Below are 144,179 nucleotides of genomic sequence, written 5' to 3'. Positions count from 1 at the left end.
AATACCTTGGCAAAGTAGCTAAAGTCAGCCCTGAAGCTGAAATCAGCTGAGGCTGGATAGTTTAAATCATGCTTTTCCTCTTCTCAAAAGATGATAGGGACCAAATCAAAATCTCAACAGTAATTTAAATTGAACTTTCCAAGTAGATTTCTAGAATTCATATGAAAAAGTATAATAATTTGGAGGATAAAAAAGGAAAAAGAGGAGGGGCCTGCCCAAATAGATGTCAAAATACAGACAGTCCCTGACTTATGAATTTTCAACTTTAGGTTGGGTTTATTGGGATATAAGACCATCGAGGAGGTCCTTATGATTTCTACTGAATGTGCCTCATTTTCGGACCATCATAAAGTGGAAAATTTGTAAGTTGGGGAATGTCTGCTCTGCTGCCACTATTAAATGCACTTTCGACTTAGTGATGTTTTCAAATTAGGATTGGTTTATTGGGATGTAGCCCCATTGAAAGTCAAGGAGCATCTTTTTATTATAGAGCTGTGAAAATAAAATAGTTGGTTTAGCTGTGATAATAAATGTTTAAATAGATTAAAGGAACAGAGTCTCAAAATGGACTGTTTCTGGTGCAAAAGCTCTGTGCTTATATTCATGCTTCTAAGTCTTAGTACACATTTTTTCCCTTAGTTTTAAAAAAATGTTTGCAGGCTGGGCTTGGTGGCTCATGCCTGTAATCCCACCACTTTGGGAGGCCGAGGCGGGTGGATCACCTGAGGTCAGGCATTCAAGACCACCCTGGCCAACATGGTGAAACCCTGTCTGTACGAAAAAATACAAAAATTAGCCGGGCGTGGTGGTGGGCACCTGTAATCCCAACTACTCGGGAGGCTGAGGCAGGGAGAATTACTTGAACCCGGGAGGCAGAAGTTTCAGCGAGCTAAAAAAAAAAAAAAATTTTTTTTTTTTTTTGCTGCATTCTTAAGTGTGACTCTCTTTAGCTTTGTGAAACCTTGAGGTGGTTGTTTTTCCACACGGTTTATAATGAAAGAGATGAGAAAAATACAATTTTTTATAAAGAGCTTGATGCTTTCTAGAACAACATACTCTAAAAAGGGAAGCTTACACATTTAAAAAATAAAAGTCTGTTGAAAGACCATATAGCTGAGGGTTCTGAGCTTAGGGAGACAGGTTCCAATTACTGGCTGTAGGTCTTTGGGATGATGACTTAACTAAGCCTACTTCCTTATTTGTAAATGTGGGAAGCACCTACTTTATAGAACTGTAAAGATCAAAGAACAGCATGCGTGCCAAACCTTTAGTACTGTAGCTAACACAGAAGTGTTTGATAAAAGTTACCCATGGTTATTATTTTTACTAAAAAGACCTTTAAAAGTACTATGAAGGGTTTCTGTTTCTAAATTCTAAGATACATAGTAGTCATGAACATTTCAGAAAGGCAATGTTATTTTCAAATCAGTTTCACAGTTTTCTTGAGGCGGATAAGCAGTTCTTCCCTTAGCAAAATAAGAACTTTTGATTATGCAATGAAAGAGAATCAAAGTCAGTACTGATTCCAGCTACCTTTTCTTTATTTTCTGTGAGAAATTGAGCAAGTTACTTGCTACAGTGATGTTTTTCATTTTTATAGAGAATAAAAAATAAATGAATTAGGTTTGAATTTCAGTGGGAAATAATTAGGTTAGATGTAAGAACGCTCTGATTGTAAGGCTGCCAAGCAGATGAGAGGGACTCCTTTGTCACCATTAGGAGACTGTGCTGAGGAGCTTTTTCTTTTGGGCCTCTTGAGGCTACTTCAGGCGTCCTGGGAACCCATCTAGATGCACCTTAAACCTGGACTTCAACCCTGACTCCTGTGATGGCATCTTCGCCAGGATGACATGGTAAGGTGGTGATAAGGACGGAGATAAGACTGGCTGCCATTCAACGTTGGTTAGTCTTCCTGTTCATGTAGAAAGCATTCTGATACTTTTTTCCTATTTAGATAAGTAAATGAAGACAGCATAAGACAGACAACACATATTTTAAATAGTCTGAAGTAATTGCATAGATTTCCAACAGCTTATAAAACTCTTTAAAAAGCGTACAGAGCTGTTTGGGCAAGAAGGGCAGTTTGAATCAGGCACAGCAACACAGCCTTGTCTTTGTTAGAAGGTTAGACGAGTTGATCCTTTTAAGTTTCTTTAAAACAAGGAATTATAAAACCATTTAAGATTTACTAAGAATAAATAAGGTGATCATGTAAGAGAAGACCAGTAATTATCTTGAGTTGCCTTTAGGAAGCTACAGATTTATTTTTGGCTTTAGCTTTGTTTAACTGACTCTGGTTGTAAAAAGTAGGCATGGTCATTAGAACAACAGCTCTAGAGTGAACAGGATTCACATCCCTGCTCTGACATTTTCCAGTTGAGAGGCCTCTGGTAAATAACCTCTCTGTGCCCTGGTTTCCAGTTTCTAAAATGGAGAAATAGTACCTACCTCATAGAGTTGTTGTGAAGATTACATAAGATAATGCACACAGTACTGCCTGGCACAGAGAAGGTGTTTTATAAATGGTATCCATGACAACAACAGTGGTGATAAGGATGGAGATAAGGATAATGCTTAGTTGATGTCCAGATAATCATGATCTAAGCTGGGAAGTTTTCTGTCAAAGAGTAAATTGAGGCGAGGCACGGTGCCTCAGGCCTGTAATCCCAGCACTTTGGGAGGCTGAGACGGGTGGATCACCTGAGGTCAGGAGTTCGAGACCACCCTGGCCAACATGGTGGAACCCCCTGTCTACTAAAAATACAAAAAATCAGCCGGGCATGGTGGCAGGCACCTGTAATCCCAGCTACTTGGGAGGCTGATACCGGAGAATTGCTTTAACCCGGGAGGCTGAGGCTGCAGTGAGCCAAGATCATGCCATTGCACTCCAGCCTGGGTGACAGAGGGAGATTGTCTCAAAAACAAAACACCAGAGTAAACTGACATTAATTTTTAAAAAGAAATGATATATGGTGGTCCAAATAAATAAACAATGAAGTCTTAATGTCACATCTGAATAACAGAAAATCTTAGTTTGGAAAACTGTTTCTACTTACATTCTCAACTTTCGAGTCAGGTGACAGTAGTTTTGATTTGATCCTATTGATTTATAGGAAAGTGTCTACTTCTCATGTAATAAATATAGTTCCTGCATGAGCTAAAGCACACTCTTTTTCTTCTGTTGTATAAGTAGAAATTATGTAAATATTGGCATTATGGTATGATATCAGCTATTTAAAATGGCCTGTGATAGTTACATTGTTCAATTATAGTTGGAATCAAAGAATGAATTTTTCAGTAGAAAAGTGGGCAACAGTCTTAAATCATGCAGCTTACAAAAGAAATAGTTACATAAAATATATAAAAATATGCTTAAGTAATTGCAATCAAAGGAATGTATAAGCAAAACTAAAGTTTTTTTTTAACCTATCAAACTGACAAAAAATTAAAAAGATGGACATTGCCTAGTGTTGGTGCTGTCATATAACTATTGATGGTCAATTGGTACTGTCTCTCTGGAAAGCAGTCTGGCCGTGTATATCAGAATTTTATATGCAAATGTTCTTTGACTCAACAACTGCACATCTGGAAGTATATAATAAGGAAATAAGAGAAAGAGTGCATAGTCTGAGATCCTTGATGTTTATTACAGCATAGCTAAAAATACCCCCTAAAAATGGAAGCCATTTAAACATCTGTTAGTGGGCATTAGTTTAAAACTATGGCGCTTAACAGAAGGTACAGTATGCTGATCGCTTAGTTTAAGAGAAACCAGGGTTCAAAAGCTGGCTTCACCATGTCTAGCTGTACGATCTTGGGTAAATAACTTAATCCAGCTAAGTCTCACTTTTCTCTTCTATAAATCAGAAGAGTGACACATGGTTTCTAAGGATGTCATGAGGATTAAGTGAAATGATACACATAAAGCACAGTGTCTAGCACAAAATAACTCATTATATGTTAGCAACTATTATTACCATGTGCTTCTTAAAAAGGATGAAGTAGGTCCATTTGTATTAATATTGAAAGGTGTCTACAAGATCGTAGACACCTTTCAAAAAAGCAGTTTACACAATAGCTTATTTGTATTAAAACTGTATTAAAACTTATTTGTATTAATAGCCCATTTGTATTGAGACTATGTGTGTGTGTTTATGCATTAAAGTTTTGGAAGGACATAGCAACAGTTAACATTTAATGAGTACTTGACTGAGTCTTAGGCACTATTCTAAGGACTTTAACACATATCAATCAGTCACTTGATTAAAATTAGTTAATATGTTTTAAGTGCTTGGAACAATGCCTATGTTTTATAAAACACTCAATAAACATTAGTTATTAATTTTCATATGCTGTCATTATCTCTGTTTTATAGATAAGAACAGTGACACCCTGAGAGTTCTCACAGTTCGTAAGTGGCAGAGCCAGAATTTAAATCCAGGGAGTGTAACTCCAGTCTCTCACTCAACAGTTAAAACTGGATATTATGGGAGGTAGGATTGTGAGGTCACTTTCACTTTGCAATTTGTATACTTATGGATATTTTCACATTTTTACATGAAACATTTTATTTTTATATATGGGGCAGAAGATATCCAGTTTGGAAAGAAAATAGTGCATTTTTATATTTTAGAAATCTTTTTTCCCCTCTGTTATTCACTACCTATGGCATATTCCAGAGATCTGAATATATGTACACTTAGGTTGCCCTCATATTAAGGGTCCTGAACAAGGAGTTCCCATGACCTCATACACTGTATAAGATTTTGAGACCCTAACTTTGGGGCGCACAGCTAAATATACATTTAGAAGTAGAGTCCCAGACTAAATCCACATTACTGAATGGTAATCAACTTCTGTAATTGAAATCTTAATAGCTTTCAAGAAACCTTTAGTCATAATATTTTAGTTTCCAGCAAGTTTGGGATAAAATTGTCATTCTTTGGTCATCCAAAGAAAGCAGGCAGAAGCCAGTTGTTTGATCCACAGATTGGTAATTGTGAGATAGGAAGCAGTGACTTAGTGTTAGATATGGACATGAGTGCTTGGGCTATTAGATGCTACATAATCCAGGACTCAGCGCTGGCTATCAATGTTCTGATATCCAACTTTGCTGCAGGGGTAGTACAGTGTCCTGGAGTGGTCACTGCACTGTGGACTCTCAGCTAGAATGGGAGCTTCACCTGAAGGTTAGGTGACATGGACTAATCCAAGGTTTTCCACCAAATAGCTAAATGTCTTTGGGCCTCACTTCCATAAAATGAGGGAGATGGACTAGATAATATAGTCTCTCTCACTTAATGACAGATAAGATGGTCTGTATATCACTTAATGGTGACCACCTTCTGTAATTGAAATTGAATTCAAGTTTTGTGATTTTATCAGCCTTGCCTCTTGATGAACTAAATTTGCAATCTTAGACCTGTAGTAGAATCTAGAAAATTGCTAAATAGAATTGAACTTATAAACTGATTTATGGGAGTGTTTGCCAGTGTGCTTACTTGAATTACAGGATATCCTTGATGACAACCAACTATACAATTTACTTTTTATTCCATTTTAGGTATTTTTTCCCTCTCCTAGATTTGTTTTCCTAATAATCCGGAATCGTGTTCTAAAGATCACAAGTCAATAAAATAGTGTGGTCCTGTTCATTGCTTAGGTAGTAAGCTGTTCAGGTATTAATGATAAAGGTCATTACCACATAAAAATTTCCTTCCTGCCTCAAAGTTTTTTGTATTCTGGTATCTTAATGGGATGGATGCCTTCTCTGTTTTCTCATGGTTGCGGAAGTCAAGTGGTCTGTGTGTTTAACACAATATCTGAGTCTGATGAGTCACATGGTATGTCTGCTTTTAGTTGGGAACAGTTTTTTTTGGTCAGTTGTGATGGTCAAAAAAGTCTCTTGGGAGAGTTTAAATGACTCAAAATAACCTAACATAGCTCATAGCTACTTAGGTCTTAAAATTGTAAGCTTCGTGATACCATATTTTAATTTTAGTCTTGTCTAATTTTTGTACCCCCAAAGGACTGCTGCTTCTGGCCCTTAAGTTGTTAAAACATTAATCTGATTTCTTTCAGGGGGTGGTTTTCATTTGAAAAGGAACAGCAAACAAAATAACACAGCAATTTAAAAATTAAAATTAAGAAATAAAAAAGGAATTGGTACAACTGAGAAATGCTTACAGCTGTCTCCTGAAGCTGTTCAGTGATGCAGAAGCTTTGAATGCTTTGAATGAATGGGAAAATTAAAATTTGAGTTTATACTTGAAATTTTTATTTTATATACTCACTTAAACTCAGTCTACTTTTCAAGTTTTGTTGTGTGTGCAAGTGTCTGCTTGGTCTGTCTGCCTCACTGTCTATCTCTCATTCCTATTCAAAGTTTACTTTTAAGAAAATGAAAAGCAAGTGTTCAAAGCTGCCCAAGCTTTGTATAGGTTTATGTGTTCAGGCTGCTTCCCAAGCTTGCTCCTCCCCTTCCCTTTGCCAGGGCGTCCCCGCCTCTCACCACTCATCCTTTTCCTGCCTTGTCCATTCATCAGTTGTTCTCTGGTCACACCAAACCTTCATTTTTTAGCTCCAAATATGTATTTTGGACATACCGATGTTTTGAATCAGGCATTATCTCCCTTAAAACAGGCAAGGAAAGAGTAAAGGGGAGTGGGCATCTTCCTTAAAGCTAGAACATTCATTTTGTCTCTCTCTTCTTTGTATGATTTTGAAGGAGTATTTCCTTTATCTTAAATAAGACTTGAAGATAATTTAGCTAAGATTATTGTGCTGTCCTGCTTTTTGGTTTTGATATGGGCCTTTCTAGTCACCAGTGGAAAAGCTGTTTGAGAAGAGAGTGATAGTTTGAGCCCTCGTAAATATGCCCAGGTAGGTATAAGCCACCAAAAAACTGTTGCCCTAAAAGCTCAAGATATGACTGGAAAACTTCTTCAAAATTTCCTTTATTATTCTCTGATTTGTCTTTAGTTTTGTTCCATGACATCCAGCTTTTTTTTGCTGTTCTTTTCTGTTCTCCACTAAACCAGAGCTAAGAATTTGGTTTATAGGAAAAAAAATTCGAGTACTGTGGTACCTGAAAAACCACCTCTAAGTGCTGAAAAGTGCAACTTGATTCCCCTTTACCCCCGCCCCCAAACATCCAGCACTCTCCCAGGATCACTCTTAAATGTTTTCTTTCTGATTATAAAATGGTTGTTTTCCTATTATTGAAAATTTGGAAAATTCAAAAAGTGATAAAAGACAAAATTTAAATCATCTGTGATTTCACACTGTCTGTTCATCACAATTTAACTTCCTCTCCCGTTTTTGTATAGTTGAGTTCATATTGTACTTGAAAATAGAACTTTGTATCCTGCTTATTAACTTAACATTATTTTTCATGTTAAAATTTGCAGGGAAAATTTTCTTCAGTGCTGTGGTATTTTATACTATCATCATTCCATCAATCATTTCATTTAATTTTAAACATTTGGTTTAAGTTGTTTGCTATTTTAAATAATGCTTTGATTGAAAAAAAATCTTTGTGGCAATTTTGGTTATTTGCATAGGATAGACTCCTAAAGTTGGAATTATGTCAAAAAATAAAAAATATCTCTATGGTTCTTGGTATAAATTACCGTATTCCCTGTTAGAAAGGGTCACATCTGTGCCAGCTAACACAAATGCATAGGGTGGACAGAAAGGCACCTCATAACAGACTGGACCTCACTAAGGGGGTGTTTTCCCCTTATATTGTGACTACTTTCATATAGGGAACATACTGCATAATCTTAAAGTTTCTGTGTCTTTGATTCACTAGTAAAATTGAACATTTTTCATGTGTTTTAAATTATTCCTATTTATTATCAAACTGTTATGTATCCATTTATTAGGGTCTTTATTGTCTCCTTACGACTTTAACATTAAAAAAGCTATGTATGAGCTTACTTGATAAATAGACATGTATTTTAAATATATGCTTTTAGATACACTTTTTTTTTTTTTTGAGATGGAGTTTCACTCTGTCGCCCAGGCTGGAGTGCAATGGTGCGTGTAACATCTTGGCTCACTGCAACCTCCGCCTCCCAGGCTCAAGTGATTCTCCTGCCTCAGCCTCCTGAGTAGCTAGGACTACAGGCGCATGCCATCATGCCTGGCTAATTTTTTTTGTATTTTTAGTAGAGACAGGGTTTCACCATGTTGCCCAGGCTGGTCTCAAACTCCTGACCTCAAGAGACCCACCCGTCTCAGCCTCTCAAAGTGCTGGGATTACAGGCATGAGCCACCACATCCGGGCGCTTTTAGATATAATGGACATTGTTATTTTACAGTGTTTTTCTCCAAATTATTCTTTTAATCTTGTTTGATATACAGTATATACATATGTATATTCCATATTTTTGTAGAATGAAATGTAGCACAAGTTTTCATTGTATTGATTTCCTTTTAAGAAAGCTCATTCCTTCCAAAGATCCAGTAGTTATTCATCTATATTTTCCTCTAATTTTTTTGAAGTTTAATTTTTTTTAACTTTTATTTCTTCCTCTCCTTCCTTCATTCTTTCCTTCCTTTAGTTTTCATGTTTGTCCTTTTGAACCATTTGCAATTTATTTTGCATTTTGGAGTGAAATGAATACGTGACTTGATTTTTTCCCCTAAATGGATACCCATTTGTTCCAATACTATTAATTGAATGTCTTCTCTTCTCCTCTTCCCATAATCTATGATTATGTTGCCTCATTCTAAGTGAAGACTTTAAAATCAAGGTTTGGTTTGGTTTTGTTTGAGACAGAGTCTCGCTCTGTCATCCAGGCAGGAGCGCAGTGGTGCGATCTTGGCTCACTGCAACCTCTGCCTCCCGGGTTCAAGTGATTCTTGTGCCTCAGTCTCCCGAGTAGCTGGGACTACAGGTGTGCACCACCATACCCAGCTAATTCTGTATTTTTAGTAGAGATGAGGTTTCGTCATGTTGGCCAGGCTGGTATCGAACTCCCGACCTCAAGTCATCCACCTGCCTTAGCCTTCCAAAGTGGTTACAGAGACATGAGCCACTGCGCCCAGCCAAGTTTATTCTTACATATTTTATGAATGTTGTACTCCATCTCCTCCTCCTTGCTACTTTTGTGAACAGGATTATTTTTCCATTTCTAAATTTATGTCTTTAAAATTAATATTTTAAAGCATACATTTATTTTAAACTTTAAATTTCCCTATTTAAAAAATCTTTCGTCTTACTTTTGACGGACCCATATTCTTTATAACAAAAGTGAAAAATATAGAAGAAAACTCATGATATTGGGTTACTGGATGTATTAATAGATGGAAGCATGGCTCAGCTGACAAGGCAAAGGGAAGGATAGATCCTTCTGGGTGCACTAGCTATCATCTCACTCATCCAAACCCACAATTCAGAGCCATAGTTTAAACCTGTTGGCCCCAAATTCTCTAGATCACTGTAATATCTGTCTTTCCCCCAACCATGCTCTCATGCTCTCCAAAAGTTTCCCTAGGCCACTTAATTCATCTTTATAAATTCTATAAATTTCTGTATATATTTTATAATTAAATATGAATAACATAAAGATATATCATTTTATATATATATATATTTATAAATTTGTTTTTTCCCAGTTGTTTTCATTTTGTTTTACCTCTGAATATTTCCTCCTTTACAAATAATGTTGACATACTCACTCTGGTCTCCCCTCACCTTCATTACCCATCATCTCCCTCCCCCCTGCCATTTACTCCCCCTTCTTGCAAATTGTGACTTTTTTTCTCTTTTATGTCAATCAAGACAAATATTTTTCTGTATGTGCTCGTGTGTGTGCCAGTAATAGAAACTGATTTAAAATTCTTTTAGGGATGCCCATACTATCTAAAAGTTGGCATTGATTTTTTTTTCCCATCGAGGTGCTAGATTATAAATATTTGAAGTTATGTGGCATTTCTGCTGAGGTAATTTTTTAAAGTTAACTATGACTTGATTCAGCTGAACATTTTTTTGCAGACAAAATCTAGTGCACTACCAGATAGGCATATAGCAATAGAACAATTAAATTTTATAAATATTATAAGAATAGACTGCTTCTTTCTGAATGTTTTTGAGAAAGACAGGGTGATAGTTTATCTAAACATTAAGATCGGTAAATAGAATTTTAAATAAAATTGCTGCTTTGGTAAATTTACCTCTTAGTTTAATTGTTTGCATTTGGTTTATAAACACTTTCCCCTTCTCATTGCAAGTTTAAAAAGAAATGAAGTTCAGAGGGATTTTTAGTAATTATTTGGACCAATAAACTCAGGTATTCTGCCATGAACATCATTACTACAGCCAAATAAGCTTTCAGGTACTCAACCATTGAACTATATTTTTGTGCATAGGAAAACTATTTCGAAAACAGTTTTGAAAATGAAAATGCTAATTTGAGTTCAGCACCACTGTGCCATCATCACCAACCTTATGATTCACAGAAGGAGCAAAGACAAGGGTGTCTGTTTATGAAATGCATTCCTCTGGTCTAGTGATCAGGGCATATGCCACATGGAGAGGGCCACGCTAAATAAAAACAAAAGCTATTAACAGCAGACACAGTAAAGAGATTATAAATAAATTGATGTGTGTTGCCTCATGAGAATCACTCTTTTGTGAGAGAAAGGGTTAGCTCTTCCCTGGAACACTTCTACCTCTAGTTCTACCCCAAATCACTACTAACTTCTAGTAAGGCTTCTACCAAGAGTTCTTTTTTTACTTTAAATATTTCTTTTTGCTACATTTCTCTCCCCTCTCCATTAGAAGTAATCTAATTTGTCAAAGAAGTAGGCTAAGATCAGAAGAGAGACGGAATGTCTATTAGAGATTAAATTTACAAACTAACTGACAATGGCAGCAGCCCAAGGCAGGAGGGATGAGCAGGAAGATTGAGCAGGAAAGGGAAGAAAATTAATAATTTTTGAGCATTAATATGTGCTAGGAGATACTTTAAAAATATTTTTTACTGATTTATTGATTTATCAAACACATGACGTATCTCAGTCCTTTTACAAGTACTAACTTTTAGAATTATCTGAAGTCTTATATTATCATAATAAGCATGCACACAAGGTGGCTATTATTATATTTATTTAACAGGAAACTGACACACAGAAAGTTTAAAGTTTAATTTGCCTAAAGTGACACAGCTAGTGAATGGCTGCACCAAAATTCAGACCCAGGCAATCTGGCCTTTCATGCTGTGCTCTGCCACCATCAAAGCGTCATATCAACCCTATAAGGTTGGCATTTGTGATCTCCATTTTAGAAATGTGGATCCTGACTCAGGTTAAATAACTCAGACAGGATCAGCCTTAAACTAACTTTCTTAAACTAGCCTTAAATTAGCTTTTCTTATACTTTCTGTCCTTACTGATCATTTACCCAGTCATCCACATCTGAAACTTAGAGATAATTAGAGATTTTAGTCTTTCCAGCTGACTAACTGAGGCTTCTTTTCATCACTTCTGCTACTATCTTAATTAGTCCCTCACTATTCTGTAATCTCAAATGTGCTGTAAAGGAAGCAGGTGGGTAATAAAATGTGGGTAATAAAAAGTGAATGAGTCTGGGCACGTGGGAATGGAGAGTTGGTGGACGGGTGGGATGTTGTATTGTAAGGGGCGGGCTGCAGCTCTGCTCCAGCTGTCATTGTGGAGCTGACAGAGCTCATTGTGGACAGATCAGACTTTTCAGGAGAAACCAGAAACCTGGATTTTCATGTGAAACCTTCTACTTTCTAAATTGTAGCACAAGCCTAACAAAATGATTCTGCAGGCTACCAGGTTGTAATCTCTGACTATTCATTATTAAGCCTCCTGAGCAGATTTACTTCCTCTAGTCTGATCTGTACTTCCAGCCTTTTGGCCATCCTCCCTGTACCAGCATAATCTATCCGAAGTGCAAATCAGATAGGATTTGAGGGCTGGTTAGGAGAATTAAATGCTTCTAAGAATGTAATATTCTTAGAAGAATTCTGGGTACTTGGGTAAAAACTCAATAAATATTCTTTAATGGCTGTTAGGTTTTCACTAAATTAAAAGCCTTGAGTGATTCCCATTTATGTTCAGGATAATTTTTAACATGACAAAAAAGTTCTTTATTTTTACCTTCATCTTCTGCCGTTTAATCAAATATACTCAGTCTATCTGTATGCTTAAGTGTGTCAGTGTATTTCATGCCGTACAGCTCTTCCTCCTCTGAGTCCATCTGACTGGTGAACTCTTACTATAGCCCCATCCCCTCCAAGATTCAGTTCAGGCATCACCTTCTCTATTAAACCTTTGATTATCCTTCCTCTTGAAGCACTGATTTCTCCCTACTTTTTGTCTCCATAAGATCATGAACTCCCTAAGGGCCGGAACTGTGTTTTATCAGTCTTATTCTCAGCACTTCATACAGTCAACATGGTATATATCTGCAATAAATATTGGTTGAAAATAAAACAATTAGTGAAAGTTAATGCTGGGATTTGAAACTTCACCTATGAATTTCTTGCTTTTTAGACTGTGCCTCAGAGAGGAAAGAAGCTGTAGCTGCCCTTTCATTAGGGACCCAGTTTATACAGTGTACAATCTGAGGACTTATTTTAGCCTAGGGCATTATGATTGCAACTAGTGAATTGAATTTAGGCGAATTTTTATACTACAAGGCAATATAGTAGCATTAAGGACACTCCTTCCTCTGAAATGCAGTATGTGAAAACTAAGGTGAAATCACCAGTTAAATAATTTGTTTTACAGCCAGGTAAAGCAGTTCTATTTTCTTCCTTTAGAAATTTGATGGTAAATGGTTGGAGATACCACATCTATTTATAAATGGCCTGAGTGCCAGATTTGTTATCTCCTTTCCCCAGGCTTGATAAAAAAGAATGTTGGACTTAACTATTGGTAGTGTCTCCATTAATGAATAGAGCAGTCTGGAGAAAACACACGTGAACAGGAAATTCAAGGGCACCTTGTGTTGTTTTTATCAGTCCAGGAATTCTAGACTTGCAAATTGTATCCTGTTCTTTTTCTGGCCAAAGAAAGGGCTTTAATAAAACAAAAAGAACAGTGTTAAATCCATTAAAGGAATACATTTGCAATACAATAAGTGCCAGTCATCTAGACCATTCTTTGTAATAATGTGATCACTTCTTAGTTTTGTATAATTTAAATTTTTAAAAGTCTGTCTGTGTCTGGTAAGAAGGAAACAAATTTTTCTTGTTTTTAAAGCTAATCTTGTTTTTAAAGCTAATCTTTAAAGCTAAACTATACAAGATATTGTATAATCATGAGTAAGGGTGGGATTTTTGTTTTTTCTGCAAATGTGTTTCTTAAGTAAGATTTATTTCTGAAGGCTAATAGAATACCAAATGATTCTGTATTTCTTAACCCAAATGAAATTATTATATATGAAACACACATATAATTTAAAATCTATTACATTAGAGTTGAGTTACCATCACTTACAGACTGCCTACTGTGTGCTCATCACTTTGCCAGGTACTGCGATGCTTTCATTTCAAAGATAAATAGATGGAGATTTTGCCCTTATTTGGTTTTTAAACAAGACATACATGTATGTGTAACTACAATGGAAAGAACATCATAATCATTACTAAATTATATAGTGTCTAAAAGTAATATTTCATTACTTGACATCCACTTCCGATTTTGGAGTAAAACTCATTACAACTTCCTATGATGGAAGAAACCTCATCTTCTGTTTACCTTCTTTTTTGAAGACCTCAGGTCCATAAATATTTATCTAAAATGACCTCATATGTATTTCTATACTGTTGGGTTTTTGTTTGTTTTTTTAGCCTAGATCTCGCTCTGTTACCCAGGCTGGAGTCCAGTGGCCATGCATAGGCGCCACCATAGTGCACCACAGCCTTGAACTCCCGGGCTCAGATGACTCTCCTGTCTCAGCCTCCCAAGTAGCTGGGGCTACACACATGTGCCACCATGCCTGGCTCTATTTTTATACGGTTAATGCAGACAATTTCTGTTGTTTGGAATTGTTTTGAATTCCCTAACACTTCTTTATGTTTCACAAAAATTTCCTCAAAAGTTTTGTTCATTAATGTTCCTCAAAAGTTTTGTCCACCTCTAGCCCCCCAATTTGGCTTCATTCTGGGAAGGCCTAGTCTGTAGCAGACCATCTCCTACAGCCACTTTCCAGTGGACATAGGTGCTCTAGGCAAGATAGCCATCAGCCTTGTGTGTTTTAGATTCCACCTTATCCCAATCCCATTCAACATTTAAATTGAATAACAGTTCTCTTTGTTTTGATGCCATGCTCGCCAAGCAATCTTCTGAACCTAATTTCTTGTTACTCAGTGTCTTACTGTGTAAATCAATAAACTGCATTCTGTCTTGTATATTTGTCTTTTGTGAACTTTGTTAGGATAAAGTGGCTTCCAGAATTTGATTGCCCTGAGACACTGGCAGCTGAGGGCCAGACCTTGCCGCTTGGCAGACCGAGCAGGGCAGCCTGTTCGACAAGGCCCCTTGGCAGACAGTCAGCTCCCTCCAAGGCCAAACCCCAAGTTCAAGATACGTCTTTCTCTCCCATTTCTGCAAGCATAACTGTGAACAGCATAATTCTGTGAGTCATGTGTTATTTCTTTGTGCTTTTTTCAAGAGGCATTATAAAAGGTTTTTTATGTTTTTCACCATTCACTTTTTGAAAGGAATATATAAGGCCTTGGACAACTAGAGTTGGGTCTTGACCTTTTGTAAAGGCAAACTTGTAAAGTGGCAAACCACTTTATAAATTTTTATTGGCTACAGATCTTCTGGACATTTTCTCTGTTCATTAATATCTGCTTGCTAGAACAAATACAAGGCAAGTCAGAAATCATTCTACAATCGTAGGGTGTTGCTCTTTAATGGTACTTTTAAGGTTTTCCCACCCCAAATATTTGTTGAAAAAGTAACAGGCAGTTGTTTACCAAAAAGCATTTGAAGAGAACTATCTATGAACTGCAATTTTATATGCCTAGGGAAGGTTCACTGGAATACTACTGCAAATTGTACACCTGTCCTCCTTTTGAGGATTCAGGATGCATGTTAGCATATTAAAGATGCTGGGAAGGCCGGGCAAGGTGGCTTGTACCTGTAATCCCAGCACTTTGGGAGGCCAAGGCAGGCAGATCACTTGAGGTCAGGAGTTCGAGACCAGCCTGGCCAACTTGGTGAAACCCCATCTCTACTAAATATACAAACATTAGCGTGCACCTGTAATCTCAGCTACTCGGGAGGCTGAGGTGGGAGAATTGCTTGAACCCAGGAGGTGGAGGTTGCAGTGAGCCGAGATCACACCACTGCATTCCAGCCTGGGCAACAGAGTGAAATTCTGTCAAAAAAAAAAAAAAAAAAAAAAAGATGCTGGGAAGTCTTATAGTAAGAAACTTATTTAACTTTGTGTAGTCTGGGTTTCTTAAATTTACTTAAATTCCTCAATTTCCAGCCCATCCTTCCTCTCCCATCCCAAGCCCCAGTTAACAAATGTGATTTGATTTCAGAGATGTTTTCTATGCACGATCCCTGTTTCACTTTTCCTTCTTTGACCTTTTTTTTTTTTTTTTTCCAGTTAGAGACAGGGTCTTGCTCCATCACCCAGGCTGCAGTGCAGTGGTGCAATCGCAGCGTATTGTAACCTTGAACAAGGGTTCAAGCAGTCTTCCTGCCTCATCCTCCAGAGTAGCTGTGACTACAGGTGTGCACTACCACACCTAGCTAAGTAAAAAAAAAAAAAAAAAAAAAATTGTAGAGATGAGGAGATCCCAGGCTGATCTCAAACTCTTGGCCTCAAGTGATCTTGGCCTCACAAAGTGCCAGGATTAGAGTCATGAGCCACTGTGCCTGGCATTCTTTGACCTTTCTGCATCTGATCCTGAAACATAGAACATGAGCCCAATGATTCTGAAATTTCCAAAAATGATTTGGCAGCATTGTTTTAGCAATCCAGTAAGAGCAGCTTAATCCATAAAAATCACTTGGCCATGATAATTCTTGAGTTTATTTTTCATTATTTATTGTTTTAAAAAATAATGCTTATTATTATTAAAGCATTTAGCACAATACAAAGATTAAACTAGGTGCCTAGAATGTATCTTACATTTGTATAAGCCATTGTGGCTTTCCTGTATATTATCTCAGATGGCCTTAGAACTAGGCCTGTGAACCAGGCAGAGCAAATATTTTAAGCCCTGTTTTGGGAAAAGTGACTTGAGTTAAGGGTGTTCTGGTGATTTGAATAAGACCATATGATCAGTTCGCAACAAGGCTGGGATTCGATCTTTTAATTTCTGACTTCTACCTTCTGTAATTTCTTTTTCCACAGTTGCTTATTAGCCAGTCTTTACAGAGTACTTTACTATTGGCTAATTCTTTCAACTACTCTTACTGCGCCCCCTCCCTCCCCCCAATCAATAGGTTGTCTCATTCATTCATTCATGACTACTCTGAGTCAGATGCAGTGCTGTTGTGAGTTTTGAAAAATGAATCAGAAAGAGTTCTTACATGGAGGTGTTCCTGGTTTGGTGGAATAACTGTTAGGGCCGAATTTTTCTTAGGAGTGATAAGCCACCAGTACCTGACTACAAATGTTAGAGAACATGCACCAAAAAAATGAGAAATGCTTTGCCTCTTCTGGTAGAGCATGTTAGAGAAGTCACCACAGCAGTAAGACTTCAGCTAAACTGGGCCATAAAGGTTCAGCAGATTCCTGCAGAGACATATCCTGCAGTGGATATAACTGCTTCAGGTATAGGTCATGGAAGAGCTTGGAGGCATGAAAGAGCTAGGTATGTTGGGAAAAGAATGAGTGGTGAGGAAGAGCATCAGATAAGGATAGAAAATATAAAAAGCAACAGATAAGGATAGCAAGTTGGAATCCTGACTCCACATCACACTAGCTATGTGACTTGCCCCAAACTTCAGTTCCCTACTTTGCAGGGCTGTCGTGAGGATGAAATGCAATCATGCATGGCAAGTGCCTCTATCTTAAATCCTCAGGAGAAAAAAAGAGGGAAATCAGTGAATAAAATATCATAAAGTTCCTGATATATAACCATACTCAGTGTATGTGAGTTGTTCTTATTGATCATATGTAGCTAATTTGACTTGCAGTAGGCAATGAGGAACCATGACTGATTCTAAACAAGTGACACGATCAGCTTCTCGTTTAAAGTAGTCAGCAGAGGAACAGATTTATGCCAAAATAATAGATGCAGTTTTAGACATAATGATTCTGAGGCTCAAGCAGTACATTGAGGTATAAACCCCTAATAGGACAACAGTAGAACTGGGAGTTTGCCATAGATAATTGTTTGCTTTCAACCTACACTTGACTTGCTTGACATCTTTTGGTTCATTCCATCAACCCTGGAATCTAGTCCACTTCAGGTCCACATCCAGGGCTCCGTATCTTCTGTAGTTAAAGCAAGATGGATGTTGGGGCATAGGTGGCAGGTTTGGGGAACACTTTTCAACTAAGAATGCTTTAGATGGTCACTCTTGGCAAGCTGGATCTTCTTTGGACTGGGCTGTTACGATCTTCATCTAGATAAGCAAAGCCTCTTTAATGTATGAACTCTTCTAGTCTTTTTATCCAGATGTGGCTGTAGTAGGCAAGTCTCTTAGGGTCAGTGGCCACCTGCCGCAGCCATCGGAGTTCAGTCTTCCCCCCGTCAAGTGGCCATTTTGCCACACTCCTTATCTAATAGTCCAGATTATTTTCTTTGAAACAGTACTTTGTTTGCGTGGCCCAGTGATCTCTAAAAGTTGGCACTGGAATGCCTTTAAGCAGACATACATTGTCCACTTAAGGCCACAAAGCTTCCCTGTTGTTACCTGGCTTCATTCATACATTTCTGTTTCCTTCTTGGTTCCTATAGGCATTTGAATTTCATTTGAAAATGAAATGGGCTGCACAGTCTGGAGAAGTGTACTATACCTTGTTATAGCACTTTTTGGAATGACCCAGAATTCAGAATGAAATGGAGCAGCTATGAGCCCCATCCAAAGGGGCCTGTTTCTAAAAGTAGTTTCCCCCTACAATATACGTGAACATTGCTTTAGGCTGGTGTTTATATGCATATTTGATACAACACTTCATGTTTCATAGAATTCATAAGGCAGAAGCTACTTCTTACTATTAAACTAAACTGCATTAACTCTTAGGAGACTGACATTTATCAGGGACATAGCTATTAGCACTATCTTATAGATTTTATTTAGTAATGAAACAACAAAATAGCTGGAACTTTTCTTGTTTTGAATGCTTGTTGAATGTGACCTTTGTATATAAATGTGTCTATATTATATATGGATGCCACTGGTTCTTCTTTGCTGTCATTAACTCCTGGTTTTGCCACCACAATATGAATTTCTCTTGCTTTGGAAATAGTGCTTTTCTTTCTTCCCTAGCTTTGTATTATTTATAATGTGAAATACTTGGATGTGTTAACTGTTAGGGTAGAATTTTTCTTAGTTGAAATTGAACATTTTCAGAGTTTATTATGAAAGATAGGTTTTTTTTTCCCCACTGAATAATTTGTTTTTCTATGTTGTTTCAGTTTCCGTTACTATGGCAATGACGGCAGGGACTACAACAACCTTTCCTATGAGCAACCATACCCGGGAAAGAGTGACTGTAGCCAAGCTCACATTGGAGAATTTTTATAGCAACCTAATTTTACAGCATGAAGAGAGAGAAACCAGGTATAGTAAGGGCTAATCAAAACTTTTTTTAGTTAAATAAGCTTTTTGCTGTGAGTGGAATAGAAATTCGTTTACCATGAATAATATGAATATTATGGATCCCTGCATGCTGTTTTTAAGTTTCCTGTACTGACAGTGCACATAGACATGTGTTTTATTTTCACAGAGTAGTTTCCTGAGGTGCCCCAAGTCTTGTGCATCTATATACCCGTATGACATGCCAATTAACGTTTTAAACAAACCTTTTCCAAACATGAAATTATGATATGTCTTTACATTTTCTTTTAAAGGGATGCCTGGCTTGGTGTGGTGTGGCTCATGCCTATAATCCCAGCACTTTGGGAAGCCGAGGTGGGCAGATCACCTGAGGTCAGGAGTTCAAGACCAGCCTGGCCAACATGGTGAAACCCCATCTCTACTGAAAATACAAAAAATTAGCCGGGTGTGGTGGCGGGTGCCTGTAATCCCAGCTACTCAGGAGGCTGAGGCAGGAGAATTGCTTGAAGGCAGCAGTGAGCCAAGGCTGCAGTGAGCCAAGATCGCACCACGGCACTCCAGCCTGGGCAACAGAGTGAGACTTTGTCTCAAAAAAAAAAAAAAAAGATGCTTTATGAATGACTGACTTTAATCCAAAAGCATTTACAGTGCATATCAGGGGGAATAGAAGAATAAAAAAAAGAATGACATGTTATTTTGACTTTAGAAAACTTATACTAAAGGAGATAACACACATAAATATATAAATGAAAGAGTGAAGAATATTAAGTACAAGGAAGGGAGAATGTGCTTTTGTCTAGGCAACTGGGAAAGCTTTGTAAATAGTGGTGGCATTTAAACAGGGCTCTAAAGGAAAAGAACTATTTATACATGCATAAAAGGAAGGAGACAGAGGCAAAAGAGCAGGAGGGAAGGATATTAGAGACAGAAGAAATCACCAGGTCAGGCAGTGTCCAATTTGGCTCAAGCACAGGATGTGCTAGATTTCAACATCCTGGGAGCCTTGGATTCTTTGTTAATGTAGCTCTTTTCATGGTAGTGGAGAGCCTTGGATGTTTTTGAGCAGAAGAATCAAATGAAAACAAGTGTTTCTCTGGAAAGGAACTTTAGTTGTGATACAGAAAATGGTTTGGGGTCAGGGTGGGGAATTAGAAACAGGAAAGGCTAGTGATGTAGTCCAGGTAGATGGAAAGGAGGCTTGAATTAGAATTGTGACAACAACAACAGAGAACTGACAAGAAAGATTGACAAAATGTGGCTACTAGCAAAATATGAAATGTGAAGGAAATAAGTCAATGTTGCCTCTGAAATTTCATGGCTGGGCAAACTGAGAGTGCTACAGTTTAAATGAAATAGAGAGGAAAAGTCTAATTTAATTTTGGACGGATTTAACTGCAGATTAGATACAGGTATGGTGAGAATTAGTGAACTGGAAAATAATTATTCAGAAATCAACTTTAAAATAGGAATATGTGAAAGAGAGTTGAGAAACATGGAGAATCATGAGAAGACTTGACATATCTCTAAAAGTTCTGAAAGGGAGGAGAGGAATGAAAATAGAGCAGAGGCAAACAAACAAAAAAAGAGTTAGCATCAGCAGAAATTCCAGAAGGTTCCATTTAGGCAGAAGGAAAGTGACCACAAATAGAAGATTTAAATGGTAAGTAGGTGGATAAATCTCAACAAAAATTATATAAAGCAACAGAAATAATAGCGATAATATCTTACACATTAAAAAATAGAATTATAATATTTTCCAACAGCAGAATATAATTCAGGAAAGAAGTAATTAGAATTAAGGTGTTCTTAATGATTTTAGTAGAAAGGGCATAGAGATTAGCTTCAGAGTTTGACAAATTATGTTGTAAGTTCTAGAGTAACCATAAAATGATAAAAATAGAGTTTGTAATTTCCAGACTAGTAGAAGGAAAAAATTGGAATGAGAAAAAAAAAGTCAGTTCAAAAAGAATGCAAGAGAGAAAGAAAAACTGAAATACCAAAAATGGAAAAAAATGAAATACCAAAATAGCACAAAATAAGTTAGAAATAAAAATCTAAATATATCAATAATTAAATGAATTATAAGGGTAATTAAAGTCTCTGGAAGTGATCAGACCATCCTGGGAGAGTGAATAAAGTAGAAGAGAACCAAGGAAGAAAAAGCAGGCACTTAAAAAAATTCATCAGAATTTCGAAGGTTCATTGTCTTTACTTGCTGCAGTGTTAAAGTAATTCAGTTTGCTTTCTTTTTCCAAATAAAGGAAAGTAACAATAAAATTATTTGTGTTCTTGAAAAAAAAAAGTAGTCTCAGCTTGGTGCCACTGGAAGTCAAGTCGAACAATCTGCTCATATTTTCTAAAAGCTTATACTTTTAAGAAAATGTGATGTATTTTTAAGGCTTAACTAATTGGATAAATGCATAAGCCCAACAAATTTCTAATCAGAGCAAAGCGTAAGAGCATTTTAGGTGGAAAACTATTTTTAAAAAAGGTACAACAGAAATCATGGATCTTCTTGTTTAGATATGGTAGAAATGGATAAAAGTTACTGTATCTCTTCCAGAATGAGGAGTGATTTCATGAAGTGTTAGTCTTGGCAATAACTGAGGAAAGGGACAGTGGAAATTTGACAGAAGAATAAAGCTGTTTATATGTTATAGCTCCTCCCAGAATAATGGTCCTCTTACTCTCTGGATTCTTTCTGCAGAGGAGAAAACTGGAAATCATTCAACAAGCAGCACTGAAGTGCCTAGGGGTAGGTGATGGCAGCACAGAATCTGATGTTAGGAGATTATTCTCGTCTAAGGGTTGGGGCCTAGGGGAAATAATGCATAAACAAAAGACAAAAATCAGTGTAATAAGCACCAAGGTAGGTGCCTATGACAAGCACTGAGGAAACATGTGGTGGAGAATATGCTCTTAGGCCTCATCCTCTCCAGTGGGGTGCTGATGTATCAACAGGCTTTAAATGTTACAAATCTTCTATAAGAAGGAAAACTAAGTGATCTTAATGATGGTTTAGTAAAAAAGCTTACCTTTGGACATGTAGCCATGAATAAGAAATATCAAAAAGTTGTGGGAGGGTTTCAATCCTTAACCCTTATACCCATTCAGTTAAATCCTGAAAAGTTACTGTTATTCTGACACACTCCAGAACTAATTAGGAGGAGTTCTGCTAGGTTTATATTTAGGGAAAACCAATACAATAGAAATAAAATACTAATACTCACTTGGAAATGAGTTGCAAAATGTGTTCCACAACCATCTGTCTAGTTTTAGTTACTTCATCCACACTGCCCTTACCCCAGATGCTCAGCTTAACTAACTTCAAGGGTGCTGTTTAAAAAAAATGAATAACTGAACCTGGCTGTACCTAGAAAAGCAAATGTTCTGGTAGCTAGTGGGTTTTTAAAAAATATTTATTTATTTAGAGACAGAGTCTCACTCTGTCGCCCAGGCTGGAGTGCAGTGGCACGATCTTGGCTCACTGCAACCTCCGCCTCCCAGGTTCAAGCAATTCTCCTGCCTCAGCCTCCCAAGTAGCTGGGACTACAGGCGCCAGCCACCATGCTCGGCTAATTTTTTTTGTATTTTTAGTAGACACGGGGTTTCACAGTGTTAGCCAAGATGGTCTCGATCTCCTGACCTCGTGATCCGCCCACCTCGGCCTCCCAAAGTGCTAGGATTACAGGCGTGAGCCACCACACCCGGCCGCTGGTGGGTTTTTAAAAACACACATATATGACTTTCCAATTTTCAAATAATTTTAATACAATAAAATAAATGCAATTGCATTGAACATTTTTCCTTCATAAGTTAAGGAAAACTGAGCTTAGAGTTTCAGTGAGGGACTTAGCCAAGTTCATTTAGCTAATAAGTGTTAGAACCAGGGATATTTACCTTAAAATTTTATACTTTTAGTCAGTATAGTTATCTTTTTATATTTCTAAAATAAGCATTGGGAAATATTAATGATATTGGTAGATTGAACATTAAATAGCAGAGTTTTCCATATTAGAACATCAGTCATTGCCAACATTTCATTTAGGCAGGAGAGTGAAGTAAGCCTTAGAAGTATATTATTCATTATGGCCAGTATGAGAAAGCAAAATCTGGGTTTGTTTTTTGAGAAAGAAAACTATTCTTAGTGATTATGTTGATCCAACTTGAAAGATTTTTTTTTTTTAGCCTAGCAAGCTGAAGTGGTTAACCTGAATAAATAAATGTATATTTCTTAAGTGGAAATAGTTAGGAATGTATTTAAAATTTAATTTTTTTTTCCTTTGAAAAGGCAGAAGAAATTAGAAGTGGCCATGGAAGAAGAAGGATTAGCAGATGAAGAGGTAATGTAATTACCTATAATTACTGTACAAAAGCACCCCCCAGTGACTTTTCATTCATTTGACATCAGGTATTTTATAACTTAAATAATGTGGATTTTATCATTTGAATATGGGCTTCTTTGTTGCTGTCATGGATATCTTTTATTGATATCTTTAGAAGGAGGCAGTTTTGTTTTTTTCTTAAATTCCAAGAACACGTATTTAAGAGAACATTGCCAAGTGTATTTTAGGTGTGTGGAATGAGAAAGGCAAGCTCCGGGAGGAATTAATCAATCGTTAGCTTTTCTAAAATTTTTTCTAAATATTCTTTTAAAGCTATCTATTTCTCTAGTTCAGTGCTATTACCCTGGTTTAAACTACCATATATTTTAACCTGAAAAATAACTGTCCCCAACTGGTCTCCCCATTTCCCACCCCCAGTTTTTCTGCATACTGCAGCTAGAGTAATTGGTCTAAAAATAGATTTGATCATGTTACTGTTTTGCTTAATAACCCTTCACTGGCTCCCTTATCTCGGGATATGGGCAAGCTCTTTAACATTGGTATACCTGGGCCGGGCGCGGTAGCTCACGCCTGTAATCCCAGCACTTTGGGAGGCTGAGGCGGGTGGATCACGAGGTCAGGAGATCGAGACCACGGTGAAACCCCGTCACTGCTAAAAATACAAAAAAAAATTAGCCGGGAGCGGTGGCGGGCGCCTGTAGTCCCAGCTACTCAGGAGGCTGAGGCAGGAGAATGGCGTGAACCCGGGAGGTAGAGCTTGCAGTGAGCCGAGATCGCGCCACTGCACTCCAGCCTGGGCGACAGAGCAAGACTCCGTCTTAAAAAAAAAAAAAAAAAAAAAATTGGTATACCTTCACTACTTGGCCTCTGCTTATCTCTCTCTAGCCTCATCTCTTGTCACCCGCCCCCGACGCTGACAAGTATGAATTTCTTTGATGTCCCCTGTCTTGCCTGTGGACCTTTTCACATGCTCTTTCTGCTGCTTGGAACTCTTCCTTACTCCTACCCAACTCCCATTATTCTTCAAGAATCTTTAGTAGCTGGGCATGGTGGTATGTGCCTGTAGTCCTAGCTACTTGGTAGGATTGAAGTGGGAGGATCACCTGAGCCTGAGAGTTTGAGGTTGCCATGAGCTATGATCATGTCACTTCACTCCAGCCTGGGCAAAGCAGCAGCTTTAGGCCTCACTTCAGGCATCACTTCCACTGGGAAATCTTCCTTAACCTCTCAAGGTACCTTCTGTATTCTACTGTTCCTGTCCCCATGGGAGCCTTAAAATACAGTCTTCCCAAAGACTAGACACTGTAACATCTTGTTGAGCATTACATCTCCACAGCTATCTGGCAGAGAGCTAGAATAAATATTTGGTGAATAAGCGAATAATGGCTTTTGCCCTCAAGGAGTTTTAGATTAGGAGAGGGAGAGTGAGTGTGTGTGTGTAAAAATATGTACGCATGATAGAATGTGGTGAATGTTGAAAATATAGAGAAGATTTTTCCTCTAATTCAGAGGATCAGAAAACGTTTCATAGAAGAAGTAATAATTGATTTGAATTGTAAAGAATGGGTAGAATTTACATTAGAGGTAAGAGATGTATACAAAATAATGAATACATGTACAAAATAATGAGTTTACATTTGAGCTATAAAGCGTGCAATAAAAGGAAATAGTGAGGTAAGTTGATAGCACACCATGGAAAGCTAGGTTTAGAATAGTTTACTAAAAAAGGTATACTTTAGTACTAGGCAATAGGGAGTCACAACCCAGATTAATTAGTTTAACATGCTGAGTGCAGTGGCACACACCTGTAATCCCAGCACTTTGGGAGGTCAAGATGGGAGGATCACTTGAGCCCAGGAGTTCAAGATCAGCCTGGGAAATATAGTAAGACCTGGTCTCTACAAAAAATTTTAAAAATTAAGCATGGTGTCCTGTGTGTGTAGTCCCAGCTACTCAGGAGGCTCAGGTGGGAGGATCACTTGAGCTCAGAAGGCGGAGGCTGCAGTGAGCTGAGATCATGCCATTGCACTCCAGCCTGGGTGACAGGGTGAGAGCCTGTCTCAAAAAAAAAAAAAAAAAAAAAGTTTCTATATTTAAAGAGTAGACCATCATCAAATGATTAATTGAAATCAAATCAGTATCTAATCTTCCCTGTACCTTTCCTAGGACTGTAGCTCTTCCTTATAGTTGCAATGTTTAAATCAAATACAGTATTTTATGACTTATACTAAAGGTGGTAACTTTGTTAATCAGTTGACTCAATCTAGAAAACTCAGATGTTTTTACATTTAAAATTATCTATCATTATTTACATGTCATTAATATTTTAAAAGCTCATTTATGTCCTTTAAATTTTAGTGAGAAAGGTAGTGATTTAAATCTGTATTCCAATCTATAGAGAAAAAATAAGACTGAGCATCTTTCCTCATTTTAAAGTTAGAATTATAAATTTCTTATAATTAATAACCATATAATTGCATTTATATATTATACATCATTATATTGATATAGAAATCTTAAACATAAGATCTTAATTTGAAGTGTAGGGAAGAGACTGCAAAAACAGATGCCCAAACACTAAGCAGGCAACGGAAGTGAGACAAGCTGTCCAGGTTGGTTTCATAGTGGCATCTAGGGTTATATTCTTTTGATCCAGATATACTTTGTTTACATATTCAACTTATATGATTTTTTTTGCTTCCACAAAGAAATAGATTAATATTTTTCCTTTTTAAAAAATATTATTTTCTTAAATATTGATCCTTACAGTTTATCTGTTGGCAAAGACATGCCACTTTTCACATTGCTGTAATAAGAGTCCCAGCCCACTTGGACATGCCTCCTAGGGACTCGCATCAGTTGTGGGGACTGACAAATTAGGGAACCAAGGCTCATCTAAAGAGGATTGCTACCATTGGCCCCTGTGGCCAAGGCCCTGTCTTTCCAGAGAAGCTAGTAATCTGGACTTTTTTTGCAGAATAACCAATCACCTGCTTTTGAAAAACAACTTGCAGTCCAAATCAAATATATCTGTAGGTTGAATATAGTTTGTAGCTTCCTGTTTGCAACTTCTGGTCTGCATCAGCAAGTACTGACTACATTTACAACTATTTTCTCTAATTTTTCTGAATAACTTGTAGAAAATAGGAGATGATTTTTCCATAAAAAATAGTCAGTGGCCCATAATACCAGTTTATAAAACTTCTAATGTTTTTCTGTAAAAATGTTTTTAATTCCACAGGTGCTTATTATTAGGCTCCATGCTAGAGCCTGGATTATATCAAATTCTGTAAAATAGACAAGCTCTCTCAACCTTAATATAAAGTATGTTACAGCATCTTTATATGGGGTGGGTTTGATAAAAAATAAAATTGTCTCATAAAAATAAAATAGATAAAGTTGCTAGCTGAACCCTTTTCATCTGAAAACTTTTGTATGCACTGTCTGTCTTATACAAATACTGGCCACCCTACAGATGGAGAGTTTGAGGAACACCTATATAAAAAGGAATGGAGAAAGGAAGAAAATCACTTTCTAGTTTCATATCACTTAAGAAACTCCCATCCAACATGGAATGTTATTTACTCTAATGAAAAACTAAATAGGCAAGTTCAAGCTATAAAAGAGAGTCGTGAAATGTTAAGCTGTCCACAGATTTTTATTGTCTTCTTTGAAGAGGAAAGGATGCGATTACCACAAGGATACTGTTTGTCTTTCAAGGCTACTTAATCTATACAGGTTGTGAGTAGATATATCAACAGGCTTTTTCACCAATTTTTTTTTTTTAACATGAATTTGATTCAGCTACCTCTGGACTGCAACACTGATTCTAAGACTAAAATCATGGAATCAATTTTTTTTAAGTAATGTAACAATGTTATAGGTGATGCTCATTTTTATAGAATTATGTGTTCCATACACTTGTGACTCTCTCTTTTTGCTATTAAATGGCTGTGCCCAAAACCACATAAATTGTGTGAGTGCTGCATTATACAAACTACTAGACAATTTATGAAACTGTGTATAGTGAGGTCATCTTTTCCATTCAGATTAAGCAGGATTTCTGCAACTATATCCAATTGTACTGTTTTATAATCTATAAAGGGAGAGATTCAAAATACTTTCAAAATTCTTATTCTTTTATGTAATTAAAAAAAAACCCTCCTCACTACTTCCTTAAAGGACATGATACTATAGTGCCACCAAGTGGCCTTTTAAAAATTAGTCTTAAAATTTAAAATCAGATACTTTTTAGAGCTATCTTTTGTTTTACTAGTAATTTATTTTTTTATTATTCAAAAGGTATTTTTGAACACCTATGTGCAAAAAAGGGTATTTGTCATTGCATTTAGGTAAAAAGCAGCAAAAAATAGTCTTCACTATTGTTTCAGGCCACATTTGTTTTCTTAATTATATCAATGTAATTTTAGCTCCGTTAAACTGATATTTAAGTAGCTTCCCTTAAAGAAAGCAGGAATTTGCCAGTGTTGGTATTTCAGGAATTTTATACACACACACACACACACACACACACACACACATATTTGAGATGGAGTTTCGGTCTTGTCACCCAGGCTGGAGTGCAATGGCGGGATCTCAGCTCACTGCAACCTCTGCCTCCCAGGTTCAAGTGATTCTCCTGCCTCAGCCTCCTGAGTACAGGTGCATGCCACCACGCCCGGCTAATTTTTGTATTTTTAGTAGAGACGGGGTTTTACCATGTTGGCCAGGATGGTCTCGATCTCCTGACTTCATGATCCATCCGCCTCGGCCTCCCAAAGTGCTGGGATTATAGGCGTGAGCCACCACACCCGGCTTATCGCCTCACTTCTAACTGAAAAAAATAATCTTTCATTGTTGTTTGCTTACTTTTTCCATAGTACCATTGTATTTTATAATCAATATCAGGTGTGGAAAAAGACATTTAAAAAAAGACATTAAAGACATTAAAAAAAGACATTAGGCAAAGCCTGTTAATTTGTGTACTTGATTTTTATCTTCATTACTGTCATAATTTACACCATTGGTGTGCCTTAGTGTATAACTTCATTTAGCTGTTTGAAGACATTTCTTGATTTCATCTTCTTAGATTAACTTTGTTAGAAGTATCAGAATTCCATTGCATTGATAATACATGTTTACATACATATTTCTAATTAATAGTTCACCTAACCTTTTTAAAAACAGATATATACAGGAGTAGGGAGAGGCTATACCATGAGCTGCATTTAGAAGCAATGTTTCTAAGCTGTTACTGTCATTTTGATTTGTCTGTCCCTCCAAACTGAACCACTAAAAGCTTGGCAGGATTCAGTTGAAGATGAACAGGAGTTAAATTTTTTCACTGATATTGTTTCTTTTCCACTTAGTGTTTCCTCTACTAGGAGCTAACTATGTCCAAAAACAGAATTTTGATTGGTGAGGGTGAAAAATGAAGTTTAGAACAATAAAATAAATGCCTGTTCCAAATGTAACCTGCAGGTATTTCACAGTATTGCTTATTAATGGAAGTTATTTTTTGTGGTCTTTGTAGAATCAGTTATGAAATTACCAACTTGGATATTTTAATGGCTTCTTCTTGTAATTGTTTTTGCAATTTTATATTTTCAGGAAGTTCTATGCCAAGTCTCAAGCAGTTTATTAAAATTTGCCCAAGAGTAAATTCTACCACAAGTAAATCTCTTTGGAAACACTACCATTATGTTGTTATTTTATTGTCACAAGTCTCAGTAGTTGTGAAAGAGCAACCTTGGAAATTAAGGAATTGAAGCAAAGCAGATTTCCTGACAGAATAAAAATCAGTATCAGAATACCATTAACATTTACTGACATTTAATTTTTATTTATGGAATTGTTACCATATAGATGAAAGAATAAGTTATACATATATATATATAGACAAATATGATGGACTAAATTACATATTTAATGGAGTCCACCTCAAAAGTAAAGATTTATCGGTTGTTAAAAATTTTTAAAAGTTTTCTTTAAATTGTTTTAGCCTAATAGTATATTACATATTAGTGCTATCGTTTATTTTTACGTGTATCATCTTTTAATACTAGAAGCTCCATCAAAACAACCTAATTATAAAATCATCCGTTTAAATTGTCTTTTTTTAATAGAAAAAGTTACGTCGATCACAACACGCTCGCAAAGAAACAGAGTTCTTACGGCTCAAAAGGACCAGACTTGGCTTGGATGACTTTGAGTCTCTGAAAGTTATAGGAAGAGGAGCTTTTGGAGAGGTGTGCTTCTTTTTAAAAGTCACTACTGTTGCAAATATATATCTTAAGATAATTTAAAATATGTGTTAAAATATAATTCCTGGCTGGGTGCGGTGGCTCACGCCTGTAATCCCAATACTTTGGGAGGCCGAGGCGGGTGGATCGCCTGAGGTCAGGAGTTCGAGACCAGCCTGGCCAGTGAAACCCCGTCTCTACTAAAAATACAAAAATTAGCTGGGCATGGTGGTGGGCACCTGTAATCCCAGCTACTTGGGAGGCTGAGGCAGGAGAATCGCTTGAACCCAGGAGGCAGAAGTTGCAGTGAGCTGAGATCCCACCATTGCACTCCAGCCTGGGCAACATGAGTGAAATGCTCTCTCAAAAAAAATATATATGTGTTTGTATGTATATATATAAATATATATAAATATATATAAATATATAAAATATATATAAATATATATAATATATAAATATTTATATATATAATATATATAATATATAAATATTTATATATATAATATATATAATATATAAATATTTATATATATAATATATATGTTTATATATTATATATATAATTATATATAAATTATATATATATAATTAATATATATAATATATAAATATTTATAATATTTATATATATAAAATTCCTGAAATACCAACACTGGCAAATTCCTGCTTTCTTTAAGGGAAGCTACTTTTCTTTCCTGAACAAATAGTAGTGACTGTTTTATAATATATGTTTTTTATCTTTTAGGTGCGGTTGGTCCAGAAGAAAGATACAGGCCATATCTATGCAATGAAGATATTGAGAAAGTCTGATATGCTTGAAAAAGAGCAGGTATGAGTTCTTTAACACATGTAATATAAAGGAGCATCCACTGACGCGGTGTTAAGAGTGTTTATATTAGAATTTTTAAGAAGCAGTTTACACATCTTACTACATAAGCTATTAATTTTTTGGTAGCCTGTTTTAGTGTTTCTCAGTTCTTTTAAGGTTTCTTCTAAATTTATAATCTATGTATTAGTCTGCTTAGACTTCCATAACAGAACACAACAGGCTGGTTAGCTTAAACAACAGAAACTTATTTTCTCATAGTTCTGGAGGCTACAAGTCAAAAATGAAAGTTTGGGCAGGTTTTGGTTTCTGGTGAGGCCTCTCTTCCTGGCTTGCAGATGGCCACCTTCTCACTAAGTTTTCACATGGCCTTTCCTTGGTGTGTGCGGGGACACACACTCCTGTGAGAACTCTCTGGTGTCTCTTCTTATAAGGACATTAATTCCACCCTTATGACCTCATTAATTAACCTTAATTAATTCCCTAAGGGTCCATCTCCAAATACAGCCTCACTGGAGATTAAAGCTTTACTCTATGAATTTTGTAGATGCATGAACATTCAGTACATACCTTCTGAAATACCTCCTTTTCTGACTACAATGAAAATAAAGGACAGTTCTCGGCTCCCAGAATCCCTGTCACATATCAGATAATCAAAACTAGTCTCCTGGAAATTTGCTGATTTTACATATTTCTAAAATCTGTAACCTTGTAAATATTCTGGGCTCTCTGCATGTTTCCTGTGCCTTAATGCAGTTACAAGGGGTGGCTTCGAGTAAAGGAGGGATGGCTTTTTGAATATTTAAGGAGAGAAATTGTGAAATGGTCATTTTCAGGTGCGGGAAAGCAGACCTGCTAAGGAAATGCAGTTGAAGGCTCATTGAGATTTGCAGTCATGAATTTAAAGTGAAACCCACTGGCATAGCTGGGTGATTTTTCACCCTAGTTTCAGTTAGGTTAAGAAGGTAATAGGAACCATCAGGAGACAGGGTTATAGGGGATTTTGTTGATGACAGGCTATGATTCCCCAGAGGGAAGAGGTTTGGAAGGCAAGGAAGGTTGAGATACTGAGTTGGATTAGAGAACTATAGATAATGATGGGAATATAGCAAGACCCCATTCTCCACAAAAAGGAAGAAAAAAGAAAGATAATGATGGCAATAAGGACATGGGTAAAGATGCATAGCCTCAGAGACAGGGAGGGCAACAGGAATCTAACTTAGCCATAATGGGATTAGTCCTACTAGGGTATAATAGGAAGGACAGAAGGAAGCAGTTAGTTCCAGCTGTAGTGTAGATACCAGCCAGCCACATGTGGCTACTGGGCACAAATTGGGATATCCAGCAAATAAGACTTGGTGCAAAAAAAAATAAAATAAAATAAAATATTTCAATGATTTTTATATTGATTACATACTAAGGTGATAATATTCAGATATATTAGGTTACATAAACTGTATTATTAAAAATAATTTCACTCTGTATGTGGCTTCTAGAAAATTTAAAAATTACATACATGACTTGTGTTACATCTGTACTGGACAGCCCTTGGTCTACAATATTTTGTGGGAAGTTAAGGAGCCTCTGGACCACTGCTCTTTCCTGTGGGGAGGTGGGGGGTGGAAATCTCTCCGTAGCCTAACGTCTAGTTGCCTTTGCATTTTGGGGTTGTTTTTTACCCCTGTATAAATTAATTTGCATTTGTTACCACTGGATTTTGTTTTAGAAAGCTTTTTTCTACTCAATTCTAATACATCAATATTTTAACTTTTATCACATTTATTTTAATGCAAACCACCCCCACAAAATTAAACACCAACTGATCTCCTCACTGTTGTTCTACCAGATTACCATAGGTCATACTTTCCAACCTTTGGATCCTGTTTTGGAAAGGGATCCTGTAATTTGGCTTTAAACCATTTAAAAATAATCAAGCCATGTTTATGTTGTAGTTGTTTTCCTTACACACCAGATGCAACACCAAAGTTTAGGGCTTTTCCTTACCACCTTAAATTGCTTCATGAAAGGTAATAGGTAGGCACTCTTGCTACCACTTTTCACTTAATGAAACAGATCCATAGAAATTATAAGGTATTTTCATGCCAGAAAACAAGTTCTTACTCCTCAACTCTTACGCTTTGATCTCAGAATATTTACTGCACTAGGAGTAATTCCAAATATGACACTTTAAGCAGATCATATTTTATTATCATAGAAAGGTTTACAAATGTATGTTCTCACGTGCTTTGGACCAGAGTTTTTAACGTTGCACAATGAAAATAGCAAAAGCATAAATCAAATCTTATTAATCTTTGGAAAAAAGTGTATAAATATATTAATGCAAAAGCATCTGCAAACTGACCAGTTATACCAACCCCATAAATTATCCAGTTTATAAAATTTTCCAGTCTATAACATTTTCACATGATAGTATCTCTAGTAATTATGTGTCCGAGAAATCAGTGGCAAAATCCCCAAAAGTTACACAAATTTGCTTTAGCTAACATTTATAGATATGATAGAGGTTTTATATTATAACAATAATATAACATAAAGTTACTATAATTGTTACTATTTCTTTAAAAAACACCAAATAATGATCAAGCTGGGACCTTTGTTTAACAATTAAAAACAGTTTGCTATTTTTAGCCAAGCTTAGGTTTGCTGTACCAATTTACAGGGCATTGCTCTTTTTTTTTTTTGAGATGGAGTCTCGTTCTGTCACCAAGCTGGAGTGCAGTGACGCAATCTCGGCTCACTGCAAGCTCTGCCTCCCGGGTTCAAGCGATTCTCCTGCCTCAGCCTCCTGAGTAGCCGGGACTACTGGTGTGTGCCACCATGCCTGGCTAATTTTTTGTATTTTTAGCAGAGACGGGGTTTCACCGTTTTAGCCAGGATGGTCTCAATCTCCTGACCTCGTGATCCACCTGCCCTGGCCTCCCAAAGTGCTGGGATTACAGGCGTGAGCCACTGTGCCCGGCCCTGCTTACTACTTTTAACTTTAAAAATCACACTAGTGCCCTAAATTTATATGACAAAGCCAGGATCCTAGGCTGGGTAGAGATTCTGGTTAAAAAGTTGTTAGACTGATTCTTGCTCTACCTCAGAGGCCTTAGCTTCACGTAATATACCTGTTGACCTCACCTTTTCAGACCTAAAGATATAAGCTAAAATAAACTATTTCTTGAGGTTCTCCATATTTGATGAGAATACGAACATTCATATATGTATCAAATCTTCTGAAACTCCATCTTTCCTTCATTAACTGTTATGGATGGATAAGTGTAAGAGATGAGTTTAACAAATGTGTGATGTATTTACAATTATTTTTTTCAAAAATATATTCATCTAGGTGGCCCATATCCGAGCAGAAAGAGATATTTTGGTAGAAGCAGATGGTGCCTGGGTGGTGAAGATGTTTTACAGTTTTCAGGATAAGAGGAATCTTTATCTAATCATGGAATTTCTCCCTGGAGGTAAAAGCAAACATTGTATCAATGACAGACTGATACAAGCACATCTTTATATGCAATAATAATTTTATTGGTGAGGTTTACTTTTATATTCTTTGCTCTGAGGCTTTACATAGTCACAGTTTAAAAATATTTACTACCATATTGATGCTCATTTTTACCACAAAACAGATTGTTTTGAAGGAATGATAAAGTTAGCACATTTTAAATATTACCGTTCTGGGTTCACTGTATATAATTAGATTGTTATAAGTTGTGTTAGTTTATTTTGTGTTGTTACAAAAAATACCTGAGACTGGATGGGCACGGTGGCTCACGCCTGTAATCCCAGCACTTTGGGAGGCCGAGGCGGATGGATCACGAGGTCAGGAGATCAAGACCATCCTGGCTAACACGGTGAAACCCCGTCTCTACTAAAAATACAAAAAATTAGCTGGGCGCAGTGGCGGGCGCCTGTAGTCCCAGCTACTCGGGAGGCTGAGGCAGGAGAATGGCGTGAACCCGGGAGGCGGAGCTTGCAGTGAGCCGAGATAGCGCCACTGCAGTCTGGCCTGGGCGAAAACAGCGAGACTACGTCTCAAAAAAAAAAAAAAAAAAATACCTGAGACTGTGTAATTTATAAAGGAAAGAGGTTTAATCATTGCTCAGCAAAGAGGGCAAGGGGAAAAGAATGGCAATGGAGGGCAAAGAATTCTGGGTTTCGTTTTGTTTTGTTTTAATTTTTATTTTTTGAGATGAAGTCTCACTCTGTTGCCTAGGCTGGAGTGCAGTGGTGTGATCTTGGCTCACTACAACCTCTGCCTCCCGGGTTCAAGCGATTCTGCTGTCTCAGCCTCCTGAGTAGCTGGGATTACAGGTGCCCACCACCATGCCCAGCTAATTTTTTTTGTATTTAGTAGAGACGGGGTTTCACCATGTTCGTCAGGCTGGTCTCAAACTCCTGACCTCAAGTGATCCACCCACCTCAGCCTCCCAGAGTGTTGGGAATACAGGCGTGAACCACTGCCCCTGGCCCCCTATTTTTTTTAAAGCCTCAAAAAAATATGAAAAAAATGTAATCAGTTGTCAGTTCTGTGTTGTAAGTGCACCAGTGTTTACAACAGTTAAAACTGTTAAAACTTTTAAAATTCCTTGAAAATAAAAGAATGTCTGCAGGTGCCTTTTTTAGTGGGATAATGTCCCACTAAACTCTAAAAGAATATATTTGGTTTCCAGGTGCACTTATTCTGATTTTTTTGCAGTTTGACATTTTCCTCAGCAGTTAATTCTAGAAGTTGAGTGGTAGATATTACTTCATTATCAGCTCTTTTGTGATTTGATTTCACATGGTCTCTGCCTTAAAACCATTAAAAGTCATGAAACTTCTGCTATGCAATAGCACTTTTATTTGGCCCAAGATGTGGTTAGAAATATACTGGGTAGATCATAAAATGCAAACTCAGGAAAGCTAGCTGGGCATGGTGGCTCATGCCTGTAATCCCAGTACTTTGGGAGGCCAAGGCAGGCAGATAGCTTGAAACCAGGAGTTTGAGACCAGCCTGGCCAACATGGCAAAACCCCATCTCTACTAAAAATACAAAAATTAGCTGGGTGTGGTGGTGCACACCTGTAGTCTCAGCTACTTGGGTGGCTGAGGTATGAAAACTGTTTGAACCCAGGAGGCGGAGTTTGCAGTGAGCCATGATCACGCCACTGCACTCCAACCCGGGCAACAGAATGAGACTCTGTCTCCAAAAAAAAAAAAAAAAAAAAAAAGCAGGAAAGCTTTTACAAGGTATTCCACCTTTGAGGCATTTTCAATAATAATATATTTGACTTTCCTTTATTTAGGTGACATGATGACATTGCTAATGAAGAAAGACACCTTGACAGAAGAGGAAACACAGTTCTACATTTCAGAGACTGTTCTGGCAATAGATGCGATCCACCAGTTGGGTTTCATCCATCGGGATATTAAGCCAGACAACCTTTTATTGGATGCCAAGGCATGTGAATAAACTGGTGAATTACTAGGCTGTTGATTATTTTTTAGAGCAGTAGAGCTGATTTTGTGAATGGAAATCAGCAACTGCAATTTAGAATATTGCTAAACAACATTATATGATAAGGTACTAGGAGAGGACTTGGGAATGAAATGACAACAGGGAATATGGCTCTCTTTTTATCTCCCTCCATTTTCTACTTTTAAAAATCATCATCAGATACTTAAAATTTTACATTTTACGTGTATAAATCCCAAGCTAAGAATTTTTGTTATAATTGCTATTTAATAGAGGAGTTTATAACAAGGCTTTTTGTTTTCAAAGTTAATATGATCTAATTTTACTGGATTTTTTTTAGGGTCATGTAAAATTATCTGATTTTGGTTTATGTACGGGATTAAAGAAAGCTCACAGGACTGAATTTTATAGAAATCTCACACACAACCCACCAAGTGACTTCTGTAAGTTTGGTTGTTGTTTTTCTTCTTTCCCCTGGTTAAGATACTGTAGAGAACGGAAGGTTCTTTCCCTTTCCCCACTCCTTAATCCACTGTGTTTTAGATGTATATGTATTTTCTTTTTGTGGAGAGCATTTTTCCCTCGTGATTACAATTCCATATTGTTGAAATTAGCATTTCAGAACATGAACTCAAAGAGGAAAGCAGAAACTTGGAAGAAGAACAGGAGACAACTGGTGAGTCAACCAGTTTTTAAGAGAATTTTGTGCCTTGGTTCTAAAATCTTACCTGGTTTTAACTTGATTATTTTTATCTTTATAATAATTAGTATTTACTTCATAACAATGATAGCGCTTGCTCTGGGATCACACAGTTTTCTTAGTTTCTCTGTTAAGTTTCCTTGCCTGTAAAGCAAAGTGTTGGTTTTTACTTTATAACTTTAGAGTAGTTTACTGAGCATACCTACAAGTAAGCTGTTTACTAGTAATTAGCACTTTAAATAAAACTCACTGAGGTGAATGCAATTGTAATGAATGCCTTGTGATTTCCATTTTTCCATTTTTCATAACTGTGTTACAAATCCTGATACAACAAATATCAATCAGCAAGTAAGGTGGTTGTGAGTTTCTAAAAACTTCTTTATAGACAAAGTAAACAGGAAGTTTGGGATGTAAACAGTGTTACAATAAAACAGACAAAATTTGAAAAAGCTGGCTTTGCCACAGATAAATTTAATTACTCCTTTAATATAGAATTACATTATTTTTAACCCCATACTATTTCCTTTCTATAACTGAGCAAATAGAAGAATTGCTTCCCCTTTCTCCTCTTTCCCTTTGTCCTGTTAACATGGTCCATCAACAGTCTACAGGTTAAGAATGTGCCTTAGGATTTTCTTTTTCTCATTTCTTATAAAATGCCTGGCACATACGGACACTCTATAAATACTTGTTCAACCAAATGATGAAAGGAAAACTAATTCAGCATTCCCTCAGGAAAGTAAATAGACTGAAAAATAATAGGCTAATACCGTGTAAAACCAAATAAAATGACCTTTGTATTATTGAGCTTATTATCTCATTAACCTAAGTAACTGCAAAAACTTGTAAAACATTTCAGTATTTTTAAATGTATTGAGTTACACATTAAGGAGAAAAACTTTGTTCTACTTTTAAAATGTGTCCATTTTAGATCAGGTTTTGCAATTGAGAATAATTGCAATATTCCCTATTTTTAAAGGGGAAAAACTGAATACTGCTTAAAATTATGGTGGGGGAATTCTGTACCCCCCCTATTTACAAAATATTCATAGGTGATTACTCAGGTGTGTGTTTTATTATTCTCATGGCCAGTAGTTGCCAAGCCTTAGATCGAGTGTTTCCCAAGGGAGAAGTAGAGAGGACTCAGTGTTTGGGGCAGGAAATTTCTTTAGCATCTGGATCCCCTGCCCTGTAAATGCCAGTTATGTCACTGAGATGACAAAATCTGTGGTCCTACATTTTGCCATGGCCCCAAGAGTACTACCCCTAGTTGAGAATTACTGCCTTGTAGAAATCATTTTTGTAAGATTTTATATGAATTAAGAATTAAAAACTGCATAGCTTCCTAATGGATAAGCAGTACCCTGGAATTACATTTATAATGAAAATACCTCATGCTTATTTTTGTAGTTTGTAGTTTACAAAACACATGCTGTTTATTGTTTCATCTTCATATCAACTCTATTAGGGCAGGTATTATTATTCTAGTTTTATGTAAGCAGAAGCTGAGCCTCAGAGAAATTGAATAATTTGCCCAAGAACACATTAGTAGTGAGTGGGGAAGCCAGGTCTTCTAGATTCAACTTTTTCATTCTTTTTGAAATAGACTGAAGGCTATATATATAACTAACTTAACTGAGCTTCTTGTGGGGGCAGAAATTATATATTCTTATAAAATGCCTGGCACATATGGACACTCTATAAATATTTGTTCAACTAAGTGATGAAAGGAAAACTAATTCAGCATTCCCTCAGGAAAGTAAATAGACTGAAAAATAGTAGTCTATAACATATTATCTGACTCACTACCTACCACTAAGCCTTGCACATGATAAACATGCAAAATAAATACAAGTGAAAATTTAACTCCTCTATATATTGCTTTTTCCAGTAGTAAGCCGTCCTCAGATAGATATTTTTTAAATGTTAAGAATGCTGGTTTGACGAGTTGCTCCTTTGTAGGCATATTCCACAGTTGGGACACCAGATTACATTGCTCCAGAAGTATTCATGCAGACTGGTTACAACAAATTGTGTGACTGGTGGTCTTTGGGAGTGATTATGTATGAAATGCTAATAGGTATGTTTTATCATTCATTTATGTACAAAATATATACATTTCCTTGAGTGCCATTGTTTGAACATATTACAGATATCATTGACTAAAATATTTGAAGTCTTTTAAACTTAATTCTGATGTTCCCCCAATGTTAAATACATACTGATCAATACCAGTGAGCTCCCCACGGATCCCGTTTCAGGAAGGTGGGTATTTAACCCAAACTCCCACGTATAAAAGTGGTTATCTACATAGCTTTTCAGGTAAAAGGGGAGGCAGTGCTTTCAATCCTTTATTTTATTGACTTTATTAGCAATGTGATTGTAAATTGATGAATGGTGGCATTTTTGACTGTTAAATAGAGCACTCAGGGTTGTTTGGTTTCTTGTCGCATATGTTTGGTGGGTATAAACTTCACTGCTCACAAAGCTGATGAAACATTTTTGATTTATTTGTTACATAGGATATCCACCTTTCTGCTCTGAAACACCTCAAGAAACATACAGAAAAGTGATGAACTGGAAAGAAACTCTGGTATTTCCTCCAGAGGTACCTATATCTGAGAAAGCCAAGGACTTAATTCTCAGGTTAGTGGTTAAATTCCTAGAGGAGTTCATAGTGTCTTAAAACTTCCTAAGAACCTAAAAGACTCATTTCACTTTTGTGGGGGAAGAGGGGATACCACTGATGTATACAGTCAAAGAGATCAATAAAGGTGTTTTTAAAAATGTAAACTCTTAAAAGGAAGTACGCAGAAAAAATGTAGGAATTAAAAAGAGGGAGGAGGTCTTGTATTGCTTCTGTTACTGATATATATAAAAGCAAAAGGTCACTTCTGTTAGAATGCAATGACCTGATTCCATTAAAGAGAAAAAGGAAAATGTTAATAGCAGATTCCTGTCATGAAAAGTATATATGTAAAATCTTCTAAGCAAAAAATTCCATGTGTTCCTTAACTAATATGAAGTGTTTTGGTACTGCTGTGAATGGCTGGAAGGAATATAAATTGGGACAACTTGTGGGAATAGCCAGTTGGCAGCATATTATTTTTTTAAAATCCCTAAACTATATATGACCTTTGACCCAGAAGTTCTACTTCTAGGGATTTCGCTCATGCAGATAATCAGATACGTATAAAGATTTAGGTACAATATGTTTTTCATGGTATTTAATAGTGAAAATTGAAAACTATTTAAATGTTCAACAGTAGTGGACTGGCTCAATAGTAGACTGTCTATAATACCTCTATATGTAAATTTTAGAAAACAAATTAATTGGCCGGGCACAGCAGCTCACGCCTGGAATCCCAACACTCTGGGAGGCCGAGTTGGGCAGATCACAAGGTCAGGAAATCGAGACCATCCTGGCTAACATGGTGAAACCCCGTCTCTACTAAAAATACAAAAAATTAGCCGGGCGAGGTGGCGGGCGCCTGTAGTCCCAGCTACTCGGGAGGCTGAGGCAGGAGAATGACATGAACCCGGGAGGTGGAGCTTGCAGTGAGCTGAGATCACGCCACTGCACTCCAGCCTGGGTGACAGAGCGAGACTCCGTCTCACAAACAAACGAAAAAAAAATTTATTGAAAAATATTTAATGACTTTGGCAAATTTTCTCAGTATATCAAGTGAAAAAAAGCAGACCTAACATAGTAACTATGGTAGCAACACAGTATTTTTAATATTGTAAAAGATTAGCATATTTACAGTAGTTATCTCTAAACAGTGCGCTTACAGATGATTTTTATTTTCTTCCACATTTCCTACAATAAACATAGTTAACATCAATAAAAGGAAAACATTATATTTCTTTAAAAAAGAAATATTTGAAGTAATGCAGCTAGAATACTTTAGATGTATCTTGTGTATGATAATTTCTCTGTTTCCATGTTGTAGATTTTGTATTGATTCTGAAAACAGAATTGGAAATAGTGGAGTAGAAGAAATAAAAGGTCATCCCTTTTTTGAAGGTGTCGACTGGGAGCACATAAGGTATGTTCCTAGGCTTTGAATGGGAAAGGTCTGAGTAAAAACAAATTTCTAGAGTTGGCAATTAATTTACCTCTGATTCTGCTAGATTAAATACAAAAGTAACATATAATGTCATTAAGTGCAGTGTTTTCTGGATTATGTAAGTGAGTGGGACTATTGTGGCTACAGCTAGATGACTCATTTTAGGCTAACATCCACTTTCAGGGAAGAACATTGGGAAGCTGTTTAAATTCTTATATTCATATTCACAGTGAAGGCTGTTAGCACATGAAACATGTATTTACATTTCACACAGTGACCCCTCATTTTTGTCCTTGCTGTAATATACCACATACTGTCTCCTTAATTAATTTATAATAAGGTACAGTCCCTCTTTAAACAGTGGTTGGGCATTAAATAATACAAGTAACTTTTAAGAATTTGCTTACAGTTGTTAATTGTGAGCATTGGCTTTTTTCAGTTTATGGCCAAACTACCATTGGTAGTTCTGATCTGTTCTCTACACAGCAACAGTTTAGAAGCATAAATCTGGCCATGCCACTTTCCTGCGGCCTTTTGCACTTGGAATACAGTTAAGAAGCCTTCACTGCTTTCTTAGGACTGCAGGATACGGCGATTGCCTCATCTGCAGGAGTTGCATCTTGGATGGCCTCTCCTACTCCTCTTCCCACCTCTAAGTTTTGCTATTTGCTATCCATCCTGACTGAAATGCCCTCTCCCTGCTGCCTCTACCCCTACCCTGCCTAGCTAGCTCCTTTGCATCTTCCAAGATAGCTTGTGTGTCATTTCCTTGGTACAGCTCTTCACTGGAGAACCTGCTGTGTGCTAGGCACTCTGCCTATTATTATTACTTATTTTTTTGAGACAGGGTCTCACTCTGTCGCCCAGGCTGGAGTGCTGTGGCATGATCATGGCTCACCGCAGCCTCTACCTCCCGGCCTCAAATGATCCCCCCACCTCATCTCCCCAGGTAGCCGGAACTATAGGCGTGTGCCACCACGCCCAGCTAATTTTGTTGATTTTTTTTTTTTTTTTTTGTAGAGATGGGGTTTCACCATGTTGCCCAGTTGCCCAGGCTGGTCTTGAACTCCTGAGCTCAAGCAATCCACCTGCCTCGGCCTCCCAAAGTGCTGGGATTACAGGCGCCTAGCCCACTCTGCCTGTTGTAATAATAGCTAATTTTTAAAAATCATTTATTGTGTCCAGCACTGTTTTAAGTACTTTACTTGCATTTCTCATCTTATCCTCATATAAGCTCTATAAAATAGGAACTGTTATTATCCCTGTCTTACAAGTGAGGAAACTAAGGCACAGAGAAGTTAAGTAATGTGACTACAGTGCTGCAGCTAGTAAATTTTTTTTTTTTTTTTTTGAGACGGAGTCTCACTCTGTCGCCCAGGCTGGAGTGCAGTGGCGTGATCTCGGCTCACTGCAAGCTCCACCTCCCGGGTTCACGCCATTCTCCTGGTGGAGGCCTAACTCTTAACCACTATGCTGTATAATACTATACACACATAACTTAATTGAATAGAACTAGAATACCCTCCCTTTTACAGTGGGAAGGATGCTTAGAGACTGCCAGTTCTCTTGGTTTTATAATGAGGGAACAGTCATGGAGCAGGGACTTGGCTGCCTAAGGTCATACTGCTAGTTAATAACAAGGAAGGTTAGCTCTCAGGCCTCCAGGGTTCTTTCCTCTAAACTAGGTTTATTAAAGTAGTATACTAAGTATAAATGAGTTGGAATAATTCTGGTAAAAAATATATATGGTTTTAAATAATTTGGTAAACTTAGCACCTAATAAATCCAATAAATATTTGTTGAAAAAACAGAAGCAATAAAAACTGATAGCTTCTTTTAACCATTTGTATAGCTAAACTTTTTAGCATGATAAGAAGGCATTTTCATGACTGGTTTCTTTTTAACTGAGTATCTTTGATTCTCTTAAAATTTGTATGACAGAAGTTTTTGCATGCAGATTTCATCACAAATATATAGTCCCTTCACCTATGTGCCCCTTATTTTCCCAAATGACTTTTAATTTATGGATTGTCTACTAGTAGAATTCTATTCCTAAATCAATTAAGAAGGATCCTGTCCTCATAATATCTCAAATACTTTATACAATTATACAATCTTTTAAATAAAACCTCTTCTTTTACTTTTCATTAGCTCATTTTTCCACTTAAAAAAATAGGATGAGAAAGCCTTGGGTACAGAGATATAAAAATGGCAAGTAGGTGGAGATGCTTAATGGATACAAAAAAAATAGAATGAATAAGACCTATTACTTGATAGCACAAGAGGGTGACTATAGTCAATAATAATTGTACATTTTAAAATAACTTAGAATGTAATTGGATTGTTTGTAACTCAAAGGATAAATGCTGGAGGGAATGGACACCCCATTCTGCACGATGTGCTTATTACCCATTTCATGCCAGTATTAAAACCTCTCATGGACCCTATAAATATATATACCTACCACATAACCCCCAAAATTAAAAAAAAATTTAAAATTCTAAGTAAATGAAAACATTTTAATAAAAAATTATACTCAACTATTTTGAACTCCCTTTAACTATTCTCAAATCCACAATAAAGTTCCTTGGATTTTCTAGTATCTGTAGAATAGTATGCAGAATTTACAAGTAGAATTATTTGTTGGAAATTGAGAGTTCAAGAAAAGTTACCATGCCTACTTAATACCTTTTTATAGGGAAAGGCCAGCAGCAATCCCTATAGAAATCAAAAGCATTGATGATACTTCAAATTTTGATGACTTCCCTGAATCTGATATTTTACAACCAGGTAAGACAATCTGTAATGTAACTAACCCTATTAAAAGTCTTTGAAGATGATGGCATTTCACTAATGAAATTCCTTTAATTTTTCTCTTTCTAGTGCCAAATACCACAGAACCGGACTACAAATCCAAAGACTGGGTTTTTCTCAATTATACCTATAAAAGGTTTGAAGGGTTGACTCAACGTGGCTCTATCCCCACCTACATGAAAGCTGGGAAATTATGAATGAAGATAACATTCACCCATAACCAAGAGAACTCAGGTAGCTGCATCACCAGGCTTGCTTGGCGTAGATAACAGTACACTGAAATACTCCTGAAGATGGTGGTGCTTATTGACTACAAGAGGAAATTCTACAGGATTAGGATTTCTAAGACTACTATAGGAATTGGTTGGCAGTGCCAGCTGGCTCTTTTTTTTAATATTTTATTATTTTTGTTAACTTTATTATATGAAGGTACTGGAATAAAAGGAACAGACATCCCTTTCTAACTGCACTGCCTACATGCGTATTAAGGTCCATTCTGCCTGTGTGTGCTGTGGCTTTGAACTGTAACACCTCTAATCAATTCAGGAGAAACACATATCATTTAAAGCAACATAGGCTAACCTGTAGGTAACACTGCAGTATTGATGTTTTACTGCAAATCTTATGGGTCTAGATAATCAGTAAAAGCCATCTTCCATAGTTGGTGTTAGAACATTGCCCTATTGGTTTGGACATCTGTAGAATATATATGAAGACAATTTCTGTAATGGTTTTAAGAGATTTAAAAAGAAATTCACTGGTTCTTTACAAAATAGAATTTATCATCAAGTTATTACACAAACTTCACAGTAAGGAGTGACAAGTTTATAATAAGGAAGAGAAAGTTTAACACCTTCACTCAAGCACTCCACTAATATATTTATGTTGCATTCAGAAATACTGATGACCTTCATATACGTAGTCTGTATACTCATAGGGAGATGTACTGTATTATATAACATGTAAAGTTGATTTTCTTGTGACAAGAGAACTTCTTTTTTTAACAAGAGGACATGGCATTATTTTAATTTGATTATGGTGAGTTGAATTTAAGACATGACCATGAAGGCTGCTTGTAGAATTAGTGTATTTTTATTAAACTATTTTTTTAAATGTCAAACTTCTATCATGTAAATGGACTTATAGAGAACAAAAAGCTATTTACTTTGGTTTTCTAGAAAGTTGTTACATATCATGGCTGGTTAACTTTTATTTCTTTTGATGAAAATTTTTCCTTTGATAGTACTTGTATTATTGTGCCATTATTTTCTTATGCTCCAAATGTACCAAAGATCTTGAACAGAGTGGATGTTCACAACTGAGTAGAATTTTCCTTTCCTGTGGGCATGCTGTATTCAGACCTGACAGATCTTTGATAGAGGTCAGCTTATTAAAGGGCAATATTGTTCGTGTTTAGCTACATCACTGTGGTGAATATAGATGGAATTAAGGAAGTAAATGCAGGCCAGGGGGTTGTGATGAGAGGATAGGGGAGATAATATCAGCATCAAATTCTTTGGGTATCTCCCTAAGAATTAAATAATCTTTTCTAGCTTAATATTTTAATTCTAATTCAAACAACTCTCTGAGGTTTTGGTTTCATTAGTAATAGTTGAGGAATAATATACTAGCAAAGAATGGCCTAATGTTTGTTCTTAACTGTTAATGGATGAAATTTTTTAAAGATACAACCATGATAACCATTATAAATGATCTATGATCAAAATCTAAAGTGATGAATTATTTGTAGGAATGTCTTCCTAATGGGGAAGAATTGCATAGGAGCATTATGCAAATCTACACAAGCTTTTATAAATGTTGCTGCTAGGTAGCTCCACAGTGTTTCATAAGGCCATCCTGTTTCCCCCAACTCCCCCATTTTTGGTTTGTTTCTTTTTAAATATTTGTTGAGTACTTATGTGTTTATCTAACAGTTCACTTCCATTTTTCTAGTCTGGATTTTTTGAGTATTTAGGAAAGAGAGCTATTAAAAACTCTGGGGATTTCTCAATGTGACTAACTCTAATTTTTCTAATTATAACTGCCTTTAATTAACATAATATTAACTTTTGCTGAGGTTTATGAGATTTTCTCACCCCACATCGCTCCCCTTTTTTTAAAAAGGACTGTTTTGCTAGTGTGATAATGAATACGTAAGATATGAAATAATTGCAACATTGTCTAGTTCTAGTATGGTTAACTATTCTTGAAATGGTATTGAAAAATACCGTTAATTCAAATTGACAGAGATTGATAAAAAGAAGCTGATTTACCTAAGTTTACTTTTTAATTGCATAATAGAGCATTTTTTGTTTTGAGTTCCCTCATTCTTATTACCAGAAAGAGCTTGCAAATAGTTTTACTTTCTTGGCACTGGAAGGGTAGTTCTGGAAAGCTACTTTGTTGAGAGTCTCATTCTTCCCTGGAGTTAATAGAGTGATTCACAATCTTTGGGGTTTTCTCCTCATCAAAAGCATTTCTTAAGTGCCTATCTAAAAGCAATTAAAGACTGTGTATGCCCTTTAGAAGCTAAGAATTTGATTCATGATGCAAATTAACTAGATAATTTGCAAAGTACCCTTGAGATTGAATTTTCTCTATTATACATTTCCCATATTTCAGGTGAATGATTTAATTTAAATGACAAAACCCTATCTAGTCAACTGGGCATAATGACATTTTCTTTAAATTAGACTCTATTTTGAATTAAAAGAGTTTTATTATAAACTGTGTGTTTTTGGTTTTTCTAAGTATATAGAAAGCTTGTATAATTCAGATTTATCAATTTCCTGATTTAATGTAGACTTTGACTTTTTTATTAAAAACCTTTGTATTAAAGCAAGTTATGTTATTTTTCTTTTATGCATTTATTACTAACATAGCTTTAAATCTTTAAATGTATTGAAGCATTGTGCTGTCTGAAAATAAGGAATTGCTTATAAACCAGCCACTTCTGAATACAATATATAGCTGATTTAATAAGCTAGTTAGTGAATGGAAAATAAGTGTGGAGTATTAAAAATGTTCTTTGGTTGGTAAGGCCTAAGATAGGGTTTCATTTATTTCTATACTTTTTCTGTTTTTTAAACACCTGCATATTTTTATGTAAATCTCTAAATTTAAAATATTTTAAGTACATTTATTTTTGGTGTTTTATTGTATAAAACCTTAGACAATCAATCAGTCAGTCTTTACTGACAGGAGCAGCAGCTATCTGTCTTTTGCTGATCTACAAATAAATGAATTGAGAATTTAGTCCATAGAGGTCCCTGGCTACCAAACACATTCTCCTTTGAATTGTTAAAATTCAGAACATTCAAAATAACTGTTTTGCTACAACCCATGATTATTTTCCTGTTGTGTTTATTTAAATTTACTTTCTCTTTAGAAGTGCACTTATTTCTGAAAAATCTTAATGAAACAAACGCTTAGAACAAATATAAATATGAGACACTTGGGACTACTAGAGATATTTTAGATTTTTATGAAAAAAATGTGAGGGGATATTGCTGCTTTAAAAAGGAATAAAGTAATAAAAATATATCTCAGCTATTTTTTTAAAGCAATATAATTCAGCAATTGTCTAGAAAAGTAATCATGAGGCTACTGAGTTTGGTGTTCAGTTACTGAGTTTCAAAAATGTTTTGGTGGCACGAGGACAAAATTTCATTGAAGGTAAGATAAGAATAAAAACTATGTTTACAAAATTTCTGTTGATGAGGTTTTTTGGTTTTATTTTTGAGTTTTGAGATAGGTGTTACCCAAAACTCAAGAAAGACTATTTAGTTAATGTAAATTACTGTCTAACTTTTACACTTGAAAATCACATCAAGAACAAAATATTTGAAGTTTGTATTTAAAATCTCCATTCAAATCTGTAGCTAAAAACATATAGGCTACACGAACTGTGCTGTACTTTTAGGTGCTTATTGGATGCATAGCTTACATACAACTACCCAACTTGTTCAAAACCAATTAGCAAGCACTAAATTGAAAATGCCTCCAAATAGCATAGGAATATGTGGCCCAGGTACCACTACCTCCCGTTCTGTGGAAGATACTGACAATCATCATGACTTTTTCCACTGAGCCTTGAGGAAGCCCGTGGGAATCCCATTCAGCCTCATTGTTCTCCAGCTGTTCCCTGACATACATCATTTCAATAATGCCACTGTCAGACACAACATTGAAAACACTGAATGTTAAAATTTGGGCATTACAGCAAACTCGGAGACTCTAAATTCATCTTTCAAAAACATCTAGTGATACAAAGAACTTATATTTGTACACAAAATGCCTTCACTTGTTTTTTACAACTACTCTGTAATTACATAATTACCATCATTTTATAGATGAACATGAGGCTGAGTGATTGTGACTTGCCTAAAACACAAGTAATAAGTTGCCCTTGAACCCAAGTCCAGTGTTCCCTACTCCTCCAAATCATAGAGTGAACTCCATTGACAAATTAACTTCATCGACAACTCATATGCTTCTAGGATCTCAGGAGTATACATGGAGTGATAGGGCCAGAGTTATTACTTTGCATGCTTTTGACCACAAGTGACAGAAAACACAAGTAAAAATGGCTTCAATGATAAGGAAAGTGAGTATCTTATGTAACAATAAGACACAAGATAGCTTCCAGAGTAGTCATTTTAGCATCTCACAAACATCAAGGAATCCAAGAGCAGTGGCATGCACCTGTAGTCCCAGCTACTCAGGAGGCTGAGGCAGGAGGATCCCTTGAGGCCAGCCTGGGCAACCATAGCAAGACCCTGTTTTCCATTTCTCTACTTTGTCATGACAAGGGTGTTGGCTTTGTCCTTGGTCTTGTTTCCTCAGAGAAGCTAGATGACTACAGAGACTCTAAGCATCAAATCCTCACACAACATGTAAGGCCTTAAAAAGAGAAATACTTCTGCATTTCCACTTTTTTTTTTTTTTTTTGAAGAAAAAAACAACAGAGTCTCACTCTGCTGCCCAGGCCGGAGTGCAATGGCGCGATCTCAGCTCACTGCAACCTTCGCCTCCTGGGTTCAAGTGATTCTCCTGCCTCAGCCTCCCAAGTAGCTGGGACTACAGGTGTGCGCCATCACGCCCAGCTAATTTTAGTGGTTTTTTTTTTTTTAATTTATTTTTTTTTTAGTAGAGACAGGGTTTCACCATGTTGGCCAGGCTGGTCTCAAACTCCTGACTCCAGGTGATCTGCCCACCTCGGCCTCCCAAAATGCTGGGATTATAGGCATGAGCCACCGTGCCCGGCCTTGCATCTCCACTTTTTAAGAGCAAGGAAAATCTTTTCCAGAAGCATTCTAAGCAAAGTAACCCTCACATCTTATTGTCCATGACTGTGCCATCCATGTAGTCCTAAACCAGTACCTGATGGGCAATTGATTTAAAACTAATCAAGCATCACGTCCCTTCTGCTGGGATGAGACTAACCTAAAGAACATGGCCACATGATACCATAACCAAATTAGGGTGCTTTCGACAAACTACAAGGTAATCAAGATGATGCCACACAGGTTTATTGCAATGATTCTTACCTGAAGCCACTGCACCTAGATTGTGGTGTTGGATCTGCTGCCTACATCGGAACTGAAGGTTGGTCCATTAACAGTTTTCACAGAACAGGATTGGGTCTCTGTACATCATACAGGAAGATGGACATCATACAAACAGGCCTTGGTCTTTTTAGTGCTTTTTCCATTCCTCCCAGATCCTATTCATCAGAGTAGATAATCTATTGGTCCATCTCCTCTAGAGCTCATATCAGAAATAGGGACCCTGATCAACTTATTTCCTCCCAAGATCCAGCCAAGGGTGGGGTGGTCTAATTACTATTAGCTCAATTGCTTTGTCAAAATTGGGAAGATGATCTCTGACTAATGAAAATTAAACATTTCTCAGGTGAGATTGCTAACTACCATCAAGTTATCTGAATTACTTTACCTCAACATTCATGATCAAACTCCTAAACACAGGAAGACTTGTAAGTCTCTTCCAAAGGGAGAAACTCATGGTAGGAAAAGTAAACTGTCAATACTCAGCCTAATACCTTTTTTTTTTTTTTTTTTTGAGACGGAGTCTCACTCTGTCGCCCAGGCTAGAGTGCAATGGCATGGTCTTGGCTCACTGCTACCTCCACCTCCCAGGTTTAAGCAATTCTGCCTTGGCCTCCCGACTAGCTGTGATTAGGTTCCTGCCACCGTGCCTGGCTAATTTTTCTATCTTTAGTAGAGACGGGGTTTCACCATGTTGGCCAGGCTGGTCTCAAACTCCTGACCTCAGTGATGTGCTCGCTCGGCCTCCCAAAGTGCTGGGATTGCAGGCATGAGCCACCGCATCCAGCCTTTTTGTCTTCTTGGGTAAAAAAATCAGGAACAGAACTTGGAGAACCCTCTTGTACGATTCTATATAATACCGAGAGGACTAAGGAAGACTTGGGATACCATAACTGCTTTAAGAGTATTAAAAAACTGTAAAAGTAAACATCAGTTGAGTTATTGATGCTTATACACACATACAAACACATAATCCCTAAGGGAAAAAGTGTAAGCAACTCCACATAAAAGTAGATGTGTGCACAACTATTCCCTCATTCTTGTCCTAAGTTTTGTCCTTCCTTGCAGTTTGCTCAGAATTTTAGTATATTGCTATTCCTGTCCCTAAGAAATACTGCTTCTCTCCCCGCTGCTTCCCCGGTGTACATACCATACTGCAACAACCCAGGCTTAAGAAAATTGATTTTTGATAAGTTAAAGCAGTATTTCCTAGATTAGAGTACTCAGAGCAACTTTCAAAATCAGCTAGGAAGCACATTTGAAATAAGGACTTAGTGTGATTCACCCCAAACCTACTAAATCAGTCTCTGGGGGTGGGTCTGAAATTGTGCACATTCTCATGTACATTGAATTTTGGGAACCACTGAGCTAACAGAAAAAGAAACTAATACCTGCTCATTGGTTTTTGTGAGAATATATATATATAAAGTAACTGATGCACAGTAGGTAAAATACAGAAGTCAGTGCTTACAACAGTGCCTGGCACACAGCAGGTGCTCAATAAATGCGAACAAGTTAATTAAATGACTATTTTTGTGGGTGGCCCTGCTTTCCACCTAAGGCCAATCTCAAAATGTTTTCACTTTTAATAAAAACATAAATACGACTCCAAAAGCATTGAGACAATGTATGCAGCTTTTGCTGAAGTTGTTATTTTCCAGGGAAATAATGTAAGAGGGTTTGCATTACACAATGAAGTTCCCTAAACACCGCTTTAAGATATCTCAAATTTCCTGGCTAGGTGCAGTGGCTCACGCCTGTAATCCCAGCACTTTGGGAGGCTAAGGCAGGCAGATCACATGGGGTCATGAGTTCGAGACCAGCCTGACCAACATGGTGAAACCCCGTCTCTACCAAAAATACAAAAAATTTAGCTGTGTGTGGTGGCACATGCCAGTAATCATAGCTACTCAGGAGGCTGAGGCATGAGAATCGCTTGAACCCAGGGAGGCAGAGGTTGCAGTAAGCCGAAATCACACTACACTCCAGCCTGGGCGATAGAGCGAGACTCTATGTAAAAAAAAATAAAAATAAAAATAAAAAAAAGATAGCAAATTTCCTCTCCTTATGGCAGCCGCACCACCTCCTTTACCACCCTCTCTGTCTCAGGAATGCTCTTTCCTCCAATTACCTCTCTGCTTTTCCTTCCCTTAGGCCACGCTCAAGCTCATCTTTCCTATACCAGAAGCCCACCATAGATCCCCTTCTCTCTCTAAACATATGGGAGAGTGTTGGCCTACTTGTTTCTCCAAACTGCACTCATCAATCTGCCCAGCAAATCCAAGCATCTTCCCCAGGATTCACCCTCCACAGGATGCTGGGGGCAGGGTAGGAAGAAAAGGTAGTTTTAAACATTAATAATTTATTTTCCCCAGTCACTTAGGAAATCAATAATGGGTAGTTGCTATTTATTTATTTATTTATTTGAGATGGAGTCTTGCTCTGTCACCCAGGCTGGAGTGCAGTGGCGTGATCTCAGCTCACTGCAACCTCCCCCTCCTGGGTTCAAGCAATTCTCCTGCCTCAGCCTCCCGAGTAGCTGGGATTACAGGTGCCCGCCACCACACCTGGCTAATTTTTTGTATATTTAGTAGAGACAGGGTTTCACCGTGTGAGCTAGGATGGTCTGCACATCCTGACCTCGTGATCCGCCTGCCGTGGCCTCCCAAAGTGCTGAGATTACAGGCGTGAGCCACCATGCCCGGCCTATGTAATTTTTTTTTTTTGATTTACCATCTTTACCATTTTAAGTGTACAGTTCCCAATGATAATAAATATATGTTTAGCCTTCTTTTCCCCCTTGTTGTTTTCCACCCCCTCTTCTCTCCCCTTCCTGGCTTCTGTGTTATTTATTGTTATGCATCATTGGAAATAGTATCTTCAATTTAATTACACTCTGAAGCAGGTGTGGTTTTTTGTTGTTTTGGGTTTGGGTTCTATCTTGTTGTTTTTTTTTTTTTTGTTGTTGTTGTTGTTGTTGTTCTTGGACCAAATACAATATCTAAGTGGCTTTAGGGACTCCTCTCTAATCTAAGTTATATTGTTACAATCCCAGCAGAATGCTAAAAGGACAGGAATTTACAGCTTGTGAGGCCGTGGTTCCTAATTCCAGATGGACAAAGGAGTATTTGTTCCACCTTTAAAATATTTGTTCTTGCCTGAGTACTTAGCAATGAAAGAAAATTAATGAACAAATTAAGTGAAAGGCAAGCAATGATTCCTGGAGAGCAAGGCAGCTCCAGGGCTTTTGGCAGGGGAACCATGCTGACCAGAAGGAACTGTGTGCATTCTATTACACAAATTCTCTTGCATTCTATTATACAAATCATCCAATCACCTTTCTCACATTTTTTTTTCCAAGTTGAAAATATGAGAAAACCACTCACTGGAAATGAGAGATTACCTTCCTATCCATCTGGCAAGACATTATATGTCTCTCTGCCTTATCCTATGGGTTATATAGCTACTCTTTAAAAAACAAAAAAATCATGTCTTAGAAAGTAAAGCTCCAGAGCATAAAGAAAAAAAGAGAGCAAGCAGGCTTTAAACCTGAGCAGTAAGGGGAATACCTATTAAGCAATGAAAGGGTTGTGCCCCATGGAATGCTGTAGGTCGGCTTTGTTTGTGCATTATTACCCTTCCTGCTTTCGTATTTTAGATTCTGGATTCCCCTTCTCTTGCTTTCAGGCTTTGGTGGAAGTGAATCATCGTTTCTAAGAAACGGGGACTGCAATGATTCACAGGCAAGCTTACTGGACACCACAATAGGAACTCCTAAGAAGGAGACCTAACTTTTATGGTCTTGCTTCTACTATCTACTAGCTGAGTGATCCTGGCCAAAATACTCAACATCTCTGAACTTCTGTTTCTCTACTAAAACAGGAATTAAGAAAGAGGTTGTGAGGCTCACTGAGCCGATAAGGGGGAAAATGCATTGTAAGCAAGGCCATGTATAGAATAGTATTTACATTTTAACCCAGATCTTAAAGCCCAGGTCTAATTAATTCTACCTGTTACCCCTTGGTAAACCACCTCAAAATAGCGTACACTTGTCTGGAAAGCCAAGGTTTGATCACATTCGGGAAACCCTGTATGGAATTACTGTTTCTAGCTGCCAGGAGAAGTTGGTGTTGGTAGAATTTGGGGTGGAGTTCCAAGTCAAAGCTAGGAATGAGACGTTTCAAGACTGGTTTTGATTAGGGATGTGTCTTGGTGTGTGTTGAGGACAGCACAGTTTTCAGCACGTCTCCCTTACCTCTAAAGTCCTAGCCCCTGCTTAAGCCTGCAACAGTTTTCTCCTGTCATGCCCACTTCTGCTTGGGAACACACTTCCAAACCCTCTGCCCAGACTCTCACAATGGCCCTAAGTACTGCCCTGAGGACACATAAGGTGCTCGTTAAGACGTTGGAATTGAGTCCTTGTAGGAAAGTTATTACCTTTAGGCTGGTTGCAAAGTTTGATTTGGTGTCTTCTCTACTGTGCCTTTCCTTTACTTACTTCTACTAGATTACCAAGGAATGGGTCTAGGGACCAGTGGGAGGGCAGCAAACCAGTGTATTCTAGACACGTGGCCATAGGATGCAGGGCTGTCAAGTGATGCCCAAAAGATCTTGTTTCTGGATTTACCCAACCGTTCCAGGAGGCAAAACGGCTTCCTCGGGACCCTCTCTCTGCCATCTACACTCTCGTCTCTGCAGCTAAGCCCTTCCTTAAGCAGAAAAGAGCAGGGTCTCTCGTCCAGCACCCTCCTCCCCAACCCAAGCCGCGTGCCTTCCGCTAACCCACCGTGCAATTATCTTCATTCATCCTTTACCTTTGCCCCGAGGGTCTAACAACTGCAATCTTCGGAATGCTGGGACAAAGCTTACTATGAGCATGGAAGCCTCTTTTCAATAGGGTGGTTGCTAGAAGGACTCAAGTAGCCTTTTAGTGCTTTGCTGCTCGCGGGAGGGCTCGGCGGGGCGGTGTCCGCAGCGACTCCGCCCTTGGCCCGGGTCTCTTTCCCGCCGGGGAGCCCCGCGGCGCCCAGAGCGGCGGGCTGCTGGCTCCAGTCCGCATGCTCAGTAGCTGCGGCCGGCCGGGCTGCGGGGCGGCGTCCGCTGCGCGCCTACGGGCTGCGGTGGCGGCCGCCGCGGCACCCGGCAGGGCCCGCCAGTCCCTGCTTCCCCGCTCCAGAGCCGCCGCCTGGGCCGGGGCAGGGCGGGCCCGGGGCTCCTCCATGCTGCCAGCCGCGGGGCTGCGGAGCCGACCAAGTGGCTCCTGCGATGGCGGCGGAAGAGGAGGCTGCGGCGGGAGGTGAGGTTGCCGGTGGCGAGGCGACGGCCCCAGGTGGGCGCGCGGCGTCTGACGCGCTGGGGGCGTCCCCGCGACGCCAGGTCTGCCCCCGCTGCCCCGAGGGAAGCGCCCGCGCCTGTCCTCTGGGGCCGGGCATCGCCTCCGAGGGACGGTGGGACAAGGCCGCCCCGTGGGGCACAGGTGCGGCGCGGCGCCCGGCGCGTCCTCCCGGGGAGCGGGACGTGGGGAGGGGAGCTGGGGTCGCCGCCGGCGCTCAGGACGCGGTGTCTTGGTCTCGGGCCGGGCGCATTGGCGAAAGGGAGCCAGCGGGGGACCTTGCACCCGGCGCTGGGAGCATCCGCCTCCACCCACTGCTGGGCGCCCGCCTTGGCGTCGGCATGGCATGCACTGCTGCGGGGACTCCTATATTTCTTCTTTCTTTTGTGTAAACCAGTTGTCAGCAGCCTTGGACGGAGCCCGGGTCCTGTGAACCCCTCCCCTCTGAGCTGATAATACTCGCGGCTTCCCGGCTTGAACCGCTGCCCCGCAGTGGAGCGCGCAGGTGGGCAGGTGCGCGTGGACGCGGGGCCACACTCCGGGATCGCAGCCCGCTCCGCGACAGCCCTCCGTAAGCGACAGGCGGCTCGTGTCTTTCACCGCTGCAGCTTCAGGAAAGCCGTCAGTGGAGTTAGCTTGTTCGATTATGTATTTCTGAGGTATTTTTGTGAATGGAGTTGGAAGTTTGCGGTGCTTTTTCCTTCTCGCTAGTATTCACTGGCAGTATTCTGCAGTTCCTTACAACGGGGCCTTTGGGACCACTGCTCACGATTACGGAATGAATACAAAATAGCTGTTGTTTAAGACAAATGAGAGGCAGGAAAACAAATAACTAAAGGAAGACTGGCAGAGAAGTTCAGGGAAGCAGTTAATTCTCCCCTTTCCTTTCCTTTTCCTATCACCTTTTCTATAAGGTGATAGAGTTTTAGATTCTTCTCTGAAATAAGGCAATGAGAGGAGGTGGCTTTCGAAATTCTAATATAATTGTGGGAATTTACATCATGGGGCGATTTCAGAAATTCGATCGTTTGAATATTCGTAGTCTTAGGTAAACCCTTTGTTGAAAATAGAAGATGGCACGTGTGGTGTTTATAAGCTCTGACACCCTTTCTGCTCCGTCTTGTGACTGAGCTCTGCCCTTTACTGTCTGTGTCACCCAGGTTATTTGAAATCTCTTAGTCTAGGTTCCCCCATCTGTAAAATGGAGATAACTATGCAGTCTGCCTTATAGGATTGTTAGGAGTAAACGAGATATGAGATATGAATGCAAATAAAATGCTTAGCCCAATACTTAGGAAATAGTAAGTGCTTCATAAAACATTAACTTAATGTAGTTATTAATTTACAACTTCAATTTGCTTTGTGAAATTGGTGAGTGCTGTCTGGTCCATTAAGAAAGGGTTGTCCCTTGTGAGTTAAAATTGGCCAAACTGAAAGAAAGAAAGTGAAAATGCACCTACTAATTCAAAGAAAATGCACCTACTAATTCCCCAGATAAGTCTTACAAACTTACAACAAGCTTTTAGATAAAGTTTAATGCTATTTATCTAACTATTTTAGATTAATAGTTTATTGCTCTTTGCATACCAAATGTAAAGCTGGGAATAATAAAAATTAAATTTTCTTAATTAAGGGTAGCAATGTTTCTGTGCGGGCTGGGAGAGCCCGCAGGTATGAGTACCTAAGATGTCACAGACATTTCACAGGGGTGCTTCTGTTAGTCTTACAACAGCCTTGTGAGGTAGGTAGTATCTCCATTTCACAGATGAGAAAACTGAGGCTGGCTCACAGTTATACAGCCAGGACATGACAGAACTAGAGTTAAAATCCATGGCTGTCGCCCACACTCCTTTCTTTTCTTTCCCATCTGACTTGGTGGTGCTAATGAGCAAGTGTGCTCACTTCCAGACACCTGCTTATCTAAAGAGTGGTAAAAAATAGAACGCTCAACGAAAGCTCTAGGAGGAAAAAATGTATATATATTTTTACTATTTCTCCCTATTCCCAGAGGGAAAACAAAAACAGGCCTCTGGGCCAGTTGGTGGCCATCTACAAAACTAGCCCTAAGGTTTTTTTTGTTTTTTTTTTTTAACAGTGTAAGCCAAACTATGGGTTTCCCCACCCCATCAGTTTTAGGTGGTAAACACCGAAATTGAGCATGCTGCCAAGTGACTGGGTGTCCTCCTAATAAATGATTCCAGAATCCTTGGGGTAGGAAGAGGGCAGTCTTGGGGAGCAGCACATTTCCAAGACTGACTGCCAGAGATGGTCTGGGGTTGAGGCCTCTGTGGGGCAGCTTTCTCACCTTCCGTTTTCTTACCAGCTCATGTTTTCACTTGTGATAGTGTAAGATCCAATTATTTTACGTGTAGTTCTGCAATTACAGTGGTTTAAATTCACTTTGTGAGTCAGAAATCAAACGTCATGTCCCAATCAATTTTGCCTAAGCTCCTGTTACTGGCATGAATCCTTGGGCAAAATTTCAGCCAGAAATGCATTATTCAAGATAAACCAGGATGGGCTAATTACTTTTCACATATTTAAGGGGGAGGAAAATAGAGAAGAAAAGAGAGAAAGAGTGAGAAGAGGGAGAAGGAAAGAGGGGAGGTGTGAAGTAAAGAGAGGAGGAGAGGGGAAAGGAGGAGGAAGGAGAGAGTGAAGGAATGAGAAGGGGTGGAGGGAAGGGACTGCCACTCCATCAAAGTTTGACTCCAGGAAAAACAAAAACTAATGTTTAAAATATATAGGGAAAGCCAAAATATCAGTAGGATAATACAGTGATTTCAGTTTACTTTGTCCTTGTGAAATGACTCCCTAGTTCTAAAAAGCATGATGTTCTGTGCTGTGAACATTGAGGTAGCATCCTTTTGAAATCTCCCTTTGTGTCATGTTCAGGAAATCATAAATGAGCAAATAACAATTCATTCTGGTAGCCCTAGTTTCAGTTTTCTCATTTAATTGAAGACCTCCACTTCTCTGCATTGACAACTGAGTTACTCAGGTGCTTGGGGTCTGGGTCATTAGTCAGCATCATCATGGTCATAAGCATTATCAGGGACCTCAGAGTGTGCCGTGTGCCCTACAGGAGGCAAGGGCACCTGAGACCTCCGCCTGTTCTGTGAGACAGTGATTTCCTGCCCTGGTTTTTGCAAGGTTACTACCTGTAGTGGCTCCCCTGGTTCTCAGCATCCCAGCCCTCTGTAGCCCCTGCCTTGCCCAGTGCCTCACCCCTTCCCAGTGGCAGGAGCCAGTGGGAACTAAGAGCCTTCAGTGTAAGCCCTTATTGGAGCTAGGACTGCAGGTGAGATATGTTCTCTGTAGTAGCGTGTAGTATTTCTAGATATTTACTGATAATTTATGCAATACTTAGCTATGTATGCCCTGCCGCACCCTGTTTCCTTCTCTTACTCAGATGCTGTCACACTTACTGGTCCCTGACACATACTATTTACATTGTATCACACTAGGCTATAATATCCCATTTACCCACCCAATTTTTTAACTTAAAATATTTTTAAACCTGGCTGGGCGCGGTGGCTCACTCCTGTATTCCCAGCACTTTGGGAGGCTATGGCAGGTGGATCACCTGAGGTCAGGAATTTGAGACCAGCGTGGCCAACATGGTGAAACCCTGTCTCTACTAAAAAATACAAAAATTAGTCCGGCGTTGGTGGTGCGTGCCTGTAATCCCAGCTCAGGAGGCTGAGGTGGGAGAATCACTTGAACCTGGGAGGCAGAGGTTGTAGTGAGTCGAGATCATTCCACTGCACTCCAGCCTGGGTGACAGAGTGAGACTGTCTCAAAAAAAAAAAAAAAAAAAAAAGTATTTTAAACTTCTTTTAAACTTCTTAAAATCAGTTCAGTTATACAGTGTTAACATTCTCACCTGAAAATACTTAAATGGTTGGCATGATAGGAAATTTGACATTTATGTAGCTAAATTATTTGTATTTCATTTCTCTAGTCTTTAATCTTATGGTTTAAATCTCTAGATGGTACCATTACAGCGAGATTAAAAACAAAGAAGTCTAAAGGAAAAGGAAGTGTAAAGAGAATAATTCTTCCACTCTATGCTTTGCATTAAAGGATATTTAGAATTGAAGGTTAAGACTATTGTGATAAAACAATAACTTCCAAGACATTCAAAATGTTTTACTTACAACATTTCATACATTTTTAAGTAGATTAGAAATATATTTATCATATTTTCCAAGCATATCACAGGGAAAGTAGAGAATCATCTACCCTTCTTGACCAAAGTGCCTCCACCTTTGCCCCTCTGATATGTCCTATACTCAATTATGTGAAGGAACCTGCCTTTCCCCAACATAATGTACACTTTCCCACCTCCAGGCCTTTCCTCAGGCTGTTGGCTGTTCCTGGAATACCCCTGCCCTCCCTCTAGATGGGCCTGGAGAATGTTAACCAATCAAGCTTGAAGGCTGAGCGCAGATGTCACTTTTTTTGTATGTGTGGAGGAGGAGAACTGGTGTGGGAAAATCAGTATAAGCTTTGGAACTAGGCCACTGGGCTTGTGATTTCTGGTTTCATTACTTGTCAGCTTTGTAAACTTGGTCAAATTTTAAAACTTCTCTGAGCCCCAATTTCCTTATCTGTAGAATAGGGGTAAAAATACCTAACTTGGAAGGTTGTTTTGGGAATTAAATGAGATAATGATTACAAACGGTTTAATGAACTCTGACCTTCAACAAATGATTTTCCCCTTTTCCTCATGCAGCCTTCCCAGAATCTCCTTGTCACCCAAATTGAAATTATTCTCCTCTCCTATTTTCACACTGTAGGTTTTTTATGTGCCTATGATAACACTTGTGCCTGTCTGCCACAAGTTATTTGGTTTCTTAGCTCCACCCTTAAGTTGCACATTGCCAGGAGGCCAGAATTGGTTCTTACTCAGCTTTATAATCTCCAATTTCTTGCACCTATTAAGTGCTTAATAAAGGCTTGCAGATTTTGAATGAAGAATAGTTTGCTTAAGGTGTGGAAAGGGTTAGTTCATTCTTAAAGGACCCATTAAATACGCACTATTTACTAGGCAAACAGAGAAGTAGAAGTGGATAAAGCAGGAGAAGGGGTTAAAGAGCTTACAAAATCTATTAGGCTGGGTGAGAAATGCAGCCAAAATATTTGTAATATAAGGTAGGAACATGGTACAATATATGGGCTAACTGTTAGGAGTTAGCCTCCTCCCCCACAGTTGGGAGAAATTATATCTAGTTCATGAAAGAGGGACCACAGAAGGCTTTCAGAGAAGGGGTTAATTTTAGTATCGATGGAAAGACAACTCTTGGAGAGGCAGCCAAAAAAAAAAAAAAGGTTTGGGAGGGGGTCTTCCAGGGAACAGAGTAGGCATGGAAATGGAAAGTCACCAGTGACATGCACAGAAGAACTGATGTTAGTATCCTTTGGCTTTGGATAGGAAAACTGAAAAGGAAAGAACTGGCCTACTGAAAAGTTTCATCATTTTCTATTGGGCTTCCCCTCCAAGGTCTGTGATGAGGCATGGACAGTGAACACAGGCAGCCTGTCTTACACATAGGTGATTTTCCTGCTCTACAAAAGGAAAGATACATGCATCTTCTTTTTGGTTCCTGGCAGGCAACAGAACTTTTAAGTCACCTTGAAAGGCAAATTATGGCATATTTCTGATCAGTAAGAAAGCCGGAAAGCTCACTGATTCCTGGTTCCTGCCAGATGGTTGTCTCTTAGGTCTTAGTCTTCACTCCAAGTTATCTGGGCCCCTTCTGTCTTTCATCCTCTTTTCTTTCCTGAAAAGGGAACTACTACTATCTTTTTTTTAACTTTTATTTTAAGTTCAAGGCTACATGTGCAGGTTTGTTATATGGGTAAACTCGTGTCACAGGGGTTTGTTGTACAGGTTATTTCATCATCCAAGTATTAAGCCTACTATCCATTAGTTATTTTTTCTGATCCTCTCCCTCCTCCAACCTTCCACCTTCCAATAGGCCTCAGTGTGTGTTGGTTCCCTCTGTATGTCCATGTGTTCTCAGCATTTAGCTCCCACTTATAAGTGAGAACATGTGGTATTTGGTTTTCTGGTCCTGTGTTAGTTTGCTAAGGATAATGGCCTCCAGTTCCATTGATGTTCCTGTAGAGGACATGATCTCATTCTTTTTTATGGCTACATAATATTCCATGGTGTATATTTACCACATCTTCTTTTTCTAGTCTACCATTTATGGGAACCTAGGTTGATTCCATGTCTTTGCTGTTGTGAATAGTGCTGCAATGAAATACGCATGCATCTTTATAATAGAACAATTTATATTCCTTTGGATATATACACAGTAATCGGATTGCTGAATTGAATAGTAGTTCTGTTTTTGGCTCTTTGAGGAATTGCCACAGTGCTTTCCACAATGGTTGAACTAATTTACACTCCCACCAACAGTGTATTAGCATTCCCTTTTCTTTGCAGTCTCACCAGTATCTGTTACTTTTTGACCTTTTTTTTTTTTTTTTTGAGAAGGAGTCTCGCTCTGTCACCCAGGCTGGAGTGCAGTGGTGCGATGTTGGCTCACTGCAAGCTCCGCCTCCCGGGTTCACGCCATTCTCCTGCCTCAGCCTCCCCAGCAGCTGGAACTACAGGTGCACGCCACCATAATAGCCATTCTGACTGGTATGAGGTGGTAATCTGGTTGTGGTTTTGATTTGCACTTCTCTAATAATCAGTGATGTTGAGCTTTTTTTTTTAATATGCTTGTTGGCCACATGTATGTCTTTTGAAAAGTGTCTCTTCATGTCCTTTGCCCACGTTTTAATGGAGTTGTTTGTTTTTTCCTTGTAAATTTAAGTTTCTGATAGATGCTGGATATTAGATCTTTGTCAGATGCATAATTTGCAAAAAGTTTTCTCTCATTCTGTAGGTTGTCTGTTCACTCTGTTGATAGTTTCCTTTGCTGTGTAGAAGCTCTTTGGTTTAATTAGATCCCATTTGTCAACTTTTCCTTTTGGCACAATTGCTTTTGGTGTCTTGCATAATGAAATCTTTGCCTGTTCCTATGTCCAGAATGGTATTTCCTAGGCTGTCTTTTGAGTTTTTATGGTTTTGGATTTTACATTTAAGTCTTTAATCCATCTTGAGTTGGCTTTTGTATATGGCATAAGGAAGGGGTTCAGTTTCAGTCTTTTGCATATTGCTAGCTAGTTATCCCAGCACCATTTATTGAATAGGGAGGGAGTCCTTTCCTGGTTGCTTGTTTTTGTCAGCTTTGTCGAAGATCACATGGTTGTAGGTGTGTGGCCTTGTTTCTGAGCTCTCTATTCTGTTCCAATAGTCTATATGTCTGTTTTTGTACCCCTCCCGTGCTTTTTGGTTACTGTTGCTTTGTAGTATAGTTTGAAGTTAGGCAATGGTGATACTTCCAGCTTTGTTCTTTTTGCTTAGGATTGCCTTGGCTATTCGGGCTTTTTTTTTTGGTTCCATATGCATTTTAAAGTAGTTTCTTCTGGTTCCGTGAAGAATGTCATTGGTAGTTTGATAGGAATAGTATTGAAACTATAAACTGCTTTGGGTAGTAGATAGTCCATTTTAACAATATTGATTCTTCCTATCCATGAGCATGGAATGTTTTTCCATTTTCTGTGTCATCTCTGATTTCTTTGAGCAGTGTTTTGTCATTCTCATTGTAGAGATTTTTCCCCTCACTGTTAACTGTATTCCTATGTATTTTATTCTTTTTGTGGTGGTTAAGAATGGGACTGCATGCCTGATTTGGCTCTCAGCTTGACTGTTGTTTATGTATCGGAATGCTATTGTGATTTTTGCACATTGATTTTGTATCCTGAGACTTTGCTGAAATTATGTATTGGCTTAAGGTGCTTTTGGCCCGAGACTATAGGGTTTTCTAGATACAGAATCATGTCATCTGCAAAAAGGGATAGGTTGACTTCCTTTCTTCTTACTTGGATGCCCTTATTTCTTCCTCTTGACTGATTGCTCTGGCGAGGACTTCTAATACTATGTTGAATAAGAGTGGTAAGAGAGGACATCCTTGTCTTGTGCCAGTTTTCAAGGGGAATGCTGCCAGCTTTTGCTCATTCAGTATGATGGTATTATGTTGGCTGTGGGATTGTTGTAGATGGCTCTTATTATTTTGAGGTATGTTCCTTTAATACCTATTTTGTTGAGGGTTTTTAACATCAAAAGGTGTTGAATTTTATCAAAAACCTTTTCTGCATCTGTTGAGATAATCACGTGGTTTTTGTCTCTAGTTCTATTTATACAATGAATCATATTTATTGATTTGCATATGTTGAACCAAACTTGCTCCCCACGGATAAAGCCTATTTGATCATGGTGGATAAGCTTTTTGACGTGCTGCCGGATTTGGTTAGGGCAGCTACTTATCTCTTTAAATATACTTCACATTCTTCTGAAAAGCATAAGTACTATTTCATTTATTTCCGTGACAGCCTGTTGGGAAGCAGGTATCTGTACTTTCCACATTTATTCAGCATAATGACCTATGTTGTTCTACCATCCCCATCACCCTGTGCCCTTGATGTGCGTATGTGCTCCAGATATGCTCGCAGAAAAGAACCTGGAGCACTTACAGACTTTTCCTGTGCAGTTCCATGGGACAAAGCTGAAGACCCTCAGCCTTGACTTCCAATACAAACACTTAATGAAGGTTTTTAAACAATAAGAAATCCAGTGCCCTGTGTCTGAACATACTCCTAATATGAAAAGAGCACTCATGGAAACAGCTAAGTGTGGTGACGTCAGGAGATGTCTTGTTTGTTTGTTTTGTTTTTATTTTTTTTTTATTTTTGAGACAGAATCTCACTCTGTCGCCCAGGCCAAAGTGCAGTGGTGTGATCTCGGCTCACTGCAACCTCCACCTCCTGGGTTCAAGCAATTCTCATGCCTCAGCCTCCCGAATATCTGGGACCACAGGTGTGCACCACCACAGCCAGCTAATTTTGTATTTTTTTAGTAGAGACGTGGTTTCATCATGATGGTCAGGCTGGTCTCGAACTCCAAGCCTCAAGTGATCTCCCCACCTTGGCCTCCCAAAGTACTGGGATTACAGGCATGAGCCACTGCACCCAGCCAATTGTTCTTATTTTAATTCAGTTACAATGCAGAGGAACTCTGGCTTAGTAGTTACTTGTAAACAGAAACTCTATATATCAAAATACATTGTCTCTTTTATTTAGAAGCAGAGGATATAGGGAGAATATGTTATTGTGCCAATAGAGTACTTAAGCTATAAGTGTATTTTATAGACATGCAGATTTTAAGAGATAGATCAGTATACATCTGATCTGTAGATTGAATCTATACCATCCATACAGTAGATGGGATTGAAATTGACTGAATACTTGACAGAGGGCATTATCAATAGATGTTAAAAGGAATAGAAGATTATCCAGACTAATAATTGTTTTGTTAAAGATCTAGAGAAAAGTTTTGATGAAACAATGAACACAGTTTCCAGCTCTATCTTCTTTCCTTGAACACGTACCAGCTCCCTGGTTGGAGAATTAAATTTTCTCTTTGAGTTTACATGGCACCCAAAGATAGGCTGTGCTTACACTACCATGGAAACAAACAATATTGCATTGTAGGTAGGCCATCTCTTCTATAACAAGTCACCGAGGCAACCACTCTGACCTAGAAAAGAGAGACTAAATCCAATTCTCCATGCATCATGGTGCTAGTGGCTTCTTTAGGACAATTCTCCTTTTCTTTAGTTTTCAACTTGAAATGCTAGCACTTTTGGCTTATCACTTCCTTTCAGCAATAATCATAGCTACCTCTGGGGTATGTGGTCATAAGCAAAACAGCGTGATCTTAGAGGGATGCTCAATTCACACCTCAAAGTTTAGAAGGCATCCAGAGCAAATTATTTAGCAAAAGGTTTAGAAATAATTTTCTTTAGCTGTTTCTCTAGGAAGCACATGGAAGCAGCTTTAGATTATGATCATCATTGTTTGTAGGGCATGTTATGCCGAAATCGTATTAAAGCCATAAATATCACCTTGGGTTTTATTGCTTTTAAAGTCTATATTGTGTTTAAACACTGTATTTAACATCTGTACTGTATTTGTAAAACTTTAACATTTGCTTGTTGCAGTGTCCTGCTTCTTTTTTTAAAAAAAGGCTCTTTCCTTTTTTCTAGATAATCGCCATTCAGTGAAAAGATATACCGATATATTTATGAACACTGATGCATTTTTTCCCCAAAGTTAAATGGAAGGTGTCTCATCTTGTTGCTACTTGAGTTGTTGGGAATCATGTATCTTTTATAGGCTTTGTGTAGAATTTGGCATATCCAACATGCCTGACTAATGTGAATCATGATAATGGCCTACATTGTGTATACTATTTGCTCATAACCTGCAGGAATTATATTTTGTTGAGCTGTACTTTCCAGTATATAACAATGATCTCGGTGTAGACCATCCAAATCTAAATACGTTTTTGTGCCTTTGGAAAAACCTGCTGATGTTGAAAATGTTAAACCCTGCATTCTTCTTTTGTATCAGTCAGGCCTAGAACAAGTTAGGGGACTTTTCTGTGTTGATATAGAACGGAAATTCTGATGAACTGTGGTTTCTTGCTTTTGCCCATCCCTGGATTAGGTATAATGCCTATGAAATGCTGGCCTTTTCTGGAATGGTCATAGTCAGGGAAGCATTCTTCAGTGCTTATATCACTCTGATTACATTCTGCATCACAAATGAGTGGTTTCCCTTGACTCCAGTTTCCTTATAGTCATCATGAGTGTTTCTCCTCCCTCTTTGCCCTGTTTCAAAAGCTCAGCTTCTGTAATTCTCTTTTTGGTTCTGTTAAATAGTTAAAATTCTTAATCTTTATTGAGTATTTACTGTGTGCTAGGTGTTCTAAATGCTTTGCATGGTGTAATTCATTAGATCCCCAGCAACTTATGAGGTAGGTACTATTGTTAATCCATGTTTCAGATGAGGAAACTGAGGCATAGAGAATTTAAGTACATTGCCTAAGATTAAGGCGGCAGAACTAGGGCTTGAACCCAGGCAGAGTGGCCTTCAGAGCTTTTAACCTTGCCCTAGATTGCATTCCTTTAGTGTCTGCAAGGCGTTTGGATGTGGTTCCATTTCTATGGAGTGCTGATGTCTAAAACTGATCTTCTGGGAGGGAGTGTGGAATACTGGCCTACTTTTTGAGAGCATCTGAGTTCTTTCACCTAATGATTGTGTGATGTTTGGCATGTGTATTAGTCAAGGTTCAACCAGAAGAGCAGAACCAATAGGAGATATATATTAAGAGATTAATTGCAAGGGATTGGTTTATGCAACTGTGGGGCTGGTTAGGCAAGACTGAAACCCACAGAGCAGGTTGTCAGTAAAGGCAGGCTGAACTCCAGCACAGACGGACCCTGCTGTTCACAGGTGGAGTTTCTTTTTCCTCAAGGAAGACTCCGCTCTGCTTTTAAGACTGTTCAACTGATTAAATCAGGCCTACCCAGATTATCTAGGATAATCTCTCTCACTTGAGGTCAACTGATCATGGGCTTTAATCACATCTACAAAATACGTTCACAACAACACCTAGACAACTGTTTGACACAATAACTGAGGATTGTAGTGTAGCCAAGATGACGTAGCAAAGTTGCTTTATTTCTCTGAGCCTTGGTTTTCTCACATGCTAAATGGGGATAGTAAACACCATAGACCTGTGAGGATTGTATAAAATATGTAAAGCATATGGTGCCTGGCGTGTCAGGAATCAGTAAAAGATGATCTTATTTGCAGCAGTGGTGGGGATGTCAGCAGCTGCAGCTGTGGTCCCACCTACAGTAGTGATGTCGTCCTCATTTTCATCACTCTCTTGGTCATTCCTGTTCATGGCAGTGGATGGCTTCCTAACTAGTATTTCTGCCTCAAACTCTTTTAATTCATCCCCATTTTTTTCTCAAGGCTATCATGAAAGGCTTAAAGTGTAGCCCACTACTCTCCAGCTTTGAAAAATGTCTTTTTGAAATCCAGGTACAATATGTTTATAGATTTCCTCAATTGGTGCAAACTGCAACTGCTTCCCCCCAAAAATGCCCCCTGCTCACTTGCTGAAAGGTAGTGCTGGGGAGGGCTGCATTCTGCAGTGGCATTGAAATTCATTCTAGGTGTCTTTCGTTCCTTTTCAGTTTCTGCGGTAATTGAGGATGGGACATGCATGAGAACTGTTTTAAGTTCTGTTTTTTTTCTTTTCTTTTATTTAAATTGAGATGTAAAACACAGCTGGGCATATTATTTCACCACTCTGAGCCTAAGTTTTCTCAGCTTTAAGATGAGTAAATTGGACAGGATAATTTCTTTTTTTTTATTGTTTATTTTATTGAGACAGGGTTCACTCTGTTGCCCAGGCTGGAGTGCAATAGTATGATCACGGTTCACTGCAGCCTCCACGCCTTGGGCTCAAGTGATTCTTCTGCATCATCCTCTGCCTCTGGAGTGGCTGGTGTCACAGACGCATGCCACCATGCCCAGCTAATTTTTGTACTTTTTTTTTTTTTTTTTGTAGAAATGGGATTTTGTCATGTTGCCCAGGCGGGTCTCCAACTCCTGGGTTCAAGCTATCTGCCCATCTGGGCTTTCCAAAAGTGCTGGGATTATAGGCATGACCCACCACACCTGGCTGATAATTTGTTTTGTTCTTTTTCCCCTCTATTAATCTTTTATTGCAAAGTAAGAAAACCAGGTGTGTTTTTAGGATTTTCTCCAAATGCTTTTTAGTAATTTTTATCTTTAAGAGCAAGACTAGTTTATTTTTCCATATTGAAGCAAATATTTAAAAGGGAATAATTATAGTTGAATCAAATAATAGATTAAAAAATTAGCCAAAAAACCTTTCACTTTTCTGTTCCATCAGACGAGAGACAATGTGTGAACAAATGAATGAACTTGGGAACCATTTTAGTCTACTGGACTTGATAACTGTTTTTGTCCTTATTCTTAACTGCTTGTCCGAATCCAACTCATACTAATTTCCCTCCCATGTTTCTGATCTTTCTGTCTTATAAACTTTGATTTACCTTCCTACTTATTCCCACTGTATCTTATCTCCTGAATGTGATGATTAAACCTTTGTTTTGTTTGTTTGTTTTGAGGCGGAGTCTCACTCTGTCGCCCAGGCTGGAGTGCAATGGCACGATCTCAGCTCACTGCAACCTCTGCCTCCCAGGTTCAAGCGATTCTCCTGTGTCAGCCTCCTGAGTAGCTGGGATTACAGGTGCGCATGCCACCGTGCCCGGCTAATTTTTGTATTTTTAGTAGAGATGGGGTTTCACCATGTTGGCCAGGCTGGTCTCGAACTCCTGACCTCAGGTGATCCACCCACCTTGGCCTCCCAAAGTGCTAGGATTACAGGCGTGAGCCACCATGCCCGGCCTAAACCTTTGTTTTTAAAGTGTTACTCCCACCCTTTGCTATGATTCTCACTTTTCCTATGTGGCTGTTGTCCACCAATGCTGGAGAAGGCATTCTTTTCCCATAGTCTGCTGTCAGACCGTGGCTCCCAGTTGATGTCACGGTTTTTGAAGATACACTTTAAGACTCTTAAAATTCAAAACCATAGGTGTGTAGTTGAGATGGTTCGGATGTTTGCCCCCTCCAAACCTCATGTTGAAGTTTGATCTCTAGTGTTGAAGGTGGGGCCTAATGGGAGGTATTTGGGTCATGGGGTGGATCCTTCATGAATAGGTTAACGTCCTTCCTTGAGGGTAAATGAGTTCTCACTCTGTTTAATTGTTTGTTAAAGCTGGTTGCTAAAAAGAGCCTGGTGCACCCTGCCCTCTTGCTTTCACTCTCCCCATGTGATCTCTGCACACTCTGGCTCCCCTTTACCTTCCACCTTGAGTGATGCAGCCTGAGGCCCTCACCAGAAGCAGATGTCCCATCTTGAACTTTCCCGCTATTAGAATCATGAGCCAAATAAACCCTTTTTATTGATAAATTACCTAGTCTCAGATATTCTGTTATAGCAACACTAGGTGGACTAAGTGTAGCTTAGTGCAGTAGTCAAGTACGAGATAAACCCAACATCTTTGGCATTGAATGTCACACAGGGAAGTGATATGGCTGTTTTATGTACATCAAAACTTCAAGATTACACGCTGCATTTTCTTCACTAATATGCATAAATGATCTTATTTCTCAATAATTTTGGCCTTCTCCTTCATTTGCCCATACCACCAGAGGCATTCAAAGCCTTTGATTAATACTGGGTAGAACTCCAGGATACACAGGAGGATCTGTTAGATTTCTGAGTTCCATGAAGGATTAGTCTCTTTTGCCACCATCATATCTCCAGCCCTCAGCTCAGCATCTTGTTCACAGTAGGTGCTTGAGGAATATTTACTAATTGATCTGCAGGACATTGTAGGACCACAGCTGACAAGTACCACTCACCAGGTGGCCATCCATATAGGGGAATAGGCTAGCATTTTTTAAAAAAATATATCCTTTCAACGAGGTTGTACTGCAAACTGGAAAACTGGTTTGAATATATTCTAAGGTTAAAACTTAAACATTATTCTTCCGATGTTCACACCTATGCAGTTGGTTTGTGTTTTATCCTGAGTGCCATGCCCTTAGGATCAAGCTAGGAAGAACCAACCTTAGTATGTACTGTGCAAGAGATCTAGGACACCTGCCGATTTTAAGGCAACCTTTAGTACACAGTCCAGTATGAGCAATGCAAGCAAATCCACATCTTACCTTAAACATGCTCTAAAATATATGTACTGTTGCATTGAGCAATCCTGGGAGATTCCCTGGCCCATCCTTACTGGTCTGACAGACATGTCATAATCAGGTAACCAGATCCCCTGTGGCTCATTTTAAATGGTGAGGCTAGCACAGCATAATCCCTGGGGCTCTCTGACACCTTGGCATTGTTTACAGTTTTACTCCCAGACTATTTACCCCAATCCAGATTAGTTCAGTTTTCCCATCTGCTAAGTGATTGCCTGAGTCCATTCTAACCATTCATATCTCTTCCCTTGTGTCAACCTTTTACTTTCCCCTATAACTCTGCCTTGGGCTCTCACTTTGCCTATGTTGAATATGGCTATAGTGAATAAATTACCTGCTGTTCTCTCTTTGGCTTTTTTGTTCAACATGATAGCTTGGTTTGAAGATAGTGATGTTCTTGTGGTCACTTTTGCACATGGCATGCTTTGGGGAGGCTTAGGGAGGAGATAGATATAATCTGAATCCAGAAATATATTGATAGGGTAGTAGCAAAATTGATAGGGTGATACCAAAGAAGATTAAACTTAACAGAAAAAAAGGTAACATTTATTTTTTTAAATCTTAATTGACAACATAACAAAGCAGTGCAGATGTGGCTTAACTTACCTAAAGCCACCTTTTAGACTTCAAAAACCACTCCTCACTTTAAGATTATATGACTTTTCACCTATATACATATTTTTCTTATACTTTTATGGTTTTATTTCTTTACATTTAGCTCATTCATCCATCACAAATTCATGACGGTAAATAGGAAGAAATAGAGATTTAACTTTTTCTGAATAGTTGTAGAATTGACTTAATACAAATTATTGCATAATCCATCATTTCCTCAATTATTGAGTGTGGTCAGTGTGTCTGGGATTGTGTTAAGCTAGGAATAAAAACACATGGTTCCTGCCCTCAAGGAGCTGTGCCTGGTGAGGGAAACCAATTAGTAAAAAGAGAATTAAGTGAAGCGGGATGAGCTCAATGATGGCATCCATTACAAAGTGCTGCTATATAATGTCTGAGGGGCCCCAGTAGGGTGGGAGATTTTGACGTTGGGGAACAGTGGGTAGAGAGGGCTTCTTGTAGGACATAACATCTGACTTTGTTTTGACAGATGAGTATAAACTGAGTAAACCTGCTTTGAGAACAGGGAATTCCAGGCGAGGAGAAGCAGAGTCATGGGGGAACCTGAGATGATTGGGCAGCATCATGCAGTGCACTGAGGCCATTGCCTGGGTTACGAGTGAGAGTAGCATGGGATGAGGCTGATGGGGATGCCTCGTATTTCATATTTCATGTCGTCTTAAACTCAGTGGGGCCCACAGTTGGGTTTAAAGCAATAGAACAAAATAACCAAACCTGTTGTACAATAATTAAATCGTTGATAGTTTGTATATTGAATATTCTCAAGCATACTACTTTTAATTCACAGCAGTGATTACAATTTTGAATCATGTGCTTGTCTCATTATTGATGGTTTCATATTGGCTTCAGAAGAGGAAGGAAAAATTTATATTTCACTAATTATATGAGGAGTTCTGTGTGGAAATCTGAATTACCTGGCATTATAGTTCTGATTTAATCTTGCTCCACAGCAGTTCTGCCCCTTAATTTGTCTCAGACCTCAGTCAGCTTTAATATTTACACCCTTCAGTGTGACCATTTATATGAGGATGGAAATGCACACTAGTGTCTGTTTGGATCCTATACCTGGCCATAAGCTCACTATACTCAACTCAGGCAAGTAATTAATGTACTACTGAATATCTGCCCAACATAAGTTCAGAGATTCCAAAATCCTTCAACATTTATCTCAGTGTTTTCTTATAAACACTCTATGAGGTAACTCTGGTCTTTATTCTAACTTCTATATTACAGATGAGGAAATGACCACAGAGAGGGTAAATGTTGCCTAAAGTCACACACAGTAAGTTAGGGGAACAGCTGGACAAAAATGCTCTTGCTGTGCCTGCTGCTGCCTTCTTGCCATTCAGTCCATTGTCAGCAGAGGTGGCGAGCTCCTCATGTTGGGTGTGGGACAGTGTTTTCGTTGTGGCAGGGGCTTGCACCTGAGCTTGAGCTAGGCCTCCTGACCAGTGGATATTTTATGAAGTTCACGCAGTTAGGAAGTTCTTCCTTTAGAAAAGTCCTCAGAAATTGGTATAGGTTGTCAAAGTCTATTTAGTCACCCCTGTGAAAAAGCAGGTGACTTTAGCAGACTATGAGGCTGCTCCTTGCCTCCAACAACAACCTTTATAGACTCTTTGATGCCACAGTTATTTCTAAAGCATTAAACACAGCACTAACTAATGCTTTCAATCAGTTATCAGGTATGGAATGTAGGTGATCAAAGCCATGTGGCTGCCACTTTCAAAAATCAGTATAGTTATCCCTCGCCCACAAAGGGAATCGTCTGTAGGCAGGTGATGCTTGTGGAAGGCTTTTTCTTAAGTCCCCTAAATACTTTTGCCAGGAGATCTCTCTTCCACAGTACAGGACAAGGGTCAGCCTGGGATCTTGCATTTGATTAGAAACTCCCTGTCCCGACTGTTTGGGAAAACATGAAGATGTTCCACAGAAGTGGCTCAACATGGTCTTGTATCTTTAGCAACACAAAGTTCATAGCATCAGCTGTCCATAGTTGTTCTTTGGCTTAGAAAACAAGAAGGGCTGTGTACATGGCTCTTGGAATAGTGATATAAATTTATCCTTTCAAAGAAATGCCCAAGGTTGTGAATAACACAAGAAAACTTTTTAGTGTATTTCTTTTTTCTTTTTTTTTTTTTTTTCTGGAGACAGGGTCTTACTCTTTTGCCCAGGCTGAAGTGCAGTGGCTCAGTCTCAGCTCACTGCAACCTCCTCCTCCCAGGTTCAAGCGATTCTCTTGCCTCAGCCTCCTGTGTCGCTGGGATTACAGGCGCCCACCACCACGCCTGGCTAATTTTTGTATTTTTGGTAGAGACAGGATTTCACTGTGTTGGCCAGGCTGGTCTCGAACTCCTGACCTAAGGTGATCCGCCTGCCTCAGCCTCCCAAAGTGCTAGGATTACAGGCATGAGCCACCATGCCCAGACCCCACCCCCCCTTTTTTTTTTTGAGACAGGGTCTTGCTCTGTCATCCAGGCTGGAGTGCAGTGGCATGCACATGGTTCACTTCAGCCTCGTCCTCCTATGCTCAAGGGATCCTCCTGCCTCAGCCTCCCGAGTAGCTGGGACTACAGGTGTGTGCCACCACACCCTGCTAACTTTTTGTATTTTGTAGAGATGGAGTCTCAGTGTGTTGCCCAGAATGGTCTCAAACTCAAGCAATCCTCCTGCCCTGGCCTCCCAAAGTGCTCAGATTTCAGGCTTGAGCCCCTGGCACCTGGCCTTATTTTTCTGAATTAAAAAAGTAATATGTGTTAGTTGTAGAAAAAGAAAAGGTAAATTAAGAAAAATATAAATGGCTTAATCATGTCTTTTATTTTCTGTATTCTGATGCTTTGATATCTGGGGCTTGCTGACTTTGCATGGACTGTCCCTCCCAGGATTAGCCAATACCTAGAGATAGTACGCAATTTGCCCTTGAATGCGCTTTTCAAATATAAACCAGTCTAGAGCCCACTACCCAACCATCTCTTTTATTGAGCTCATACAGTCTCAGCTACTATCCACCTAACCTAATCACCCCAGGGCCAGATAACAGATCCCTACGTAGGGACAGCCCCTGTTCCCCAGAGTCTGCTGAAATTATTCAAAGTAGCCAATTCCAAGCTTGTTTAGCCTGCCTCACCTGTTCCTTCAGAAACCAGAATCAAGATGCTTGCCCTCAGTTCTCTCTCTTCCTCTGACTGACCCAGCGCTTCCCCTGTGGCGCCTTCAGTGGTATGGCATGCCCACTCCGCTTGGGAATGGCGAGTAACAATCTGTCTTTTCAATGGCAATAAATGTCTCCTGATTGGTTGGCCCTACTTTATCTCAAATTTCTATTAATACATTATATTGTAAAACTAAAGCAAACAATATACCATACAAAATTTAATATTTTTAGACCATTTACTATTTCATAAGTAATTTGAAAACATTGTATTTAAAGACGGCAGAGGACTCCATCATATCATTGCACCCTAATTTTTTAGCTGTTCCTTTGTTTGTCAAAGCTTTTAGGTTGTTTTCAGGTTTACACTGCTGAAGCATTTTTATTAAATTCTTTGTACAAAAGTCTTTGTGTATATCTTTAATAATTTTAGGATAAGTTCAAAGAAATCAAATTGCTAAATCAAAGAACAGCATGTGTTTGTGCCCCTTGACATAATTTTTCAGATTGCCTTCTGGGAACATTATATACAATGAGCATCCCTAATCTGAAAATCCAAAATCTGAAGTGCCAAAAAATCCTAAACTTTTTGAGTACTGGCATGACACCACAAGTGGAAAATTCCACACCTGTCCTCATGTGACGGGTCACAGTTAGAATGCAGTCAACCTCAACAAACTAGGCGTCGAAGGAACATACCTCAAAATAGTAAGAGCCATCTATGGCAGACCCGCAGCCAACATCATACTGAACAGGCAAATGCTGGAAGCTTTCACCCTGAGAACTGGAACAAGGCGAGGATGCCCACTCTCACCACTCCTATTCAACATAAACCACTCCTACTCAACATAGTCCTGGGAGTTCTAGCCAGAGCAGTCAGGCAAGAGAAAGAAAGAAAAGGCATCCCAACAGGAAAATAAGTCAAATTATCTCTCTTCACTGACAGTGTGAATTCTCTATCTAGAAAACCCTGAAGACTCTGCTAAAAGGCTCCTAAGCTGATAAATAACTTCAGTAAAGTTTCAGGATACAAAATAAATGTACAGAAGTCAGTAGCATTTTCATACTGCTAAGCTGAGCACCAAATCAAGAGTGCAGTCTCATTCACAATAGCCGTTAAAATAATACCTAGGAATACAGCTAACCAGGGAGGTGAAACATCTGTACAAAGAGAATGACAAAACACTGCTCAAAGAAATCAGAGATGGCACAAACAAATGGAAAAACATTCCATGCTCATGGATAGGAAGAATCAATATTGTTAAAATGGCTATACTGCCCAAAGTGGTTTACAGATTCAGTGCTATTTCTATCAAGCTACCAATGTTATTTTTCACAGAATTAGAAAAAAACGATTCCAAAATTCATATGGAACCAAAAAAAGAACCCGAATAGCCAGAGCAGTCCTAAGCAAAAAGAACAAAGCCGGAAAATCACACTACCCGACTTCAAACTATACAAGGCAGCAGTAACCAAAACAGCATGAGACTGGTACAAAAACAGACATGTAGACCAATGGAACAGGTTAGAGAACCCAGAAGTAAAGCTGTACACCTGCAACCATCTGATCTTCGACAAAGCTGACAGTTACAAACAATGGGGAAAGGAGTCCATATTCAGTAAACTGTGCTAGGATAACTGGCTAGCCATAAGCAGAAGATTGAAAGTGGACCACTTCCTTTCGCCATATACAAAAATCAACTCAAGGTGGATTAAAGACTTAAATGTAAGACCTAAAACTATAAAAACCCTAGAAGAAAACCTAGAAAATACCATTCTTGATATAGGCCTTGGCAGAGATTTCATAATGTAGTCTCCAAAAGCAATTGCAACAAAAACAAAAATAGATAAGTGGGACCTAATTAAACTAAAGAGTTTCTACACAGCAAAAGGAAGTATCAAAAGAATAAACAGCCTACAGAATGGGAGAAAATATTTGAAAATTATGCATCTAAAAAAGGTCAAATATCCAGAATCTATAAAGAACTTAAACAAATCAACCAGCAACAAACAACCATATTTAAAAAATGGGCAAAGGGCATAAACAGACACTTCTCAAAAGAAGACATACATGCAGCCAACAGACACGAAAAAATGCTCAAAGCATTAATCATTAGAGAAATGCAAATCAAAACCACAATGAAATCCCATCTCAAGAAAGACAGAATGGCTATTATTAAAAAGTCAGAAAATAACAGATGTTGGCAAGGTTGTGGAGAAAAGGGAACACTGACACACTACTGATGGGAAAGTAAATTAGTTCAGCCACTGTGGAAAGCAGTTTGGAGGTTTCTCAAAGAACTTAAAACAGAACTACCATCTGACCTAGCAATCCCATTACTAGGTGTATACCCAAAGGAATATAAATTGTTCTACCAAAAAGACATATGCATTCATATGTTCATTGCAACACTATTCAAAATAGCAAATACGGGGAATCAACCTAGATGCTCATCAGTGGCGGACTGGACAAAGAAAATGTGGTACATACACACCAGGGAGTGCTACACAGCCATAAAAAAGAATGCAGTCATGTCCTTTGCAGCAACACGGATGGAGCTGGAGGTTATTATCCTAGGCAAATTAACACAGGAACAGAAAACCAAATACTGTATGTTCTCACTTATTAGTGGGAGCTAAACACTGAGTACACATGGACACAAAAAGAGGAGCAATAGACATCGGGGCCTACTTGAAGGCAGAGGGTGGGAAGAAGGGCGAGGGTTAAAAAATTACCTATTGGGCACTGTGCTCCCTACCTGGGTAATGAAATCATTTGTCTGCCAAACCCCAGCAACATGCAGTTTACACATATAACAAACCTGCACATATATCCCTTAAACCTAAAATGAGATTTAAAAAAACCCAAAACACAGTCAACACATTGTTTTGTACAAAAATTACTTAAAATATTGTATAAAATTACCTTCATGTTTTGTGTATAAAGTGTATATGAAACATAAGTGACTTCCATATTTACACTTGGTATCTTACTAGGTATCTGTGGATATTCCAAAATCCAAAACAATCCAAATTCTGACACACTTCTAAACATTTCAGTTAAGGGATATTCAACCTGTACCAGTTTTCCTTCCTACTAGAAATATATGAAATTATGAGGATGTCTTCTCACCCCTTCCCCTTCTGTAAGGCACCTTTGCCAGCTCAATAAATGATCGGTCTTAATTCATTAAATAGGCCAAAAATAAGATGTTTTTATAATTCAGTGATTACTAGATTAGTAGTAATATGGTCAGCCCAAATTTTAAGGAATTAACTAAAGAGACATTATGGAAGCCAATCACTGTCTTGTGTATTTCAGCACTAGGAAGTGAGGTTGACCTCACTTTTTATTTGAGCCTCATTGCCATTTCCAGACGTTATTCCTCACTGTCATTTATTGCCTTGATTTTGGTTTTCTGTTTATTGCACTCTCTTCTCATACCTGTTTTAATCTTCTGCTGACCTTCAGGGTGCTGCTGCATCATATTCTTAGAGACATTTCCTCTCCTCCCCATCCCCTGATGTTACACTAGGCAACATGGGTCTTCTCTTTTTTAACACACTCTGTCCTCAATTCACTGCAAACAGTGCTCCATAGACCCTTTAATCAGCTGGAAATTCTTCACCTCTGAATCCCCAAGTCTGAACTTCTCTCTGCAAATCATGGTTTCATATTTTTATGGCTCTCCCACTGACACCAAATTTCTTTGTCATCCTAATGTTATTTCCAGGTATTCCATCCACTTCCCAGAGTTCCTTTTTCAGCTCCTTCTGTGTGTCTCTTGCTTTCCTGCCCAGCCTGTGCTCTGTGATGTACCATTTAACTATGATGTGATAGACACCACTTACCTGTTTATCCTTTTGAACTTCTACATACTTCCCTGGGAAGTTGCTGGCCTTGGGCAACCAAAAACATCTATTTTCTCTGCTTCAGTTCTCCAGCTGTTATGTGATCATGGACAAAATCACATGCCAGCCAAGCTCTGTGTCCTTGGAATCTAGCAGTGTGTGGTTTCTCCTTTATTATTTGGAATTCACAGAAGCTAACAGTCTTAAAATAAAAATTGACAGAAAATGAGCCTAATGCATTTTAGTTTATGGAGCCTGAGACGGTTATGCTTTGTCCCAGGAACTTCCACCTGGGTTCCTTTCTCACCTCATATGTGAGCCTTCACTCCCCTAAGATGAATTAATCTTAACCATCCTCAGGACTTCCCTTTTAGACATCTTGCTACTTTTGAGGCCAAGGCCAGAAGAATCAGATCCTTCTGTGATGTTTTAATATTGTATCTGAGATGTGATATTTTGGGCTCCTGACCCCTGCCTAAAATGATTTTTGGCCTTCCCTGTCCAGGCTTAGCAGCTGAGCCATATTTCCCCAACCAAGATGGAGAGGGTTTAAATTATACAGCTTGGAGTACAGTCTTTATTACAGAAATAAACAGAATGACTGGCCTCTCATCTGTTTAGGCAAAGGTGGAATGCATTATGATGAAAGTTGTAGCTTTTGCTAGGAAGACTAATTTCAGAACTGATTTGCTAGGAGGGAGAACATTGTAAATGTTCCCCCTGCCTTGGTGAGGATTGGCCTCAGTAGTGAATAGGGCTGAGGCAGTCCTAGGTAACTACATTAACTTCCCACTACCTGGAGATAAAGCTCAGACCCCTTGGTGTTACATCCAGGGCCCTCCATGAACTAGTACAATCTACGTTTCAAGCTTGATCTCACATCAGTTTTACGCTGTGGCCAGCCATACTGATCTTGCTATCCCCCAATAGTCCATACGCCTTCTTTTCTCTAAGTTGTGTGTATGTCTTACAAAAGTAAGACGTGATACTTAGAGAAGTTTGGAACAATATAGGGAAGTAGAAAGGAGAAAAATCCTTTGATTGGCTACTGAGATAAAACTCCTAGTAACATTTCATTATGTGTGTTTTTTATCTCCTTTGCAAATGGCATTTTTGTTTCTTGTTTTTCCATAGTCTTTCATCCTCCTTTTTAAAAACTAAACATTACGTAAGCATTTATTTTTTATTTCCATAGGTTTTGGGGGAACAGGTGGTGTTTGGTTACATGAATAAGTTCTTTAGTGGTGATTTCTGGAATCTTGGTGCACCCATCACCCGAGCAGTATACACTGCACCCAATGTGTAGCCTTTTATCCCTCACCCCCCCACCCTTTCCCCTCGAGTCCCCAAAGTCAGTTGTATTATTCTTATGCCTTTGTGTCCTCATAGCTTAGTTCTCACTTATGAGTGAGAACATGTGATGTTTGGTTTTCCATTCCCGAGTTACTTCACTTAGAATAATTGGCTCCAATTCCATCCAGGTCGCTGCAAATGACATTATTTCATTCCTTTTTATGGCTGAGTAGTATATATATTTTATATATATCACAATTTCTTTATCCACTTCTTGATTGATGGGCATTTGTGCTGATTCCATATTTTTGCAATTGTGAATTGTGCTGCTATAAACATGCATGTGCAAATATCTTTTTTATATAATGACTTCTTTTCCTCTTGGTAGATACCTAGTAGTGGGAAAATAAAATACTTAGGAATATACCTAACCAAGGAGATAAAAGACCTCTACAAGGAAAACTACAAAGCACTACTGAAAGAAATCATAAATGACACTGACAAATGGAAACACATCCCATGCTCATGGATGGGTAGAATCAATATTGTGAAAATGACCATATTGCCAAAAGCAATCTACAAATCAATGAAATTCCCATCAAAATACTACCATCATTCTTCACAGAACTAGAAAAAACAATCCTGAAATTCATATGGAGCCAAAAAAGAATCCACATAGCCAAAGCGCAAGACTAAGCCAAAAGAACAAATCTGCAGGCATCACATTACCTGACTTCACACTATAATATTAGGTCATAGTCACCAAAGCAGCATGGTACTGGTATGAAAATAGGCACACAAACCGAAGGAACAGAATAGAACCCAGAAATAAAGCCAAATATTTAGAGCCAACTGATCTTCGATAAACAAAAACATAAAGTGGGGAAAGGACACCCTTTTAAACAAATGGTGCTGATATAATTGGCAAGCCACATGTAGAAGAATGAAACTGGATTTTCATCTCTCACATTATACAAAATCATCTCAAGATGGATCAAGGACTTAAATCTAAGACCTAAAACCGTAAAAATTCTAGAAGATAACATCAGAAAAACCCTTCTAGACATTGGCTTAGGCAAAGAGTTCAAGACCAAGAACCCAGAAGTAAATGCAACAAAAGCAAAGATAAATAAATAAATAGATTTATTTTTTATGTTTATTTATTTTATAAATAGATGGGACTTAATTAAACTAAAAAGCTTCTGCACAGCAAAAGAAGTAATCAGCAGAGTTGATAGATAACCCAGAGAGTGGGAGAAAATCTTCACTATCTATACATCTGACAAAGGACTAATATCCAGAATCTACAAGGAACTCCAACAAATTAGTAATAATAATCCCATCAAAAAGTGGGCTAAGGACATTAATAGACAGTTCTCAAAAGAAGATATACAAATGGCCAACAAACATATGAAGAAATGCTCAACATCACTAATGATCATGGAAATGCAAATCAAAACCACAATGTGATACCACCTTACTCTTGCAAGAATGATCATAATCAAAAAATCAAAAAATAATAGATGTTGGCAGGGATGTGGTGAAAAGGGAACACTTTTACACTGCTGGTGGGAATGTAAACTAGTACAACCACTATAGGAAACTGGAGATTACTTAAAGGGCATTTTCTGTATTTATAAAATTCATAATCATTTTAAATGATGGCATAGGATTTTACTGAATGCATTTGCTACCTCCTATTCATAGTGTTCTCGAAGCCTAAAACACCCATCCAGAAAAATGTGTTCAGATGTTACTCCCTTCCCCCAAACAGAATTAAGTGCCCTTATCTCTGTGTTCTTGCAGCACAAACTTGTACCTCTATCTAGGTCTAATTTCATTCTGTATTTGGTTAATATATCTATGCACTTATACATGCACAAAAAATATACAGGATTATAAACTTCTTGAGGGTAGGTACTAAATCTTAACTTTTTAAGATATCTACACCTGGATTAGGCTCTTAAATACTGTGAAATAATAGAATATTTTTTATCTCTGTTGAGCAAATTTTTTAATGTAATTTATGTGTAATACTATCTATACATGGCATTGTTCTTGAATAGTGCCAATTAATACTTAATTTCTATCCATCATGTGACTAAGGATCTTAAAGTAATGTGTCAATGGTAAGAAACAGTATTTGGTTTCCCTTGTAACGCATTACCACAAACCTATAAAACAATAACTGCTTGTCATTCTAGAAGGCTTTCCAAGATGCCAAATCCTGTACCACACAATGCCTTTTTTCCAAAGCAGACAATCAAGTGTCTTTTTTCTTCTGTGAAAGAAAAATGATGTAAGTGAAATAATTGAAATAATGGTAGAAAGTAAGCCTCCTTGTTTGTGAAGTAAGAATAGCAGGGACTTCCATGTTCCTTGTTGCAAGAACAATGAAACACAGTGTGGCCTCAGCTCAGGAAGGTGAAACTGGAAGTTCTGATTTCACATCTTTCAGATTCTCTTTTGGATGTCTGGGGTAATAAAGTGAATGTAATTTATTCTTTGAATAAACCCTCAGTACTTACTGTGGGGCTGGGCATGGTGGCTCATGCCTATATTCCCAGCACTTTGGGAGGCTGAGGATCGCTTGAACCCTGGAGTTTGAGACCAGCCTGGTCAACACAGCGAAATCCTTATAGAATTTTTTTTTTTTAAATCAAATGGGTATGGTGGTACGTGCCTGTAGTCCCAGCTACTTGGGAGACTGAGATAGGAATATCGCTGGAGCCCAGGAGGCAGAGGTTGCAGTGAGCCATGATTGCACCGCTGCACTCCAGTATGGGCAACAAAGCAAGACCTTGTCTCAAAAACAAACAAAAACTTACTCTGTGTCAGGCACTGTGCCAGGATTTAGGGATAAAGATAAAGAAGCCTGCTGTGGTCCTCAAAGGCTTTGCAGTATTGGAACATATAGCCTTATGGAGGATCTCATAAACCTTTCCTCTGCCACTTCTGTTTATTCCATGAACTGAACACCATTTGGAATCTGGAGGAGCAAGATCTTAATGAAGCAATAAATTCAAGCGAATTAGCTGGGTGTGGTGGGTGTGCCTGTAGTCCCAGCTACTTAGGAGGCTGAGGTGGGAGGATGGCTTGAGCCCAGGAGGTGGAGTTTGCAGTGAGCTGAGATTGTGCCGCTGCACTCCACCCTGGGTGACAGAGTGAGACCCTATTTTAAAAAAAAAAAAAAAAAAAAAAAGTACTAGCAGCAGTAAAATGTAAAAGAGAAGGAATTTAGCACTGAGAAAGGCACAGCATCATTTTTGTGGTATTCTTGACAAATATGCACAATCTAAATTTAGTCATGAGGGAATATCAGACAAACTTAAGCTGGAGGACACTCTAGAAAATAACTTCCCAGTACCCTTCAAAAGTCTCAAGAAAGACAAAAGAAGCCTGAGGAACCATTACAGATGAAAGGAAACAAAGGACAGGTGGCAGGTGCTAAATGCATTGTGATCCTGGACCAGCAAAGGACATTAGGACAATTGACAAAATTTGTATAAGATCTGTCAATTAGATAATAATTGTTTATCAGTGTTAATTTCCTGATCTTGATAATTATGCTGGGGTTAAGAATGACATTATCATTTGGGGAATATTATTGAAGGGTATATGGGAATTCTTTACACTATCTTTGCCAGCCTGAAATTATTTCAAGATAAAAAGGTTAACAGCTTTATAATTAAAAATAAAGCAACAACATTAACTCAATGTTGTTTTCCTGACACCTTAGGCATCTACAATGGCAACAATGTTGATGCATTTTTGCTGGGCTAGTTACTTAATTAGGATCAGTAAGCTTCTGGTTTTCAAACAGATTTGTGTACATTTTCTTATTTGATTCTGAAACAAGCAAATGTGGTTTGCGGGAAATTTCTTCCATCTTAAAGAAATAGGGTTGGTTATGTTAAGTGATTTGTCCAAAAAAAAAAAAAAAAAAAACAGTACTAACAAGGTAGTGGTTAGATGGGACCACAAAGATTTTTCCGGGTTTGGACTCTCAGAAGTTAAGAATTAAAGGCCACTTTCATTTCTCAAGGAAGTAATTTAAACGTTTACACAGAATAAATTATTTTTAAACAAAAGTTATTTACAAGATAATGAAAATTTACACAAATTTTAAGATATAGCACACTATTGGCTACGAAAGTAGGTAATGGAACAAAAGTTTTAAACTTTTATGAAAAGTGAAAAATTTTCCCATTTTGCCGTGGCTTCTGTGAATCTGTGTGTGCATGTGCGTATACCCAATGTGTATTCTCTTTCAACCACAATGCCAAATTCCAAATTCGAACCCATTTGTAACTATGAGCCTAAACCAAGTGGCTACTTGGCTTCCCTTGGTTATGACTTCCAAACGGCTGCTCATTTCCTGTAATTTATTTTCCTCCTTGAGGAACTGATACTAAATAGTAGACCTTTGAAATATTGCAAGATTGATTATCATCACCAGGGAGACAGACAGAGTGGAGTGAGATTTAATGCTAATCTCATTTTAAGTAAAATCACAAACTTTCTTTGTAAAAAGGCAATCACGATATCTTCGTTTAACCTAAATTCTGTATTATTTTATTGAGTGTTAAAGAACACATATTACATTCACCACTGAGAAGTCACTCAATTTGGCAAGGAAAGACAATATCAAAACATTAAATCATATACTTCCAAAATGAGTTATATAAAAGCAGAGCTGAACTTCAATTCCTAACACATGGTCTCATCTTCTGCAGATGTATATGTGGAGGCAGAAAGTCAAGTAAACTGGAAAGTTAAAAATGAAATTTTTACTCCTTAAATTATGAGTCACCTACTAACAAAAATAAGAATCTGCAACGTGGAGATTATTTCCAAAGAACAGATCCTTTCAGCTAAAACTAACTAGTCTCACTAACCCATATTTTCCTTTTGCTTACAGAAAGCCCTCTGTTTTGAATATACTTCTACTGACATAGAGTCAATGGAACATAGCTAATTATAAGGCAATACTCCCCACCCATTAAAGAACATAAAAATAAAGACCCTTAAAGCTTCAGATTTTTATTTTGTGAAGAGAAGATTATTCTGCCTGCCTAAAGATAATTCACATTCCTTATTTAAAGGTTAATAAGGAAGTAGGATAGAAACATGTGAAGATCATGCTTCCCAGAATGGGAGGCAAAAAAAAAAAAAATCTTCGTTTTATTTCTCTCTCTGAACTTATGTGAGGGAAAGAATGTACTTGCAGAGTGTGTGTTGGAAGTAGGGGGAATGGTTGAGGGTCTGGTATTATATATTCCAGGGTATGCTGTGGTTTAACAGGAGTGAATTTTTCCTTTTGATTTGTCATTTGATGAAATAAATTCCCTGCACTTTTTCTGTTGAGACAGACGGTAATCTGTCATTCAAAATCCATGAGAATGAAGTCTAGGAGCTGAAGCCGTATTTGATCTCATGTGGTAGGTGGTGATCCTGAACTGGTCCCATTTAGAGAATCCAGGCCTAGAAGTCTTGGGATGTTGTAGACTGGAAACTTAATTCCAAAGTGCCTCACGATCACTGGTAAAATTATTCTCCCCACTTCTTTATTGTGAGATCTATTATACCTGTGAAGATGGTAAAAATAATGTGTATTGTTTAAAGAAGAAAGATAAGACATTGATCTGTGAAAGAGGTAGAACATGAATTCCTTAGAAGTCCCTGTGTGTCCCTCATGGTCACACCCCCCTTTCTTTTCCCGAAGAGAACCACCGTTCTGACTTTTGTCTTAACTACCCCCTTGCTTTCTGTATAGGGAGATATCTCTATACAAAAAAAATTTCTAAAAAACCCAAATATTCCTAAAAATTGATTAGTTTTACTTTTTTTTTTAGTTTACTTGTTTTTGAACTTTATATAAATTTCTAAAAACATGCAATGTGTTTTTGACTGACTTTTTTCCCTTCAGCATTATCAGCTTTTGTTGTTGTTGTTGTTTGTTTTAGAAGACAGGGTCTCACTCTGTCACCCAGGCTGGAGTGCAGCACACTCACTGTAACCCTCAACTCCTGGACTCAGGCAATCCTCCCACCTCAGCCTCTTGAGTAGCTAAGACTATATGTGCACACCACCATGCTTGGCTAGTTTTAAAATTTTTTTGTAGAGACAGCATCTCGCTGTGTTGCCCAGACTGGTCTCAAACTTCTGGCCTTACATGATCCTCTTACCTTGGCCTTCCAAGTCTTCATGCTGGGATTACAGGCATGAGCCACTGCACCTGGCCAGCATTATGTTTTTTGATTCATCCATGTTGAGTATAGCTGGACTTCATTCATTTTTGCTACTGTTAGTATTCCATTCAGTAACTAAGCAATGTACCCATTCTGCTGATGAAAATTTCAAGTTTCCAGTTTTCTCAGGTTTTTGTTGTTGTTGTTCAATTACAAGGAATGTTGCTAATGCATTTCTTATACCTGTCAGCTAATACACAGTAAGAGTTTTCCATATACCTAGGAGGGGAATGCCAAGTCATATATATGTGTTCACCTTTATTAGGTAATGCAAAAATGGTTTCCAAAGTGGCTGTAGCAACTTAACATTCCTGCCAGCAGAGCATGAGCATTTCCATTGCTCCACATCCTCACCAACACTTGATATCATCAAATTTTTCAATTGTAGCCATCATATATTAGTATATCACTACAGTTTCCTTAGGATTTTCCTGGTTACCAATGAGATTGAGTATCTTTTCATCCATGTGTTGACAACTGGAATTTCTTTTATGAAGTGCCTATTCAAGTATTTTATCCAGTTTTCTATTGAGAGTCATTGGTCTTTTTCTTATTGATTCAAAGCCATTCTTTATATAATCTGAATATTAACCCTTTGTTGTTTATATGTCTAACAAATATCTTTTCCCAGTTTGTGGCTTGTGGTTTCATTTTCTTTGTAGTGTCTTTCGATCAACATTAACTTAAAGATTGTCACATTTAACAATCTTTTCCTTTATTGTTTTTACGTTTTATGTCTTGGGAATTTCTTTCTATGAAATAAAAATACTCTCCCTCCTTTAGAGTTGTCTTAGTCCATTGATGCTGCTATAACAAAACACCTTAGGCTGGGTAATTTAAAACAACAGGTAGTTATTTCTGACAATTCTAGAGGCTGGGAAGTCCAAGATCAAGGCACGGGCAACTTCAGTGTCTGGTGAGGGCTGCTCCTTCTGCTTCTACGATGGTATCTTCTTGCTGCATCCTCACTTGGCAGAAGAGGCAAAGGAATGGAAGGGACAAACTTGTCCTCTCAGCCCTTTTACGGTGGCACTCATCCTGTCTATGAGGGTGGAGCATGCATGACCTAATCACCTCCTAGTGGCCCCACCTTTTAATATTGTTGAACTGGGAATTAAGTTTCCACATGAATTTCGGAGGAACACAAACATTCAAACCATAGCAAAAGTTTTCTCTATTCTGTTTTTATTTTTTAAATTTAGGTCTCAAATCCAACTGGATTTGTTTTTGTATTTGGTGTAACACAGGGAGTCCTGTTTCATCTTTTCCATAGAGAAAACCAATTGATCCCAGACCATTTATTAAAAAGTTATTTTTTTTTCCCACATTGATCTTTTACCACCTTCGATATTTAGCAGATGTCCATATATACATGTCTGGGCTCTTTGTTCTCTTCCATTCATCTATCTATCCTCATACCAGTACTACACTGTCTTAATTACTGTGTCTTTACAAGTCTTGATATCTGATAGGACCAGTCTTCCCACCTTTTCCTTGGTTGTTCATGACCCATTGTTCTTCTGTATACCATTCGCATAGTTGTGTATTCCACTTGAAAGATTCCACCAAAAAATTAAGTATTTTGAGAGGAATTACACATCTATTTTAGGATAATTTACATCTTTAGTATATTGAAGCCTCCAATTCAAAAGCCTGGCATATCTTTCCATTTGTTTGGATCTTTTAAAATGTTTTAAATAAAGTTTTAGTTTTTTCCATAAAGACCTTATACATTTATTAGATTTATTCTTTAGATACTCTGTATTTTTGAGATTATTATAAATTCTGTCTTTTAAATATCATTTTCTTACTATTTGTTACTTTGGATAGAAAGGCAATTGATTTTTACATATTGATTTATATACAGCCAACTTGCTATATCCTCTAACTTTAATGATTTATATGTTGATTATTTTGGATTTTCTATGTAGTCAATCATATCATTTCCCAATAAGAGCAAAACAATTTTATTTCTTAATTTTATATTTCATTTTTCTTTTTCTTGCCTTACCCTACTGTGAGCTCTTCTAATATAGAATTAAGGGTGTTCTTGTTTCTGATCTTAAAAAGAACACTTTCAATATTTCTTCACTAATATTTCTACATTTCCTGAGATGATTGTATAGTTTTTCATTTATCTGTTATTGTGGTAAATTATATTCATTAATTACTAATATGAAGGCACTCCTGCATCCCTAGGTTGAAACTGTCTTAGTCATGATGGATGATTATTTTTATTCATTTCTGAATTTTGTTTGATAATGTTTTATTAAGATTTTTGTATTTTTGTTTGTGAATGAGATTGGCCTGTAATTTTCCTTTTGTACTGTCCTTGTCAGGTTTTAGTATCAAAATTATGTAAGCCTCCTTGACAAAGAAAAGTTGGGGGTCAGGGTAGTCCCTCTTTTTTCATATAGTGGAATAGTTTGTGTAAGGAAGAATATAGGAATATTCAGGTTTTTATTTCTTTTTGTTTCAATTTCGGTAAGTTAAAATTCTATAGAAAATGTTTCATTCCATCTAAATTTTTAAATATTTAGCATGATTTTTAATGATATTTTATTATCTTTTAAATTTCTAGGGCATCTAAATTATGACCCCAAATTTTTTTTTTGTACATTTTTTTCTTTGAAAAATCTTGCCATAAAGTTGTTAGAGTTTACAATCATTTGGAAGAAACTTTATTTAGCTTTTTTAATCTACACTCTTATATGTTTATATTCTATTTCATTATTTCTGGTCTTTTTTTATGATTTTCTTCTAGTTCTTTGGATTTATTTTACTGATCTTTTTCTGATTTCTTAAATTATTTACTTATTATATTTCAATTTTTCTTTTTTTAAACATTGTTAAAATTTCATGCTAAGTAATGCTTATGCATCTCCACACATTTTTATGTGTGACATTTTTATTAATACTTAATTACAAATATTTTGTCATTTTACATTTGAATTTCCTCTTGTCCCATGAATTATTTGTGGGTTTCTTAATTTACAAAGATATAGGGATTTTCTGGTTATCTTTTTGTTCCTGGCTTCCAACACAATTACACTGAAGTCAGAAAATGTTTTATGTATGATATCAATTTATCAAAATCTTTGAGACTGGTTTTTGGTCCAATATATTGTCAGTCTTTATAAATGCTCCATAGTTGGCCAAAAACAATTAATACTGGTGTTTCAAGCTACTAGGCATAGTGCTCCATATATGTCTATTATATGAAGCTTGCTGATTGTGCCAGTTAAATCTTCCATATCATTATTTTTGCTACTTGATCTATCAGTTACTGTTAAAGATGTGTTAAAAATCTTCCACTATTATTGTAGACTTATTACATTCTCCTTGTAAATATTGTTATATATTTTCAATCTGTGTTATTAGGTACAAATTGCTTTAAACTTTTTATATGCATTTTAATATGAGAAATATAGTTACTTACAGATTCTCAAATTTAGACTATAGGTTATTTTGGTTCAGTGATTCTGATTTTTATATTTTGTAAAACATTTAATAAACCTCACTTGAGACAAAAAGGATTTTTTAAAATCACACTTAGCAATTCAGAGTTAAAAATATTGATGTCTCTTGACCTTGTTAACCCATTTCTGGGATAGTGTCCAAAATAACCAGAAGTAGATAAAAAGCTTTATGTACCAAAGTATGTATTTGTACTGGCAAATAAAATAAAATTAAATGTAGGTTCTAACAATAGGAGAGTGGTTAAATAAGTGGACACAGCTACATGACAGTGTATTATACATCCATTAGAGTCATTTATAAAGAATTTGTAATAAAACTGGAAAGTTATTATGTCACAATGATACATAAATCTGATGACAGTCGGCCCCTCTTACCCATGGCAGATACATTCTGAGACTCCCCAGTGGATGCCTGAAACTGCAGATAATACCAAGCTCTACATATATGAATTTTTCCTATACATACATACCTATGATAAAAGTTTAATTTATAAATTCAGCATAGTAAGAGATTAACTACAATAATTAATAATAAAGTAGAACAATTATAACAATATGCCAGCATCATTACTCTTGTGCTTTGAGGCCACTATTAAGCAAAATAAGGGTTCCTTGAACACCAGCACTGTGGTACTGCAACAGTGGATCTAATAACCAAACCAGCTACTAAGTGACTCGCGGGCAGGTGACATATACAGCATGGATATGCTGGACAGAGGGATGACTGTGGTGTGAGATTTCATCCTGCTACTCAGAACCGTGTGCAGTTGATAACTTACGAATGATTTATTTCTGGAATTTTCCATTTAATATTTTCAGACCAAAATTGACCACGGGTAACTGAAACCACAGAAGGCAAAACTGCAGATAAGAGGGGACTACTGTATACTGTATGATTTCAATTACCTTAATGATAACTATAGAAAAAAATTCCCAGAAGAAATATCTCAAAAGGATTGTAACATTGGTTTGTGTAACATTGGGAAAAAATTTGGATTTCCCTCTTCCTTTCTATTTTTCTGTGTTTTCTGTATTTTCTACCATATTCAAATTTCTTTTACAATATAGGGGGAAAGCCTTAAAAACATGGACTAACAAATGCTTATTTAATTAATACTTGAGTGTACACAATTAGTCTTTCATTCTGTGTTATGTTGGTTTTGGCTGATATAGATATTTAAAATGTGTCTATATATATATATATAATGTGTATATATAGATATAATGCGTGTGTGTGTGTGTGTGTGTATATATATATATACATTTTTTTTGAGAGGGAGTCTCGCTCTGTTGCCCAGGCTGGAGTACAGTAGCATGATCTCAGCTCACTGCAACCTCTGCCTCCCAGGTTCAAGAAATTCTCCTGCCTCAGCCACCCGAGTAGCTGGGATTACAGATGCCCACATTGTGCCTGGCTAATTTCTGTACTGTACTTTAATAGAGATGGGGTTTTGCTGTGTTGGCCAGACTGGTCTTGATCTCCTGACCTCAGGTGATCCACCCGCCTCAGCCTTACAAAGTGCTGGGATTACAGGCATGAGCCACAGCGCCTGGCCTTAGCTGGTATTTTTTAAATATCAAGTTAGAAAAGTCATTTAAAATGTGTGATATGGATATGTACAAAGTAAAAGTTAATGTTTAAAATAAATGTCTTGTTGTACTCTGCTGTCCATAGGTAAAGTGTTGAGAGAGGAGAACCAGTGCATTGCTCCTGTGGTTTCCAGCCGCGTGAGTCCAGGGACAAGACCAACAGCTATGGGGTCTTTCAGCTCACACATGACAGAGTTTCCACGAAAACGCAAAGGAAGTGATTCAGACCCATCCCAGTAAGTGAATTTGGTCCTCTAACCCAGTGAGATCTTTGACTCTAGGGAGAAGAGGAAAATATTCCTTTTAAAATCATTAATTATTTCCAAGTTCATGGTAACATTTGGAGATGGGAGAGTACTTATCCACCCATCTGCTACCTTTGTCAGTGACTGACTTGGAACTTTTCCATCCAGCTCTGAAGAAAGGTGTCTAGAAGGGTCAGCTGGAGTCAGAAAGAGACATAGGAACATGAGTTTTATTTGGTTAATGTTTATGGTCATGGCAAGATACTTGCCTTCCTTATTGAAATACTTATAAACATGAGGAAAACACTTTGGATGTTTGACTTAAAATAATAATGACTACTTCTCACCTTACTCGTCATGTATAGAATAACCAACCCTTGGTTATCTGTCGTCAGTTTAATCATATAAAATTCATGCTTTCCCTATTTATTGAGTCAAATTGATAATAAAGTCAGTGTTGAGAATGCCCACTATCTCCCTATTTATTTTTGTTACCCCTGCAGCTTCAGTCCTAAATATTCTTTAATGACTTCCCCAAAGCTAGAGTTTATATGGTGAAAACATCAGGGCAAGCCAGGTGCAGTGGCACATGCCTGCAGTACTAGCTACGCAGGAGGCTGAGGTAGGTTCGTTTGAGCCCAGATGTTTGAGGCCAGCAAGACCCCATCTCTAAATAAATAGGTATAAAATTTAGAAAACATTAAGTAAAAATAAAGATAGCCATCTATAGCAACTCATCGTAGGCTGGTACTTTACATAAATGTGAGAGTTGATGACAGTTATCCATCATGAATGAAGGGAAAAATCCTGAGTTGGGAGTTGGAGGTCAAGATAAGGACATAATAAAACATCCTAGCTCTTTTTTTTTTCTTTTTTGGTGGGGGGGTGGTATTCAGCTCTTTATTTACAAAGTGGGCACATGCTAGCTCTTTTTAACTTAGTTCTTCCCAATACACTTTATAATTTAGCTTCAGTTCCCAAGGCAGTAAATACTAAAGCACTTCCCACGCCACATATAAATGATTGGAAGGTTTTCTACTGTTTTTGTTTGTCTCTATTCCCTTAGTCTCTTCCATTAACATGGATGCTTCTGAAAACTATAGTTGATGAAGTGACAGTCTTTTTAGACTATCTAGCTGTTTTCCATTCTAAATTATCAGTCAGTAGCTCCCACTTATCTTGAACTGAAAGTGACTGTTAGTTCTTTTTATTTTCTTCCTTATTCTTCAGAATCATAGGCACCATTGTTCTTTCTTGGTGTCTAAATATGATTTTAGCAATTGAAGTGGAAACAGTGAATATAGAGGTAGCCCAGCTTCATGCCACATGGAGGGCACAGATGAGACCTTGCAGTGGTTTGGGGGTGAAATGGAAAGTGGAGTCAGTGCTAGCAAAAATATAAGAAACATGCAAAGTACTGACAGTATGGCATTTTTTTGTCAGCAAGCAACACTGAAGATTATTTAGGTAACTACTCACATTTTAGAAAAGGAAGAAGCTAGAACTCAGAAATGTCAAGCAGTTTGCCCAGCATCACACAGCTTGTTAGAATGCCTGATTCCAGATGTGGTATTTTCTCCACTTCACCCAGCTTCCTATCACTGGGTAGCTGGACACAGTAGGCTACTTTCTCCACTTGAGGACAGGCTTGCTGTCCATTCCCAGAACATCTGGGTAGGGGGTGACCCAAGGCCTCCTTCCTTCCAGGTCAGGAATCATGACAGAAAAAGTGGTGGAAAAGCTTTCTCAGAATCCCCTTACCTATCTTCTTTCAACAAGGATAGAAATATCAGCCTCCAGTGGCAGCAGGTAAGTCCTGGACCATCTTTGACATACTCCCTCCCCTACTTGAAGAGGGCATAGAGTGGCAGTGAAAACATGATACACGTCCCACTGATTTGCTCATCATCTATCCCAGAGCTTCTCCTTCCTGCCCCAATCCTTCCTTTATCCTACCAGATTCTATTCCCTTTAATGAAATTATGGATGTCAAAGTACGTGGTGCTGACTATATAGTGTCCTTCCCCAGGACTCAGTGCAGGAAAGCCAGTCAATAGGTGAGAGGCTGATTTCACTCACATAGCCTCAGAGTGCTGGATCTTTTTAAAAAGGAAAAATATATGAGAATGTCCACCCTTTCTGTGGCACTGTTGGTTTTGAATGGAGAGCTGGTTCTTTTTTGTTTTTTGTTTTCTGTTTTTTGAGACAGAGTCTCACTCTGTCGCCAGGCTGGAGTGCAAATGGCGCAATCTCGGCTCACTGCAACCTCCGCCTCCTGGGTTCAAGTGATTCTTCTGCCTCAGCCTCCCGAGTAGCTGGGACTACAGGCACCCGCCAACACACCCGGCTAATTTTTGTATTTTTAGTAGAGATGGGGTTTCACCATGTTGGCCAGGATGGTCTCAATCTCTTGACCTCGTGGTCCACCCACCTCGGCCTCCCAAAGTGCTGGGATTATAGGCATAAGCCACCACACCCGGCTGGAGAGCTGGTTCTTTAGAAGGGTGTTTGATGAATCTGTGGAATGTAGTCATTAAACATTTATTGGGTTGCTACTATGTGACAGTTAGTAGACTAGGAGAGACAGAGACACAAAGGTACGAGAAACTTGTGCAAGTGGAAAAGATACAAACAATTATTTTACATCATCATAGCTGCTATAATAGAGACCCTGGGTACTATGTCAGCAAATAAAGTTGGGCATTTAAATAAGATTTAAACGCTTCCAGGAAAAGTTGACTTAAGCTAAGTTTTAAATGAAGAATAGAAATGAGTCTACAGCCAGGTATGATGGCGTATGCCTGTAATCCCAGCACTTTGGGAGGCAGAGGCGGGAAGATCTCTTGAGCCCAGAAGTTCGAGGCTGCAGTGAGCTATGGTCACGCCACTGCATTCCAGCCTGGGTGACAAGAGTGAGGCCCTATCAATATAAAAATACATTTAAAAACAGGAGAGAAGAAGAGAGTCTACAGAGCAGGAATGGAGAAGATATTTTAGGTGGAAAGAACAACCGTGCAGGCATACAGGTATGTAGTTGCATACTCCTGATCAGGAAATGAGTGGTTGTCACCATAGAGCAGAAGGTGCACTTAGAGGGGGGTGAGCTATGAGATTTGAGGGATGAACACGAACTAAGTCATGAAAGATCTGCTGAACTGAAGAATCTGAAAACTATCTTGAATGCAGTAGGAAAACTGAAGAATTCTAAGCATGAGAAGAACTTGATCAGATTTATATTTTTTAAAGAATTGATTGCCTCTGCACTTTTTCACTTTTTTATTATGGTAAATACATACACACACACACATATATATAAATAACATGAAATTTGCCATTTGAACCACTATTAAGTGTACAATTAATTGGCATCAATTACATTCAGTATTGTAGACCATCACCTCTATTTCTAAAACTTTTAAATCACCCCAAAGAAGAACTCTGTGTCCATAAACAATAGCGTTCCCATTCTCCTCTCTCCTGATCCCCTGCTAACCTCTAGTATATTTTCTGGCTCTATGAATTTGCTTATTCTAGCAAATTCCCACTATTTCACGTAAGTGGGAGTCCAAGGCGGGCGGATTGCCTGAGCTTAGGAGTTTGCAACCAGCCTGGGCAACATGGTGAAACCCCATCTCTACTAAAAATACAAAAAAATTAGCCATGCATGGCGGCATGCGCCTGTAGTCCCAGCTACTTGAGAGGCTGAGGCAGGAGAATTGCTTGAACCCAGGAGGTGGAGGTTGCAGTGAGCCAAGGTCGTGCCACTGCACTCCAGCCTGGGTGACAGAGCGAGACTCTATCTCAAAAAAAAAAAAAAAAGGTAGAATTATATGATGTTTGTTCTTTTGTGTCTGACTTATTTCACTTAGCATAATGTCTTCAAGTTTCATCCATATTATAGTATGTGTCAAAATTTCATTCCTGTTTATGGCTGAATAATATTCCACTGTGTGTATACACCATATTTGATTTATCCAGTCCTCTGTTGATGGGTTATTTCCACTTTTTGGCTATGGTGAATAATGCTACTATGAACATTGATGTACAAATACCCGTTTTAGTCCTTGCTTTCCATTCTTTCAGATACATGCCTAGGAGAGAGTTGCTGGGTTATATGAGAATTCTGTTTAGTTTTTGAGGAACTGCTATACTGTTTTCCACAGTGGCTGTGTCATGTTATATTCCCATGAGTAGTGTACAAGAGTTCCATTTTCTTCATCCTCACTGATACTTATTATTATTATTTTTTATTTTTTATTTTTTGAGACGGAGTCTCGCTGTGTCACCCAGGCTGGAGTGCAGTGGCGTGATCTCAGCTCACTGCAAGCTCTGCCTCCTGAGTTCACACCATTCTCCTACCTCAGCCTCCCAAGTAGCTGGGACTACAGGCACCCACCACCACACCTGGCTAATTTTTTTTATTATTAGTAGAGACAGGGTTTGACCGTATTAGCCAGGATGGTCTCGATCTCCTGACCTCGTGATCTGCCCGCCTCGGCCTCCCAAAGTGTTGGGATTACAGGCGTGAGCCACTGCGCTCAGCCAGTACTTAATTATTTTCAATTCCTTGATTATAGCCATCCTGGTAGGAGGGAGTGGTACAGTCTTACAATTTTCAAAGAATCACCCTGGAAACAGCATGGAGGATGAGCTGAAAGAAGAAGACCCAGCAGGCAGAGAGAACAACAGAGAATAGCTTTTGCCGGGGACGAGGTTTTCTGAGCATTGATCAAAGAGAGTGGCCCTGGACAGGAAGGGCAGGGAAAGGAAGGGACATATGACACACTTAGAAGATAGGATCAATAGGACTTCATGATTGTTCACTGGGGAGAGGATATAAAGTGTGCCCACGTTTTCTGACTTGGGCTCCTAGATGGAGGGTGGTATTTTCATTCACTTAGATTGAGGCAAAAATGATGAGTTCAGTTCTGGACACACTAAGAATGGGATATTTATAGAACCTTCAAACAGGAAGTTGGACATGAGGATTTGGAGCTCAGGGTAGAGGCCTGGCCTGGAGTTAGAGACTCAGACATCATTAATGCACAAAAAGTACTTGAACTGATGATGTGGGTGCCATCACTGGGAGAAGCTTGTGGAGTGGGGAGACTGGGGGCTGAGGATATACTCGGGGGTGCTGACCTAAAGATAGTACAAGATGAGGGGAAGCCTGCCCAGAATATGTGAAGGCATGGCTCTGAAGTGGGAGCGGCACACAGAAATCAAAGGAAGCACGTTCCAAAAAGAGGAACGCCTGAAAAATGGCAGATCTGGGGAATATTTTGAGATTGCATCTGCGTCTAACTTTGTCTTTGGTTGATTTAGAAAGAATGCCTACATTTCATTCAAAATGCAGTGAAAATAGTTTTCAAGAAAACTGCATTGTATTTTGAAATTCTATTACTGTAACGTAAGGTGCTACACTAAGAAAATGTATCCCAGTAATGTGAACATTATTAATATCAGAAAGCTTATTAAAACACATTTGTAAAAATTTGTAAAATATTAGGATTATAGACCAAATTTACTAACTATCTAGATTTGTGCTACAAACAAAGAAATGAATTGTTTGACTAAGAAGATCTTGCCTTTGTTCTGTTCTGCCAGGGGCCATTAAATAGAAGGGTATTTGCATTTAATAAGTACAGTACATTTGAATTTCATCAAGGAGGCAAATTCACTCAGTGAGTTCATTTGCTAAAATGCCAATGATCAAAGCAAAGACATGATTTTAAAAGGTCAAATTTTACCTTTTGAAATTGAAGTAATGTATATATACATACATATATATAGTCAGTCCTTCATATCCATGGGCAACCAACCAAAAGTTGAAAATATCCAGAAAAAAAGAAAGCAAGTCTGTACTGGACATATCCAAACTTATTTTTCTTGTTATTATTCTCTAAACAATACCATATAACAACAATTTACGTAGCATTTACATTTATTAGGTATTGTAAGTAATCTAGAGATGATTTAAAGTATATGGGAGGATGTGCATAGGTTGTATGCAAATACTGTGAAGAGACTTGAACATCCACGGGTTTTGGTATCTGCAGGAGGCTCTGGAGCCAGTCCCCCATGGATGCTGAGGGACAATTATATATAATTCCAGACTATTAGGAAGAAAATTATTCATCTGTATAATTGTTTTCCTTTTATTCCTTTAAGATGGCTAAAAAGAGAAAAGGGAAAAGAAGCTGACTTAATCTGACCCTCTCTTTTGCCTCAGAGAGGCTGTTTAATTTTATTTGTACCAACCACACAACAGGCTGACGGTGGTGAGAGAAATGGCCAGGTATGGTGGAAGGCGCACCAGCCTGCATTGAGTAGTCTTCACTTGGCCTCCACTGGTGATAGGACCTTGCACAGTCATTAACTTTACTCAACTCCTTCATCTGTAAAATGGGGGTAGTAATAACTTCACCACTGTGCTGTGAGAATCAAGTGTGGAAATATTTTTGGTAAAGTACCATAAATATAAAAGCTCTTCTTGATTGAAACTGTGAAAAGGAAAAGCACCACTTGATTAAGCATTTGTCTTCGTGGTCTTTTTTATTTGGAATATTTATAAGCATCTATTTATAAATTTGATTAAATTTTCTATAACTGTTGTCTTTTTTTTAAGTAGAAAAATACTAAAACCTCAAAAGAGTTCAACTGAATAAGACAGTTCTAAAGTAGGCCAACCTTTCTTCAAAGCCTGAAAAATGTTCATTGTTAAAAATCTGTAAAGAGGGAAATTTGTTAAGATGAATCAGAAGCCTTAAAATATTTATCCATAAATTGTACTTTTAGGAATTTATCCTAGAGTATAATTCAAGATGCACACACCACAATATTATTAGCCATATTATTTATGATATTGAAAATATTAGAATGTTGAAATATCCAACAACAACAAATGAATAAATTATAACTAATCAGTGGGCTACTATTTAATCATTTCAAATTATGTTATCCAAGAATATTTGAAACTACGCAGAAATATTCATGTTAGAGTGTTAAATGAATAAGAGAAGACATGAAAATTATATACTATGATCTGAGTTTTATTTATTATACATGTAGAACACACAGAAATATCTACATGGTACCCACGCACCATGGCTAAGCTAAATAATCATTGTATGTATCTACATGTTTAGGAAATGCTGGAAGGAGACACATTAGAATATTAACTGTGATTACTTCCAGGTGGCATTATGGGTGCTTTTCCTGGAATTTTTCAAATCTCCCACAAAACGATACATTTGGAAATAAATCTTTTAAGATCACATATTTTTAAAAGCTATGCAGCCTGCATAATTTTTAAATGCTGACAGTCTTCTATCACTACCAACGTATTTCATTTTAGTAATCGTCTGCTGAGTACATTTCTGATGCTAGGAACTATACTAATGTGAAAATTAATATTATTGGTAAGAGTTTCCAGTTTTCAATATTGATTACCATCCAGGTGGATTTTTAGGCAAAATAAATTCCTTTTGATTAAAGGTCTGGGATTCTTAATCCATTTTCAGGCTGTTTTAATACAGCTATCATAAAGTTTTTGGTTAAGCCATCAATGATGTTAATAACTTTAATGTTAATTCTATGAAAGTCTTATTCTTGCTTTTGTCATGAGATCATATCTAATTATGTAAGTAGCACATTAATTATTGTTCACTGTCAGTTAACGTAACTTTTGTTATCCTTATGGGAATGGTGTTGCCTGTCAGCGTTAGGAGGAGAATGGTTCATGTAGACAGTAAGAATCATTTCAGGTCATTAGGTGCTCAAGGGAGCATTTACAGCTAAGGATTTTATAGGAATTAGGATGATTGATTGGACTTAATCTCACATCTATTTCTCTCTCAAGAACTACAGAAAAGGTACTTCATGTAGTTTGATATTTTATCCTGCTTATTTGTAGAGTGGAAGATGGTGAACACCAAGTTAAAATGAAGGCCTTCAGGTACAATTGACTTGTTGAGATGGTACATGGTGAGTGGAAAGGTACACAAAGGCAAGCCTGTAGCCTAAGGCAAAGGTGACACCAAGGTAGAAGGGCTTGAAGATGAGGCTTTTCTCTCTTGTTATGCTCTGAGAAGCAATGTTATCAGGCACCTGTTGTCTTGCTTTTCTGTCTACTTGGATAACATTTTGGCTTTCATGCCTTTAACTTTCTCTTAGAATAGCTTTAAAAATACTATTATTTTCTTTAAGCACTAAAGAAAAATTGATCAATGACTTAAACAAATCAGTTACTTATGAGGGGCATCTGACTGTTAGAAACCCATCCTCGGCCTGGCGCAGTGGCTCACACCTGTAATCCCAGCACTTTGGGAGGCCGAGGCAGGTGGATCACGAGTTCAGGAGATCGAGACCATCCTGGCTAACACGGTGAAACCCCGTCTCTACTAAAAATACAAAAAATTAGCCGGGCGTGGTGGTGGGCACCTGTAGTCCCAGCTACTCGGGGGGACTGAGGCCGGAGAATGGCGTGAACTCGGGAGGCAGAGCTTGCAGTGAGCCGAAATCGCGCCACTGCACTCCAGCCTGGGCGACAGAGCAAAACTCCGTCTCAAAAAAAAACAAAAAACAAAAAAAGAAACCCATCCTCGTGAGTTCTTTGTCAATTATTTCAACATATTTTTTCAACAACAACAATGAAATATTTTTCTACATCTGGCAACATCGCCTACCAGAGTTTTGCTTTTTCTCCACTTATTTTGTTTTCTGATAGGATTCTACAAAATACTGCCATGGTTCAAAGTGGCAGTAACTGTACACAGAATTAGGAGCCAGAGCTCTGATGAAGTATTAAGCAGAGAGCTAGCCTCTGGATAAATATGCCTTTCCTTAATGAAAGCCTCCAGAAACCTTTTCAGGTGTAGCTCTTTCAAGTAAAGTACCTTATTCAGACATTGGTTCTTTCACCTTGCCCTGGGTTTCCTGGCTCCCAGCATCATCATTGACCTTCTCCACAGTGGGCTTTCTCCCACCCTGCTCTCATCTCTCTCCAGATCCTGGCTCAGAGAGAGCACCCCTTCCTCTGCTGTACATCCTGGAGTCAGGAGTCTCTATCCATCGCTGCTGTCCATGCTGATGGGGAATACTGTTAGAAGAGATGATCCTTCTAGTGAGAGTGTAACTACAATATTCTTTTAATCATAACATTTTAATTTTAATCAAATTGCTCTGTAATCCCAGCTCCTTGGAAGGCAGAGGCAGAATAATCATTTGAGCCCAGAAGTTTGAGGCTGCAGTGAGCTATGATCATACAACTACACTGCAACCTGGGCAACAGAGTGAGACCTTGTCTTTAAAAAGATAAAGAAAAAAATCTAAGTGCTTACAAATAGAACAAAGTATGAGTAGATAACTGAATTTTATGTGAATACAATTTAATCTGAATCCTATCCACTTCACCCAACAGTATGTATTTTGTTCCAGGAGTGTCATTGCCAAGGGTGAATGGTTGGGGCAGGGAGTGTGTTAGCTCCCACAGCCTTCATCGGTGTTCCTCCCTACCCACCTCCCTACTCTTTTATCTGGAAAAATTACATTTTCTTTTATCCAATTTAAAGTCTTTATAAAAACAGATCAGGGAAGTCTCCCACTTACCCTCTTTCTCATCAGATTGCCCCTAAACTATTCTAATAGAGAAATTCTGGAGTTGCTGTGTGTTGTAGGAGAGGGATTTACAGCAAAGTGTGACAGGTAAAATCATGTAATTCTTGAAATCTAAGATACACTTTTCTCCTCTACGTTTTATCTTCTGTGGAAATTTCTTATCAGTGGCATCTTCCTGTCAATTGGCAGCATTTCTTTCTCTTGTGATGCTTTAAATAATAGTGCGTCTTACAATTGGTGGCTCTTAGATTTGATGAAATAAGGGTAGTGGTATGAAAGGTACTGAGGTAGCTTAGAGAGAGCAGTGATTAATCATGTAGTAGTCAGAGAAAGCTTCCCAGAAGAATAACTGAGTTGGATTTTGAAGAAAGAATAGGATTTCTCCAACAGTATAGTCAGAAAGGACTTTGTAAGCCTGGTAAAGAGCAAGGCATGGAGGAGATGTGAGATGGCATGGCATGTGTGAGGATGAGCAAGTCTTCAGGCGTTGCTGCTGTGGAACATTTGGAGCTGTCGGGGAAAGTCTTGAAGAGAGAAACTGGAGATGAAGACATGAGGCAGGTCAGGGAGAACCTTGGCCTGTAATTAGGGAATCTGGCTAGTCCTCTTGGGCAGTGGAAATGCAGTGAATAGTTTTATGCAAGGGGATTAGGTGACTTGATTTGTTTTACTACATAATTTTGGAAGTCATAGAATAGACTAGGAGAGGAAGGAACAGCAGTTTAAAAGGTTTTGGGGTAATGCAATGAGCCTAAATTAAGATGATGACAGAGGGGATGGAGAGGAAGAGAAGACATATTTAAGAAATATTTTAAGATCTAGAATTGACAGGAGTTTGTGATTCTTTGGCTTTTTAGGGTGAAGAGGAAGGGTCTAAACCAGGGGTATCCAATCGTTTGGTTTCCCTGGGTCACGTTGGAAGAAGAAAAATTGTCTTGGGCCACACATAAAATACACTAACACTAATGATAGCTAGTGAGCTAAAAAAAAAAAAAAATCTCGTAATGTTTTTGGAAAGTTTATGAATTTGTGTTGGGCCGCATTCAAAGCCATCCTGGAGCACAGTTTGGACAAGCTTGGTCTAGATTGAGTCTAGTTGTGTTACCTACCAAGATAAACCCTATAGAAGGAAGAATAAATCAGGAGTAGTACAGGAAGAATTGAAAATGGGGGTACATCACAGAGAATGCATGCAGTTTGGGGTTTCTTGAATTTTAGATTTCTTGAGAATCATTTAGGTTTATAATTCTAGTTCCAAAGGTCAGGAACTGAGTGAAGTATGAATGAGATAGGGTTATAATAACAAATAGCTTATGAGTAGCTGTAAAGCCTTGTGAGGGAATGAGATCTCAGGGTGAATAAAGAGTGAGGAGAGAGCGGTGCTGAGCAGGGAATCTTAGTGCACACCAGTATTTAAGGATCAAGTAAGAGCTGGGTGAGGACACGAGGGGACTGAGCCGAGCAGGGAGAGTGGAGGAGGACCAGGAGGCAGAGAGGCTGTGGAGACCAGGGGAGAATGAGAAGTGTCAGCAGTGTCAGATTCAAGGCAGGGATCAGCAAGAGATCGCAAGAGAGAAGGAGGATCTTCGCTAGGACAGTTTTAGTGGGGCAGGGGTTGTGGAAGGTTAATGTTACAGATGGACAGAATGCCTGGGAAATGAAAGATTGAGTGGAAACTGCACTCTTTCAGGGAGTTTGCTGAGGGGGGAAGACAGTAGCAAGAACAAAAAACAACTAGAATTAGTGAAAGGGTTTTTTTTTTTTTTCAGGGGGAAGATACTTGAGCACATTTATAGACCCATGATAAGGAGCTATAAAAATAATGAGGTTAAGATGCTGACAACTATTTATGCAAATACCAGAGAATAGTTAGCTTTGAACAGAAGGGCACCCATCTCTTCTCTAATATTGGAGACAGGTGGAAAAACCACCTGGGCTCTCAGACAGATGTCTTTGTTTTTAAATATTTCAGAAAATGAGGTAGGGAGGGACTGACCAAGGGCAGCGAGTTTTATGAATGCTGTTCCTGGTCTCAGCAGCGCTTTCCTCTTCCCTCACTGACATCTGCAGGGCCCAAGTGGGGAGGAAGAACAGTGTGTGCCTGCTGGGCTCAGCATCTGCTCCAGTGAGCAACACGGGGGTGACTGGGGGTCTGCTGAATGTTAAATATAAAGGAAGTTCCTTTTCCCTCTTAGAGAAGCTCATAGCCAAACTGAAAAGCGGAGGAGAGATAAAATGAATAACCTGATTGAAGAACTGTCTGCAATGATCCCTCAGTGCAACCCCATGGCGCGTAAACTGGACAAACTTACAGTTTTAAGAATGGCTGTTCAACACTTGAGGTCTTTAAAAGGTGAGTTTGACGATGGCTTCCACACTTCGATAAGTGAAATCTGCTCTGTCACTGAGGTCTCTGATTGGTTCGCTTTGCTGTCAGCTGTTGAGGTTCTATCCAGATGTGTCTTTCAGCTTTACGGGTATTCACTGGCATTTGTCTATAGTCTGTATGTGGAGAGAATACTGAATTGGATGTCAGAAAACTTGGTTCTGATAAAAGCTTTTTCTCAAGCTCACCATACAACCTTGAAAGGTATTTACATTTCTTCTTCACATATAGTATGAAGAGAATATCACCTGCCTTTCATACCTCTCAATTCTTTAGAAGTTCTGAAGTTGAGCTGGGCGTGGTGGCTCATGCTTGTAATCCCCGTACTTTGGGAGGCTGAGGTGGGCGGATGGCTTGAGTCCAGACTTCGAAACAAGCCTGGGCAAAAAAATGCAAAAATTAGCCAAGTGTGGTCTTGCGTGCTTGTAGTCCCAGCTACCTGGGAGGCTGAGGTGGGAGGATCGCTTGAGCCTGGGAGGTGGAGGTTGCAGTGAGCAGTAATCGTGCCACTGCACTCCAGCCTGGGTGACAACCTGTCTCAGAAAAAAAAAAAAAAGTTCTGAAGTATAGTATTAATTATTAAGTTATTGAGAGATTTCTATCCTTCAAAAAGAAAACTTCCTTGAACTCTGCAGTTTCTCTTAAAGCTTCATTCAGATTTATGAGTAGTACCTTATAATGCATCACATGTTGCCATTCAGAGTATCCTCAAATATGTGAGACACTGGGGGAAGGAGGTCCTTGCCGCTGCCTCTTGGTGTGTGGGTGATCATTTCTGGCTTTAGCAATTCCCCAACTTGAGCTTGAATTTTAAATCAAAGTGTAATAAATGTATATGTGTACCTGTGTATTAGTCCATTCTTGCATTGCTATGAAGGAATACCTGAGACTGGGTAATTTATAATGAAAAGAAGTTTAATTGGCTCCCGGTTCTACAGGCTGTGCAGGAAGCATGGTGGCTTCTGCTTCTGGGGAGGCCTCAGGGAGCTTTCACTCATGGCAGAAGGCAAAGTGGGAGCCGGCATCTTACATGGCAGGAGCAGGACCAAGAGAGGGTAGGGGAGGTGCCACACACTTTCAACAACCAGATCTCATGAGAACTCACTATTGCGACACAGTATCAAGGGGAAAATCCACAAGCATGATCCAGTCACCTCCCACCAGGCCCCACCTCCAGCACTGGGGATTATTATTCGACATGAGATTTGGGCGGGGACACAGAGCCAAACCGTATCAACATGTGCGGTAGAAATCACCCCTGTTTTGGGAATAGCCCCAGTCCAACTTGGGGGACAGGGTGATGGAAGTGGAATAGAGTTTTCGATTTACCAATGCTGATGATGTAAATTTGCACTGAAAAGATAAGACCTGGCCAAGCAGCAAGCTGAAGACTCCAGAGGAGACTCTGCAAGTTCAGATTTGTAAAGATCTAGATTATAGTGAAATTTGGCTCAAAAATCATAAAAAGGGAGTGAGCAAAGGATGACCAAGGGTCTTAGTTTAGATCTCAAACACTGCCAGGAAAAGGAAAATATATTTCAGGGTAATGGAAATTATCTGGGCACCATGCAAGGACTTTACCAAGTCAAGTTAAGGTGGCTAAGAGGAGAGCAGCACTCACCTGGACTCCTGGTGCTTCCTGTTGGGAGCATGATGGGAGATCTTATTTTCATAACAGTCTGTTGCGAAATAAGCTTCTCTTTTACCCACAGCTGAGGCTTGCAATATTTTCCTTAAATCCTTCAGCAATGAAAATTTACAGGCTCAACTGAGGTCATTTGATTGCAACCCTGAAATTAGCTGAGTATTTTCACATTAGCAGTGTCCTAAGGGAGGAAGACCTAAGGGAAAAGCCATGAATCAGTCGACTAGTTCAACAAAACATGGTCTGAGCATCAACCGCATTCCTGTTCTGTGCTGAGAATATAAAAATTAATGAGGCAAGATCTCTGCCCTTTAAGGGTTTGTGGTCTGACTAGGAAGACTGACTTAGGAAGAGATCGTCAGAGTCTGGTGTGATGAATGTTACAGCAGTGGTACGAGTGAGAGGGGAGGCTGTGAAAGCTCAGCAGGGAGGAGGTGAGTCCAGAGGAGATTCCTTGGAACAGGGCGTAGATTTTGCCTCAGCTCTGCTAAACAGAAGTAACATGGTTAAGTACTCATCCCCGCAGTCTGACCAGATCCTTCGGTCAGTGCTGCTCACAAGCAAGATGATTTAAGGCAACTGGATCTGCATTCCAGGGTATTGTCACAGCATCCCCACACTTGCTCGGCAAAAGCTTAGAAGCCAGATCAACAGAGGGCTGCCTGTGGATCGTGTTATTTTGGTCCATAGCATAATTAGGTTAAAGGCAGAAGGATGGTGATGTGATTTTTTTCACTATACTCTATAGCAGTGCTTTTTAAACGATCTGGATGAAGAACAGGTGTTCCCCCCATCCACCACCAGTTCATTGTAAAATACAATTAATTACGGAAAAATGATCATGGGTTTGGCTGTCACAGCAATGTTATGTTTTTATAAAAGCCTCTAAATGCTTATTCTTAAATTCTGCACTTGATCTCACCACAGTTTGCTGATGACATTGGTCTGCAGACCACATTTAGAGTAGCCCTGCTGTGCAGCATGAGGTCCTGTGTCTGCGATCTGATTACCAGGCGGGGCAGTGAAGCGCGGTGGTTCACACGCGTGCGTCCTGAAGGCAGACCTTGCGGTTCAAATCCTGGCTTCCTCCCTTCACAGCTATGTGACTTACTCAAGTTATTTGACATTCTAATCCTCAGTTTCCACATCTGTGAGATAGGGATGCATTTGCCTCCTGGGACTATTGTTAAGAGTAAAGAGTAATGCATGTAGAGTACAGCACAGTGTTCACTAATGGTGGGGATGGGGTCAGAAGAGGAAGAGGAATTGTTACTGTCATTTTGATTTTTTTTTTAACCCAATGAACATTGTGGAAAAACATAAGTGATCATGTTGCCTCGTTGGTTTTTGCCATGGGAACTCTGAGAGCCAATGTGTGGACAAGTGTGCAGAACACCACAGCATGCATTTACGGGCCAGCCTCTACCATGCCTCAGTGCTGCTCTCACTGCCCTCATTTTCTCTCGAGCACATCCCCACTCACTCACCGAGTCAGGGCTCGCCTGTGCTGGCTGATGTACACCGACGGGGTTTCCCAGCCCACTTCTGCCTGGTATGCTCTGCCAACCTTGCTGCAGGCCAGACCTGAAATGTCATTATCTTGCTCAAAATCAGTTTACTGCTGTTCCCTGACCTAGCACTCAGAGTCTGCGTCCTTCATTCCTTCCTCAGCTCCCTCCCAAGCTGCTGTGTAGTAATATTAGCAAGAAGTCATTGGGAGAATTCCCTGAGCCCTAGGATGAAGATAGATTCCAACGGAAGAGATTTTCTTTTCCCTAAGCCAGGCTCTTAAGAGTGCTACGAGTCTGAGAAAACTGTACTGAATCATAGCATGAGGCATTTTGTCTTTCTGCCCTGCCCACTTACTTTGCCACCACCACCACCACTTAGTTCATTGGTGAGTTTGGGCCACAGATCCGTCCGAGGGCCAATGTGTGGTTAAAATGTCTAAGGATGTTACCCCACCTTTCCCCTGCAAAAGCAACTTCTCTTACAGTACCCAGGAAGAAGGGATAGAGTCAAGAAGGTTGGGGAATATAAGGAAGGGAAAATTGACTTACTTCTGAATCATCCTTGCCCTGGGGATGGCTTGCTTGGCTTTGTCGTCTGTGTCATACGCCCCCTTGTGGCCATGAAGGGCTTTGCGTATCTGGGTTGGTGGATTCCCTTACTCCTCCCAGGTCAAACATTTCGCTTGGTTTTGGCCTGATAATTCCTCATCATTTTGCAAGCTCTTCAGCTGCTTTAGAGACTTTCATTTTAATATAACTCAGTGCTAAGGGCTGAAAATTAATTATTTCATTTATATTTTATACATTTTTTAAATAATCTGTGTATTATCAGAATAGAGGTCTCTGTATTTCCATTAAAGGATTTTCTTACTGGAAAATCTCATGAATCCATAACATTTGTTTAGGGTTCCAGAATACCTCCATTCAAGGTAACTCATATGATAAATTTTAATTAGCTAAGACATTATCTAAATAACTGTAGTGGTCCCCCCTTATCCATGGGGGCATACATTCCAAGACCCTGGTGGATGCCTGAAACCGTGGATAGTGCTGAACCCTAGGCATAGTACTTTTTTCCTATGCACATATACCTATGATAAAGTTTAACTTATAAATCAGGCATATTAAGAGATTAACATCAATAATAAACTAGGATAATTATAGCAATATACTGTAAAAAAGTTATATGTTCTCTCTTTGGCTCTCTCAAAATATCTTATTGTATTGTGCTCACCTGTTTGCAGGCTGTGGTGGACTACAGGTAACTGAAACCACAGCTAAGGGGGGACTACTGCATATCAATCCTTGAATTTTATTTCATGTACATTTTATTATAATGTTTTTATATATAGCTCTTAATGTGCATATTTGAATATAAAGGAATAAGTAGTTCCAAGAATTCACAATCTAAAAGAAAGAAATTTTAATCAAGTGATAATGAAGAAAGAAAATGATTAGCTGGGCGTAGTGGCTCATACCTGTAATCCCAGCACTGTGGGAGGCTGAGGTGAGTGGATTGCTTGAGGCCAGGAGTTCAAGACCAGCCTGACCAACATAGTGAAAACTTGTCTCTAATAAAAATATAAAAATTAGCCAGGCGTGGTGGCATGCGCCTGTAATCCCAGCTATTCAGGAGGCTGAGGCACGAGAATCACTTGAACTCAGGAGGTGGAGGTTGCAGTGAGCTGAGATTGCGCGACCGCACTCCAGCCTGAGCAACAGAGTAAGACTCTGTCTCAAAAATAAATAAATTAAATAAAATGAAAAAAAATGATTGCAGAAAATGTCTTAGAATGTGCCAAAGAGCAAATACCAGCAGCAGCAGCATTGCTAATGTTCATTAAACATTTTGCCCTCTCTACTATATTTCCAATAAGTCTTCATGCCTTTCTTTTTAGGCTTGACAAATTCTTATGTGGGAAATAATTATAGACCATCATTTCTTCAGGATAATGAGCTCAGACATTTAATCCTTAAGGTAACTAAAGATATATTTGTCTAAGTTGTATATGTGCTTTCATTGCTGTTTGAATAGGAGGCAGATTTTCTTCCATTTGCTTCCTGTTCTAAACATATGGGACTCCATATTACACCGTATTTCCTTTAATATAGAAGTTTAAAATAGAGAAGTAGCCATGCCTTACTAGTTTGTGTTAATGAAAGTAGAGACAGAGGATAGGCACTTTCCACACTATGGAGCAAAGCTTGTATTCAGTGCTAAGCATTTTATACTACCCGTCTCTTACACATAGGATCTATTCCCCCATGATCACCACCTCCTTCAAAGCCGTCTGCCTGGCATCCTGTTCCCTCAGATCCTGTTCTTCTCGGAGGCCAGTCACTGCTTACTTAGAGTTGTTAGTGCTTTGACATTTCTGTCCTCATCATTCCTGTGCATGGCTTTTCAGATTCACCGGTCTAGAGGGGAAACTGTGATCGTGTGATTTGCTTCTCATGCCCTCGGAGGTGATAAATGTCTTGGTCATGTGCTGTGTGACTACTAGGTTTTAAGCCATAGTCAAATTAAATAGAAGGATTCTTCATACATATTTTTGTCCATTTTTCCTTTAATTAAAAAAAGCCACTCTTTTATTTGAACAGCTGAATTTAAATATAGCATTCCTGGCAGGGATAGAAAGGATATAGTGTGGATAAATAGGATTTTTGAAGGTGGCAAAATGTACGATTTGCTTTCGAAGCTTTCTCACCAATCTGTACATGCTCGTCAGTCGTACCTTCATGGAACCCTGCTTCTGCCCTGCAGAGCATGCCCAGCAAGAGTGCCAGACTCTTCCTATGTGCCATATGTACCCGCTTCCATGCAGGCTGCTTCATGGGATTTGCTGGGTAGACCTTATGAGAGTAGCTGACACATTAGTTTAGAATGAGTGATGCCTTTTTATTATTCAAAAACTATAACAAGGTGTACAGTATAATGCCTTCATTGCTTCCCTGTCCCCATTCTGCCCAGTCCTTCTACCTCAGCACATCCACAGGCAATCGTTGTTCTGCATGCAGCATAGTAGAATTTGGTAAAGGTAATTTTATTTTATTGTTATTTTTTGAGACAAGGTCTGGCTCTGTTGCCTAGGCTGGAATGCAGTGGTGCAATCTCGGCTCACTGCACCCTCCACCTCCTGGGCTCAAGCCATCCTCCCGTCTCAGCCTCCTCAGTAGCTGGGACTAGAGGCGTGCACCACCATGCCCAGCCAATTTTTGTATTTTTTGTCAAGACAGGGTTTCGCCAGTGTTGCCCAGGCTGGTCTCAAACTCATGAGCTCAAGAGATCCACCTGCCTCGGCCTCCCAAAGTGCTGGGATATAGGCTTATTTAGTGCTGTATTTAGGCTCATATACAGCACCTGGCCTAATTTTAGTTTTTAAGAAATGTCTCAACTAAATATTCTGCAGCCAAACTTTTCATGTCCAAAACATTAATTTAGAATAGGATTTCAACTTGACACTCTTTATAAGGGTTTGCATCTTAAGAACATTTCTTAAAATTAATTTTACTAGCTCCATGACTACTCTGTTTTATTGCCACAGTAATTTCCTCAGAATCTAAATGTGTGTGTGTGTGTGTGCATGTGTATAAGAGACAGACAATATTTTAAATTATTCACTTTTTTTTTTTAAATCCTAGACTGCAGAAGGCTTCTTATTTGTGGTTGGATGTGAAAGAGGAAAAATTCTCTTCGTTTCTAAGTCAGTCTCCAAAATACTTAATTATGATCAGGTATCCAAAAATGAGGATATTTTCCATACAATGTTTAATTTTTTGAACAAACACATATTTTTAAGCTCTTTTTCTGAACACCTTCTCCCCACTGGGATACGGGATTAGATTCTGCTAAGTTAGAACTCCAAGAGAGATGGAAAGCTGTGTGGAAAGAGTAAGGATTTTTATGACTGATTGCGTTCCCTTCCTGACCTTCAGCAAGTTACTTAATTTTACTGAGCCTCAGCTTCTTCCTATGTAAAAAGTCAAAATGATTATACCTGTCTCTCAAGATGTAAAGACTAAATGAGGTGTCATATTTAAGAGTGTCTGAAAAGTGTTAGTCACCCTTCTCTGTTCCCTCCAAGAGACACTTTATGGTTAATTATTAAGTTATAATCATTGCATGACAGCCTTTGATCTAATCTCTGGCAACACTCTCTGAAATACATCTTTCGTTTAGCTAGTTTAGTACTTCACCTCCTTATTACTGAACACCATTTCATGGAAACTAGCTACTCAAAAATTATAGCATTGAAACTAACCTAAGTAAGTGAATAAACTAGCACTAGAAATCCGATAGACTGCAGCACTGTTTTTTAATAACTCACATTAGATTATAAGGGTGCTCAGAGATAATGAGTTAAATAACAGAAATAAGGGAATATTATGAGCCTGTGTACAGGAGGATTGAACACTGATGAATCATGCAGCTGGTTATAGCTGGGGGCACAAACCTCATGATTCCACGTTCTAACTGGAGATGGAAAACACACCCACACATGCACGCACACACACATGCACACACACCCACACATGCACGCACACATGCACACACACATGCATGCACACACACACACACACACACAGGTAACTGACAGTTTAGGGTACCACTTAAGTTTCAAGTTAGTGACATGGAATCCAGTCCTACTGGGCACTGACTTTGCATAGAAGAGGCTATTAAGAGACTTACTGGCTGCTCAGGGGCATGTAGGGATTCCCATGATTCAGGATTTAGTCCTCAGCTTTTCAGATTCAGAAACTTGATCTGCCCTAGAGAGTTCTGGATATAGACTTATATTAACCACACAGTTTTTTTAGAATGAAACATATAACTGCCAAACAATTCAGCCTACTTATATCGGCTGGTCCGTTAGTCCTGTTGTCTGTAGGAATGTTTGCTTGGGTAATACAGGAATTCAGAAGAGGGGTGGCCACTGTGGGTCAGGAAGGCGTCACACATGAAGTAGGATGTCTGCCAGGCTTGTCAGAAGCAAGGTGTAGAGAAGGGGAGGAAACATTTCAACCTGGGAGAAGGGAGTCCCGGAAGTCTAGGGAGTCAAAGGCAATTTGGCTGGAGTGGCCAAGGGATAGGGAAGGGATGATGAATTCTGAGGGGTGGGACTGTATCAGCAAAGGCATAGACCTGGGGATGCTGTGCCTATTGGGAGTGGTGGAATGGGAAGTGAGAGGTATTCTGGGTTGGATTTTACCTATCAATAGTACGGTAATTTTTTAAACTGTATGGTAAATATCTGATAAAGTCACAGATATTCTGTGATTTCTATATTATACTATGATGTAATCTCTTTTTTTTTTAACAAGGACAAAAAAGTTCAAAGTAAATCACAATCATTTACAAGTAACATGTTAACAAGAGTTACGAGATTTAGCAGAATACTAGCAATTAGTGTTTGTATATGGTTTGTGTATATCCAGGGATGGTTCTATACGCATGTATTTTTTTCTGTCTACAAGTATCACCCTGCTTTGAACACTAAGTTCATGTCACACAGTGTCGTGGGCATATCTTTGAGCTTGAGAAAAATCAATCAAAAATCAAAAAAGGACATTTATTGTATGCATCAAGAAATGTAGAAAAAGCATGGTACTGATTTTAAATGAATGTCTACCTTATGAATAGGCTAGTTTGACTGGACAAAGCTTATTTGACTTCTTACATCCAAAAGATGTTGCCAAAGTAAAGGAACAACTTTCTTCTTTTGATATTTCACCAAGAGAAAAGCTAATAGATGCCAAAAGTAAGTGTCCATTTCCGCATGCTTATTATTTTATGTAAATGTAATGATCACCTAAAAGTTTAGCTACACAGTGTTTTTAAAACAGCTAACTAAGCTTTTATCAAGAGAGAATTATTTTGTAAACTTTACGTCATACTTAATAAATATATATAGCTATATAGAAAATTCCTATATTCATACAGACATATACAAACACAAATTCATTCATATGAAGATGCTTTGGGGAAAATATGAGTGCTTCATATTTGCTATTTTTCATATGCAAATAAAATCTTTACAAGAAAGTATCATTTTGGATAAAAAATTGCTGAAGTTCCCATTATTTAGCTATATGCTAAAAGACAATTACTCTCTTTTTTATATGGATTAGGTCTTTTCTGTATGAAAGACCTTGTATAATTGTGTTTGGGAAGTATAAGTATTTTTTCTTCTCTGAAAATGCCTAGTACCAAATAATTATGTAAAATATAAAACAATTGATTCCTGTAATAGTTAAGATTTTTTTCATTTTTTAATTTAATTTTTATTTCATTTCACTTAAATTAACTTTGTTCTTCCCCATTTGAGGAAAAAAGAAAGATAAATTGCAAATGTCTGTAAGTTATCAAAATGTGATTGCTTGACAAATACATTTTTTGGGTATATTTCACTTCAGGGTTTACTGTACAATCATGCCATTGCTTTAAAAAACTATTTCCTTTCTCAATAATAGATGGTCAGAAAATGTTAGGAGATAAATTTCAAAATTATTTGACAATATTCTTTTCCACCTATTCTCCCGCCCCCTTCTGCACGAAAGCTGGTTTGCAAGTTCACAGTAATCTCCACACTGGAAGGACACGTGTGTATTCTGGCTCAAGACGATCTTTTTTCTGTCGGATAAAGAGTTGTAAAATCTCTGTCAAAGAAGAGCATGGATGCTTACCCAACTCAAAGAAGAAAGGTATCATTTTGAAATGTCAAGTGATGCAAAGCATGGCTATAAAATTAATGTCCTAAATATTTTCTGTACAGAAAAAATAAAATATATGGTCAAGGGAAATATTTGAATTCAAAAGTATCTTAAAAATAAGATTTTTTTAAACCAAAATTACTTACATTTGTTCATCATATCTTTCAAATTTATCAGGTAATTACATATTATCTTTGTTGCCCAAGATTTTAATGGTGTTATTGAAATTGTAGTTTGGGGCCTATCAAATGGGAAAAAAATGACAAGAAATGGAAATAAAACTTTTGCTGTGAAACTTCATTATTACATTTTAAAATATAAAGGTTAGATGTTAAAAAAACTTCAATAGTACAAGACCCTGATTTGACTAATTTTGGTGAAAGTTTCTTAAGATGTTCCAGGTGTGATTTTAATTTTTTATGAGATGGTGATTCTTCGGTAAATATCTCATTTGTTTTCTTATGATCCTTTGCTAGATTTTTCTTGCAGATATTTACTTTTTGAATTGATTAAATAGTCATCTATTTAACTTAATTGGGAAATTTCAGGGACTACAAAATGTCTCATGACTTTTTTGCCTAAGAGCATATTAAGCTATGAGATATAGGATTCCATAGGCAAATTTTAACATGGGATTTGCTTTCCTATCCTTTAAAAGGATATTTATATGGAGCCACAAAAATTCAATTAAGTTTTGGTCGGAATCTTTTTTGACAAACACCTGAAACGGTAATTGCTAATACTCATTTATTTAACACTAACCCTGTGCCAGATACTGTGCTAAGTGTTTTAATCCTCATGAAAACACTATTCTTTTTTTAAAAAAATTCAACATTTATTTTAGATACAGGGACTACATGTGCAGGTTTGTTGCATGGGTATATTGCACTAAGGTAGTGAGCATAGTACCCAGTAGATAGTTTTTCAACCCACACGCCCTTCCCTCGCTTCCCCCTCTAATAGTCCACAGTGTCTGTTGTTCCCGTGTTTATGTCCTTATGTGCTCCATGTTTAGCTCCTACTTATAAGTGGGAACATGTGGTATTTGGTTTTCTGTTCTTGCATCAATTCACTTAGGATTATAGCCTCCAGCTCTATCCACAGTGCTGCAAACGACATGATTTCATTCTTTTTTATGGCTGTGTAGTATTCCATGATTTATATGTAGCCCACTTTTCTTTAATCCACCAGGGATGGGCACCTAGGCAGATTTCATGTATTTGCTATTGTGAACAGTGCTGCAATGAACGTACAAGTGCATATGTCTTTTTGGTAGAATGATCTATTTTCCTTTGGGTGTATACCCAGTAATGGGACTCCTGGGTCAAATGGTAGCTCTGTTTTAAGTTCTTTGAGAAACCCCTAAACTGCTTTCCACAGTGGCTGAATGGCTGAACTAATTTACATTCCCAACAGTGTATAAGCAGAAAATACTTTTATTATCTCTATTTTAGAATCAAGTGACTTGGAGAGATTCAGTAACTTGCAGAGTCAAATAGGCAAAATTCACAATCAATCATAAACCCCCTACTCTGTGTTATACTGTAAAGAAACAAAAGTGGAAATGAACCAGCAGTCCTCAGGGGGATCTGTTTGAGGGCCATCTGTTGCTTCCCTCTTGCCCAAGGCTCTGAGTGATGGAGAGCTGTCTAACGTCACATATGAAGCTTCCTGGGCTTGAAGTCACAGCTGAAATAGAGGTGAAGAGGCTATGGAATCTAACCAGTGGGGATCAGATTTTAGCTCTACGACTTGCTAGCTGTGTGATCGTAAGCAAGTTTCTTAATCCCTCTGAGCTTCAGTTTCCATATCTTTAACACAGGAATATTCACAGGACTCTGTGGTTTAGCACAGCAGATAAATGAGTAGGTTCTAGAGCCAAAGTGTTTAGATTTGAATCCTAACTCAACTGTGTGACTTAAGATAAATTACTAAATCCTTCTGGCCCTTAATTCCCTCAGTTGTAAAATGGGAATAATAGGACCCCACTCGTAGGGTTGTTACCAGGATTAAATGAGTTAATACACATCATGTGCTTAGCCTGGTTCCCAGCATAGTGACACCAATGTTAGGAGCTCTTACAAACACTATTGGAAATAGTACACCTAAACTCTTAGGACAGTGCAGAGCAGATGGCAGGTGCCATTATTGTCACTGCCGCACAGTGCCTGTTCTCTCTGCCTTCCTTCCCACATCAGTCATCTTAGTCATACCATAGCGACCAGCTAGGAAGGACATGGCCATATGATGTGAAAATAATCTCCAAGGGCAGGAATATTCCTTCTGTGTGGGTGATCCAAGGAGTCAGAATGTAGTATGTTTTACTGTTAGGCTTTAACCAGAGGTGAACCAACACTGTGTTGGTTCACCTCTAATTAATCCATCCATAAGGATCCAATCATTTGTAAATCACTGAATCTACACAGAAATCCGTATGAGAGGAAAACATGACAGCCAATAAAACAGCCTTAAGGTGGCTGAAATCTGTAATGTTTGATGCAAGTTATAAATTGAGTAGAGGCTAGAATGGTCAAATTTTGTATGTGTTTTAAAGATGACCAGATTGAATTGTCTTTCCTCCTGGGAGATTTCCCACATGGACTGACTTAGTATTTTAGTCATGTTTGTGTTGGTGTCTGGTTGGTGCCCATTATAACCCTCCATTTTTGTGAAACCTGATTTCGCCCTCTGCCCCCTACCCCATCATCTTGCTCTTTACTGGTAAAGCTTGCAACTCTACAGGCTTCATTTTCAGCCTCTGTATTCTCTCCCCTCCACCCTAATCTAATCCTCCCTGCCACTTCTCCCAGTTTCATTCTCTCTTCTGACATAAGTAAACTTACCCAGCCTTCTCCATCTCAAACCCATATCCACATTCACACTAATTTATATTCTTGAACTTGAAAATAAATACTTATCTAGGCTGAGCTTCTACTCAGAAACCTCTTGGCAAAACCCCATTCTCTTGTGGCCTGATCTTCCAACCAAATCCACTATCACCATTTGAACTCCTCCCTGATATTCAGGAGAATTTAGGGGCACTGAATAAATACATTTTAAATTATACCTTTAGACACATGGTTCTCAAAATTTAGCCTGCATTGGAATCACCTGGAAGGATTTTTAAAACATAGATTGAATCAGTTTGAGGTGGGGTCCAAGAATGTGCATTTCTAGCAAGCTCCCAGGTGTGGCTGATGCTGCTAATCCAGAGAGCCTACTTTGACAGTCGCTGCTTTAGACTCTTTTCTCAAGATTCTCTGAGAGTGTGAGAAATGGAAAGTAGGGATGCCCTGGACAGCAGTGCTCAAGCCTAGGACTAAAGATTCCTCCCTGAACTGTATTTTCTCCTAGCTTCTTTCACAGTCTTATTTCTAAAAAGATCCCTGCACATTGGCTGTGCTGAGGGGAAAATGATTGGGATAAACCTGAGATCGTTGTCTGACAACAATAGATGTTGGTGAATGAACAGTTTATTGAGTGTCTACTATGTGCCAGGTACTATGCCAAATGCAAAGGACACACTGGGGAGCAGGTAGACAAGTACTGCTGTAGTGGACCTTATGTGAGATGGCCCTAATATGCTAGAGGCAGCCAAGAAACATGTAAACTAATAAGTAGGTGGTGGAAAGTGTGATGTGAATGATACCTTTGCTGAATTAATAATAGTTTTTGAATACTGAAAGATTACTCAGTTTTTTGGTGCTATTCACTTTGTAACAATTACAGGCATAACACACTTGTGCAGTGGTGCAGTCATAGCTCACTGCAGCCTCAAACTCCTGGGCTCAGATGATCTTCCCGCCTCAGCCTCCCAAGTAGCTGAGACTACAGATATGTATCACTGCATCCCTCTAAGTTTAAAATTTTTTGTAGAGATGGGGTCTTGCTATATTGCTCTGGCTGGTCTCAAACTCCTGGCCTTAAGCATTCCTCCCAGTTCAGCCTCCCAAAAGGCTAGGACTTCAGGTGTGAGCCACCATGCCTGACTACAACACACAAGTCTGTCTGCAGACCCTGGACATTAAAACCCAGGCATCCCATCTTTCCAGGAAACCATCCCTGATACCCTCCCAACTCTGGTGGCTTGAGTCCCAGGTACCCACATGAGTAATCCTGAGCTTCTCTCAGATTTGCTGCCCTTCCACACTGTATTGAAATTACTTAACTTTTTAATACTTGCCTCCTGCACGAGAATGAGAGCTGCATTTCTGTCTGTTGTTTCTGGCCCATAGTAGACATTCAATAAACATTTCCTGAAGGCATAAGTGACAATCCTCTTGTCCTTTGTTCCTGGGTGACTGCCCACATAACCACTCTCAAATCCACAGGAACGATTATGAATTAAATGAATGAATATACATTATAATCTTTCTCTTTTACCTAAGGAAGCAATTTCAACATATTTTTTTAGATTTTATCTCAATAAGTTTTTAGCAAATGCTGTGGACTGAATTGTCCCCCCAGAATTCGTATGTTGAAGCCTTAATTCCCAACATGATGGTATTTGGAGATTGGGCCTTTGGGAGATAATTAGGTTTGGATGAGGTCATGAGGATGAGGCCCTTATCATGGGATTAGTGTTCTTGTAAGGAGAGGCACCAGAGAGCTTTTTGTCTCTGCATGAATGCAGTGAGCAAGGGAAGGCTATGTGAGCACACAAGTTGGTGTATATCTGCAAGCCAGAAAGACAGCCCTCACCAGAACCCAGCCCTGCTGACACCTCCATCTCTAGGCTTCCAGCCTCCAGAACTGTGAGAAAATAAGTTCCTGTTGTTGAAGCTACCAAGTCTGCTATTTTGCTATGGCAGCCTAACCTCAGACTGCAAATAACTTGCATCATTTTCTATACCGTAGTTCTCATGAGAAAGAAATCTGAAAAGGCTCTGCCCTGAGAACCAAAGGAATCTGGGCCTTGCTGAAAATAAATGTCTGTTAATTAAATTGGCATTTTAAAATTTGGCTTCAAATATGGAACTAGAAGTCACAAAGCAATAGCAGGACTCCACCTTGTCTGGGCTCCTCCTCCTTTCTGTCGCCTTTAATTCTTCCTCTCATTGTTTTGTGAAATTCTAGACAACACATGACTGAATATATACATTTTTGGAGGATTTTTCCTAGATATGGGAGCTCAAGTCAGTCACTGATGATAATCTTGGACGTCTAATAATCTTCGGTCTTTTAACCCTTTGCAAAGATACAAGAAGGAAAGTGGGATGTCCTCCGTGGAACTGCATAGCCCTGCTGTGGTATTTTGAAGTGGTCTTTTAAATATTCAATTTTCAAACAAAAATGCATGTGTACAGTCATAGGTTTAAGAAAAAAAACCAACCAAGCAGCATTCTTGAGAATGTGCTAATCAAATTTTAGTCCTTCCATGGGGTTCCTAAAATGATTTTTTTATTGCAAGTTTTACACATTTATAGAAGAGGTAGGAATGATTTCTTTCCTTTGAAATACATGATAATCTTATTGGGAAAATATAGATATTTCAAGAATATCTGGCAAATGGTCAATTAGAGTTAATTCATAGTTGAATTCTGTGAGGAACTAAAGGAACAAATACATTTTTGAGCCGCTCTGATGTTCCAGGTTCTCCCACTAGACTCTGCCTCCCAACAGCCATGCTGTAGGACAGAGTAGAAAGGGCCTGGGCTCTGAATTCAGTAGGGTTTTAGTGTCAGGTCTGCTGCTTAACAATTGTGCGACCTTAGGCAAGTTTCTCTTAATATATGGAAAATGGGTGGTACAGGGTGAACTGTTTTCCCCCAAAGTTTGTATGTTGAAGCCCTAGGCCCCAGTGTGACTGTATTCGTAGTTAGAGCCTTTAAAGATGTAATTAAGGGTAAATAAGGTTATAAGGGTAGACCCCTATACGACATTTCTGTTTTTGAAACCATCCAGTCTGGAATTTTGTTATGACAACCTGAGCAGACTAATACAGTGGGTAATGACAGTATCTCCTGAGAGTGTGGTTAGGATCACCCGTGGCTCATGCAGTGCTTGGCTCCTAGGAAGCACTCAATAAATGGTAGCTATTTGCAGCTCAGAAAGAAGAGGAGAGAAAACAGAGAAAGGAGTGAGTGAATAATTATTAAGATTCTACTATATGCCAAGCATGTTGCATAATTATCCAGTTTAATCTCCCTAACAGTTCTGTGCAGAGCACAGATGAGGAAACTGCACTTTTAGAAGGTTGTGTAATTTTCTAAAGTCACATATAGAGTGACAGAATCAGCAATCTGGCTTTAAAATCTGTATGCCATGCCACCTACTAGAGTTGCTTCCTAGATGCCGGAAGGTTTTCGTGAAAGAGATTCTGGATGATTTTCGCAGCAGACACACAGCGAGGGAGTGGGCGCCTGCTGTAGGAATGTGTTCCTGCCCACACCAGGATGTTCACTCCCACGCCAAGCTGGGCCACACAGATGCTTGCACTCAGAGGCAAATATCTTTTCAAAAAGGAGTTTTGAATCTGCTCAAGCCCTGGAACCACGTATTCACTTAACACACTAGAGTTCTGTACCAAATGCACAGGCCTAAGCAATGGTAAGGGAGTGTGTCAGCATTCAGTGTGGCCCTTCCTTGCAGGACCTGGTTTGAGAACTGCCTGTAGACAGCTGGGCCAGGATAAGGTTACTGCAGAATATAAACCCTGATTGCCACCTGGATGACCTGCTTGAGGGTCATTTTGTCTTCTGCTTTAACCAGGGAGAGTGTCTGTCAAGTGAAATTACATTTTTCATATGGTCACTTTGAAATTATTCTTTCAAATAGTAATTAACCAGTAGAATTCACTGTGGTTTTATTTATTTATTTATTTATTGAGATGGAGTCTTGCTCTGTGGTCCAGGCTGGAGTGCAGTGGCATGATCTCGGCTCACTGCAACCTCTGCCTCCTGGGTTCAAGCCATTCTCCTGCTTCAGCCTCCCAAGTAGCTGGGACCACAGGCACGTGCCACCAAACCTGGCTAATTTTTTGTATTTTTAGTGGAGATGGGGTTTCACCGTTTTAGCCAGGATGGTCTTGATCTCCTGACCTCGTGATCTGCCAACCTTGGCCTCCCAAAGTGCTGGGATTATAGGCGTGAGCCACCACGCCCAGCCAATTCACTGTGTTTTAAGACTGCTCATTATTAATGATGAAAGCCTGTGGTTAGTAAAAGTGTTTTTCTTCCCTTTTACGATGACATGTCAGTTACATTTAAACTTAGAGGAAGACTAGAGAGCAGCCCTTTTTATTTTAATTGGAAGTTGAATTTAAGATTTATGGAAAGGCCATTTCTCAGGATTTCTCAAGATGAGTTACCCAAGTTTATGTCTGATTTTGCATTACGTTTGAGATTTTACATAATAAAAGATTTTTTAAAAATAACATTGACGTTTTAAAAAATTATTTATATCCTGAATCAAACCTTCATGGGTCACGGATTCAGACTTTGAAAAAGCTTCTAAGGTAGAGAGACAATTACTCAGGTATCTGAAGTTGTGAAATGGCAGGCTGATGAAGGATGGATGACTGCTACCAAATGTCTTAAGTGTTTCTTAAATTTATCTTCATAAGATAATTGTGCATGAGGAAGAAGTGCAACAGTACACCCAGAATCCACTTGTTTCTTGTGCATGTGTGGCAGATGCTATCTGTCAGTGCCCCATGGCATATCCCCCCAGCACCCACTACTGCGGACAGGGCATGCCACTGGCCTCCAGTGTCCAAAGCCGGGACTCTCCGCCTGATCTCTTCCTCTGGTCTCTGGAGCCAGTTCTGCCTGTGGCTCCAGGAACTTGCAGGTTTCAGGTACTTTATTAGCTTCCTTCTCTTCCGTGTCTCACTTCCCAGTTCCCTGCCAGTGTTTCCTGGGACCACCCCTCAAATAAACTTCTTATATTTGAATCCTTGTTTTGGATCTGCTTCCTCAGGAATTCAAGTGAAGACAGCAAGACACCAAGTTGAGAGACCTAGCCTGCAACATGTTGAGGAAAAATTTCATAAAGGATTTTGAAAGGATGTCCTGTAAATTAAGGCAGTGTTTAGGGTAATACAGGCTTTTTCTCCCTCTCCTCACCCCCACACACTTTTGGGAAATCATGGAGTAGATGACACTTGAATCTAGCCTGTGGAGCCGATGTAAGTAAATAGTTTGGCAAGGATCAGGCCCCATGACTCCAATATTTAGATAAAAAGCTAAAGAATTATTGGGATAAGAATTTTTAACCCACTTCCCATTTGCCCTGAGAATACTGCACTGGTAGTGAGGTGTATTTTTTTCTTTTCTAAATAGGAAATGGATTAAATGGGATTTTAAAAAAAAACTTAGATAGCTGATCAAATGAATTGCAGTTGATAGAATTACACAATCCCAACTAGAAATTTGCCAACTGAATAAATGTTCACAGTGAGAAGTGAGGGACAGTTCGATTTGGAAATATAGATAGTAACCTGTTGTAAGAGAGAAGTAAATGCAACAGGCTAGGTTCTGTGTGATGAGATTACATATATAAATTAAAAATACAGACTTTCTTAAGTCTATATTTTCAGTAGAGTGGAATATTTTTAGTCAGTGTCATTCATAAGTTTGCAGAAATGCTGAACCTGATGTATAAGCCTTTTTATTTTTAACTGCCATCTAGCTTTGTTAAATGAAAACTTTTATTTGTACTTACTCAATTTTAATTCCTTTGAGGCATCTGGGTTGTTAAGGGGGAGGTAGAGCCTAGAATGACCCCCAGATTTCTCTTTGAACTGCCTGGGTTGATCGTGGCACCAGTAAACAGGGTAGGGAATAAGTGATAAAGACTGGCTTTGTGTTGGAAGAGATAAGGAGTTTTGTAATTTAGGGCATCTGTGGCCTGGGAAGGGAGTGGTGTTTGTGAAATGTTGGATACAAGGTTTTATGCATGGCTTACAACCTGCCCTCTGTTCCCTGCTTTTTTTTCCAGCCTTTCCCACTGCAGCATATGCTTCAGCCGCATCTGACCGCTCTCTCTCAGTTCTCACTGGTCATTCCCTCTGGCTGGAACACCTTTGTGCCCCTCCCCTTCTGTCACCCAGGCAACTCCTATTTGAACATCTTTGGTGACAGAGCACTCACTATCAGCAAATGGTGTGGCATTAGTGATTTAGAAAGTGGGCTCTGGAGCCAGCCTGAGTTTTAACCCCAGCTCCATCCTGTACCTGGTGTGACCTTGCCATTAACTCAGTTTCCTAGGACAATGGAGATACTAGAACATCGCATAGAACTGTTAAGATTAAATGAGTTATACGTTTAAAGCACTTAAAACAGACTGTGACACATAAAGTATTCTCTAAATCTTTGCTATTATTGTTAACTACTATCTTGTATGACAGTTCATATCATGTTCTATTTAAACAAAAATTTAAAGGATTTATTGTAGTGGAACTTTTACCAAATAGTGCCAATTTAAAACATTGATTGTTCTAATCTTTTCTAAATCTTACCATAAAAACAGCTGTTTCAAATAATTTTTATCAGGCTTTCCCCCTACTTTTTAACCTTTAAATCACTTTTGTGGCATGCCATAATCTGTATCCTACTCATTGTTTATGCCCGTATTGGATTTATTATTAGCTTAAGCATGATATTTGAGGATATAGATTATTTCCAATTTTTTATTATTTTGGTGGACATGCTTGACAAGCTTCTTCCTATGAGTTAATTGCTTGGGATTTTCCTAAAAAGTGAAATTTATTTTATTTTTATACTTTTCATTATAAATTTCTCCAAGTGTTCTTTAAAATGTTTCTATAATCTATTATAACCTTATGTATCTGTTAACCATTATAAGCACTAACATAAGAAATTTAAGAATGTATGCATAATTATTTAAATGTCTTTTTAAACTTTCGAATATAAGTTATGATATACCAAAAAACTTAATAAGGTGAAAACAATATTGCAAGGGGGCATGAGGATTAATTTTTTCTAACAGATGTAAATTACTATAATTTTAAAAATTGACATGGAAATATGTTAAGTCATAGACCTAGTTAATCCTAAAATAGAGCAACCTGTTCGTTTTTTCATGTAGTACATACAATTTAGTTCCTGAGAAAAATAAACTATTAATAATAAAGTCATGAAATAAACAAAATTGGTGATATCTTTTCAATGGAATACCATTCCCCTTTCATATTTTAGCATATTTAAAGAGCGTTTTATAGCACAATTATAACTATTATAGATGTCAATATAAGAAATTTAATGACTTATTTATAATGATCCAAATGTCCTTTTTAAAAATCTTTGAATTAGAGCACAGAAAATTCTATACTATCCATTGCACTGGTTACTTGAGAAGCTGGCCTCCAAATATTGTTGGAATGGAAGAAGAAAGGAACAGTAAGAAAGACAACAGTAATTTTACCTGCCTTGTGGCCATTGGAAGATTACAGCCATATATCGTTCCACAGAACAGTGGAGAGATTAATGTGAAACCAACTGAATTTATAACCCGGTTTGCAGTGAATGGAAAATTTGTCTATGTAGATCAAAGGTAAACATTTACATGTTATAATGATTAGAATTCAATGGGATATTTGAAGCTATTAAAGGCATGTCTTAGTAGCACTGCTAGTTTTTTTTTTCTTTTTTCTGTTTCAGAACAGAAAATAAAGATTAAATGAAATAAGAATATGGACATGTCAGTAAATTTGTTTAAGCCAACATGTAAACTTGGAAGAGTGTCTCTTAGCCAGTGGTGCAGAAACTGGGCGTGGTCTGTGGCCACGATTTTACTGGCAAAAGCTAGTAAGAGCACAGCCTGGATCGGGTGGAGGCTTCATGCCTGGGTGCCTGTTCTGTGTTGCAGCTCTAGTCTGGGTCTAGGGCAGCCGAGGGGAGCCCAGTGATATGCATGGGTCACTCATCCCCTACCCTGTGCACTTCTTTATGATCCTGACCATATGTGGGCCTACAGTCTTCTGGGAGGGAGTACACTCACCACTTCTGAAGTTTATTTTCAATTTTAAAAACAGGGCAACAGCGATTTTAGGATATCTGCCTCAGGAACTTTTGGGAACTTCTTGTTATGAATATTTTCATCAAGATGACCACAATAATTTGACTGACAAGCACAAAGCAGGTAGGTATGCACTGAGCAGAATACATTTTGGGGAATTTAAAATGACAGTTTTAACTCTTAATTTCCCATTCCTGTGAAATTTGAAGTTTGAATTAATCTTCACAACATTGATTTTTATAGTCATTGACTATTATGCTGATAATTATCTTTTCTCGTTAAGTTCTACAGAGTAAGGAGAAAGTACTTACAGATTCCTACAAATTCAGAGCAAAAGATGGCTCTTTTGTAACTTTAAAAAGCCAATGGTTTAGTTTCACAAATCCTTGGACAAAAGAACTGGAATATATTGTATCTGTCAACACTTTAGTTTTGTAAGTAATTTTTTATGTTAAGACCTTTATATTGATTTCAAATGAGTCTCTTTGCTTTTCTCCTCTCATCTTGCTAAACCATTAAAACTGTGTGATCCTCTGGCCTTTTATTGTAACTTGAGATTTATCTTTTCAGTAATTCATTTACTGTTCATTGACATTAGTTCTCAGAATTAAGCTAAAAGTTTTCATTTCTGTAATACATTCCTTCTTACTTGATATAATATGTGAGGGTAAAGGCATTTATTCAAGCATTTTCTTCCTACCCTCCATGGCCATTCAGTAAACAATGCAGACATGGATTTCTACTGTGCATTATTGTAAGAAATTGTTTTGTCCTCCCTGTCATTTTTACCTGCACATCTTATAAGCCTGGGGTGCCGCCATGTCTGTGTAGGCATGCCCAGCACAGGGGAGAACAGAAATCCAGCCCAGGTGTTGCTTTAGCAAGCTCTGGTCTGTAGCTGTGTCAGCCTGAAGGAAGAGTCAAGTTTTCCTGATTTTATAGTAGGCTAGGATGGCCCCGTTGTAAGTCTTACTTTTTTTCTGTAAGTTTCTCTTTGAAATTGCTGTAAGGTTTCCTTGAACCAGTTGTTTCCTTGTCTACAATACTGAGAGAAAAATAATCAAAAAAAAAAAAAGTTTAATACTTTCAGTATTTCCTGTCACCCATCCCAGTAGTCTTTGCCTACTTATTATTAGTACAGGAACTGAGAGTTTGTTATTGTGAGAACACATACTTTATAGAGGAATGGGGCATTTGGCAAATACCATGATACTTAGCACATTAAGACCTTGATTTCTGGTGGTGATACTAACAATATGTGTATATAAAACATAAGTGGGCCACAAATTGACAAATTAAATATACAGATCTTAGTGTAGTTGCTATAACAGTTTCCTTCACCTTAGAAAGTAGATCACCTATGGTGTTTTTAATTCTAGGGGACATAGTGAGCCTGGAGAAGCATCATTTTTTCCTTGTAGCTCTCAATCATCAGAAGGTAAGCTTAGTTTTAGATGACGGAAGACTTATTACTAAGACATATTATTAAGACTATTACTGTCTTTTTCTGTCCTGGCGAGGGGAAAATTTGAAGGTGAAATTAAAAGGAGTTCTACAGGTTGGGTTATAGGAATCCCAACTTTGGTTTAGAAGAGACTAAATTCAACGGGAAACAGATATCCCATTTAAACTCCCAGAGGTATCACCATGTCCCCCTCAAAATTTCCACAGTGCTTTGCTCATATTTCTGTTATAATCTTGCATTGTACTGCAATTAGTTGTTCATTCAGCTTGCTTTCCAGTAGACTGAGTTCTTTAAGAGCAGGAATGATGTTTTATCCATTATTCAGCCCCAGCAGCTAACATTGTTCCTTGTCAATTGTGACACTCTTGGACAAATTAACGAAAAGTATTGGGGGAGTTTTTGCTTATCTGTGTGAGTTTTTCACCGCAGGAATATGTTAATGTATTATTTGTAAAAATAAAAATCTTAGGAAACATTGAAGTAGTATTGCTGTGGAGATTAAAGTGGGAAGAGACTGGAGTCAAGGGTTACAAGTCACAATTGTGCCCTCAGTGACTTTCTACACATTTGATTCAAAGAGCATCATGAATTACATATGTAATGCAAGGATGAGTGTTTTACAGCTTTTTTGGATGCAGCTAGTCTGTTTCTTTTAAGGAGAGAACTGTGAAGTTATTTGAATTGAAAGAAAGATAAAGTCCTCAACTGAATTTCTCCTTTTGCTGTTACTTAGAATCCTCTAGACAGTCTTGTATGAGTGTACCTGGAATGTCTACTGGAACAGTACTTGGTGCTGGTAGTATTGGAACAGATATTGCAAATGAAATTCTGGATTTACAGAGGTAATGTTTTATTGCTGCAAATATTTTCAAAAGTAAAAATATCATATTTATAAAATCAATATACAAAAATCAGTAGCCTTCCTATATACAAATGATAACCAGTTTAATATAATGGAAAATATTATCTTTACAGTAGCAACAAAAAAAGATATAAATTTTATAAGAAATGTTCATACCAACATGAAAAAAAACTTTAAAATTCACAAAGGTACATAAAAGATAACTCATATAACTTCAGATATAAGCTGTTTTTCAACAGGAAGGCAGAATTATAAGAATTGTCCTGTTCCTTAAACTAGCCTGTGAATTTAATGTGGATCTAGTCAAAATACCACCGTGTGGCCAGGCATGGTGGGTCATGCCTATAATCCTAGCACTTTGGGAGGCCGAGGCAGATGGATTGCTTGAGTCCGGGAATTTGAGACCAGCCTGGGCAACATGGCAAAACCTCATCTCTACAAAAAAAAAAAAAAAAAAAAAAAAAAATTAGCTGGATGTGGTGGTGCACACCTGTAGTCCCAGCTACTTGGGAGGCTAAGGTGGGAGTATCACTAGAGTGGGGTGGAGGGAGAGGGGCTGGTGGGGCAGTGTCAAGGCTGTAGTCAGCTGTGATCCTGCCACTTACTCCAGTCTAGGCAAAAGAGCAAGACCCTGTCTCAAAAAAAACAAAAAAAAAATACCACCATGCATTTTTTTTTTGGAATCCAACAGATTATACTAATCACATTAAAATATCTAGAAATTTATGAAAAATAATAGTAATAAAGTGAGACTAATGCTATCAGATATTAAAATACGTTATAAAGCTACAACCACTAAAACATTTTAGTGCAACCCACAAATAGATCAATGTAAAAGATTATATTTCAGAAATACAATCAAATGCACATGCAAATTTATTATATGGTAAAAATTAAAAATGACACCTTAAATCAGTAGGTAGAAATGAATTAAACATTAAAGGGCATTATGATAACTGTATAACCAATTGGGGAAAAAATAAAACTAGACTCCAACTTTATTCTTTACACTAAAATAAATTACAGATAAATCAGAGTTCAAAGTAGACTATAAAACTAAAACTTTTCGGGTGGAGCCAAGATGGCCGAATAGGAACAGCTCCAATCTACAGCTCCCAGCATGAGCGACACAGAAGACGGGTGATTTCTGCATTTCCAACTGAGGTACTGGGTTCATCTCACTGGGGATTGTTGGACAGTGGGTGCAGGACAGTGGGTGCAGTGCACCAAGTGTGAGCCGAAGCAGGGTGAGGCGTCGCCTCACCCGGAAAGCGCAAGGGGTCAGGGAATTCCCTTTCCTAGTCAAAGAAAGGGGTGACAGATGGGCACCTGGAAAATCGGGTCACTCCTACCCTAACACTGCACTTTTCCAATGGTCTTAGCAAGCAAAGCAGCACACCAGGAGATTATATCCCATGCATGGCTCGGAGGGTCCTACACCCACAGAGCCTCGCTCATTGCTAGCACAGCAGTCTGAGATGAAACTGCAAGGCAGCAGCGAGGCTGGGGGAGGGGTGCCCGCCATTGCCGAGGCTTGAGTAGGTAAACAAAGCAGCCGGGAAGCTCGAACTGGTTGGAGCCCACCGCCGCTCAAGGAGGCCTGCCTGCCTCTGTAGACTCCATCTCTCGGGGCAGGGCATAGCTAAACAAAAGGCAGCAGAATACTCTGCAGACTTAAATGTCCCTGTCTGACAGCTTGGAAGACAGTAGTGGTTCTCCCAGCACACAGCTGGAGATCTGAGAATGGACAGACTGCCTCCTCAAGTGGGTCCCTGACCCACTAGTAGCCTAACTGGGAGGCACCCCCCAGTAGGGGAAGACTGACACCTCACACGGCAGGGTAATCTTCTGAGACAAAACTTCCAGAGGAACGATCAGGCAGTAACAATTGCTGTTCACCAATATCCGCTGTTCTGCAGCCTCTGCTGCTGATACCCAGGCAAACAAGGTCTGGAGTGGACCTTCAGCAAACTCCAACACACCTGCAGCTGAGGGTCCTGACTGTTAGAAGGAAAACTAACAAACAGAAAGGACATCCACACCAAAACTCCATCTGTACGTCACCATCATCAAAGACCAAAGGTAGATAAAACCACAAAGATGGGGAAAAAACAGAGCAGAAAAACTGGAAACTCTAAAAGTCAGAGCGCCTCTCCTCCTCCAAAGGAACGCAGCTCCTCACCAGCAATGGAACAAAGCTGGACAGAGAATGACTTTGACGAGAGAAGAAGGCTTCAGACGATCAAACTACTCCGAGCTAAAGGAGGAAGTTCGAACCCATGGCAAAGAAGTTAAAAACCTTGAAAAAAAAATTAGATGAATGGCTAACAAGAATAACCAATGCAGAGAAGTCCTTAAAGGACCCAATGGAGCTGAAAACAACGGCATGAGAACTACGTGACGAATGCAAAGCCTCAGTAGCCAATTCAATCAACTGGAAGAAAGGGTATCAGTGATGCAAGATCAAATGAATGAAATGAAGTGAGAAGAGATGTTTAGAGAAAAGAGAATAAAAAGAAACAAACAAAGCCTCCAAGAAATATGGGACTATGTGGAAAGACCAAATCTACGTCTGATTGGTGTACCTGAAAGTGACGGGGAGGATGGAACCAAGTTGGAAAACACTCTGCAGGATATTATCCAGGAGAACTTCCCCAATCTAGCAAGGCAGGCCAACATTCAGATTCAGGAAATACAGAGAACGCCACAAAGATACTCCTCGAGAAGAGCAACTCTAAGACACATAATTGTCAGATTCACCAAAGTTGAAATGAAGGAAAAAATGTTAAGGGCAGCCAGAGAGAAAGGTCAGGTTACCCACAAAGGGAAGCCCATCAGACTAACAGCTGATCTCTCGGCAGAAACTCTAGAAGCCAGAAGAGAGTGGGGGCCAATATTCAACATTGTTAAAGAAAAGAATTTTCAACCCAGAATTTCATATCCAGCCAAACTAAGCTTCATAAGTGAAAGAGGAATAAAATCCTTTACAAACAAGCAAATGCTGAGAGATTTTGTCACCATCAGGCCTGCCTTACAAGAGCTCCTGAAGGAAGCGCTAAACATGGAAAGGAACAACCAGTACCAGCCACTGCAAAAACATGCCAAATTGTAAACCATTGAGGCTAGGAAGAAACTGCCTCAGCTAACGAGCAAAATAACCAGCTAACATCATAATGACAGGATCAAATTCACACATAACAATATTAACCTTAAATGTAAATGGGCTAAATGCTCCAATTAAAAGACACAGACTGGCAAATTGGATAAAGAGTCAAGACCCATCAGTGTGCTGTATTCAGGAGACCCATCTCATGTGCAGAGACAAACATAGGCTCACAATAAAGGGATGGAAGAAGATCTACCAAGCAAATGGAAAACAAAAAAAGGGAGGGGTTGCAATCCTAGTCTCTGATAAAACAGACTTTAAACCAATAAAGATCAAAAGAGACAAAGAAGGCCATTACATAATGGTAAAGGGATCAATTCAACAAGAAGAGCTAACTACCCTAAATATATATGCACCCAATACTGGAGCACCCAGATACATAAAGCAAGTCCTTAGAGACCTACAAAGAGACTTAGACCCTCACACAGTAATAATGGGAGACTTTAACACCCCACTGTCAACATTAGACAGATCAACAAGACAGAAAGTTAACAAGGATATCCAGGAACTGAACTCAGCTCTGCACCAAGCGGACCTAATAGACATCTACAGAACTCTCCACCCCAAATCAACAGAATATACATTCTTTTCAGCACTACACCACATCTATTCCAAAATTGACCATAGTTGGAAGTAAAGCATTCCTCAGCAAATGTAAAAGAACAGAAATTATAACAAACTATCTTTCAGACCATAGTGCAATCAAACTAGAACTCAGGATTAAGAAGCTCACTCAAAACCACTCAACTACATGGAAACTGAACAACCTGCTCCTGAATGACTACTGGGTACATAACGAAATGAAGGCAGAAATAAAGATGTTCTTTGAAACCAACGAGAACAAAGACACAACATACCCGAATTTCTGGGATGCATTCAAAGGAGTGTGTAGAGGGAAATTTATAGCACTAAATGCCCACAAGAGAAAGGAGGAAAGATCTAAAATTGACACCCTAAAATCACAGTTAAAAGAACTAGAGAAGCAAGAGCAAACACATTCAAAAGCTAGCAGAAGACAAGAAATAACTAAGATCAGAGCAGAACTGAAGGAAATAGAGACACAAAAAACCCTTCAAAATATCAATTAATCCAGGAGCTGGTTTTTTGAAAAGATCAACAAAATTGATAGACCGCTAGCAAGACTAATAAAGAAGAAAAGAGAGAAGAATCAAATAGATGCAATAAAAAATGATAAAAGGGATATCACCACCGACCCCACAGAAATACAGACTACCATCAGAGAAAGCTATAAACACCTCTATGCAAATAAACTAGAAAATCTAGAAGAAATGGATAAATTCCTCAACACATACAGCCTCCCAAGACTAAACCAGGAAGAAGCTGAATCTCTGAATAGACCAATAACAGGCTCTGAAATTGAGGCAATAATTAATAGCTTACCAACCAAAAAAGTCCAGGACCAGATGGATTCACAGCCGAATTCTACCAGAGGTACAAGGAGGAGCTGGTACCATTCCTTCTGAAACTATTCCAACCAATAGAAAAAGAGGGAATCCTCCCTAACTCATTTTATGAGGCCAGCATCATCCTGATACCAAAGTCTGGCAGAGACACAACAAAAAAAGAGAATTTTAGACCAATATCCCTGATGAACATGGATACAAAAATCCTCAGTAAAATACTGGCAAACCAAATCCAGCAGCACATCAAAAAGCTTATCTACCATGATCAAGTGGGCTTCATCTCTGGGATGCAAGGCTGGTTCAACATACTCAAATCAATAAATGTAATCCAGCATATAAACAGAACCAATGACAAAAACCACATGATTAACTCAATAGATGCCGAAAAGACCTTTGACAAAATTCAACAGCCCTTCATGCTAAAAACTCTCAATAAATTGGGTATTGATGGGACATATCTCAAAATAATACGAGCTATCTATGACAAACCCATAGCCAATATCATACTGAATGGGCAAAAACTGGAAGCATTCCCTTTGAGAACTGGCACAAGACAGGGATGCCCTCTCTCACCACTCCTATTCAACATAGTGTTGGAAGTTCTGGCCAGGGCAATAAGGCAGGAGAAGGAAATAAAAGGTATTCAATTAGGAGAAGAGGAAGTCAAATTGTCCCTGTTTGCAGATGACATGATTGTATATCTAGAAAACCCCGTTGTCTCAGCCCAAAATCGCCTTAAGCTGATAAGCAACTTCAGCAAAGTCTCAGGATACAAAATCTGTGTGCAAAAATCACAAGCATTCTTATACACCAATAACAGACAAACAGAGAGCCAAATCATGAGTGAACTCCCATTCACAATTGCTTCAAAGAGAATAAAATACCTAGGAATCCAACTTACAAGGGACGTGAAGGACCTCTTCAAGGAGAACTACAAACCACTGCTCAATGAAATAAAAGAGGATACAAACAAACGGAAGAACATTCCATGCTCATGGGTAGGAAGAATCAGTATCGTGAAAATGGCCATACTGCCCAAGGTCATTTACAGATTCAATGCCATCCCCATCAAGCTACCAATGACTTTCTTCACAGAATTGGAAAAAACTACTTTAAAGTTCATATGGAACCAAAAAAGAGCCCACATTGCCAAGTCAATCCTAAGCCAAAAGAACAAAGCTGGAGGCATCATGCTACCTGACTTCAAACTATACTACAAAGCTACAGTAACCAAAACAGCGTGGTACTGGTACCAAAACAGAGATATAGACCAATGGAACAGAACAGAGCCCTCAGAAATAATGCCACATATCTACAACCATCTGATCTTTGACAAACCTGACAAAAAGAAGAAATGGGGAAAGGATTCCCTATTTAATAAATGGTGCTGGGAAAACTGGCTAGCCATACGTAGAAAGCTGAAACTGGATCCCTTCCTTACACCTTATACAAAAATTAATTCAAGATGGATTAAAGACTTAAACGTTAGACCTAAAACCATGAAAACCCTAGAAGAAAACCTAGGCAATACCATTCAGGACATAGGCATGGGCAAGGACTTCATGTCTAAAACACCAAAAGCAATGGCAACAAAAGCCAAAATTGACAAATGGGATCTAATTAAACTAAAGAGCTTCTGCACAGCAAAAGAAACTACCATCAGAGTGAACAGGCAACCTACAGAATGGGAGAAAATTTTTGCAATCTACTCATCTGACAAAGGGCTAATATCCAGAATCTACAATGAACTCAAACAAATTTACAAGAAAAAACCAAACAACCCCATCAAAAAGTGGGCAAAGGATATGAACAGACACTTCTCAAAAGAATACATTTATGCAGCCAAAAGACACATGAAAAAATGCTCATCATCACTGGCCATCAGAGAAATGCAAATCAAAACCACAATGAGATACCATCTCACACCAGTTAGAATGGTGATCATTAAAAAGTCAGGAAACAACAGGTGCTGGAGAGGATGTGGAGAAATAGGAACACTTTTACACTGTTGGTGGGACTGTAAACTAGTTCAACCATTGTGGAAGTCAGTGTGGCGATTCCTCAGGGATCTAAAACTAGAAATACCATTTGACCCAGCAATGCCATTACTGGGTATATACCCAAAGGATTATAAATTATGCTGCTTTAAAGACACATGCACATGTATGTTTATTGCAGCACTATTCACAATAGCAGAGACTTGGAACCAAGCCAAATGTCCAACAATGATAGACTGGATTAAGAAAATGTGGCACATATACACCATGGAATACTGTGCAGCCATAAAAAATGATGAGTTCATGTCCTTTGTAGGGACATGGATGAAGCTGGAAACCATCATTCTCAGCAAACTATCGCAAGGACAAAAACCAAACACCGCATGTTCTCACTCATAGGTGGGAATTGAACAATGAGAACACATGGACACAGGAAGGGGAACATCACACACCAGGGCCTGTTGTGGGGTTGGGGAAGAGGGGAGGGATAGCATTAGGAGATATACCTAATGTTAAATGAAGAGTTAATGGGTGCAGCACACCAACATGTCACATGTATACATATGTAAGAAACCTGCATGTTGTGTACATGTACCCTAAAACTAAAAGTATAATAAAAAAATAATAATTTTAAAAAATAAAATAAAATAAAACTAAAGCTTTTCCAGAACACGTGTATGAATTTTTATATTCTCAACTTGAAAAGTCCTTTCTAAACATCAAAAAATCCAGAATTTATAAATAAAAATATTTGGTAAATTTAATTGTATAAAAATTAAAACCTTACACATAACTATATCATTATAGCAATGTTAAAAGAGAAATTATAAACTGTGGAAAATGTGTGGATTTCATACGGTAAAATAGACAAACTATCTTAATGTATAAAGAGTTTTCTTGTATAAAGAGTAAAATTATTAAGCTTTATATTAAACTTTATATATTTAATTTTATATATCTCTATATCGTAAACATTGTAGTATACAGAATAGTTATTGTGTTTTTTTAAATTTTCTTTTGAGGCAGGGTCTTGCTCTATCCCCCAGGCTGGAGTGCAGCAGTGCGATCATGGCTCACTGCAGCCTGGACAACCCATGCTCAAGCGATCCTCCTGCCTCAGCCTCCCAGGCAGCTGGGACTACAGGTGCACACCACCACACCTGGCTACCTGGCTTAGTACATTTAAAAAAAATAATAACATAATAAATGGCCAGGTGCAGTAGCTCATGCTTGTAATCCCCAGCACTTTGGGAGGCCAAGGTAGAGGATCACTTGAGGCTAGGAGTTCAAGACCATCCTGGGCAACATATCGAGACCCCATCTCAAAAAAAAAAAAAAGAGAGAGATTAGCCACGCATAGTGGGGCACAGCGGTAGTCCCAGCTACTTGGGAGGCTGAGGTGGGAGGATCACTTGAGCCCAGGAATTGAAGTCTGCAGTGAGCTAATCATTATCATTTTCCTACTGATTAGTGATATTGACTGCCTTTTCATGTGCTTATTGGCCATTTGTATATTTTCTTTGGAGAAGTGTGCATTCAAGTCCTTTGCCCACTGTTTAATCAAGTTGTTTGTTTTGTTGCTGTTGTTGATTTGGGAGTTCTTCACATATTCTGGATATTAACCACTTAGCAGATATGTGATTGGCAAATATTTTCTCTCAGTCTTTGGGTTGCCTTTTTACTCTGTTTATCAGGTTTTTTGATGTACAAAAGTTTTTAATTTTTATATACTCCAATTTATTTATTTATTTTCATTTGTTGACTGTGTTTTTGGTGTCATACCAAGAAATGGTTGCCAAATCCAATGTCATGAGGCTGTTCCACTATTTCCTCCTAAGAGTTTTATAGTCTTAGGTCTTAAGGTCCTAAGTCTAGTCTTTGATCTACTTTAAGTTAGTTTGTGTATATGGTATAAGGTAGGAGTCCAGCTTCATTCTTTTGCATGTGGATAACCAGTTTTCCCATAGCATTTGTTGCAAAGACCATCCTTTTCCCCACTGAGTGTTCTTGGCACCCTTAGTGAAAATTATTTGACCATATATGCTGCAAGGACGTTTTAAGAGAAGTGGAAATGGAGCTAAACATTGACAGCTGGGTACTATTAAATGTTCAGCATAAAGTACAGAGGGCATTTATATAAGGAGGCACCTTAGGTAATGTATGAAAGTAGGGAGAAGGAATCATAGTGGCTTCAGAAAACAGAGACTCAATTGAGAGAGGAATTGAGTTGGTGAGCAGTGGGGGTTCCTAACTAAGGTAAAGTCAAGTAGTAGAGGGACTTAAATAATAGATTTCTGCCCAGGGAACTAATATGAAGGAAGCCAAGATACAGAAGATTAATCTGATTGTAAAGAGATGAGGGGAGAGGTAGTTTTCATCAGGCTAAGTGAGCAGGTCGTGATTTTAAAACATGAACAGGGGTGATATCAGATGCCAGCAAGATGGCACAATAGGATTTCCAGAGTGAAGAAAGCCCACAGGACTTATGGGACACTTTCAAGAAAACCAGTGTACACATGTGTGTGTCCCAGAAGGATAGAGAAAGTCAGAGGCAAAGAGCTTATTAAAAACAAAACACACACACACAAAACACACACACACACACACACACACACACACACACACACACAATGGAAAACCCCCAAATTCAGAGAAGGGAATGTTCATTGAGCCCAGGAGTTCCAGATTTATGAAGCCAAAGAACCCCAAATAGATTAAATGTAAAGAGATCTTCACCAAGACATATTATAATCAAATTCTCAAAAGTCAAGGAGAGGATTTTGAAAGCATGAAGAGAAAAAGCAACTTGTCACATGTAAAAGAACCCACATAAGCTTTCAGCAGCTTCCTCAGCAGAAACCTTGCAGGCCGGGAGAGAATAGGATGATATATTCAAAGTGCTGCAAGGAAAAAAAAAAAAAAGCCAAACAAGAATACTACATGTGGTAAGGCTGTCCTTCAGAAATGTAAGGTAGATAAGGACTTTTCCAGACAGACAAAAGCTGTGGGAGTTAATCACCATGAGATCTGCCTTCCAAGAATGCTAAAAGGAATTCTTCACGTTAAACTGAAAGGGTGCCAATTAACAAATGAAAATATAAAACTTTCTGTAAAGATAAGAATATAGTCAAATTCAAAATACTCTAATACTGTAATGGTAGTACATAAATCACTTTGAATTCTAATAGAAAAGTTAAAAGACAAAAGTATTAAAAATAATTATAGCTACAATAATTTGTTAATGAATACATGATATGTAAAAGATATCAATTGTGACATCAGTAACATAAAATGTGGAGAGAAATAAAGTGTAGAGTTTTTATGTGCAGCTGAAGTTAAATTATCAGCTTAAAATGTCCTGTTATAATGACAAGGTATTTTATGTAGGCTTCCTAATAACTACAAATAAGTTCTTTTTCCAAGAAAAAGAAAAAGGAATCAAAGCATACCACTACAAAAAAATCATCAAATCACAAAGGAAGACAGTAAGAGAGGAAGAATGGAACAAAGGAACTACAAAACAGAGAACAATGAGCAATATAGCCTAGTAGGTACTTTACTATCAGTAATTATATATAAATGGATTAAATTATTCAATCAAAGACAGAGTGGCTGAATGGATTTAAAAAACAAGATCCAACTGTGTGCTGCAACCAGTGACTCAATTTAGTTTTAAGGACACACATAGGTCAAAAGTGAAGGGATGGAAAGATATTCCATCCAAATGATAACCAAGAGAGAACAGGGGTGACCATACTTATGTTAGACAGAATAGATGTTAAGTCAAAAACTAAGCTGGGCATGGTGGCGCACACCAGTAGTACCAGCCATTTGGAAGGATGACAGGAGGATCACTTGAGCCCAGGAGTTCGAGGCTGTAGTGCACTGTTACCATACCTGTGAATGACCACTGCACTCCAGCATGGGCAACAGCAAGACCCCGTCTTGAAAAACACGCAAAAAACAACTCCCCTGCAAAACTGTCATGAGACAAAGAAGATCATTATATAATGATGAAGGGGTCAATTCAAGAGGATATAACAACTGAAAATATATATGCACTCAACACTTGAACACCTAAATGTATAAAGCAAATATTAACCAAATTAAAGGGACAAATATACAGCAATACAATATTAGTAGGGGACCTCAAAACCTCAGTTTCAACAATGGATAGACCATTCAAACAACATCAATATGGAAACAGTGGACTTGACTAAAGACGTGAACACTCCATCTGATGGCAGCAGAATACACGTTCTTTTCAAGTGCACATGGAGCATTCTCCAGGATAGGTGATATATTAGGCCACAAAACAAGTCTTAAAAAATTTAAGAACATGGAAGTCCTATCAGGTATCTTTTCTGGCCACAATGGTAAGAAACTAGAAGTCAGTAACAAGAGGAAAATCGTAAGAGTCACAAATATGTGCAATTTAAACAATACATACCTGAACAAGCAGTGGGTCAAAGAAGAAATCAAAGGGGAAATTTAAAAATCTTGAGAAAAATGAAAATGGAAACACAACATATCAAAACATATGGAATGCAGTAAAAAGCAGTTCTAAGAGGGACGTTTATAGCAATAAATACCTATGTTAAGAAAAAAACACTAGCTTTACACCTCCAGAAACTAGAAACGGTACAAACTAAGTCCAAAGTCAACAGAAGGAAGGAAATTATCAGAGCAGAAACAGATTGAATCAAGATTAGAAAAACAATAGAAATGACTGTTGAAACTGAGTTGGGTTTTTGAAAAGATAAAATTGATAAACCATTAGCTAGACTAAGAAAAAAAAGAGAGAAGTCTCAAATTATAAATAGTGACAATATGAATGAACTCGCAGGACATTATGCTAAGTGAAATAAGCCAGATACAGATTGAAACATACTGCATCATCTCTCTTATGTGCAGAATCTTAGAAAAAAAAAGCTGACTAAATAAAAATAGAGTAGATAGGTGTTCACCAGAGGCAGGGAGGGCATGGAAATGGGGAGAAGTAAATCAAAAGGTACAAATTTGCCATTAGGTAGAATGAGTAAGTCTACAGATCGAATGTGCAGCATGAGAACTAACTATAGTTAATAATGTTAAATACTGAAGATTTGCTAGGAGAGTAGGTTTTAGGTGCTGTCAACATACACATACACACAGGTAACTGTGGGAGGTAATGAATATGTAAATTTATTTAACTGCAGCAATCATTTTACTATGTATATGTACAGTATACCGTTGTATTGTACACCTCAATGTCAACTGCCTTCTTGGGAACACATAAAGACATAAAGTTGTGTTTATGCCATTTTGTTCTCTATGTATGTGTTTCATTGATTTTTACCTGAGGATGACCTATTATAGTAAAAATATGGCACATTTTCCACTTTAAAAAGATTCCAGAATGTTAGTAAATCTTTCCTTACTCTTGGTTCTGCCATTTGGTATCTTGAGGAGGAGCTGATTTTTGACATGAGCACCTGTTTTAAACTGTGCTGTGTTATTCTATTAACACATGCTATATTGATAGATGATACGATTTACTCAAGAGCTTTTACCTCAGAGCTTTGATTTCTATTTACCATGGAGTGTTTTTCAGCATTCCATAGTCAAAAATAAGCCTGGCACCTAGTAAGTCAGTCTAATTGTGAAACCTGCTATGATACTCAGTTTCAAGTTCCTCACTGTATTTTTATTAGTAGATTATTATGTATTTAGAGGAGAAAATTTCCTTCTAAAATATGTAAAAATTAAAAATGTTTTATGTATCACTTTTTAAAGGTTACAGTCTTCTTCATACCTTGATGATTCGAGTCCAACAGATTTAATGAAAGATACTCATACTGTAAACTGCAGGAGTGTAAGTATACTTGTAAATGATAATATTCATGAAATAAATGAACAATAAAATTTGCCCCTTGTTGATTATTTCTTTTAAGAAAAGAAGGCATTCTGTCAAAAAAGAAAAAATGAACCCATTTTGATCACTCAGTGATTTTTAAGTGGCTTTGTGGAATAGTAGTTAAGAATGAAGTTGCTGGAAGCGTAGTATCTGAGTCCAAGTTATGACACTTAACTGGGATGTAACCTCAGACTTTTACTTAAACTCTCTGTGCCTCAATTTTCTCATTCATAAAGTAAGAATAATAATATCACTGATTTCGAGGATTGTAAGAATTAAGAGCTTAAATACATAAACAAAAACTCTTAGAACAGTGCCTAGCACACAGTAAGTGCTAAATAAATGGTAGCTCTTATTATCGATATTGTAATAGGTTCCAATTTAGTAGATTAAATCTACTCCTTGAGGTTTAGAAACAAAAGGTTAAATAATATAAGCCACAAGATAAATACCACATACTACTTAATTCAATTGAACAAATACCAGCTATTTGAAATGCATTATTGTATATACAAAAATTACTAAACCTAGTGCTATCTGGAAGACTAGAATACAGTATAATTCTAATTTAGCACAGACAACAAAAAGCTCTAAAGCAGGTATGTAAATCAAGCAGTATAAGACTACAGGAGAAAGGAGAAATTTTATCTGACCAGGGACAAACAGAAACTTGAAAATACAAATATCAGAGCCAGGCATGGTGGCTTGTGCCTATAATCCCAGCTACTCAGGAGGCTGAGGTGGGAAGATCACTTGAGGCCAGGAGTCCAAGACCAGCCTGAGCAATATAGTGAGACCTCCTTTCTAAAAAAGATTTTTTAAAATACTAGCCAGGCATGGTGGCACATGCCTGTAATCCCAGCTACTGCAGGAGGCTGAGTCAGGAGGATCACTTGAGCCCAGAAGTTTCAGGCTGAAGTGAGCTATGATCACACCACTGCACTAGCCTGAGCGGCAGACTGCAACTGTCTAAAAGCAAAAAAAGAAAATATAAATGTCATGTCTTTTTATACAAATATCATGTCTTCTGCTTTATTATTTATTCATTTTTTCATACAGTTAGCACGTGTTTATTAGGTATCCATTTTGCGTGAGGCAGTATGCGAGAAACAGATTTATGTGGTAGTAAAAATGTCTAAGTAGTGTACGTTATGTAAGCATTCTATAGATAAAGTATGTCAACTTGAGACAGTATAGGCAAATGATTTCCTGTTTTATGAGCTACATGGATTATTAGATTGTTTGGCCTGTAACTATATAACAGTATAAGAACTTTTCAGTAACAGCATTTGGTTTAATGTTTCCCACTCCAAAGCAATATTTCCCATAGTAGTTTTATATGAGGTATAGTTTTGCCATCATTTTATAAAAACAGAAATAAACTTTGACCCCAAGCATTTGTGGTCGTGAACTTTTTCTTCTTCATCCAAAACTTTTCCTTACATATGCACCTTCAGTTATGGCTCTTAAGAATGCAGGCTTTGGAGTCAGGTAGACTTGAGTTAGAATCATGGCTTCAACACCTTGGGCAAGATATCCCTTTAGGCCTCAGATTTATGATGTGTAATATAGCTGCCTCATGGTATCTGAGAAATGAGATGAGATGATGCAGGTGGAGAGCTTGGCACATGGTACTTGGGAAAAGCAAGCTTCCATATTGATGGTGGCAGTTGTAGCATTGGTGGCAGGCCCATGTCTGATAACTGCTAAAAAGTATTTATCTTGGCCAGGTGCGGTGGCTCACACCTGTAATCCCAGCACTTTGGGAGGCCGAGGCGGGCAGATCATGAGGTCAGGAGATCGAGACAATCCTGGCTAACATGGTGAAACCCCATCTCTACTAAAAATACAAAAAATTAGCCGGGCGTGGTGGCACACACCTGTAATCCTAGCTACTTGGGAGGCTGAGGCAAGAGAATTGCCTGAACCCAGGAGGTGGAGGTTGCAATGAACCGAGATCATGCCACTGCACTCCAGCCTGGGCAACACAGTGAGCCTCCATCTCCAAAAAATAAAAAATAAAAAGTAAAAATAAGGACACTCTTTATTTAAAGAGTGTCCTTATTCTAGTAGGAACCTCACTGTTTGTTACTCTGACTCTCTTTTCAGATATCAAATAAGGAGTTGTTTCCACCAAGTCCTTCTGAAATGGGGGAGCTAGAGGCTACCAGGCAAAACCAGAGTACTGTTGCTGTCCACAGCCATGAGCCACTCCTCAGTAAGTTTTCTTTGGGAACTGCTGACCATTTTCGTTTATCAAAACCCCCCTCTTAATCACTATGTTTTCAGGCACAGGAAATTTGTAGAGAAGCAGATAGTTTTAAAACTAAGGTTTTTTTCAGTTGAGCACATTGGCTCACACCTGTAATCGCAGCACTTTGGGAGGCCAAGGCAGGAGGATTGCTTGAGGCTAGAAGTTCAAACCAGCCTGGCACACATAGCAATAACCCATCCCTACGAAAAAAAAAATTGTTTTAATTAGCTAGGCATGATGGCTCATGTCTATAGTCCTAGCTACTTAGGAGGCTAAGGCAGGAGGATTGCTTGAGCCCTGGAGTTCAAGGCTGCAGTGAGCTGTAATTGTACCACTGCACTCCAGCCTGGGTGACAGAGTGAGACCTTGTCTGAAAAAAATAAGTAAATAAATAAATAAATATTTTTTTTGTTCGAACTTCTAAATAACAATAATTGTACTCAATCTTAAAATGGATGCTACCATTGGCTGGGCATGGTGGCTCATGCCTGTAATCCCAGCACTTTGGGAGGCCGAGGCAGGCGAATCATGAGGTCAGGAGTTCGAGACCAGCCTTGCCAACATGGTGCAACCCCATCTGTACTGAAAATACAAAAAATTAGCTGGGCATAGTGGCAGGCACCTATAATCCCAGCTACTCGGGAGGCTGAGACAGGAAAATCGCTTGAACCTGGGAAGTAGACGTTGCAGTGAGCCAGTGTTGTACTGCTGCACTCCAGCATGGGCGGCAGAACAAGACTCCATCTAAAAAAAAAAAAGGATGTTACTTAATGGTTCTGTCATTAAGAATTCAGTTATCAATGGAATCAGCTACGAGTATTGGTAAATACACAATTTAATTAAAACCAAGGTATTTCTATCTAGGAAAAAAGGTCCATTCTCAAGAATTACCGAGAATTCATAAAGGATAGAAGTCAAAAAAGTTTAAGATGTAATCATTAATTTTAACAATGTTTATGCAAAGTCCAGATCAAGTAAATTGAGTGACGTGGTATTTTAGTCTGTTTTATGCTGCTATAACAGAATACCACAGATGGAGTAATTTGTAATAAACAGAAATTATTTGGCTCACAGTTCTGGGGACTGGGAAGTCCAAGAGTATAGTGCAGGCATCTTATGAGGACCTTCATGCTTCATCTTCCCATGGTGGAAGGCAGAAGGGCAAGAGAGGGTAAGAGCAAGAAAGCAAGATGTGGGAAAACTCACTTTTATCACAAACTCCCTCTTGAGATAACTAACCAACTGCCATGATAATGACAGTCCATTCATGAGCACAAAGGCCTCATGACCTAATTACCTTGTATCAGGCCTCACTTCTCAACACCATTGCATTGGGGATTAAGTTTCCAACACATGAATTTTAGTGGACAAATTCAAACTATTGTATATAGTTTCTTATCCTCCATGACTGACATTGCTCTGCTAAAGCATACACTAAAGAGAAGCAAAGGACTTGAAGGAATTTGGATATCCACTTTAAACACACATAGAGTCATATATTTATTATCTGAAGTTCCACTGTACTTTGACACATATATACAAACCTTTGGTTAGTCTTTATCTGCATTTTAACCCTTAATTTCTAGAACCTTTTATCTCTAAATTAATTATCATCTCCATGGTTCCTACTTACTTCCTTTTTCAATAAAAATCTGATTTATCTCCCTTTTATAAGAAAATTCCAAATCTTTAGAAGATGCTTTTGTCTCAGGCTTCTCATTTCAGTATTAAACAGATAGGGTTTTTTCACAAGCAGATTAAATTTTCTCCTTCCAGGGTTTACACACACACACACACACACACACAAACATACACTAAATTCCCTAGCTTCCTTCCAGCTCTCTGAGAGTCTGTACCCTTCAGCAGTGTAATTCCCTATTAGAAAACTCATAGACTAGCTTACTTCTCTGTAGCAGATGAATTAGGTGCAATTTATCTGACAGAAGATTGTTATAAAACTAGGTAGCCCATTTAAAAATACATCAGCCGTCTGCAGCTTAAGATATATACTTTGCCTTCAAAAATACATTTTATGGTTTTCTAGCCTTGCTTTGCCATTTTTTATCACAATCATTCTTTAACCTCAAAATGTGTGAAATGTATGACTTTACTGATCACCTTTACTTACACAGGCCTGTATTTTAATTCATAGGTGATGGTGCACAGTTGGATTTCGATGCCCTATGTGACAATGATGACACAGCCATGGCTGCATTTATGAATTACTTAGAAGCAGAGGGGGGCCTGGGAGACCCTGGGGACTTCAGTGACATCCAGTGGACCCTCTAGCCTTTGATTTTTAACTCCAAAAATGAGAAACATTTTAAAGCATTTCATTTACGAAAAACTGTCTCAACTATTCTTAAGTACTGTATTGATATTGTTTGTATCTTTTATTAATGTTCTACCAATTTTTATAGATTTGCATCTTCCTGTCACAGGGATGTGGGGAAATATGTTTTCCTCCCAAGAGAACCAAGTTTATTATAGACTCCTTTATTCAGTGAAATGGCTTATAATCCACTAGTTGCCATATTTTTGCTAAAATATTTCTAACCAAGAATACTACTTACATATTGTTTTGGCTTTGTTTTATTTTTGATGCAGTTTTTTTTAGTTGAGGTAATGTAATATATTGATGTTTTCCTTTGTGTCTAAGATTCATTTATAATAGTAGGTTTGTATAATTTGGAACATTTTCCATTCCTTGCGAATTTCCTTAATTGAGGATAGGGCTTACACACTTTAAGAAAACAGTGAGTACTTGAACATTTAAAGGGACAGTGCAATTTATGGTCATAATCACATTGAATACTGTATTTGATCTTTGGAGACTTAGGCAAGCACAGAGCTGGGATATTTATGCTCAGTTGAGCACTTTAAGATGAATTTTAAGTGAGATGATTTCTTACTTAAAACTCAGAAAGTCAAAAGAGTTTCAGCTTTCCTTACAGAAAAGGAAGGATCTTGGGCCCTAGATCTTGGGGATTAACCTCTGCATATAAGATTTACTCTTAATAGGCCAGACGTGGTGGCTCACGCCTGTAATCCCAGTACTTTGGGAGGCTGAGACGGGCAGATCACTTGAGGTGAGGAGTTCAAGACCAGCCTGGCCAATATGGTGAAACCCCGTTTCTACTAAAAATACAAAAAAAATTACCCAGGCACTCACTCTTGAGGTAACTAACCAACTCCCACGATAATGACAGTCCATTCATGAGCGCAAAGGCCTCATGACCTAATGGCACACACCTGTAATCCCAACTACTTTGGAGGCTGAGGTGAGAGGATTGCTTGAACCTGGAAGGCAGAGGTTGCAGTGAGCCGAGATCGCACCACTGCATTCCAGTCTGGGCAACAGAGTGAGACTTCATCTCAAAAAAAGAAAAAAAAAAGATTTAATATAATCACTGAAGATCTCTACTATAGATAGATTAGGTTTTTGACATTGGAAACATAGTTAGGGATAGATTCGTCCTAAAGGAAAAAAGTAGGCCCGGGCAGATTAAATGTCTTGTGTAAAGTCACACATTAAATTCATAGAGTTTTAAATGTTTAATGTATATAAACCAGTTTCTTTATACACATTTGGGAACACATTGGTCTCGCAGGTTAAATGATTAACTAACTGACCCAGGAGCTAGTTGTAGCTTTCTAAGTAATTAGGCAATTACAGTTATTGCCTGTAACCAAAGGTAATAAAACAAATGACAAGTACATGTTTAAAATTATGAGGCAATGAGAAATAATTTTAAAACCAATTTTCTAGTTATAATTTTAACAGTAATTAATCCAGAGGTGGCTCAAATTGAGTATAAGAATTAAGATTATTTAAAATACTGCATGTCTACCTTCTCGGGGATCATACTTTATAACACTTTCTGCTTCAGTAGCTCTTCATAGCTTGCCAAGTATGCTCCCATATTTTCTCTCTTGTGCCTCGCAAATGAAAGTCAGATAGGCTGGGAACTCATGGGGCAGCCCTCAGACTTCAATGTGGGCTTCAAATCCAGTTTCCTGTTCTATATGGTGCTACATCTTTCCAGAAAATTTCCCTCAGAGCCCCTCGCCAAAACAAAGCATTATTTTGACCCTGCATGCTATTTCTTTAGCTGTAGGTGATAGATTAGAACTTCTGTCAGACATGTTAATGACAAACATACCAACAGACAATAACCAAAAGCAAATGTTTCCTTCAAGTGTGGAATGTGCAGGGGCTGCGTGGGCAAGGATGTATTGGCACACTGTCCTCTTGAACTGATAGTGTCCCAGCAATGTTGGAGGGTCGGCACCATTCCTGGTCCGACACTTGAGGACCTGAGAGACACAGGTTTAGAATAAGCCAAAGAAATCCTACAAGATGGGGAGAATTGGTGTGCAGCAGCCTAAGCGTTATAGTTAAGTCTAAAGAAGTATGAAAGATCCCCTGTGTTCTCTAAATTGAGCAGAGGGGCCTGCCTACCAATATCACGTTTTAGGGGACTGAACCGTTGCAGGTTAGACTTGGCTTCCAAAGAGTCTGCCTAAGCCAGGGGTGGCAGGGTAGGCCATCATAGCTGGATGGCCTCAAAAGCAGATGGGGGCAGGCTTGCCCTCGTGATGCCAGGAGTTGAGAGGCAGAGTTTCTAGAGGGAGACCAGTGCTGCCTCACACAGTGGCAGTTTTTTCTCTTTGCAAGAGGAGGGGCTGTTCAGTTCCATAGACCAGTGGGCAGATAGCCAGTTGAATACTCTGTGCATGGTTTGATCCTTTATTAGTTCACTCTAATATTTTTCTGTAGATCCTTTTGTCCTGGACTCAGAATCTAACCCATGCATTGTATGATACCGTAGCTCTCCTAAGGTTTGTGTTTCCTTCAAAATGTTTTAGTTTTCTTCA

The 144,179-nt window shown here is 38.5% G+C and overlaps 2 protein-coding genes across 13 annotated transcripts in view; both read left to right on the top strand.

The window, feature by feature from the left end:
• The window catches only part of STK38L (serine/threonine kinase 38 like), an 80,712-nt gene extending 34,658 nt beyond the window's left edge, over positions 1–46,054 (top strand). Inside the window, exons 1-15 of one of the 3 annotated variants that reach the window (XM_055358008.2) lie at positions 1,725–1,853; positions 4,376–4,493; positions 18,597–18,741; positions 23,030–23,081; positions 29,210–29,332; positions 30,075–30,158; positions 33,508–33,631; positions 35,459–35,613; positions 35,969–36,071; positions 36,243–36,304; positions 38,291–38,408; positions 38,851–38,974; positions 40,282–40,377; positions 43,097–43,188; positions 43,282–46,054. In XM_055358008.2, coding sequence (XP_055213983.1) covers positions 4,487–4,493; positions 18,597–18,741; positions 23,030–23,081; positions 29,210–29,332; positions 30,075–30,158; positions 33,508–33,631; positions 35,459–35,613; positions 35,969–36,071; positions 36,243–36,304; positions 38,291–38,408; positions 38,851–38,974; positions 40,282–40,377; positions 43,097–43,188; positions 43,282–43,409 — 1,413 coding nt within the window. In that variant the 5' untranslated portion in view covers positions 1,725–1,853; positions 4,376–4,486 and the 3' untranslated portion in view covers positions 43,410–46,054. Of the gene's footprint in view, positions 1–1,724; positions 1,854–4,375; positions 4,494–18,596; positions 18,742–21,445; positions 21,494–23,029; positions 23,082–29,209; positions 29,333–30,074; positions 30,159–33,507; positions 33,632–35,458; positions 35,614–35,968; positions 36,072–36,242; positions 36,305–38,290; positions 38,409–38,850; positions 38,975–40,281; positions 40,378–43,096; positions 43,189–43,281 lie in introns of those variants that run through there. The other 2 variants (XM_055358010.1, XM_019038734.4) reach the window with 2 other exon arrangements.
• Positions 46,055–53,806: 7,752 nt separating this feature from the next.
• On the top strand, positions 53,807–142,857 carry BMAL2 (basic helix-loop-helix ARNT like 2). Of its 10 annotated transcripts, none has more exons than XM_019038730.4 (16): positions 53,807–54,075; positions 89,227–89,377; positions 91,094–91,195; positions 101,200–101,357; positions 106,445–106,524; positions 108,189–108,281; positions 110,188–110,305; positions 111,105–111,248; positions 121,532–121,772; positions 122,254–122,360; positions 122,521–122,671; positions 123,617–123,675; positions 124,436–124,544; positions 136,927–137,005; positions 139,157–139,265; positions 141,454–142,857. In XM_019038730.4, the coding sequence occupies exons 1-16, from the start codon at positions 54,045–54,047 to the stop codon at positions 141,588–141,590; spliced, it is 1,869 nt and encodes a 622-aa protein (XP_018894275.1). In that variant the 5' UTR covers positions 53,807–54,044; the 3' UTR covers positions 141,591–142,857. The 10 variants fall into 10 exon arrangements, with proteins under 10 accessions (XP_018894275.1, XP_055213975.1, XP_018894277.1 ...); XM_055358000.2 differs by having other exon boundaries at positions 53,807–54,108; XM_055357996.2 differs by having other exon boundaries at positions 53,897–54,255.
• Positions 142,858–144,179: the final 1,322 nt, after the last annotated feature.

Source organism: Gorilla gorilla, chromosome 10 (genome assembly GCF_029281585.2).
Source record: "Gorilla gorilla gorilla isolate KB3781 chromosome 10, NHGRI_mGorGor1-v2.1_pri, whole genome shotgun sequence".
Lineage (NCBI taxonomy): Eukaryota > Metazoa > Chordata > Mammalia > Primates > Hominidae > Gorilla > Gorilla gorilla.
The sequence above is the reverse complement of the archived record's forward strand: the minus strand, read 5'-3'. Positions and strand labels throughout refer to the sequence as shown.

What these genes read in the sequence shown, in the direction of transcription:
- BMAL2 (XM_055357996.2), top strand. Translation starts at nt 54,045, where the DNA reads ATGGCGGCGGAAGAGGAGGCTGCGGCGGGAGGTGAGGTTGCCGGTGGC. An exon ending in TAGCTCTCAATCATCAGAAG is followed by an intron (nt 123,676 to 124,435) that starts GTAAGCTTAGTT and finishes GCTGTTACTTAG; the next exon opens with AATCCTCTAGACAGTCTTGT. An exon ending in CAGCCATGAGCCACTCCTCA is followed by an intron (nt 139,266 to 141,453) that starts GTAAGTTTTCTT and finishes TTTAATTCATAG; the next exon opens with GTGATGGTGCACAGTTGGAT.